General features: G+C 37.0%; 2 protein-coding genes and 2 non-coding genes across 5 annotated transcripts in view; 1 reads left to right on the top strand and 3 right to left on the bottom strand.

Moving 5' to 3' along the window:
- Vps39 (vacuolar protein sorting 39) overlaps nucleotides 1-31677 on the bottom strand; it is a 106589-nt gene extending 74912 nt beyond the window's left edge. The window contains exons 1-5 of the mRNA XM_083114148.1: nucleotides 31331-31677; nucleotides 19170-19346; nucleotides 18616-18716; nucleotides 12370-12573; nucleotides 220-397 (exon numbers count right to left, since the gene is read on the bottom strand). Of these exons, the coding sequence (XP_082970274.1) occupies nucleotides 220-397; nucleotides 12370-12573; nucleotides 18616-18716; nucleotides 19170-19346; nucleotides 31331-31400 (730 nt within the window). The 5' untranslated portion in view covers nucleotides 31401-31677. The remainder of the gene's footprint in view (nucleotides 1-219; nucleotides 398-12369; nucleotides 12574-18615; nucleotides 18717-19169; nucleotides 19347-31330) is intronic.
- Nucleotides 31678-54813: 23136 nt separating this feature from the next.
- Nucleotides 54814-140080, bottom strand: LOC145980749 (uncharacterized). 2 transcript variants are annotated; one of them, XM_083113810.1, is made up of 9 exons: nucleotides 139981-140080; nucleotides 130617-130729; nucleotides 92076-92160; nucleotides 89283-89530; nucleotides 86406-86637; nucleotides 79910-80301; nucleotides 65575-65635; nucleotides 55031-55054; nucleotides 54814-54985 (listed from the first exon to the last, which is right to left on the bottom strand). In XM_083113810.1, the coding sequence occupies exons 2-9, from the start codon at nucleotides 130704-130706 to the stop codon at nucleotides 54969-54971; spliced, it is 1149 nt and encodes a 382-aa protein (XP_082969936.1). In that variant the 5' UTR covers nucleotides 130707-130729; nucleotides 139981-140080; the 3' UTR covers nucleotides 54814-54968. The 2 variants fall into 2 exon arrangements, with proteins under 2 accessions (XP_082969936.1, XP_082969935.1); XM_083113809.1 differs by having other exon boundaries at nucleotides 54814-55054.
- TRNAT-AGU (transfer RNA threonine (anticodon AGU)) lies at nucleotides 77748-77819 on the bottom strand. Its single transcript has one exon. It is a non-coding gene; the product is annotated as a tRNA-Thr (tRNA).
- TRNAT-GGU (transfer RNA threonine (anticodon GGU)) lies at nucleotides 77932-78003 on the top strand. Its single transcript has one exon. It is a non-coding gene; the product is annotated as a tRNA-Thr (tRNA).
- Nucleotides 140081-144179: the final 4099 nt, after the last annotated feature.

The raw sequence follows: 144179 nt of genomic DNA, 5'->3' as shown, positions 1-144179 counted from the left end.
TAAGTAAAATCTGAGAATGCAAAATGAGATTCCACTGCATGGGTTTCCTCCAGGAATCAAGCTGAGTACCTCTTGATTATAATGCAACAGCATTAGCCATTGTGCTATGAGGAGACACGAATCTAATGAACAGTTGTATCAATAGAACATGTAGTATTTCATGCACATTTACAACACTACAATAACTGTTTTTGAAACAAAACATTTCATGAAACTTACCAAGAGCTATGGGAACTTCTGACCACTTCACAGCATATTTATGTGTTGGCTGACATTCTGTATTCATAAATATTGACTGATTATCTTTACCTAATGCAAAAACACTATCAGTCAGCTTCGTTATACTTGGTTCTGGGTATTTACCCGTTGGAAACAACTCATTTGTCTTGCCTGAAAGCTAAAACAAAAGTTCAATGTAAATACGTTGATAATGACAATGATATGAATCTTGTGAACATGCAAAAAACTGAACTGATTAATTGGTAACAGATAGATGTGTGTGTGTGTCCCATCATGTGCTTCATCTAATGAACATTAATCTCATCGATGTGATTATTTACTCTCAACCCTGAAAAATGATCAATAGTGAGTGTAAGTCCAAGGTTGACCCAAAAATTGTAACTACAAGCAATTGTACGTGTTGTGAAGGTTTTTATTTTAATCTCTAGGCTAATCATGACTACGGAAGTTGATGATCTAAAAAATCTTTAAATAATGACCTATGTAATGACCTTAAAATTATTAAACAATAACCTAAAAATGGTTTTCGATCACAAAATGAAAGCTTGATTTTTAAAAATTATTAGATACTAGTGGAATAATTCAATAAAACCCATTGTTTGGTGGTTTAAACAACCGAAGTAAAGGGGAAAATTTAATTAAGTGTCCATGTACTTTTCTTTATTCTTACTTCAAGCTTACATAAAATACACCATAAGATTATTACTGTATGTCATTCACCTCCTTTCGGAGTGGCCCTTGCAAGATACAATAGCGGGCAGCATCTAAAAATATAGTTGTGTTTCACATGTATCAGATAACTTTACAACTACAGATTAAAGGGGTAATAGTGGCCAGCAAGGGAACTTCAAAGTAGATTTAACCCAAAGTATTTTAAGTGTGAAGTAAGAAAAATAAATTTACCAGAAACAGTCATTTGATCGATTGAAAAAGGTTTCAGTTAAAAATAATATTTTTTTAAATGTTCATGTTTCTAATTAATGGCTAGGGGCATGCATATTTCATTTTTGACGAAAACACGAAATGTTTCTGAAAGGTGTGAGTGCATTTCCTACCCTGTTTTGACACGAAATGAACTGCGAAATAGACTCAACCATAAAATTTAGAGTTTATTTACAGACATGACACTTTGTGAAGTTTGAAGTATCCTGTGAGTTATGCAATTCACAGGAAATTGATTAATTCTGCTGTAAATATTTGAGAAGCAAGAATGGATCCCTTTATACAGGAATAAACTTTCTGGTAACTACATAAATGTGCTATTAGAAGGGTTATGTTTATTTTGTGTAATAAGTGCAGTTTTTAAATCAAATTTTGGAATATGTTCAGAATTTTAAAACCAAAATGTCATTTTATATACTGCTTTTGATCCATTTTTTTTTCACCGCTATAACACGAAATCTTATTATATTTTCAGATTTTAAACCTGAAATTGGCCGTTTTTGTACCGAAATTTTGTTTTTTTATTTACCAAAAATATGTGCCTCTCTTAATTGCATACTTGTTAGGAAATTTAAATAAAATATGAATGTGATGCTAGCAAACGCATTCAAAATTAACGAAACAATACTAAAAAATGGCCCAAACACCATGAAAATGCTGTAAAATGCCAAAAAATTCTAAATAAAAACAATGTTTTCTGGTTCAAATTGTTGGAAACGGTACAATATAAGTACTTAAAAAAATACTATAACAATGATTACTTACGGCTCGTGAGTACATGTTTTATAGAAAACACAACGTTTCGAGACACAACTGGTCTCTTCCTCAGGTGCGCTTCTCGGCAATCGGAATTACTTCAGGCCTACGTCAATTTACACAAAAGAACAAGGAATAAGGTGATAGTAAAAAATCATGGTTAAAAAAGGTATTTGTTAAAACTGCCCTTTGTGCGCATAAAAACTCACTTTCTCACATCGCCAAGCATGAACCTCAAACTAAGAATAATGTTTTTCTCAACTTTTTCATCAGGGCAATAAGGCTATGTAGTCACAGGGAAGAAGAGAAATGAATCATGGCCGTGGGAAAAATGAACGGGTACAAGGAGGTCGATTTGAGGAAACAACAAAGGGATGCTCGTACGATTTGTGAGAAAGGAGAAAAATAAAAGAATAACGATATGATAGGAGAGGAAACTGTTGAGGAAGTGAATGGGGAAAAGATAAAGTATAAATACACAGGGATCCTGTATTTCAAAGGATTTGATTGATTTATTTATTTTACTTTACTTTGCGTTTTGTGCCTCTTGGCTAATTTGCGAAGATGGGGATGAGTGATGAAATGATGAATGGACATTCACAAAGAACCATGCCCGAGCGGGATTCTAACCCAGGACCCCTGGTGTCGCAGCACGATGTGCTAACCACTCAGCCACAGGGTCCGGCGTATTTTAAAGGAGTTTCGAAAAAATAGAAAAGGTGGCAAAGGAATATGGAATTAAATGTGGAATGAGAGCACTGAGAAGAATCGAAAAACATTTTACTGAATATAAAAAGGATGGAAAAAATGGGGAGAAAGAGGGGGAAAATGAAAAAGGGGTGTATAAAATAAAATGCGAATGTAATAAGGAAATGTAGGGCAAACTGAAAGAAGTATGAAGATTAGATGGGGGGAGCATGATAAAGATATTAGAGAGGGAGCTCCAAGAACGGGGTTATCTGAACACGTAATTGATTTGGTTTGGTTTGATTTGGTGTTTTGGTTTGATTTGGTGTTTTGGTTTGATTTGGTGTTTTAAGTCCACTTTATGCGCAGTAAGGCTAATCGAGACTGGACCTACAGTTTAAAGTGGGATCCGAACCACTTGTGCCTCCACCGGGTATCGAACCCGAAATCCCTTGATTACAAGGCTCGTAATTGAAGAAGGGCATAGAATCAGGAATTGAAAATAAACCAATAGGTAGAAATGTGTATGAAGCTGCATATAATTATTTTCCTGTAGTTTACGGTTATTACAAGCATAAGAAAACAGTTTCTTCTTTGTGACGTTTCAGGAGAACACACGCTCCTTTCATCAGACATTTATTTTCATTTTGACTAAAGATACAGTTATAACAATTGTTAGTAATTTTTAAACAAAAAGAATCCGTTATATAATGGATGTTGTCAATGTTACATTGTTGTAATATAGCAACTTAACTGTGAAAAAAGCAGTCTATTTTATTTTTATTTTAGAATTTTTTAAATTATGAATCCCAAATATCATCAGGTAATTCAAATTCATCATTGTTTTCACAAAGTCTCTTGATGTTTTCTGTTACATTAAATTTTAAAGATGGTGGCTTACTCCATTTGTGAAAAAGAAAACTCCACACTGGATCTATGTTACCATTTTCATTATTTAATTTATTCCAGTGTTCTTCTGCAATGAACGAGGCTTCCCAGACATTCAACTCTGTGTTTCCCGTTAATCTTTTTAAAACCCTTCTCTTTTTAATCAAATGCTTCTCTTCGATGATATGAGTTGACAAACCTGTTCTTGTGTTTAGATTTATAATGTCCAAATCATGTTCATGCCATCTTATTGCCATTTTCCTTGCTGTTTGTCCCACATAATCTTTTGAACATGAACAACTTATATTACATATTCCTGTGGTTTCCACATCTGGTAGCGAGTTTCTCATTTTGAATTCATTAAATGTACATTCCAAACTTCTTGGTGCTTTAAAAACAATTTTGAAATTAAAACTTTTAAAAATTTTTGCAATTTTATGTGAGAATCCCTTGTGGAATGGAATGCACACAAATTTCTTTTCAACAGATTTTTCATCTTTGTCTGTATTTCTCTTTTCCTTTAGTTTTCTTGCAACTTGTTTTTTGATTTGGTTTATTCTGTTAGTGTGAAAGCCATTTTCTTTTGCTATATTAAAGAGCCTTTCTTCTTCATTTTTGATATCCTCATTATTAGAACATAGTCTTTGTGCTCTCAGGAAAAAATTTTAAAAATATGTTATCCATTGTTATACGCGAATGTTCTGATTTGGCATGGATGTATTTTTCCCCCGCTAATTTTTTTCTATGGACTGATGTTTGAATTGTTGAGTCAGTTGTCTTAATTTGCAGATCAAGGAAAGAAATTACATTGTTATTCATGGGTTCGCAAGTGAATTTTATGCGACGATGTGATTCATTTAACGATTTAAATACGTCCATGATGGTGTTCTCATTTTTAGCAATAATTAGCACATCATCTACATATCTGATGTAGAGTTTGATATCCGCACCTATCGCATTAACAATTGGAGATTCTATGTAATGAAGGAAAATGCTGGAGATGATTCCGGATACTGGGTTTCCCATTGATAGACCATTATTTTGCTGATAGATTTTGCCATCAAATATAAAGTAATTGTAATTTGCACATACAGTAAACCATCGAACCATTTCCCATGATTCTACTGGGTTAACCTTCATCTCAATAAGCCATCTGTGTAATGCATCTGTGGCACCTTCTATTGGGACACTAGGATATAAATTTTCAACATCAAAACTTGCAATACGATACTCACTATTCCAAACAATATTTTTTTTTAGTTTCTGTTTGACTTCATATGCATTTTTAACACTGAATGGTGTTTGTTGTTTAATTATAGCAAGTCTTTCAACTAAATATTTGGATAGTTTGTATGCAGGATGTGTGAAAGTTGCAATGATGGGTCGTATTGGAGTTCCCGGTTTGTGAGTTTTTGGTAGTCCAAAGGCAATCGGCAGGGTTGAATTTTTGACAATGAGTTTTTTCTTCATTTCTCTTGGTATCGTGATACTGCTTTCAATTACTTTCTTTACCTCATTTATTATTTTAGTTATAGGGTTTCGAGAGGTTTCTGTGAAATTGTTTAATTTGAAACATTCTTCCATTTTTTCTTTATAGTCCTTAATTCGGATAAGGACAGGTTTATTTTCCTTGTCCGATTTTATTAAGAAAATGTCGTTTTCTTTCAACCAGATCTTGAAACCATGAACTTTTTTTCCCAACCTTATATGCTCTTTCTCCCGTTCTGTGTATTTTGGACCTCTGTTAGTTCTTCTGTTGTATTCAAAACTTAAACGTTCATCAAGAGCATCATGTGTGAGACTTCGTAATTTTCTTTTTTCCTCCTCATCATCTAAGAAATTCAGTGCTTTCTCTATTGAAATCACGAAATCTTCCTTGTGTATATAAGCACTACCAACTGAAAATTTCATTCCGAATTGAAAAATTTCTATATACTCATCAGGTACCTCAATATCCGTAAGATTTATAAATAATCTGTTGTCAATGTTCTTAGTTTCTATTTTACCAGTGACATTAACTGCTTCCCTTCTTTCATTGTTGTTGTATATAACTTGTTCTTCTTGAATTAGCTGGTAGAATTTCCTATCAAGTCTCCTTTCTGAAAGCTTGCTGTAGTGTTCTACAACTTGTTCTGTAGCTCTGTTTACTTTATCCCATATGAGTGGGTGCAAAGAATTTGACAATGTTATGTGGAGATCATATGTCTTTCGAGAAAGGCTGTCCAATTCTGAGTACGAGTCCCTGATTAGGCGTCCTATCATTAACATTTGTAGCTTTCCTTTAAAATCACTGGTGTAGGTACTACGAGTTCGAACTTTCCACTTCAAAAAATTTGGCACTATATTGTTTAACTTGCATCTTCTCAAAAATCTGATTCTCTGAAGTGTCGTTTGAATCTTGATTTGATATTTCTGGAATGTACGTACCTCTCTCCCCGTAATAGATGAATAATAGTTTTTCTTGTATGTACGCATTGCTTGCATGATAGAATTATTTTCCTGTAGTTTACGGTTATTACAAGCATAAGAAAACAGTTTCTTCTTTGTGACGTTTCAGGAGAACACACGCTCCTTTCATCAGACATTTATTTTCATTTTGACTAAAGATACAGTTATAACAATTGTTAGTAATTTTTAAACAAAAAGAATCCGTTATATAATGGATGTTGTCAATGTTACATTGTTGTAATATAGCAACTTAACTGTGAAAAAAGCAGTCTATTTTATTTTTATTTTATTATAATATAGTGCCAAATTTTTTGAAGTGGAAAGTTCGAACTCGTAATACCTACACCAGTGATTTTAAAGGAAAGCTACAAATGTTAATGATAGGACGCCTAATCAGGGACTCGTACTCAGAATTGGACAGCCTTTCTCGAAAGACATATGATCTCCACATAACATTGTCAAATTCTTTGCACCCACTCATATGGGATAAAGTAAACAGAGCTACAGAACAAGTTGTAGAACACTACAGCAAGCTTTCAGAAAGGAGACTTGATAGGAAATTCTACCAGCTAATTCAAGAAGAACAAGTTATATACAACAACAATGAAAGAAGGGAAGCAGTTAATGTCACTGGTAAAATAGAAACTAAGAACATTGACAACAGATTATTTATAAATCTTACGGATATTGAGGTACCTGATGAGTATATAGAAATTTTTCAATTCGGAATGAAATTTTCAGTTGGTAGTGCTTATATACACAAGGAAGATTTCGTGATTTCAATAGAGAAAGCACTGAATTTCTTAGATGATGAGGAGGAAAAAAGAAAATTACGAAGTCTCACACATGATGCTCTTGATGAACGTTTAAGTTTTGAATACAACAGAAGAACTAACAGAGGTCCAAAATACACAGAACGGGAGAAAGAGCATATAAGGTTGGGAAAAAAAGTTCATGGTTTCAAGATCTGGTTGAAAGAAAACGACATTTTCTTAATAAAATCGGACAAGGAAAATAAACCTGTCCTTATCCGAATTAAGGACTATAAAGAAAAAATGGAAGAATGTTTCAAATTAAACAATTTCACAGAAACCTCTCGAAACCCTATAACTAAAATAATAAATGAGGTAAAGAAAGTAATTGAAAGCAGTATCACGATACCAAGAGAAATGAAGAAAAAACTCATTGTCAAAAATTCAACCCTGCCGATTGCCTTTGGACTACCAAAAACTCACAAACCGGGAACTCCAATACGACCCATCATTGCAACTTTCACACATCCTGCATACAAACTATCCAAATATTTAGTTGAAAGACTTGCTATAATTAAACAACAAACACCATTCAGTGTTAAAAATGCATATGAAGTCAAACAGAAACTAAAAAAAAATATTGTTTGGAATAGTGAGTATCGTATTGCAAGTTTTGATGTTGAAAATTTATATCCTAGTGTCCCAATAGAAGGTGCCACAGATGCATTACACAGATGGCTTATTGAGATGAAGGTTAACCCAGTAGAATCATGGGAAATGGTTCGATGGTTTACTGTATGTGCAAATTACAATTACTTTATATTTGATGGCAAAATCTATCAGCAAAATAATGGTCTATCAATGGGAAACCCAGTATCCGGAATCATCTCCAGCATTTTCCTTCATTACATAGAATCTCCAATTGTTAATGCGATAGGTGCGGATATCAAACTCTACATCAGATATGTAGATGATGTGCTAATTATTGCTAAAAATGAGAACACCATCATGGACGTATTTAAATCGTTAAATGAATCACATCGTCGCATAAAATTCACTTGCGAACCCATGAATAACAATGTAATTTCTTTCCTTGATCTGCAAATTAAGACAACTGACTCAACAATTCAAACATCAGTCCATAGAAAAAAATTAGCGGGGGAAAAATACATCCATGCCAAATCAGAACATTCGCGTATAACAATGGATAACATATTTTTAAATTTTTTCCTGAGAGCACAAAGACTATGTTCTAATAATGAGGATATAAAAAATGAAGAAGAAAGGCTCTTTAATATAGCAAAAGAAAATGGCTTTCACACTAACAGAATAAACCAAATCAAAAAACAAGTTGCAAGAAAACTAAAGGAAAAGAGAAATACAGACAAGATGAAAAATCTGTTGAAAAGAAATTTGTGTGCATTCCATTCCACAAGGGATTCTCACATAAAATTGCAAAAATTTTTAAAAGTTTTAATTTCAAAATTGTTTTTAAAGCACCAAGAAGTTTGGAATGTACATTTAATGAATTCAAAATGAGAAACTCGCTACCAGATGTGGAAACCACAGGAATATATACAGTCAACTCTCGATTCTACGACCCCGGGTATAACGACCCCCTCGAAGTAACGACCCTTTTCCCGGGAACCGTGAAAAATTTAGAAAAAAGTTGAAAAATTGAAGGAAATCGGCCGAAAATGCGTTGTTTTTTTCCCACTCATTCCCTTCACGAGCGCTCTACCGCTCAAAATTGGGTCTGAACTAAAAATAGACACCACCACACCATGCTTGAGTGATATCCAATAGCACTTGACCTCTGCCCCCCTCCCTCCCTCAAGCGCACCAATGTTACCCCGGACCCGACGGCCGCTACCCAACGTGCCAGGCTTGTTTTGCCACGCTTTCTCTTGGATACGCGAGAAGAGAAGATCGAATGTGCTTGGATGTTATTTTAAATCGACCTTGACTTGTTTCCTTGTCCTAAGAGCTGCCGAAAACTCGCAGGTGAGGAGCAGCCCGAAATGACTGCTGGACTTGCAGTCTTTGCCAATGTGTATGGCAGGTCAAGCTCTTTCATCGATAAATACACCACCTTGAGAGATAAGATCGCAGGAATGTTCCAAAATACAGATGCCTGGAAGTCTGGCCCATCTGTCCAGCTCTGACCTAGATTTCAGTAGGTTCCCGTGAGTGAGCAACTCTCGGCCTTGTAGCCGACAACTTCCAGTAACCGCTTTCATTCAAAACGTGTTCTTTGTTCTCTGCAACACTTCATAAAAAAGCGAAACTGTTAGAGATAATCAAGGCCACATAGGCCAACTAAAGATCGTCAACCCGCTTAATGCGTTGTCATCCAGGTTCCCACAAAAGTTTACTTCGATCTTACGTGCATCATAACTCCCGTTTCCCACTTCATACGTTTTCCTAATTGTGTCGTAATATCCGCCAAAAAAGTGTTCCGTTGGCTGACTGACTTCTCCCTTTTTTCCTGTCAGCAAAAGGGGGGGGGCGATTTTCTTGCTCGTGTGCGCACACGGGCTGATTACAGGCGAGGGTGGAAGTGGACCCACCCCTCTTCCTTTGACGTCTAAAATGGGGCAACCAGTTCTGGATATATTCTTGAAAACGAACAAAAACAGAATAAAAAAATTAACCGCCCCCCCTTTTCCCAGCTTATTCTCCGCCACTGGTGTGCACGGCAATGTTGATAATTACAGAATTCAGGTATTTTTTTATGCTGTTGTCTGCATAGGAAATATAACCCGTATTATTGTCTGTTGCATGGTAAAACGTAAAGCAAGGGACATTTCTTTCTTCTTTACACTGCTGTTAAAGGTTCCGTCTTCGACAGTTGCGTTATCTTTAAAATGCTGGGATTTTTCTCTTCCGCCACCTGTTGCTCGAACTTCCAGCCGGTCTCCTTGTTTTTACGATGCAGCTGGCGCCAGTGTTTTGTCTAGCGTCTGCAAAGATCTTGCTTGCCGATAACAGCGATGACTCATCCAGCGCGAAGGAAAAAGTTATTGTTTTGCAAAGCTGTTTTCATTTGAGGATAACGAAATTCGATCTCCAGAAAGGAAAACAAGAGTTAAAATAACTTAATGTTCTGCGCCTTCTGATAAGCAAAACTGTTAATTTAATTCGCATCCGCTTTTCTTCAGAACCATTCATGTGAAGAAAAAAAAAGTACTCAATGTAGGAATGGTCGCCGAGATCGATTAAAAAGACATTATTCAAGGGGAAAACTTTTGGAGGAGTGGGTGTTTGACATCGATAATACTCCTAAATCCAACATTAAATCATCGATTAACGTGAGAGTAAATAACGATCTACCATTTTGATATGTAAAAGTGCGCAGTTTCATAAAGCTTGTTTTCAGTTCATTTTATGCTGATGGGCTAATCGGGACTAAATATATAGTTTAAAGTGAAATTCAATTCCAAACCTAAATGACTTTCGACTGGGACGCTGTTTAATGACGTGTCCTAGAATACGCATTGGGTGAAGACAGATCGCAAGTTGCGCGTTTCCTTTTTCACACTGGATTACAATGCAAGTCAAGGAAGGAGTTTGGACTGCTCCCTTGAGTGGGGAAGGGGGGAGGGTGAATGAAGTTGGTTGAAGCAAAGAAAACGTTTTTTTTTTGCGATGTATTTTACACAGCCGAACCAGAACGAAAATTACAGCCCCGCATTTTTTATTTTTTTTATTTGTCTGGTGCCTAGAAAGGTAGTGTTGTTTCTCCCGAGAGATCTAATCTTACCAGTTAATCTTGTAACAGACAATGCTCCACTAGACACGTATAAAATCCAACATTCATTCTGCCCGATTATCTCCCGACTTTTGCTGGTGTCAAGATTCTTCGAGTTTCGCTTGCAATAAGCGAGAGATTGTTTTCCTTTCCATAGGTCTCGGTGCAAACGGGTTTCTCATGAATTATAATTGTAAGAATTTCCTGGAAAAGCAACGACTGCACAATTGAAAGAAAGTAACATTATTTTTTGTGAAAACGTTTTCATGTTCTATTTTCCTTCTCACAACACGCTTCCTGTGCATAACAGGTTGTATAACTACCAGGATAAATGGTGTTACCATCTCCTATGCATCTTTGTGTCCATTTGAGCTCCATTTAAGCAGAAAATTGGGGCAAATTCCAATAACGACCCCTTCGAAATAACGACCCTTTTCCCGGGAACTGTGAAAGGTCGTTGAATCGAGAGTTGACTGTAATATAAGTTGTTCATGTTCAAAAGATTATGTGGGACAAACAGCAAGGAAAATGGCAATAAGATGGCACGAACATGATTTGGACATTATAAATCTAAACACAAGAACAGGTTTGTCAACTCATATCATCGAAGAGAAGCATTTGATTAAAAAGAGAAGGGTTTTAAAAAGATTAACGGGAAACACAGAGTTGAATGTCTGGGAAGCCTCGTTCATTGCAGAAGAACACTGGAATAAATTAAATAATGAAAATGGTAACATAGATCCAGTGTGGAGTTTTCTTTTTCACAAATGGAGTAAGCCACCATCTTTAAAAATTTAATGTAACAGAAAACATCAAGAGACTTTGTGAAAACAATGATGAATTTGAATTACCTGATGATATTTGGGATTCATAATTTAAAAAATTCTAAAATAAAAATAAAATAGACTGCTTTTTTTCACAGTTAAGTTGCTATATTACAACAATGTAACATTGACAACATCCATTATATAACGGATTATTTTTGTTTAAAAATTACTAACAATTGTTATAACTGTATCTTTAGTCAAAATGAAAATAAATGTCTGATGAAAGGAGCGTGTGTTCTCCTGAAACGTCACAAAGAAAAAACTGTAACCGTAAACTACAGGAAAATAATTCTATCATGCAAGCAATGCGTACATACAAGAAAAAATAAGCTGCATATATTTGTAAAGATAGAAGTAATAAATTGAACAGGGAGGATGGAAATGTAGACGAATTATGAATCCAGATGTTTAAGCGATGGGATAAGAGCAAGGGGGGGGATTGGTTTCCAGGTCACTCAGGCCGTAATCAACGTGACCCACGAGATCCAAGATTTCCACTTTAAAATGATCTAACAGTAGCGGAGGGGGGAAAATGGGGGGAAAGCAGGTGGGGGGAGGAAGTCTGGCAACTTCCGGCATTCAGCGAGAAGCAAAATCAGTTACCATATAGACAACATTGAGGTGGGGTTTTAACGTGTAATGGGAGACATGTTTTTATGGTCGTTATTAGGTTTGAGGTCCATGCTTGGCAATGTGAGAAAGTGAGTTTTTATGCACACAAAGGGCAGTTTTAACAAATACCTTTTTTAACAATGATCTTTTACTATCACCTTATTCCTAATTCTTTTGTGTAAATTGACGTAGGCATGAAGTAATTCTGATTGCCAAAAAGTGCACCTGAGGAAGGGACCAGTTGTGTCTCGAAACGTCGTGGTCTCTATAAAACATATACTCACGACCTTTATGAATAAATGAAGGAACATGCATAATGAAATGTCCAAGTCTTGTGGAGGATTTGAACTAACGAACAACTGGCTTGGTACTGTCATGCCCACCAGAATAAACATTTGATATTACATGATGTTAGAAGATATTTAGTGAATAAATAGGTAGTATATATATCTGATTTATTACATACCTCTAGTAGAATATAATCGCCCTTGAATCCTACGCAGATGGTCTCTTTACACCATGCAAGTGCTTTGGGGATGTCGGGCACACAAAGATCTTCCCTCAAATCTAAAAAACTCCCATTCTTCCAGTAGAAAAGTTGGAGACGTCTTCTCACGGCCACACACATTCTTACTGTGATTGATGTTTCCCCAGTAAGTGTAGTTTGCCTCTGCAAAAGAATGGTTTGTTTTCAATACACTTGGTGGGCAAAGTTCCTTTTGTTTTATTGTGATTTCATCATGCTAAGATTGCAATTTTTACATGGTTTGATTTTGACTTATGACTCTTAACACATACTGCGGAGTTTTAGTGATTACTTAAGATTTTGTTCAATACATGCTTTCGTGGTTAGGTTAGGCAGGTCAGGTTTGGTTCTCTTAGCATTATAATAAAGTCCCTAAATGCATTCTACTAAAGTTCCGAGTTACTTCTACATTTATTCCCACTAGTCTACGATACTTACTGTCATTTGTCAATGGACAATACCTTGTCCATGGGAAGCGTGCATGCTTGCGTAAGGTAATTTTTAATGTTTCTTTTTTCAACATAAAGCACTTTTTTTTCGAATCCAAACAGTGCCTATTACTTTAAGCAAGGTTCAAATTTCGTGTGATAATAATTTCCAAATTTTTACGGCTAGGAGAATTTAAAAAAAATCATAAAACAATCGGAACCGTTACCCACTTGGTTAACAAACAGGTGCACCAAACTAGACTTGAACTGAAATTCCTTATTAGAAAAGGACATATCAAAAATTTATTAGCAAGACATTGCTTCAACTAAAAAGGTTAAAACAGCTAAGAATCTTTTTTATCCCGTTCTGTAGCACACCACCCTTACCTGGGTTGCTTCTGGTAGGAAAAACCCAATTAAACAACTAAGTCAGCTCGTTAGTCTAGGTTCCATCCCGTTCCTCACCAGAGTGCTCAGAACAAAATAATAAAATGACAGACAAAAACTTCCAGAATTAACATTGCAGGGTGTTGCTGAAAGTCCCAGTAATAGGCTTTATACAATTATTTACACTATAGACAGGTCTCAGATTCATCCATTTTCGTTCCCTAATTTCAGGGTGCCCACTCTAGGAAAATGATAAAATTCAAGTATAATTCCCGGTTTTCAAGGCAAACTTTCCAAAAATTCAAGGCTAATTCAACCTTACCTATTACTACCGCTTATCACCACCCACACACACACAAATATAGTAACAATATAAAGGGTTTGTGATATTCCAGTGTATTCAAACATTCTAATTCAATTCAATAAAAGGTCTATATATTTAAAATATTTAATTTAAGGTGCGGAGTTTACATTTGCCATTTCACATACTCAGACTCGAAATACATTTACAAATATAAGTCAAATATTTCGGGATATACTAATCTACAAAAAAATATTAATTTTATTAGAATTTCAAACTCAAATTTACCTGACCAACTTCAAGATATCTTATCTTGCAATAATCAATCGTCTGTTAGATACATTGTTCTGCAAAGGACACTAAAAAGTAAACTGTCTGGGAGAATTCTGTTTTATTTTCCACGCAGCTTTCTTTTTCTTCCTCGATAAGAATATAAGCTAAACCGTGAAAACCTCATTCAGGACATTTATAAATATGTATAAATTCAATGAGATTTGGATTTTAAAAGTTGTAATGTTTCACATCTATGGAGAAAAAAAAACTCCCGGTGCCAATAATTCACACATAATTCCCGGTGAATTTACAGCACACACATAGTTTCTCTAATGTGGCCCCACGGTGGAACCCCAGCGATTCTTTATAAACTGATAGGAGGCCACTGAAGTCCTTAACATACTCTCCACACTTTCTCACCAAATCTGTTTTACACACTCAGTCCCACCCTCTGCCAGAGGTCATATTTATACTCCCTTACTTGCTGCATGTTACAGGGCTGAATATTCCATTGGCTAATTTAAATACTCTTGAGAATCCATGGAAGAAAATTACACAACATACTTACAGATGAAATTGAATTAACGCTAATTTACGATCTGCACAAACACACACACTCATTGACACACGAACATGAAATACCAATATAATCAATTGAATATGCATAATTATACAGAAGAACACATAAAAACATACTGTTAGTAACAATACTGAAAAAAGAATCTACAGGGTTATCTATTTGGGTATGGATAATATAAAACATTAATAGAAACATAAATGTGACAGTAGCAAAATTTTCGTGTTGGTGTTTTCGTGCATGAAACGTGGGAGTTTTGCTGTAGTGTGTTCGCAACAATGAACTTTGAACGTGTGGTGAGCAGTGAGTCACAATAAAGTTTATGGACCATTTTTCTTTTCTAAGAACAATACGTCATATTCCTTACTTAGACATGTTGCAGTTGTTTCTACTGCCCAACTCCAACAAGACAACAACTTGAACATTGTGTTTCAAATAGATGGTGCACCCCCTCACTGGGCGTAAGTAGTTCGTGATTTTCTTGACGAACATTTCTCTCAATCGTTGTTGGTGTGACCGTGGGGGACTAATTTCTTGGCCTCCCAAATCACCAGATTTAACCCCTCCAGACTTCTTCCTCTGGGGTTTCACAGAACCCCACTGGCATTGATGATTCGAAACTCAAAATCTCACAGGCTTTCGACAGAATCACCCCAGAGATGTTACACCAGACGTGAAATGAATTGAACCACTGTAATGAATTGTGCAGAGTTTGCAATGGAGGCCATGTAGAAAACTGAAAACTCTACCAATGTATACAAATAAAAACTCCCACCTTTCAGTCTTTTATATAAAATATTTCAGGTAATTACATTTGACCCAAAAAAATTCACATCCATTTTATTTTATCCAAACCCCAACGGATCACCCTGTAGATAGATTGAAACAATTGGATATCTTAAGTATGGTATGCATGGTATGTTGTGAGTTGCAAAAGTTACAAATGAAATACATATATTTTATTACAATAACTGTAATTTAATAATGAAGTACAATTTTGGCACACAATGCAATTGGCAATGTTACACTAATTTTTTGCTGTTTGATGCCACTTATGGTTTATTTGTTGCCACCTAAGAAATGGTATACTATTGTCAGGGGCTGATTAAGGTAGTAATTTGTAATTTTGGTTATTTGTAGCATAAAATGGATTGATTTATATAAAACAAATTGTAAATTTGCAATTTTCATGTAAATTTTACAATGACGCACATGCAAGTCACCAGCATATACAGGGTGTATCATAAGTAATAGCACAAACTGACACAGTTGAAAGTACATGATAATAGAAGCAAAAAAGTCTCAGTAAATATGCATCTGCAAATGAGCCATTTTCGAGATAATTGTGAATGTGTGGTTACAAGCCGCCACTCACTTCATTGTGTGTAAATGTCGTCCTAGTTAGTAAAATACTAATAATACAGTAAGAAAAGTCAATGGAGATCTCATTGCTTTTATTGAACATTCTACTCCCACAGTACGATTAGACTGTGTACTGATTGTATCCATTCTGCTTGATTACAACGCCACCTGTTGGAAATGTTCTGGTATGTAAACAAAGAGCAAACCTCGGAACGCACAAGGAGTAAAGCACTCTGTGTTTACAAAATGCAATCATTTCTAACCACACATTCACACACACTATTAGCATTTTACCAACTAGGACGATGTTTACAAACAATGAAGTCAGTGGCGGCTTGTAACCACACATTCGTAGTTATCTCGAAAACGGCTTGTTTGCAGACACATGTTTACAGAGACTTTTTTGCTTCTGTACTTGCAACTGTATCAGTTTACGCTATTACTTATAATACACCCTGTAGTATGAATTTTTGTTACTCTGTGCCACATGACATGCAAATACATCATGTTTTATTGGCATATATAATTTTTATTTTCTAATAAGACAAATTATTATATTACAATGTAATAGTGTTATTATTATATACAATGTGTATTGCACATGTACACATGTATTACATGCACACACATATTTATTATATAACACAGTATAATATATTAAAATTGCTATATTGATGCAAAGTTCGCTTTTCTACTACTTTTGGCTAATCGCGAAGATAAGGATGAGTGATGAAGCGACGCTCACAAACACCCATGCCCAGGCTGGGATTCAAACCCGGGACCCTAGCATCGTTGCGTGCTGTGCTAACCACTCCACCATGGAGGCCGGCAATACTTGGTTAGATATTGATGTAACATGACAGAATCATTTGTAAAAACAATGTTACATTTATAGGTTTGCTTGTGAAAGTCCAATGATAAATTTCGAATGTTCACATACATTTACTTCACTTGTGGTAAAGAGCAAAACAATGCAAAGTCATGGCTCTCTTGGACATTCTAAGCAACAGAATTCAGTGCTTTTTCTCTATTGGTAAAGAAAATAAAAATTGTAATGTTTCAGACTATCAATGTTACCAAGAATAAAAAAAGAAATAATTTATATCCAGTCAAACGATGCCTTGAAACATTGCAAAAGAACTATAATGCCGTTTGATGCAGCAATGCTAAGAGATACCAGGCTAATGCTTATTTCAAACAAACCTTCACCAATGTGCCATGAAAGATTTAAAAGCCTGCTGTGCAATGCCGCTGATGGGCAAGCATTCAAAGAAGATAATATGTATGACGCACATGTGCGTGCGTCAAAGGCACACAGCTATAACCCCACATGATGCATATGTGCGTTACCGACAGCGAACGTGTTAACTGCGACAATGATGATGAATGATGATTAGGTGAGTGACACTCAGCATTAAATAAAAAAAAAGCCACCAGGATTCAAAGCAAAACAACTATTATCATGTTACCTAGACTCCAAATTGTTGAGTTAGTTGTTGAGTTTGTGTTTTAAGTCCACTTTATGCACAGTAAGGCTAATCGGGACTGGACCTACAGTTTAAAGTGGGATCCGAACCACTTGTGCCTCCACCACTGCGCCATCGGGGAGGCCCTCTAGACTCCAAGTGCTCCAGTATTTTCAAGATATGGTAAAAAAATCTGGAATCCAGAAAGAACTGGCCGATATTTTTAAATATTCATACCAAATTAATTTTCACAAACAAATCTAAGCAGAATTACAGTCGGGATGCGCTAGCAACCAGCGTGAAACCACTCACTCTGGTAGCGAAGCACTGTTGCCAGATTGACCTACTTCAGGATTTTTGCGAGCCCACAGAAACACGTGTAGGATTAAACATCTGGTTAAACAGTCAACAACAGGACACTTCCATTGTTCTCATTCTGACTGTGTTCATATTTGAAGGAACAACATTAATAGGCGAAGAGCTTTTGGCTGAGTGAAGTGAGTATCTTTTTAATATTCAGTCCGATTTTTGTATTGAATAATTTTGTGCATGATCGAGTGTTCGTGTTTCATTTGTACATTCTGAAGCTTCAACTATGTCACAGAAGTATAAATTCCATGTCATTTCAAAATGAAAGGTGAGTTTCGTATACAAAAACAATAGGTGGGCATAGCTGCGGTCGGTATAGAGTTGCGAAAAAGACGAATGCCGCGGTGTGACAAAGAAGGCAAAGAGAGGCAGTATGAAATCAAAGGAGAACGATTTGGCACAGTTGTTCATAACACAAGACGCATTTTCTTTTGTAGGTAATTGTGATACGATACAACACAAATAAAAAGATGCAGGTAGCCGACGCTTGCAATGTACCATAATAAAAACACAACAGAGGTTCTTTCAGTGAAGGTTTTCGGTTGCTGTGTAGAGCAGGAAAGAGAAAATGTTTCATGCTTGCCAGAAAGTAAAATTCACACAGGAAGTTAACATTAACCTACAAGAAACTTCAGATTCAAACTTCTAGATTCGTTAGTTTATCACTTTACGACGGAAATAACATATATTAGCATACTGATACGTACGTGCTTAATTCGCGTGACGTTTTATTTTTTCCCGACCTTGGCAACAGCTGATTAGCCTGTCTGTCTGTTTGTGCGAACGTGACAACGAAGAAAATCCCCAGCCACATGGCAGCCAACAAGAAGATAGAATTTGGTCAAGTTCTGCCGTTATGCATTCTGATTGCACACCGCGTCTTATCACAGCCCGACTGTAACAATTCCTAGTGCGAGTAACTCCTACATATTTCATAGAATTAACTGAACCTCCAGCCAGTAGTCACCCTGCTATGTTGTAATTTAAAATATCATTATAATTTCAAAATGAGGAAAAAATTACCTTGATATCCAATGTAAACAATGTTGCTCCTCTTGTCCGATGCACAGTTGTAATAGTTGGAAAATTGATAATTGTCATATCATGTACACATATTATGTTATCTGGAAAATAAAAATATACTGTAAGACATACAATCATTGTCACATGATTTATGTTAGTTGCATAATTCTAGCATAAATGGGCCACATCAAGGAAAACTATAGATAGGAATTCCTTTCTTTAGCACTCAAAGGTAAATTTTGAATGTAAAATATGCACAAAAGCACACTACGGTGAGACCTATGTTGAACTGTACATTACAGGTATCATTACATCATAATTTACGATATTTGTTAGAGCCAATCTGATACCTGAACAGCAAAACCTAAACATTTCATTGTTTCTAAAGTGTCTAAAAATATTTGCCACTTGTATCCAAGCTATACATTTAAATTTTGCAGGACTTGCAATGAACTTAAAATGTGGCTTTACCTGAGAACGATAAATTGATTGCCGGTACTGATAATAAATTAGAAAGAAATTGTATGATAAATTGTAGCTACATATTAGCATACCTGACAAGCTTATAAGCATTTGATATTCAGGAACAACATCAAGCTGTTGAATCGGCTTCTTGGAGAAATTCTTATTGTAACGTAAAAGTTGCACATCATGTTTCTGATCTCCATGCTGACGGGACACACTGTACATCAACAGATGCCCTTGTTTTGTGCCCACAAGCAAATTGTCTCCTGAAAGAAATAGTACAAAGCGTAACAGACAGGATTTGAAACTGGACACTTACATTTCAGTGACATTTATCACTGCATCAAATGTACAAGTCAAAGTAAAGAAATTAGTTGAAAAGAGTATCTCGAGCTATTGACCAGGTGAGTTGTGGAAAAGATTCCAAGCTTTTGAGACCTAACGTCACTCTCATCTTCAGCATAGAAGTGCAAGTGACTCACGTGGTCGATAGCTCGAGAGAATCTTTTCATCATTTGTCACAAGGAAAGCTTCAAGACTTACTTCAAGAAATTAGTTGTCTGTTGTCAAAACATGTAACACTATCATTGAATACTGTGTACATAACTATTTACCAAATCTACAAGTCACAGAGTTACTTCCACATTTGAAAATACATGGTGAGTTACCAAGAATAGATGAATTTTTTATAACTTTTTGCTTCGTAAAAGCTATTAAGATGTAATGAATTCTTCTCTGCAGACAGGGAAATAAAAAAAAACTGCAAGATCTTTACCTTTAGAAAAGTTTAGAATTTCCTATTAAATAGTTTCCGACATTAGCAAATCACTTTAGATTGACAGTTGTTTTTCATGGCCAGACAGATTGAACGTGTTAATGTATTTTGCCATGAGCTACTACTTGGTAAGTCTATCAGTCCAATAAAATTTATCTTTGTAGCACTGGGTCTTTTTTTCAGCTTAGTTTATCACTATTCTAAAATATGTTATATTTATTGTTATGCAAGTGATTATCAGTGTAAAAGGTTTAGTTTCATGTGAGGCTAATATTTGAATGATTCTAGTGCATTGAAGGTTCTCTAAATATTGACTGGGCAAGTTTTCCCTCAAGGTTACTGCCAGCACCTGCAGTGTGTGGCCAACCCTTTACAGGTCAGTTGTTTCTTGTGCTGTTCCGAAAGCAGTTTAGGTATTTACCATGCACAAGACTTACAGTAACCTAACCTTTCGGTAATCATTTCATGAAGAACTGTTCATGAAATCCACTGAAACGGACTGGAAATTATGAAATTGTGATTATCTCGAACTCTTCCATCAATCTTCCATACCAGTCCTTCATTCACTACAGCCATTTCTTTGCTCACCCATTGTCTCACACTACCCTCAGGGTTCTTCATAAAATTCGCAAAGTTGGAGATGAATTTATACAGCTTTACAGTTTCTGGCTAAGAGATATCCTGTAACTGCCTGTACCTCACAAGTAGGATTCTCAAAAGAAACAAACACTTTGTTTATAGTTGTTGAGAAACCACTGGCAACACTACCTTCACTTTGCCACAGCTTCATGAGTATTGATTCACTCCACAACGTTGCCAAATATGACACTCTTACCCCCTTTCATTAATGTATCACATGGAAACTGAAGTTACTTTCCAGGTAGCCATCGTACTATCACTCATGTTAAATAATACATAACTAAAATAATATAATAAAAAAGGGGTACAGTTGTACCCTGTCCCATCTATCTATGGAGCAGGCAAACAAAAACAAGTCTCTGTGCAAGCAGTGACGCGAGATGGATCCACCAATGAACATGTGAGAGGGAAGAGGTTGCGTGGAGGGGGAAAGCGACTGCGGTAACCAGCCTTTACACCAGCATGTAGTGCTTCCTTCTGCTCACTCAATTTTTCCACTTCTTTGACGCTATGCACAGCCTTGCTCCAGAGATAACTGAGACAGGGTATAGTTACAGTAAAAATGGTTGCACACTAAAATAAAATACTGCAGTTTTATCATTTAGCTAATGTGACCTGTCAATGTCTAGAAAAGAATTTGGATGCATGAAGTTTACCAACGGACACTTTTCAATATGCACTGATGTAAAAAAATAATAATAAAAAGATGAAGGACAGCTATTTACCACAGAGTTTTTTGGCAGGTGGGTCAGAGGCTAGTCTCTTCCTGCAGGGAAATAAACTTTTGAAATCAACTTCCATTAATAACAGTTAGAGGATAAAGATGTAAATTTTACCCAAAAATTCATCTTTGGTGGGCCTCTGTGATCTCTACATTGAATATTGTTCAATAGTTGATCATTGTGTTCGATAGACAGTTAAATTGGAAGGCACAAGTCGAATTTATTGTGAAAAATTGTATGGGGAAACTTAACTCTTTGTATTATTTAAAACATACTCTGGACGCTCCGTTGGTGCTCACCCTGGGTTATAACTAAGTTTTTCAGGCTCAAATAATGATGTCACTTTCTGGTCATGTGTAGCTGTATTTTGGAATGTATATGGCCAGATGATATCAGTTATAGGTTGTGGCACTGTTCTCTGTCTGTACAGACATGTCATTTTGGCAGTCCGTGTTTTGTGAGCACTACACTCGCACGTATACCAACCGCGTAACAATTTTCTGCAAACATATTTTATTTTTGTGCTCACTGTGTGTTGTGTCTCTGTCTTCTGTTTTGATTCTACAGATATTATTTTATTTGACTCCATTCGCTCACTACAGCTAATATTTCTGGCTAAATGAACTTTGAAATATGATATTCGTCACGAATGAAGAACATCAGGTCCGAGCATGGGTTGCTGAATCGAATGTTAAGGAAACAGAAGAACTGGGTAGAATGTTTGATTCTTAGGGCCCAGAATATAATGTTTGCTGACGAGTTATAGAAAAGTGGTAACAATAGCAACATGGATCAATCTCTTCATTAACATGAACTTAATTTTACTTGTCTTTTCCCCTCAATATATCAGTTGGATTGAAACTAGGAAGTACAATGTGCATCAATGAATTTATTACTAACGTCTTGCAAATTAGTAAACATCAAAAGTAAATTCTTAATAAAATTATATACATTGTTATGTTTTTCTTGATTAATTTGTCCCTCGTAAATGGTAATAAATAATATTGCAATTGAAGAATATAATCTTGCTATTACGTAAAAAAATATATAAAGTTTAGCATAAAGAGATGTATATTAGGCAATACATATTTATAAACTATTTTTAACATGATGAATATAAAAAGATTCGAAATAATGATGTCACTTTCTGGTCATGTGTAGCTGTATTTTGGAATGTATATGGCCAGATGATATCAGTTATAGGTTGTGGCACTGTTCTCTGTCTGTACAGACATGTCATTTTGGCAGTCCGTGTTTTGTGAGCACTACACTCGCACGTATACCAACCGCGTAACAATTTTCTGCAAACATATTTTATTTTTGTGCTCACTGTGTGTTGTGTCTCTGTCTTCTGTTTTGATTCTACAGATATTATTTTATTTGACTCCATTCGCTCACTACAGCTAATATTTCTGGCTAAATGAACTTTGAAATATGATATTCGTCACGAATGAAGAACATCAGGTCCGAGCATGGGTTGCTGAATCGAATGTTAAGGAAACAGAAGAACTGGGTAGAATGTTTGATTCTTAGGGCCCAGAATATAATGTTTGCTGACGAGTTATAGAAAAGTGGTAACAATAGCAACATGGATCAATCTCTTCATTAACATGAACTTAATTTTACTTGTCTTTTCCCCTCAATATATCAGTTGGATTGAAACTAGGAAGTACAATGTGCATCAATGAATTTATTACTAACGTCTTGCAAATTAGTAAACATCAAAAGTAAATTCTTAATAAAATTATATACATTGTTATGTTTTTCTTGATTAATTTGTCCCTCGTAAATGGTAATAAATAATATTGCAATTGAAGAATATAATCTTGCTATTACGTAAAAAAATATATAAAGTTTAGCATAAAGAGATGTATATTAGGCAATACATATTTATAAACTATTTTTAACATGATGAATATAAAAAGATTCGAAATAATGATGTCACTTTCTGGTCATGTGTAGCTGTATTTTGGAATGTATATGGCCAGATGATATCAGTTATAGGTTGTGGCACTGTTCTCTGTCTGTACAGACATGTCATTTTGGCAGTCCGTGTTTTGTGAGCACTACACTCGCACGTATACCAACCGCGTAACAATTTTCTGCAAACATATTTTATTTTTGTGCTCACTGTGTGTTGTGTCTCTGTCTTCTGTTTTGATTCTACAGATATTATTTTATTTGACTCCATTCGCTCACTACAGCTAATATTTCTGGCTAAATGAACTTTGAAATATGATATTCGTCACGAATGAAGAACATCAGGTCCGAGCATGGGTTGCTGAATCGAATGTTAAGGAAACAGAAGAACTGGGTAGAATGTTTGATTCTTAGGGCCCAGAATATAATGTTTGCTGACGAGTTATAGAAAAGTGGTAACAATAGCAACATGGATCAATCTCTTCATTAACATGAACTTAATTTTACTTGTCTTTTCCCCTCAATATATCAGTTGGATTGAAACTAGGAAGTACAATGTGCATCAATGAATTTATTACTAACGTCTTGCAAATTAGTAAACATCAAAAGTAAATTCTTAATAAAATTATATACATTGTTATGTTTTTCTTGATTAATTTGTCCCTCGTAAATGGTAATAAATAATATTGCAATTGAAGAATATAATCTTGCTATTACGTAAAAAAATATATAAAGTTTAGCATAAAGAGATGTATATTAGGCAATACATATTTATAAACTATTTTTAACATGATGAATATAAAAAGATTCGAAAAAATGACAAAAAAACAATAAAATTCACGTGCGAGTGTTACACGAACTGTACACCAACCACATTACTCTGGAACATGTATACAAACGAAGGGTTAAAGATCGCCTTATGCAAGCACTTGTCCTATCCACGTTAGACTATTATACTCCAGTATACAGCAATATCTCTCAGAGCTTAAACTATACACTTCAAAAGATTCAGAACTGTTGTATGTTTCATATTCAACCTAAAAGGAAAAGAACATGTATTGCCCTATTTAAAGAAACTTTCTTGGCCAAACATCAACAACAGAAGAAAATACTTAACACTCACCATGATGTACAACATTCTTAAGAACTGTCTCAAGTCATAATTGATATGTTTGATATTTTTATCAACAGATGTTTCATGCTTACTCTCGAACAAAGAGAGAGTGACGCTCAGTCAGTTCTCGAGACAATATGGCCGAGTGTGTGTGGTGATTTCATTCCGTCCATTGCATTGCATTGCAGCAAGTTTGTACAAACATGTAATCTTTTGTTTTAGTCAATATATCTTCGTTATTATCAGTGAGTGTCATTTGCAATCATCCGACTCGAATCACCTTATGGAATACAATATGGTCCTCCACTCCAGAGGCATGGGTTTGTGAAATGCAGTAAGTACTACCATTTTCTTTGGCGTGCATCTTACAAATTAGGCAGACCCATCTCGGCCCAACATGCAAGCACATTTTGGTCCATCAGTGGCCCCACACACAACTCATTCAAGAACGGCTTCCCAAAATATTTATCCAATAACATCCAAGAACATTGGTCAAACATGATATCCACAAGAAACACAATCTATAAATCCTCAAGCATACAACCATCACTTATAATAAGTTCTTCATTGTTACAGGGATTAGAGAATGGAACAAACTGCCTGCACTTACTATTGTCCCAACTACACTAATCTACATATCTTAATAATTGCACATGCACTTACATTTCACATAATGCATATCTATCACCCCGTCCAAAAAAAACCTCACACATAATGCACTACTGACAACTTACATCTTCTCTTTACTCCACAGTATACATACTAATCAATTCAATGTAATATTTTATCATTGTATAATCTTTATAGCCTTTATTGTATTATCATGATTATGTTTTTTTTTCTGTTTGTTTTTATTGATTTACTATATCTGACAAGGGTTGGTTGTAAGAATGGCCCATGAGGCCAATACATGCCTGCATAAATAAAGACCATTCTATTTTATAAAAATTAAATAAACTTAGTAGCCTATTGTGCAATCCTAATAAGTGCAGAATTAATGTAGACAATTACTTCTAATTGAGCATACTAGGTACTTATATTACAAATGCAAACTTCATTCAATCGTGCGTGTGTATTATGTCTCATCAATACTAGGTACTTATATTACAAATGCAAACTTCATTCAATCGTGCATGTGTATTATGTCTCATCAATATCTTCCAGGCCCAAGTTCCTTTTGTTTTATTGCGATTTCATCATGCTACGAATGCAATTTTTACACGGTTCGATTTCGATGTACGTCTGTTAACACATACTGCAGAGTTTTAGTGATTACTTAAGGTTTTGTTCAATATATGCTTTCGTGGTTAGGTTAGGCAGGTCAGGTTTGGTTCTCTTAGCATTAAATTCTACTAAGGTTCTGATTTACTTGTACATTCATTCCAACACTTCTACCATATTTACTGTCACTTGTCGACGGAGAATATCTTGTTCATAAGAAGTGCGTAAGGTAATTTTCAAGTTGTTTATTTCAACATAACTTTTTTTCGAGTCCAAACAGTGCTCATTACTTTAAGGAAGGTTCAAATTTCGTGTGACAATGATTTCCAAAAGTCTACGATAATTAGTCTTTGTGCTAGGAGAAATCATAAAACAATCAGAACCATTACCATTTTCCCCTCACCATGAGTTAAGCAGAGAGGGGGTAGGTCACAGTTTCTTGCTTGTAAAAAGATTTTATTTTCCATTTCTAATTTTGCACCACAAATGTTGTAAAGTTCAATTTAACATTTTCTGTGAAATTCACAAAGATGGATGTAAATACTCAGGTAAGAATTTACAATATAGAGATATTGTGTAATTAGTTTACTGCTTGTCATACTCACTAAATATGCAGTTGTACTTACGTATATGAACATAATATTTGGGGGTAATGTGTTTAAATTTGCACATTGAGTTGTAGAACTTGTAAAATAACGTTGTTAATTAATGCGATGATTCCCCATAAAGAAACATAGGAATCATGTTTGATGATGTGAAGAAATGACGATCAACGTCCATTCCGCTGTCTAGAGCGTTGCGACGCTGTTCAAAGCTATTCTCTTTTGTTCACAGCATTGGTCGTGGAAGAATGGCGGAGAGGAATGAAAATATTGTTAATGTGCTACAGTTATATAAGTGGAGTCTAGAAGAGGATGGTCGTGGTTTGGTTAACAAATTGATGGAATTTGGTGTTCTGCCAAAGGAGGGTAGTGACATGTGTCCACGCGGGCACGCTTTCAAATTGTACAGAAACCATGCATGTATTGATAAGAGCATGTGGAATGCGGATTTTAATTAGAGGTAAGTTTGAAAACGGTGATTCAGTTCCTTTGATTAAAAATGTCTCTCCACCAGTTACATGCTACAAAAGTGTAGAACCATGGACATATAGGTCACGCACCATTCACAGGAAGGTTAGGTTAGCTTAGGCAAACATAGTTAAAATTTGGGGTTGTAGAACCATGCACACATAGGTCACGCACCATTGGTGAATAGCCCCACGCACCATTCACAGTAAGGTTAGGTTAGTTGCAGTTGGGTTAGGCAAACAGCTAAAATTTGGGTAAAATTCTTCAAGGTGCCATTTCATTTTTTTCACGCAAATAATCTCAACTTTCGACATATCTAGTAATTCTTGTTTGTTCGTTTTCGCTTGCGTTACATGCAATATAGCGGAGAAATCTTGACTAGCGTTGTCCATGATCAGTGGTTATGCAGTGTTGCAACCTTCTTCATCGAATACCTAGTTTCATGTTACTGATTTTGTATTTTTTTCCAGGTTCAAAAACCCCACGAACCATGCACGGATAGAACCCACGAACCATTCACGGCAAGGTTAGGTTAGGCAAACATAGATAAAATTGTCATGTTCTTGGAAAACAAAGGTGTGGTTGGAAACACATTGACCGGGGGTTACATCATCGAATGCACACAACATTTGATTCACATAATGGGAGGACATAGAGGCAACAGCTTTTGTGCATCAGAGAGACATTAATGTTGAAAAATACATGATTTACCGGCAAAATATATTAAGCGAGGGGAAAAAACACTTCCGAAACCTTCGTAAAGTATACAGAAACTCATTTTGGTAAGTACTTTCTCCTGTAAAATTGAAGAAATAAGTTTTGCGGATACGAAAATTTTACCACAATTTGTGGTTGTAGTATATCAGGAATATGTATATTTCGTTGTGAAACGATAGATCTTGCGATAAATAATGAGCAATTCTACATTGTTGGTTGAGATGATGGACTCCCTTATTTTCCGATATCTGGATGTGACCCTCATATTTTAAGTTTAGATTCGTGGTTCTGAGGCCTAAATTAGGGAGTATGCAAAATATTAACAAAATTGGAGAATATCTCTATATTGTAAATTCGCTCCAATACTCATTATTGTTATTTGTACAAAGATATTTGAATATAATATCCAGACTTACAGAACATGTGGAGGGCAGAGAGAACACAGTTATAAACAACAGGAAACGTTCATATGAATGACAATCTTTCCAAGCAACTAAAAAAATTAAGTTTCTCGTGGGGTACAGAAGGTCACCATCACCCCAATGTTGTTTGTATAATTGTGATATTACAGAGTATCTTTACATCGCTGTCGGTTGTTACTATTCTTGAAACTATTCTCTTTAGAAAATGCAATGTCCGCCAGCTGGGCTAATGCTGATTTCTGTGATTTACTCAAGCTACTAGCTATTTCCAACAGAACTATGAGTGGGAACACAGGTAAGAGTCTAGTTTACGTCCTTTTCATAAGAAATACGTGCCATATATCGTTGGAAAGGTTATTGCATACGGAATTCAACAAACTAAATCCCAAGGCAAGGAAAAATTTCCTGGAGGAGAAAATCCAGAAAAACCGATGTTGTCCGGATATACGTGATTGAACGTACTGAGGACATATTTCGATGATGAAGCACATATTTAGGGGTGAAATGAGTGCTAATGGAACCTAACCTAACCTCGTAGGCATACCTCGTTCCCGTGAATAGTTAGTGACAAAAAGTGTAAAAAGAAAAACCTACTCACCCTACGGCTGCCGGAGCACCGGCTGTGTGCTAGCACGGTTTTGTAAACGGGCAAAAAGGAGTGCGCAAGAAGGACATAAACTAGACTCTAGCCGGAACACATAATAATTACGGTTACCCGGACACACACACACACACAGAGAGCGAGGGAGAGAGAGAGAGAGAGAGAGAGAGAGAGAGAGAGAGAGAGAGAGAGAGAGAGAGAGAGAGAGAGAGAGAGAGAGAGAGAGAGAGATGTGTAATGCAGACTACTGTAGAAAAGTTGGTCCTTACTTAGGTAAGCCTCTATTTCACCAATGCCTTCCTTTCTTTGAAAAAGAGTAATAAAACTGTACAAACTGTTCGGTTTCATTTATTTATACGTCATTACTTCCTTGGGGGTAAATGTTTACTATCCTTCGGACACCTATAACTTCTGAGTTTCGTCAATTTTTGACATTTGTACTTACCTATCTGCTTCGCGGATCATTTTTTAACGTCTAGGGTGGGTGCAGGTAAATATGAGACATATTTTAAATCTTTTATTGGAACTTTGTCTAGAACTGGTTTATTGTGATGAAATCAAAGCTATACCAACACAATTCAGGTTATACTTCCATTTTTGTTGGCTTGTTATGATTATGTTCACCCAAAAGTCCAAAAAAAAATTAAAAACACTGTCTCATTTGTAACCTCAAAAAAGGTAAAATATGAGACACCATGAAGGTAAGAATGAGACATGCTTATATCTCAATAGCCATGCACTGTGGAACAGTAGGAATGAAATAATGAGACAGAGCATGGAAATATGAGTCACTTGGTATATATATTTTTTTTGTAACGTGAAAACTGACAGAGTTATGGCTTCTAGAGTTAAAGCTCCAAGAAAGCCTTAGAAATAAGAAGGCCTGTAGAAACATAAGGAGACACAATGAATACTGTATGGGCCTATATGCTACACATTAAATAAAAAAGGAATGAAATAGGCAAAGTATTTTACAGTGTAAAGCAGTTATGTCTCACCATAAACATAGAAATAAAGCAAACTAAAATTGTGTAGCTACTACTGATAGGCCTAGTTCAGTACATAAAACATATTAGGCTATGTCCAATGCTGCTATTATTAAGAAAACATGAAATGTTAGGCCTCCTCAGTAAGCTATCTTATTCATTAACACAAAAATTGAAAAAAATTAAAACATCAAATGTACAAAAAGTTTAGGCTTACAGGTCTTGCCATAAACTCAAAAACGAACATTCTATACTGGTATTAACATCTCAATACAGCTCGTGAATACCTAAATAAACAAGGAAAATAGGTAATTGAAACATGGTACTACTAAGAAACAATATGGTAACTCAAGAAACTGAAATACACGCTGGAAATATGAGTCACTATGTTTCAAACACATCAATTGGCTGTGAGAATCGATATTTCACTGTGTCCCCAAAAAGTACAGTTTTTGGAACCTCCAACTTGTCAATGATATCGGAAAGGCTTGCGACTGATATGTCATTCTCGTCTACAAGAAACGTGTCTTTTGTTCCTGAATGTCTCATTCCCATTATCTGGATATCGTTTTTATCAAGAACTTCTTGCACGATACACACGTACCGAATTCAGTACATTTTCTTTTACCACCTCTGAAGCGAACGAATATGTAGTCACCACGTTGAAGGTTTTCTGTGCTTTCCACTGGACTTGATAGTCAATTTTACTTTCTTTACTTTAAGACATCTTTAACATAATTGTAAATACATAAAAGGAAAAGAAGAAGATAGGCGAGGTAAATATCTGCTGTCTCATTTTTATCTTCACATGTCTAATTTTGTCACCTAAATTGAAAAGTGACATAACTCATGTCACAAAGATACTTTTTACATTTTTTTTCATTGATGTTACTCTAAAGTTAAACCTTCAATGAGTTATGGTTTCCATTTTGTTCCTAAAGTAATAGATGGCTGGCTACAGCGAAAGTTTGTCGTTGGAATTTGAAAGTTTTTTTTGAAATAGAACAAGGAGTTTTAGTTGAGAATTTTTTCCCAGTAAATGACTTTTTTCAGAACACTGTAATATACATATAATGAAAGACAAGATTCTAGGTAACTTTTGATGATTTTTATTCAAAGTTTGAAACACTGCATTAGTGCAATATTTCACTGTCTCATTTTAACCTTCATTTTCCCCTGTCTCATTTTCACCCACCCTATTCACGTTTTTTGATCAATTTTTTTTTAAAAAAAAGTGTTTTTGTAACTGAAGAACGTACGTTTCCGCAAATGGTTTGTGGGGCTATGTGTCAATGGTTCGTAGGGCTATGCGAGAATGGTGTGTGGGGGTACGCATATTTTTTTCGAAACCAATTTTTAACTATTGGAACCTATTGTGACCCTACCTAACCTAACCTTACCAGACATGGTTCGTGGGGCTATGCGTCAATGGTTGAATTTCCGCTATGAAACATTCCCACATCACACAAAACACCTTCCAGATGTTAGACAATACTACAGGAACTTATTACGGTAAGTAGTTTCTTCTGTAGAAATCTGTCCGAAGGATAGTAAACTAGTACCCACGTAACTATTATCGTTCTATTGAAAATAAATCAAATAACCATGCATGATAGTTTTGCCCAGTAGCTACCTAATCAAAGAAGGGTAAAACTTTACTATACCGGAGACGGCTTTCTTCAAATTTACAGGAGAAAGTACTTACGCAAATCATTTTCTGTAGCGTTGTTGATGTTCGGGAATGTAGTTTCGATCCATTTTAATGCGAATGCATGTGGTTTTCTACGAAAATCTATTTCCGACGCGGTATTGCTGCTGCCGCCATTTGCTTTCTGCACGAGAGCACAATACGCTCTCGTATTGTCCGTATATGCTAAATTGAACGAAAGGAGTGCTAATGGAACCTAACCTAGTAGGCATACCTCGTCCCCGTGATGGTTCGTGGGGCTAACGTCAATTGTTTTTGGGGCTACCCGTGGATGGTTTGTGGGAAATAGGAACCGTTACGTGAATTACTCAATACGATTTCTTGCAACTACAATTAAACGAATTATTTTACTTACCATAGGCTGCTATGGATTCTATTTGAACTGTTAACTTCAGCAACTGGGCAACTTCGTATGCATCATGCATCCTTGAAGTGTTTTATATCTTAACGTTCCCTCTTTCACTATCATCGGAACGTTTATATTAGAATGAACGCTTTGAATTTCACTTCCAATCAACGCCTTTTTAGAAGCACTATAAGCATTTGTATGCTTGTCTTTCATTACTCACATGATCTTATCTCGTAACTACTCTGCAGCTCGACCTACCACCATGTTCACAACCAACAGCTGATTTGCGACAACTTACGAAAAATACAAGAGTGAAAACCCATCTTCAGGCGAATCTCCTTTCGGAGTGAGTCATCCGTTTGTGACAATCGCTTATCTGAATAAATATATCAATTATGGGCGTGGTACAATTAAAAATGATAATAAGGCTTTACGATATGAATAATACACATTTGTTTATAACAATAAAATTTCGAACATGCACAATATATAAATAAATACAATCGACGGCAAAGATTTATTTTAGTAGACACAAAATTGCCCACTTTTTAAAAGGTATTTTATTTTATACTTTATTGCTTTCTTACATGCTATAAGGTTTTAAGGAATGATATTTTACTACACTGGAGCAGAGGTTGTTCTCAGCTGCATTGGTGCTTTTCTTTGAATGTAAAACAAAGTGAGTGAACATGGTAATGGACAATTTACGTATAGCTGGGTGTGGGTACATTTCGAGGGTCTCCCTTATCACACAACGCTAGTACAACATTGTGTTCTGACGTCACCGGGAAATACTTTTATTGTTAGACTGCAAGGTACATAGAGATTAGGTAAAGTCATCCGAAGATTGCCGATCTTGCACGAACACGTGACGTCACCGGAGAAGCAGTGAGCTCGGCTGAAGCAGACGGCCCCTAGCATTTATATGGGAGATTCAGAGAGCGAAAGTATATTATTACTTTTAGGAGGGGGGAAATATTAATTGTCATCCTCCAAGATGGTATTGAGGCATCCTCTTAATGATTAGTAACACAATTGAAAACGCGCTACTTTTAAAAGGGGGCAAAGTACATGTGGAAAAATGTATTTTGAATATCCATATTCCTGAAACTTTCTGACCGATGCGCTACAAAGAAAGTTGCGTGTTCTCCTTTAGAATTTCGTCATTTTACAAATTGTAATATAATTTTAACAAAAACGTTGCATGCTAAAGAAGAATTAAAGAGTTTAAAAATAATTGATTAATAGACTTAGTTTATTTTACTTCGCTTATCTGTCACATATGGCTAATCGCAAAGATGAGGATGCGTGATGATATGATGAAATTGAAGAAAGGAAAGTAGACCCATGCCCGGGCGGGAATTCGAACCTGGGGGCCCTTGGCATCGTAAAGCGTTGTGCTAACGACTTCGCCACGGAGGTCAGCATTACAAGGAAATAAACAGAAAATTGCATATATGTTTTAATATGGGAGAAACATTTGCGAGGAGGATATTGAAGTAGCAAATAATTATACAAGACGTTGTGATGAATATTATTAATATATCTGAAATGTCGAGAGTTGGCCTTGCAGTCTCTAAATGTACTTTTAGGGTTACGCAAAACCTTTACTCAAAATTGCTAGTGTAAATTTATAAGCTATTAAAATTTAAAACTTATTCCTGTTCGAAAAAAGAAACTGCCAAGTCAAATTAATATTTCGTATAAATACATATATTTTTCTTTCATGAGGCCAAGAGAGTATTTGGAGGGGACGGTGGCTTGGGAAGGCTATAGCCCCGGATCTCGATCTGCAAAGGGGCTTCCAGTGGGAAAACATTGCTATGAAATAGTCCAGAAGAAGGGGCGAAATGATTTTTTTTAATGGCTCAAGAATACAAAGATATAAGTGGACATTTTTACAAGCTTAGTCTAAAACTTACAACTGATATTGTACGTGTGTGGGGGGGAGGGGTGGCTACGTGAGGTAACACAGTAGAATATGATTCACAATACTAAAATTAAAATAAATATGTGGGAACAATGGAAATCAAAATATGTTGTAGCTAGTGACGGCGCAATAGTAAAGATGGAGGGGTAAATCATATTTTCCCGGGGCAATTATATTTATTATTCCGTTACATAAGACACAAAAATGCATATTTTGGCTAAAAGAGCATTCATTCATTTACTTATTTTTGTCATTTTACTGGGGGCAGATAAGAGAGAGCCAACAAACACCGGAAGAACCTAGGAGAAGTGCGAGAATACAAAGGCAAAGGATCACCCCGGCCCTCGAGCAGGAGGAAGAGAATGATGAAGAACAATGAGGCACCACCAACTGTATCAAGAAGAAGGCACTACGTGGTATCAACTGGAAGACGGGAAGCCGCAGAAAGAAGAAGAATTCGTCCTGTTCGGATGCTAGGGGAAAAGCACAAAGATTATTTGTTGAGAGTGGCGGAAGCCAGGTTAAAATATATAGTAATTAAATAAAATAAAAATAAAAATTTAAAGAAATATGGTATGCTGGTATTCCAGCACCCGGTGACATTGGCATTCCAATGTCTAATCTAAACCCCAAACTAATTAACATCAAATTAAATAAGCACTATATTATTATTCATTTAAATTATTTTTATTCAAATTCTAACAAATTCAAAAAAAAAACAAAAAAAAAACAACTTAATTCACTGTATGTCATATAATGAAGATCAGAGTGTACCCATTTTGATCGACAACTTAGCATTTCAATATTGTTTTATTTTATTTTTTATTTTATTTTATTGTTGTCATACCTTATTTACTCTCTTGTACAATTAATATTAACTTTAAAATATTTCAAACGCAACTCAAGCTACATAAGTCATGTACTGAAATAGGAGGAGTAGGACGAACCGACAGGGATAAGAACACCTAGCCTCTGGGGTGAGCAATCTCCCAAACAATAAATTCAAATAACTAAAGGTCCTCAACCTATTGCGATCTGTCCTTGGCGGTTCGTCTTGCGGCATGGATTAAACATACAATAGATTCCGGGAGTCCGGAATCCGGATCACAGTGCATACATAAAACAAGAAAAAGAATGTGAAAAGAAATAAAATAAACATAACTAAATAAAAATGACACAATTATACTAAAATATAACTATGTGCTGGTATCTGTGAAGACCACTAACAATACTGTAATGTGTAATTTGTGACTTGTAATTTACATATAATAATCAAATCACTGTATTGGGAACCATGTATATGTATGTGTCTTATATATATATATATATATTTTTTCTTTCTCTTCTTATATTTGTTTTATATATATATATATGTGTACTGTAGTAAAGGATAATTTAAATAAAGGTAGTGTGTGCAACAATAATGGGTGAACCGTAATACGAGCAAATGCCGTCCCAGTTTATATCAGAGGCACTGGGACATGTGCATACCCTCGAATGTATGCGGGTGGAGGTTAGGATACATTCGGGGGTTCCCCCATTATTGTACGTGTGTGGGGGGGAGGGGTGGCTACGTGAGGTAACACAGTAGAATATGATTCACAATACTAAAATTAAAATAAATATGTGGGAACAATGGAAATCAAAATATGTTGTAGCTAGTGACGGCGCAATAGTAAAGATGGAGGGGTAAATCATATTTTCCCGGGGCAATTATATTTATTATTCCGTTACATAAGACACAAAAATGCATATTTTGGCTAAAAGAGCATTCATTCATTTACTTATTTTTGTCATTTTACTGGGGGCAGATAAGAGAGAGAGAGAGAGAGAGAGAAATTGTCGAACGAGAATAGGGCGCGTTCCTGCCTCCCTCCCTGTAGTGTGGTCACTGCCTATAGCTATGCTGGAGAAGAATGCACCAATTAATACACTATTAAATAAAACAGATACTTTTAAAACTTTTAATCAAATTTTTTGTGAACTATGATTTAAAGTTAGAGAGAGCACATACCTGTTTAATTTAATTTGGATGAGTTAACTTCTGAAGCCTGCCATTTCCGAGCCTTCTTCCGGTGTAACTGCACTGCCCTTTGAGCCCTAGCTGCTACGTTCAGGTGGTGGAACGAGCAGAATACTAATTAAAACAAATATGTGACAAATATATATATATACAGGGTGACTGGTAATTAGATGTATTCCCTGAAAGGGGTTAAAGTAGAGACAATTTGCAATAAATTTGACCATATGATACCCCGTCCGAAAATTAGTAGTTTTCGAGATAATCGAGTTTCAATTGTTTTTTTAAAAAATGACAATTTTCCACATAAAAAGATGAATTGAGAAAAAACTGCTCATTGTATGGAACTTATTTCAGCATTTTCTGATAGCTAACAAATAAGTGGTTCGTTGAAAAAAAAGTTTTTCCCAAATAACAATCACATGTAAGTAACGGGTGGGTCTAAACTTATAAGTGATGATAAAAAAATGCACTCTTAGTTTACTTGGCAACGTATTAATAACAAAAATGGTATGACACGAAGCGTACAAATTACGTAAATTACTTCCTTGTGACATCTGCTATCCAACAAGGTACAAATGTTGCTAACATACACATTTGTGTACAAGAAATAATACTTCATTCATTTTCATGTGAATGGAATCAATGAACAATACAATTAAAGAACATTACATGTCTTGCTCAAAGTGGGCACCTCTGTTACAAATGCAGGCACGCAGGTTTTTATGGACATTTGTTCTTTTAACTCGTGATGTGATGTTGTGCTTGATGTGTTGACCAGCTGTTAAGATCCTCTCCCTGAGCTCTTCTTGCGAGTTTACCGGTGTCTTGCCATGTGGCTCCAAATGTAAAAGTCGCAAGGCTTCAAATCGGGGGATCGAGCCGGCCAGGGAATCGGACCGCCTCGGCCAATCCATTTCTTTGGGTAATTTTCATCCAGCCACTGTCGCACGCCCAAGCAGAAGTATGGATTAGCGTAATCAACAATCATTTCATCGAGCCATTTTTCCTGCCCAAAATCTTAAATGGCATCACTTATGAACATTTTTTGAGGAACGGGATGGCAATGTTGTTGGAGGATGTGCCTCTAGCTACAAGACGTGACATGATTTATCATCATGATGACTGCCCAGCTCGATCCCCCTATCGATTTGATGCCTTGCGACTTTTACATTTGGAGCCACATGACAAGACACCGGTAAACTCGCAAAAAGAGCTCAGGGAGAGGATCTTAACAGCTGGTCAACACATCAAGGACACCATCACATCACGAGTTAAGAGAACAAATGTCCATAAAAACCCGAGTGCCTGCATTTGTAACAGAGGTGCCCACTTTGAGCAAGACATGTAATGTTCTTTAATTGTATTGTTGATTGATTCCATTCACATGAAGATGAATGAAGTATTATTTCTTGTACACAAATGTGTATGTTAGCAACATTTGTACCTTGTTGGATAGCAGATGTCACAAGGAAGTAATTTACGTAATTTGTACGCTTCGTGTCATACCATTTTTGTTATTAATACGTTGCCAAGTAAACTAAGAGTGCATTTTTTTATCATCACTTGTAAGTTTAGACCCACCCGTTACTTACATGTGATTGTTATTTGGGAAAAACTTTTGTTTCAACGAACCACTTATTTGTTAGCTATCAGAAAATGCTGAAATAAGTTCCATACAATGAGCAGTTTTTTTCTCAATTCATCTTTTTATGTGGAAAATTGTCATTTTTTAAAAAAAACAATTGAAACTCGATTATCTCGAAAACTACTAATTTTCGGACGGGGTATCATATGGTCAAATTTATTGCAAATTGTCTCTACTTTAACCCCTTTCAGGGAATACATCTAATTACCAGTCACCCTGTATATATATATATATAAACAACGTGTTGAAGCTATTGACAACGCTAAAGAAAAGACAGAAGAGAATCGTGGAAAGTGCAGTGATATTTTACGGGAAGCAGCAGGCACGTATCTAGGAATTCCTTTCGTGGGGAGGCTGAACACCATTTTTTAAAGGGGTATCACAATTATATGTTTAAGGCCAGTGGTGGGGGGGGGGGGGCAATTATTAAGAGGCCATAGTGTGATAGTGTGGATGCAAAATAATGGGGAGCAACTATCTCCTAAATCGTCGCCACTGTTTAAGGCTGTCATTTTAATCAGAACGTGAAATCGGGACATTTTCTACCACTCAACTCATCTGTTTCCATGCATTAACATTGTGTGCCGGAACCATCTCAGTATGTGTGTTTGTACATTTCTTCTCATCAGGCATCAAAAAATCTATGTACAAGAAGTGTTTTTACGAAGGTGTTACACATGCACGGAATGCACAATCCACTCGACAACGCGAGATTCAAACTGTGTGCTGGGAACTGGACGCAGACAGTTCACGAATATTTCTCTCTCGTACGAGCCTGAATCCCACTAATGTGTCTTGTCCTCCCATGTTTGCAGCTCTTATAAAAGCCGAAACGCACCAAATTGTTCATATTCAGGCCTAAGCACTCGCAAGTGTTCAAAATTGTCTGTTGAGTGTGTGTCGAACCCAGTAGCCTTAAACAAGAGTATTTTTTTATGCCATGAAATTCTCGGACTGCATACACAAAATTTGGTCCGGGCACAACCAAAGCATCACTCAAAACTTTGATTTTCAGTTGATCTGTGCAGCTTATTTCTTTTTTAATAAATCGCTCTAATGCCAAGCCCGATACTGCCGAAATATTCACTTTAGAGAGAGAGACCTTCGATCTCTTCGTCTTTCGACCCGAACTACTCGTAGCACTACTCGAAGTTCCGCTGTCGTCAATGTCTTTAGCTTTGGGACCGAACTGGAACTAGTGGTAGACTTCGTTACTTTACGGTATTTAGTCCATTTCATTTTCGAATCACTAGATCTTATAAAGCAACCAATGGACACTGACTGATCACTAATCGACTGTTTGAATTGTCACACTTACCTCTGAAGTCTCAACCTATTCTGTTGTACAGATCAACCGAGAAATTGAAGCCGCGTATTAATATCCTCATTATATTCTAGAACGTTCCGCAGATAAAACGATTCGTAAATATTGCCAGTAGTTCGACTCTTCTCTTCAAGAATGTTCCCTCTCGCGCTTTCCAGACATTAAAAAAATACAATGAATCCGAATCGCCCTACGTGAGGCGCTACCTTTGTTGTGCAGCTTACAAATGCTGACAAGTCTCTACATAGAGTTCAAGTTCGCTACGACAACACCGAAAGCGTAAGAGAAGTTTACGTGCAATATTATCAACAGCAGGGTTATAGAACATTCTCGGTCTAGCCTTGATAAGTATTTCTCTCCTAAAATTATCGTCACATTATTCAAGAAGACAACAACCTAATTTTATCTAGTGAAAACTGAAAAAAATCCTGGGGGGGGGCACGAGTTACGATCCCCACCTTGGATAAGCGCTATAAACAATAACAGGGTTATAGAACATTCTCCGTCTTGCCTCGATAATAATTGATCTCCTTAAATTATCGTCACTATTGAAGAAGACAAAAACCTAATTTTATCTCGTGTAAACTGAAAAATTTCCTGGGGGAGGGGGCTCGAGACACCTGATGCCCACCTTCGATACGCACTATTAACAATAACAGAGTTATAGAACATTCTCCGTCTTGTCTCCATAATTATTCCTCTCCTTAAATTATCGTTACATTATTCAAGAAGTCAAAAACCTAATTTTATGAGTGTAAACTAAAAAAATTCCTTGGGGAGCGGGGGGCCTCGAGCCACCTGATCTTTACCTTGGATACGCGCTATTAACAATAACAGGCTTATAGAACATTCTCCGTCTTGCCTAGATAATTATCTCTCAAATTATCACCATACGTATTATTCAAGAAACCAAAAACCTAATTTAATCTAGCGTAAACTGAAATTTTTCTAAAGGGGGGTTTGAGCCCCCTGATTCCCACCTTGGATACGAGCTGTTACCAATAACAGGGTTATGGAATATTCTCCGTCTTGCCTCGATAATTATTTATCTCCTTAAATTAACGTCACATTATGTTATTTGACCCCACAAGAAACAAAAAAAATCTCATTTTATCTAGTAAAAACAGCAAATTTTTGGGGAGCTCGAGCCCCCTAAGCCCCCCTTGGAAACGTGCTTGGGAAGCAGTCACGTTTATTACACCATTATATTTATATACAATATTAAAAAGTTCTGCTTTTAGATCTCGCACAATGCCTTTTTCACAAAAATGGGCAATACCGTATTTTTTATATCAGTCAAGCTGTGATATTTTAGATTAATTCCGTTAGTTTTCTGATAATAGTTTTCACAGCTTTCCGTAGCATTTAGGCATGATTTCAGTTGACAAGAACAAAATAATCTTATTTCAAAACATAGAGCAAAAAGAAATCCAACGCGCTTAAGTTAAAACTCCCTTACATTGGAAGCCTGGAGAGAACAAAACAGGGGTTCCTTCGTAACACGATTTCTTGAAAACCATTTTACACATTTGAATCAACTTTGTGATAAATTGATTAGAAAGGATGAATCTTAACAGTAAAAGTTGTAATTTTTCCACTGCTACTATATTTTAGAAGATATTCGTTGTCAAATATCTCAATATTTGCATAAGGAACCAGCCTTTTCCGTGCCGAGTGTTTCGATGATGACGTCATGCATCCACGGACAACTGCGCATACGATCTGCGCCGCCGAACGAGCACCCCCTGGTTAGACTGATTCCCAAGTTGTTAGGTTAGGCTAGTTAAATTTAGTTTTCTTAGCGTAAATAATACATTTGCAGTGTATTTATGCTAATAGAACAGACCTAGCCTAGGGTGACCAGATATTTGTTGACCAAAAAGAGTATAGTCTATAGGTTGAAGGTGCGCATGCACAAAATATAAAAGAAAACGAAAATAAGGGTGGCTATTTCTTATTGCTTCTATTATAGCCCCTATAAAATAGGCATACACTCTACAGATTCAAATTACTTATGGGTCTAATCAGTGGCGTATGCTGGGTTTAAAACCTGGGCTATCTCTATATCATAATGTTCAAATATGAGCCTCTTTTTCGTTCAATTTCTTGGATATTAAGGTGATGTGACATTGCGATTAAAATACATACATTACAATTTACTAATAATTAGAAAAATATCACTCCATTCCTCTCTTGGCAACATTTGTGGTAAAATGGTTATTAGCACAGCGCACTACGACGCCAGGGGACCCGGGTTCAAATCCAGGCATGGACATGTCCCTTCATGCATTTCATCGTATCGCCACTCATCCTCATCGTCGCGATTAGCTAAAGTAGCAGAAGAGCAACGCAAAATAACAAATCAAATCCATTCTTCTCTTCTTTGTCATGCCAGAGGCATGACGATTTGAAGTTTATCCTCATGCAAAAGCAGAGTAAATTGTTTCGGCAATAGTTCGTTAATTATGTCACTACACGATGCAGCACAGATCATTCAAAACATATATACGTAATTCACCCACTCAATACACTTAAGAAAATCCACACAGTAAGTAACCTAATTTTCTTAAACTTCCTTCAACCCGATTTCCGGCCAGTCATAAACAAAGCAGCAGAGGGGTTGAAAACGTCGTTGGTTGAAGGTCAGCGGCCTGTGAGTTCTGCATGTGTTCGATGGGACAGTGTTGTTTTGGCCTAGAAGACAAATTCTCTATCACATGCCAGCCACTCTTTTCCCGTTCCTGTAATAGTAGTTTAGTTTCAAAATTTCCCTTACCTGGGAAAATCCCATGCTGGTTAGCGCGTTAGCATCGCTGTAAGCAGCGGCGGCTCGTGACTTTTCACAGATGCGTGCTACAGGTAGATGTTGTTTCTTGCACTTACAATTATCCCCCCCCAACAAAAACACATACACATTTACACACTCACTTGAAGTTGCTAGCGTACGCAGGTTTTTTTTTCCCAGGGGGTCTGGAATTGTAAAGGTCTGTATCACATAGCTGCTTTCTACGTACGGCCGGAATAAACTATAAAATATTTTGCAATCACCGATTTAAGCCTTCATTTTAAGTTATTCAAAGACAAAAATGTTAATCGGAGATTATTTTAAGGGGTGTTTGCATTTAACACGGTTCTTTGTTTCCGAGTTCTTTGCTGCTTTCGTCCGAAACTCAAAATTTGGAGATGGGATGTAGCCACCCATCAATTTCCTAGCCCCAACCTCTCGTACGCCACTGCTTGGAACTGTCCTTTACAATGACTGCTCCATATGCCACGTGCATGACCATGAACAGCGCGAAAAGAATTTGTGTGTTTCTGTAAAGCTATCCGCAAACTTTCTTCTTATACTAAGATGACAACACTTACCGTGCTGTGGAATTTCGCGACCTGATTGGCTCCGACCCAAGACTAGTAGAGTAGAAGGCTGGGGCCATACCTGATCACGTGGTCCTTGACGTCAGGCGTGACGTCACGCGCGGACAGATCGCTCTGCGCTCCGGTTTTGCAGCCGAATCAAAGCAGTAATTATGAACAAAAAAGAGCCGTAATTATGCCCAGAAGCTAATTGGGAGTGAATACACAGACTTACTTAGGATCCGACATAACGTATGTCGTTACAGTTGGATTACACAGCCATTTACGCACACATTTTATCGGTAGTTTATAAGTCGTCACATTCCTCTGTGAAACATTAGTTTCATGTAAAATTGCGGTTAATATAGTAATGCATTTTGTTAGGGCAGAAAGAAAAATATATATGTTGAATGCGTAAAATAATTTTGTTAAATAAAGAAAGGCAGAAAGCCAAAATTATGGATAAGTTGAATATGTAAAAGAAAACAATCTCGTCTATTGCTCTCTTTTAGGAGTGAGAGAGGAGCTCTTTTCATTTAACTTCTTCAAATTTGGTAACTTTGCTTCGACTATTGGTATTTATTTCTTAATTAATTTTCCTTATTCAGATTACAATTCTGAGTCTTATGAATCTTTGAACTACACAGGGAGGAATGTGAGGAAGTTCCGTGTATATTATGTAACACACACTTTAAAAAACTTTTCACTGAACGAAAACTTGAGACATAGAACTGAAGAAAGTCGAGGGTCACTTTATATACTTATACGTATATATAATCACTGGAATGTCGAACAGGGGTGCCCACAGGCGGGTATGTGAAAGCTGGTTGAGTCCACTTAACTTTGGGGGGGGGGGGGATTGTGATGAAAATTTGACTGAATAAATAATAGAACAATGGAGGACGGAAGTTGAACTACGTTGTCATTTATTTATTTATTTTATTTATTTATTTGGTGTTTTAAGTCCACTTTATGCACAGTAAGGCTAATCGGGACTGGACCTACAGTTTAAAGTGGGATCCGAACCACTTGTGCCTCCACCGGGTATCGAACCCGGGACCCCTCGATTACGTTGTCATTTAAACATCACTCGTATATAAATAGCAAGTTGTGTATTTTGAAGTGTATGGTAGCCTGATGTTGTGTAATGAGACTACTGGTATTGCAATCCACTAACAAGTCTCGTTAGATGCGATGTGTTCAGTTATATATTGTCGCCCGCTGTTTTTATTTTTTCATCGGAGATCACGACACGTCGCAACACCTCACTGAAGGCATTGTGAACTGCAACACCTCACAACCCACCAGGGTGCGAAATCATTGAAAACTGGTGAGGGGGAGAAAGTTCGTAACCTACAACCCCCCTCCCCACAAACATATGTGTGAATTATACGATGTACATATTTGTAATGTTATTAAAAGTAAAAATAAATTATTCAATTAAAATAATTATTGTGATTATTAATTAGAAATTAATTTGTTACTTTCATACATATCAGATAGTTTTCAATATTATTCTTAGTAAAGTATATTTGAAATTTAAAGTAATTGCTTATCTTTTCATTGTTATAACAAATACTCTTTCCCCCGGGAAATTTTTGGTGGTTTTTTTTGTGGCCAAGATTGTTGGTGGGGGGGGGGGAAATCCCCCTCGTCCCCTCCAGGATTTCGCACCCTGAACCCAACAATCGAGAAATACAAGAAAAAAGGATCGAAAAGAACAAAACAGATCAGCCTTTCCACGTTTCTTTCCGTATGGGGTAAAGACTCAGCTGGGTTTTGTCCGCCCAATAACGTCACACCCGCGGCAGTCGCGAAAAGAGGCGTGTCTGACCCCAGCCTTTCCTTCTAGTAGTCTTGGCTCCGACCCTACCTCCCCCGTAGAACCGAGGGGCATTTGGCCAGATTCGGCGCGCCGCGAGGTGGCGAAAGCGTGCTATGAAGCCAATAGCACGGTATTCGTTGTAGCAGTGGCGTGCGGTGACATTTAGACTAGGGTACGCAAGAGAAATACGTAAGGGAAATCCTTAGTGGATAATTTACTAGTGGCTGTATCAAATGCATTCATATGCACACAAAAAGAAAAAACGATTTCTGCCGCATTTTTTGGTATGTTAAAGGAAGCAGAATTTAAGCTTCCTTTATGCACACTAAAGCTGATTGAAGTTAGTTGAATTGAAACGGGATCTAATTCAGGATTTTTTTATATAAAGATATAACCTTAAAACGCTACCGGAGAGATTCAGATGTAACACGATAAAACATTTGTATGATATTTTATATCCCTGCTTCGCAAATATATTCTCAAAAAACGTGCAGCCCAACAATTCAACCTTGATTAGTTTCTTCATGCAGCGCGATGCACATTGAACGGGAACGAAAGGACAGTCAAATGTTTAAATAAGTAATATGTTAATTAAAGGTTGAGGAAGAAATACGCACTTAAGTAAGTTTTTTCCTGAAAATGCCTAACATGCTTACCATCCTTCGTAACTCCTGCCTGAGACAAGTCCTCCAATTCAGGAACAGGCCTCCCATTTCGGATTATTTCCACTTTCTTTTCATAACTATATGACGAAAAACCCCTCTCCAGAACGTCAACAACAACTTCCAATTCCATATTATTTCTATTTCACCTCTTCATCGCACTGACAAAACAATAATAAGAACGAAACACTGCAAATTTCACACGCAAGACGGAAGAAACAAAAAACGTCAATCTCTCGCGGTAACAAGTGTATCCTTCCTCGAAATAGCCACTCACATTTGTAGATGAATGGATCAGGGTTGTCAGTCGACGAGATATTTTGTAGAATGAAGAAATTAAGGAGACTCGTAGAAAATGCATCAATGTATTAATCCCAACACACTTCAAAAGCTCAAATAAACGTTGGGCAGGGTTCGAAGTCCTGAGGGGGAAGGGAGGGATTTCCCCCCACCAATAATCTTGGCCTCAAAAATCCCCACACCAAAATTTCCCGGGGGGGGGAGAGTTTTTGTTATAACAATGAAAGATGAAGGATAATATTGAAAACATACACTACCTCTTCAAGAGATCTTTAACAGATCTACACCAAAAACAAAATATGTACAATAGAAGTAAAACAAGAATGCAAGACAAATATAAATATGATGTTAATAGAAAAACTATTGCATAATAAAACGATTCCAACTATTTTTGTAATTTATTGACATCTTTAACCCGTTAGTAAATGAATTAGTTTGCTACTTTATAAATATCTCATGTATATAAAAGTAACAAATTGATTTCTCTCTATGTATTTATTAATAATGCATTTTTAAATATTTAGAAATTCATTATTTTTTTATATTGAATGACATTATAAATATGCGTATCATAATTATATTATGTGTATATGTAATATATGCGCGCGTGTGTGTGTAGATTGAGATATCCCCCCCCCCACCACCAATATGATTTTGCACCCTTATGTTGGGCACAATGTAACGTCCATTTACATAACTTTGCAACGTAAGGGAGCGGGGGTACATTCGAATCCTATAGTAAGCAATGTGTTTATGTTTTTTCTTTCGTTCATTTATATCGTCGGGTCAACAGTCAACACCCATCCTTATCATAAGCTGAAATGCAAAGTGACACGAATACAATTTTGATATCTAGAATGAGAAAGACAGATACTGAGAATGGTGTGAAACATGGAAATTGTCCATATAATTTTCCTCTGACACATTGATATGACGACGCCGAAAAGGGTTTCAGGTAAAACGCAATGCTCAGTCGATCGATCACTCCATTTCCCTCACCTCCCGATAAACATTTTTTTGTCTTCCGCTCCGATTTGTATGTCAGTAATCAATTTTTATAACGCATTTTTATTGCAACCAAAGCACAGGGATTAATTTATCTAAGCGTGTCTGTCCAATGTTAGTAAACTAAACATTAGAGAAAAAATATATGTTGACTACTACCAACACTGCAGACGCTGCCAAAATCTTAGGTACCCTGGCTTCTTAGAACCATGTGATTTGAACAGGAAAATGCACCGTGGGATGAGCGCGGGAAGACCCAAACATATGGTGGGGGTTGATCGGAGCCAATGGGGATTGCCCTCCGAATTTCAAGGGTACCCAACAGAGGCAGCAGCTTTTGCTCGTGGAAATCGGCAGAAGCCACGGTGGATGGGGGTGGGTGCGGGCAACACCGAAGGCACGATCGGGATCATTCGGGCAGACGTTCGGGACTGCCTGGAGGGCCAGGCTACTCGGGCAAGGCAACAGCGTTCTCGGACGGAAGATAGAATTTCTGGCAGTGGAAGGGGTTTCGGAGAGACGATAGTTGAATTTTCATGCTCCGAGAAGAGAAAATTGGGGAAATTGGGAATGGGGAAAATTATTATTTTTTCTTACGGTGTTGTGGGTACGCAGTGAGTACCTTGCGTACCCAGAATGCACGCCGCTGCGTTGTAGCATAGGTTGTAGGTTAAGAGCGTGCGGAAAATACATAGCGCGCTGCAAATTTTTGAGCCTCTTAACGTGAGAATTTTCATTTCACTGCAGTGTTTTATTAAACTTCTTCAATCTATGAAATGTGCCCCTTTCTTTCTTTTCATTTTAGTAAATTGAGTAGCGTGCTATATAGCACGGTAGCACGTATTAAGCAGCCGCCACTGGCTGTAAGGTTTTACCGCCGTTGTAAAACGAAGAGTTCCCGGTTCCCTGTCTAAAGAAGCCACTACAAATACGTCATCGACCACCTGCAGGCGCTGGTCGGGGGAAGAATTTAACCGCTGAAGCCTGGTGGTAGTTTTAAAGGAAAGGAGTCCATCCCCATGTATAGAGCGAGCACAAGGAAAACAAACCTTGGACGAAAAATCTCCGCGCAGCCTTTTCAGCTCGGGCCATAAGGAAGCATGGTCCACTCTCCCTCTCCTCTCCTCGCGGGAGTACGGTACACAGGAGTCGTGGATTTTGTTGTTTGAGAGTGAAGCATCAGTCACATTTGATAGTGGATTATTTTCTGTATTTAATCTGCTTCGGTGATAGCCTAGGTAGCCTAGAATATACGCGCCTGGGCCTAATGTAATTAGCTAATTACAAATACTTACTCACCAATGGACATCATCATTCATACTTCTGGGATGATTTTGCTTTCATGAGTATGTTTTCTTGTTTGAGTGTTGACACCAGGAGTGTACTTTTTTCCTCTCGCCAATAAGTTTTAATAACACGCAATGAACATTTGTACCAGGCAAAGTAAACAAGAATTTTATAAGAGGCACAATCACTTTTAAAATTGACCCAGCCTGTACTAAATCTTTGTATACTGACCTCCACTTACCCATCATTGCTTCTTTTCTTTCTGTGGATTTAACGCATTTTTACGCGTAAAATAATGAATGAAATTAAATTGCAAGGAAAAGAGTATATTTGGGGATTTTTGCAAATTGAAAAGAGTATACGGTAGAGTATACGAACCTCTAAAAGAGTATAATACTCTTAAAAAGAGTATGTCTGGTCACCCTACCTAACCCAACAACGTAGGAATTTTGCGACTGACGTCAGTGGTATTACGTTGTGTTATGTGATCTCACGCCTATTTCAATGGGAGATTGCAAGGTACATAGAGATTAGGTAAAGCCATCCGAAGATTGCCGATCTTGCACGAACGCGTGACGTCACTGGAGAAGCAGTGAGCTCGGCTGAAGCAGACGGCCTCTAACATTTATATGGGAGATTCAGAGAACGAAAGTATATTGTTACTTTTAGGAGGGGGGAAATAATAAGTGTCATCCTCCAAGATGGTATTGAGGCAGCCTTTTAATGATTTGTAACATAATTGAAAACGCGCTACTTTTAAAAGGGGGCAAAGTACATGTGAAAAAATGTATTTTGAAAATCCATATTCCTGAAACTTTCTGACCGATGCGCTACAAAGAAAGTTGCGTGTTCTCCTTTAGAATTTCTTCATTTTACAAATCGTAATATAAATTTAAAAAAAACGTGGCATGCTAAAGAAGAATTAAAGAGTTTAAAAAAAGGCCGAGTCTGCTGCCACGCACGTGTCAGCAGTAAGATAAGCGTCCAATTTGCTCCTGCCACGTAATTCGTCTGCTAAGTAATAATAATAATAAAAAATAATAATCCGTTGCGCAACAGTCCATGAAGGACCTAGGCGTACCTACCGACTGCCGGTCTCCCTCCCACGCTTTCCTTCGTCACCTCTAAGCGTGTAGATCTTCAACCAGTATTGTAATAGTCGGGGGGTCAGCCCGACGTATCCCCAGCCATTATAGGAGGTCTCCGTGACGGGATTACGCTCACTCACTCGGAGCTCCCCAATTTCCTCAGGATGGTGGGTTGCCACCGGCCCTATACGTAGGCCGAATAAATTCCGACCAGAGCCGGTTCTGCGACTTGGCTTGAGAACAGGCCATATTCTGACAAACAACATTCCACCTTACAAGCCACGTGACTTTCCTACATTTCCTGTGTCAGTTGGCTATTGCATGAAAGACGAGTTGCTCTTGAGACAGACCTATCACCTAAAGGTGATATGTGTGTTGCCTACCTTTTCGGCATTATTTATTGCCATTAAATTCTTATGGGGAAGAACTTTTTCCACCACTGTACAACCACTATCCACTATACAAGTATGTGCTTTACAGGACCGCATATAAGTTAAGTGTGGGGTGTAAGGGGTGATTCTTCCACGTAGTACACCCAACTGTCAACCTCACTTCCACGCACTACACCTTGGACTGCATTTTGCAGACTAACGAGGCTCTGGCGACTGGCCCCATGGCCAGTATAATTCTGTGTTGTCCTGTGTTTGTGCTGAGTGCCTCTTTTTAGCCTCAGCTTTTAACCAAGGGAAGGAAATTTTAATTTTCAGACACCCTTTTATTTTTGTTATGATAAGGGGCTGGACCCCTTATAGTGTGACAGGTGCAAAATAGCCTAAGTGCTGACGCACCCATAGATTTTGATTCAAATTATAGGTTAAATGTATGTACTAGATTGACCGCTGGGTGAAGCATAATGAACGTAACATGCTATGAAGCTGGAGATCCTAGGTTTGAACTCATTTCAATGTAGATTTAAAACGTTATTGAACAAATAATTAATAAGTTGGAAAGGTAATTTTCAGTGTGACCCAGGAACAACACTGGAAAGAGGACACCAGAAGTGAAAATGGGGGGTTCAAGGGTGGACTGCGATTCCGATGATTAAATCTGTTTTGCTTGATTGTCCTAGCATTGTCTCCCTGTTGTATTTTTGTGAAGCTTCGAATAATTTTTTGAAAATGAATTACAGATTTTCATTTCTGAATTTCTATTAATCCAAAATACCAGAACTTACGGGGGGGGGGGGAGTTTGAACCCTAACCCCCCTCTAAATACGGCCATTCCTCTCTTCTACTTTATTGAAGAGAATGGTACAGTGTTAAGCATATGTAGATTTTGCAGATAACATAGAGCTGATCAGCAGAATCACAAGAGATTTTAAGGTGACTGCCAATTAATACTATCTGCAGGAATGAGAATTAGCCTAAAAGACTATCAAGATTAAAAACTCAATTTTGAAAGGATGTATGTATTCCTTCATTTCACTTAGATGAATATTTTCACTAGCCAAGGTGCTGTTCTGCCGTCAAGGTAGCACAGAGAATGAAAGGTGCATAATAGTAAATCTCATGGAATGTACTTTTAACTCCAGCTTCCCATGCTATTATCTGCAATGTACTTTCCCAAGGAGGGTGCATGTTGGGGAGGGGGGAGAAGGGGGCCAATTGATCCATACTTTCTTTAAACGTTTTTAAATATTCTCCGAGAGAGAATTTTTTTAAAAATATAATATAATACATGGATGTGTGACATACATGTTTACATCAATATTTCACTGTAATGTTAAATATAAAAATAATGATCATTGTGTTGCAAAGTGTATTTTTGTAAAAAATATTTAGTTTTCTTAAATTTCAAGATTAACTTTGAGTATGAAGATAGACATTGAGAGTAATGCAAAAATGATGCAACTTTATTACATTTTAATACTGTCCACAGTAATGTTCCCTTAACATGACGTTCCGATTATGTTATCATAAATGTCATAGAGAGAAATATACAGCACACGGTGTAATGGTACAACCAGTACATGATCCTTTTCTTTATTAAATGTTGGTATATGTTCATTAATATTATTTTTCATGGGTTGGTGGTTAAGGTAATATTTCTTATTCAGTTTCTAAAGTAACCTGCTATAGAGCTGGCCTACGTGTCTGGGAAAGCCAGTTGCTCAGAAAGTGGGTAGTTTAAAAACTTGTCCTTTCAAAACACAGAGGGGTGAAAAAGAAGTTGTTTACTGGCTTTTTTCGATTCGCCTATATAAGGGATTCTATTGAGTAGCGGGGGGTTGACATTTTTTTGTTGCTTGGCCAAGAGGAGAGACCTTGGCAGTTCTCTTGATGCCGGTAGTGGCTGTGGCTAGTCTTAAGAGGGCTAGCGGTCACAAGTCAACCATTTTCATGGAGATAGTACTGATGGTCTAGACCAATGTACAAATCTCGTTTGCACCCAAGTTTTAATTTTATATTAAAGAAACGGCATTTTTTAGTAGTGGCTATGGCTAGTCTAAGAGGGCTAGCAGTCACGGGGTAATCAAATTTAAATAGAGATAGTTCTGTTTGTCTAGGCCAATGAACGAACCTCTATTCTACACATGTCATTTCAACTAATTTGGATCATGTGGGGGTTGTTGCAATTGTAAATCATTTGTACATACTTAAACAAGAAACAATAGTCTTTTTATATCTTTTTAATCTGAAGGTCCGAACTTTCATTCATTAATCAAGAAAGAGTTTCCCTTATATACATGGTACAGAAAAATAACAAGAAATTGTATGGTAGTTACTCTACCTAAGATGTGTTATTTCGAATGAACCGTATTGTTAGTTTATTATGTTGTTGCATCTTATTCACCTGTGGCAGTAACGGACCAAGTAACAGGTAGAGCCAAGGCAGGCTACTGTCAAACAGAGGACTAAGAAGCAAAAAATATACAGCACACGGTCAGAAAATATGCCACTAATACTTCCTAGGGGTGGGCTCCTATAGCCCACAAGAGAAACACACTTTTTTCAAACTTATTTTTAAAAATCTTTTCTTCTAAATATGGAGCACATCATTAACTCAGAAGAGGTCACTTCCATTTCACAATTTAATGCAGTCACATTTCATTAGGCAAATAAATAAATAAATATACATATTTATTTTTACTGATATTTTTGTATTCTTAGTAATATTTGTAAATTCATGTTGAATAGATGCACCAAATAATTAGTATATCTTTAGAAAAAAAATGAGATTTTTAATAGTAGATATATAGTACACTTTTATGTGAAATAGGTGATAATTAGTTTCTTTCCAGGTGAGTTTCCCATGTTTCCTGCAGATTGGCACCTGACAAAGCAAGTAGCACTGGAATGTCTACTGCCAGTTCTAGGACACTTTCCACATATTTTTCTTTCACTTGAAGTTCCTTGTTCTTGATCATCACTATGAGGTGGTTGAACTGTTTCCTTCAAAAGTCCTAGGATGTCAGTTCTCAGCTTTCTGCTGAGACCAGGAATTTTCAAACAAGACCTTTTGTATTGTCTCACCAGACACATGGTTAATTCGTTCAAGAAGTTTCTCCTTACTATGCGCTGGCTTTCATCCTTGCTGTTGCATGCAGATATTATCAAAGCATTTATGTTTGCTACATTTTGCATGTTATAAAATATTGTCAGTGGCCACCTGTTGCTTTTTCTAGCGATAGAGTAGCTGCCTGACATTTCATCCACCATGTCTACGCTGCCCTTTGTTATGTTGTAAAATGTTATAACTTCAGGTTTTTTACTGTTGCCAGTCTATAGATCAACGGCCTTGCTGTGGTGCATAGATGATAATAAGGTTACAAGTTTTCCTTTTTTCGGAACATACGAATCCAGTGTTACAAAATCTTTCCCAACTCCAAAAAGAGAAGAGATCTCTTCCCTATTCTTGCTGGTAACAAAACATGCATGCAGCCAGCTCATTGTCCTTTTTACCGTATTGTTCCAACTGTTGTGAGAATGTGTTGATGAAGAAGTTCTCCAGCCAATGACACACTAGTGAACCAATTATCATAAGTTCAATCTTGGTCAGAACCTGATATTGATTCAATTAGACGTTTTACAGCAATTAAGTAAGAATACTACACTAATGAAGGAAACAGAGGACTGAATACTTGCACAAACGTTAACGGTCGCAGTGGGTAACATCAATCCACATACACCTTTTCCTGCTGACATGTGAACGCAAACTGAATATTGCCTGCGGGACTGTGGAGGGCAGAAGGAGATAAGAAGCTACTGCAAGCAAGAGTAGCTCACCACAAACCCAAATGGACTGGTAAAGAAATAAAAGTTAGGTGAGGTTCAATATGAGCCCCGCGACCACTTATGGGTTAAGAGAAATTGCAAATTTTAGCATGAAGTGTTAACATAAAGTCACTTTTCTAGTAAGAACTATTATCCATGAGCTCAAGGATCTACCCCCTCAGTAGTTCTAGGATTAATTATATACCTCGTATCAAAGTTCTAATCAATGTTGTAAGTTTTAAAATATAGAAGCTTACTTCTTGAAACTTTCCGGGTAGAACAATGAACATATTCTGTCAGGATATTGACTAGGTGATAATAACTCTCAAAAACTCAGAAGCATGTCCGGAACTGGTCAGGTCGATATCCTGAATGAATCTGTTCATCATGGAGGACTTAACACGAGGGTTACAGCAAAAGTTATGGCAACCATTTTTTTTTCATGATAATGCGGGTCAGGCAAAAAAATTTAAAATATACAGTGGATATTGTATATGTATCATGTATTGTGACGCCACTAGATGGCAGTGGCTGCCAAGACATTGAACTGAGGGAAGTGGGAAGTTTGTGCATGTTTAACAGTCGTGAAGGATGAATGTGACCTGGCGTGAACAGCGTTCTTATGTGAAAATAGCAGTTCTCCGTGGAAGGAATTCGAGAGAATGTCACACTGAGTTTGTGGAGTGGAGGCTTTAGGAAATGATGCTCTACCACACCGAATTGTTGCAAGGTAGGCAGCAGCATTCGGGCCTGGAAGAGAAGTAACTGCTGACATACAACGTTCAGGATGAAATTTGTAATGAACAATTGATGTTTCTCAGTTTGTCTTTTTTCCTATCCTAATACAGATCTCTATGTTGTTCAAAATTCATACATTAAACGTTAGCATATATCGTGACCTTCCAATTGTATATTTTACAATTTCTTGCCTGATCCGCATTATCATGGAAAAAATAGTTGACATGATTTGTTGAATCAAGCATCACTTCTCAGATTGTATCATTTTAGTTTATTTAGTTACATAACTGGTAAAGGACCATGATTTCAGAAGGTTTAGCGAAACTATACGATGCATGGTTTTAGAAGCGATATTGGGCGGAGCCCCGCAAAGGGTGTGCGTGGAGATCAGCCAATGGAAGGAGTGCAACGTTGTACAGTTAGGAAACTGCGGCGCGCAAGTTAAATGCGGTGTTCTGTACTTTTTTTGCACGCAAAAAGTTTTCATAAAACTTGCCACTTTAAGGTTCATCATAAGATGGGACAAAATATTTTGAACCTGACTGTCCAAGTCCCATGAATTTCCGTCGCCTACAGCCGGAGTTATCGTTTCTCGAAGAAACACGGGAAAAAACACTTCTCTACACACACACGATGACCCTTTCCTTTTCCTTCCGTGTTCCGTTTTTTTTATTTTTTTTTTATTGCCACCGTGTTGATCTCGCTGAGTTGTTGTGTCTTGGTAAAGCTATGGGTGTTAAATTAGGCTGAATATGCTCAATGACCTTTCATTGTCGTGGGCGTTCACGAACATTGCGAGTCAGTTAAGTCAGTTTGAATTCAGCATTTTCGTAACAAGGACGGTGTAAGATAATTTTATTCGTACATCACGAAGAACAGTTGTGAGAGGATTCAATACAGCCCTTATTGATTTATTTATTTTACTTCGTTTTTCTGGCACTTTTGGATAAACGCAAAGATGAGGATGGGTGATGGATGATATGATGAAATTGATAAAGGGACACTTACAAACACCTATGCCCGGGCAGGGATTCAAACCCGGGACTCCTGGCATTGTAGCATGTTTTGAAATACAGCCTTATGTTCGATAATTGTGCAATAGTGTGTGTGTTGCGTGAGTGTTATTTAATAATGTCGCGCCGGCGCCATTGTGGAGTGGTTAGCATATTGCGCTATGATGCCAGGAGTCCTGGGTTCGAATCCTGTCCTGAACATGGATGTTTATGAATGTCCCTTCATCAATTCATTATATCATCACTCATTCCCATCTTCGCAATTAGCCAAAAGTGACAGAAAAGCGAAGTAAAATAAAGCAAATCAAATCAAATTAATAATGTCGTTCTCGGAACCTAGTATGTACCAGTAGTACAGGCACCAAGGGTAAAATACTCATATTACGTTCACAAGACAGAAATCTTAGTTTTAAAGCTTGTTCTTACTTCAAGGAATTGGCGTTTGCAAGAAGTGCATGCTGAAACAGTGTTTTCTCATAGTCGAGAACTTACGGCTAAAGTGTTTGGTGTATGTGTGCACACCGTGTTGCATATTATAAAACAGGGTAAAATATCTACAACAGAAATCGTTGAACCCCTGTTCAAATCTCCTGGAAAACATGCCAGAAAACAGAAACGAGAGCGATGATGACCTTGCAGTTCCTCTACAATAAATACCTTCAAACTTCTTTCAGGTACGTGTTTCTCTTATATGCTGCAGTGATATGATATAATCCTGTGTAGAATTATTCACTATATATTTCATTGTAATCAAATATCACGTGCATGCATTAATATATATATATATATAAAGTTAAATATTGGACACAACGAATTGTCTGTGTTTCCCTTCCGTTAGCAGTTTGTTTGACAACAGCACGACAGCACTGGCTGCATATTGGCTGAACTCATGTTCCTTCTAAAAGCGTACGCCATTAAGTACTGAACATACATGCCCTCACTGCATTAATTCTACCATATTATATCTTATCTGGAATACCGTGACTTAATTTTGACATTTGCTCTTATGGAAAAATGTAATTAACTATGAGATAATTTACACTCAAAATTATGTCTGATGTCATTCATACCTTTAATTAATTCCTATGCACATGAATATTACCATATTTACCATAAAAAAATCACAAATATTTTGGGAGAGTTTTAGCTTGATATGTATCCTATTCCACATTAACAATTTTTGAAAATTTTCGATCAAAATTCCTTTGTGATTCAGTTTCATGTGCATTTTTCTTACTATTCACCTTCTTCACCTTCTTCCCCTTCTTCATCTTCTTCCCCTTCTTCACCATCTTCACTTTCTCCCTCCATTTCATAAGCATCTATTGAAAGAAAATTATATTTTATTCTATTTTTTATTTTAAACTTTAAATAATATATATTTTATGAACAATAACTACAATTATTAGTACTGACTTTTAGGGGCAGCATGAGAATGTTTCAGATCCTGCTGCCTTGCTGTTTCTCAGTTACCACCTATTAGTGTGGTCATGGCATGACAGGATCCTAGTCCATTTCCTGACCTATGATGACTCAGCAGGTAAGAAAGGTACAGTGCATTGCTGGTATTGCTCGGCAAATTGTCCATGACTATTTTCATTAATTTTTCTCTTACATCCTATGTGTTTTTAAGCGATGGATTTTTATGTATGCTAGTACAGAAGTTGTCAACAGCTTGTTTTGAGTTTTCTTTTAATTCTTGAAGCTCTTATTGGGTCAAAGAAAGTGCACGAACATGGTTATGGACAATTTGCACATTAATACTCATGGATCCCACTGTATATGACCCATAATGTCCACATGAGAGGTGGCGGATTGATTGACTGATGTTTTTAGTCCACTTTATGCACAGCAAGGATAATCGGAACTGGACCTACAGTTTAAAGTGGGATCCCAACCACTATGTGCCTCCACTGGGTATCGAACGAGAGGTGGTGGAAAAAAGGCAAGATATCAAGGGGTGAGCCACAGTCGACAATTGGATTGTTTGAGGGAGCAATGGAAGGCCAGCTCCTTCATGGCAGTAAGCAGGAACCATTTTCGGGAAGGGGGGGGGGGGGTCACTCATAATTGTTCCCATAGGCGTCGCAAGAAATTTGAATAATCGAAATAATAATAATAATAGTTTTTTAAAATTTGATAAACTAATGAAATCCAAACGTATTAATTATGATGATTATTATTATTGCTGTCCTTATATCCTTGAGGAGACTTTTCTACTCTATCCATCAGAAGTGTGTATATCCAGCAGAACGGTTTTTATTTATTTATTTTACATTTCATGCAGTGTATTCTGAAACGCACATTTTTTATATTTTGTTATTAAGTTTTAGGTACCTCAAGGAAAAGCTTTCAAAGTAAGAGAGAAATTTTAGTCATAAAGTTTACGTTGTTTGACCATTCACATAAATCTTAATTTTTGGAATTTTGAAAACTGTGGAACCAGTTATTCTTTGGATTAAATGGTAAGACATAACCTGGTGCCTGTATTGTAACCTCAATTTTTCGATCTAACGCCATTTTTCTTTGGTTTATTCTGTTGGAATACTAACTAATTGTACTTTACTTCCATTATTAACAATAAAAGTAACAAACATTCTGCTATTTTGTAACTTGCAATAAATGATATCAATTGGGGGGGAAGGGATTTTCTATGAACCAGTTCGATCCCACTTTCCGATGCTCATATTGTTCCTATACTTACCCAACAGCATTACATACAACCGCTATGCACTATACAAGTATTTGTTTTATAGGACCACATATGGGTTAAATGTATCTACTATATCGAACTGCTTGGTGAAGGATAGTGAATGTAATGTGCTACGAAGCTGGATATCCTATGTTTGAACTCTTGTAAAGTCCACGTGTTCATTATATCCCCAGCGGTTAACAAAGGGAGCGGTACTCTTTGTTAAAAGTACAAGCAAAGAAATTGGAGTAGGAAAGTGATGTTGCCAAATTGAAGAAGAGATAAAGAGCAAAAGCAGAAGGAAATGGTAAAGAAAAATCAAAAGGAAAGAGAAACAAAATTATAGAATATGGAAAGATAAAAGAAATACAAATAAAGATTAAAAAGGAAGTGTTTAAGGGTATTATCGAAGGGGGGAGAGAAATATCCAACTCTTACATATTAGGCCTTAATTGACACAAGGGTTCTGGGGGGGATTCTGAATTAAACGTGGGAGGCAGTATCCAACACTAGGTCTTATATTATGGCTGATATTTTAGTTAGAGGGGATTGAACATTAAATTGAGGGGGTATCCCATTCTTGTGTATTACTATTGTCTTACACCATTGCGGAAATTCTGGTGTGGAGACTGAGAATTAATTTTTTTGGAGGAGGCAATGCTGTCTAAAATTAGGATGGAAATTTTGGTGGTAGGATTGAGTATTAAATTTAAAGGAGGAAATAGGAAGCTCTTGATAAAGTGTTAAATCTATGGTTAAATCTTAGATTGTCTCTGTAGTGGAGAGAGAGTTCGAACATTAAATTTTAGAGACTGTATTTAGCGGTATTGTATCTACACGTTTTCGACCCCAAATGTGCCAAAAGAGAAGATGGAAAAGACAAAATATATCTCGGGATCTTAAGAAAGTATTGACACCCCATTAAATTAATATCCTTGAAAGCCTGCAAAGAAATGGATGTAAACATTTTCTTGCTTGCTTCACTCGCAATCATGTGTTGCAAGAATGTGTGTTTGGTGCTTTACTGAGGTGAATGTGAAGTTTTATATTATAGCTGCATTACAAGACATAAGCGATATTCTCGATATTCATTAATAACATCACTTCTTAAAACATAATGCTTAGTGTTGGTATACTGCTTAATTTAAAGCAGGTGCATCATTTGGGACAAAAATATATCGAATCTGCATTTCTAACTTGTCACAGGAAAATTTTAAATTTGCACTGAAGATAAAATTCAAGTAATTATTGTTATGGATTATGGTTTGTTACTAAAATAATTATATTTACCGCATGAAAATGGGGGGTGGGGGTGAGTTATTTGAAAGAGGAACCCTGTTATATTATCAGTCTGAGGTTACGAATTTCTAGCTAGGGTTCTGTAATGTCTCGTGAAACAAATTGAATCTGCCATACGGCAGACGTTTGACAAGGTTGAATTATTCTATCTTTATCTTAGGTTGTGTAACAATTTGTGTTAAATACTCAAATTGAGTTTTATAAATCCACTCAAAATACTATTTATATACATATTTACATATTTTAATTTACTACATTTAACCAACCAATGTGCTAGCTTTAAGTTTTTCGAAAATCGAACAATCAAAAAATATGGACAATGTAACATGGTATTTAATTCAAATAAACATCAACTATTACACATTCATCCAAACTATTTTCGAGGGATTATGATGAACGATTTTAGGGGTGGTCTTTAGTGATGGACACCTCCTGTTTAGGGAAAAGGGGCAGATCAAGTATAGTGTTCTGTAAAGCTAAGGAAAAAGTTACTTTTGGTAGACACGCTGTCGTAATTAAATACTTTGTGGGGATTACAATATGGTTTGAGGGTGCAAATGATATTTGGGGGGGGGGGACACATGATATGATTTTGGGGGACGCATGACATGATTTTTTGGGGGAATGCGCCATTGGCTTTGGGGAGGATGGGCAACTCTGCTCTCCATGAAGGAAATAATATCCTGCAGTTTTGTCTTCATACTTGGGATTTTCACTAGCAGGCATGAGTGATATCTTGCATTATGCAAAGTCTAAGAAAAAACAAAAAGCACAACGCTATAACAAAACAGCACCATAACACAACACAACTAGTTAAAAAAAATCAACCCCGCACGTGGTTATAGTGCAAAAATAACCAGAGGCGCCTTGCAACTACAAAACAAATGTAAAGAAAATGTGGCAACAATGTCTGAGTGCACGTGCTTATTGGGAATGGTTTGGCTATTGTTAGCTATTGTTGCCAGTGTTAAGTTTCATGAAAGGGTTTCCGATGGGGACATAATAAACACGTGGACTTTAAAGAGGGGGGATTTAAAAGTTGGCATGGGAATTTTGGGACAATCAGAAGGGAATTTTCAGTCAGATCCAGGAACAGCATTGGAAAGAGGACAGCAGAAGTGAAAATGAAGGGGTTATGGCTGGGCTGTAATTCTGAGAATTAAATCAGTTTCACTCAAATTTCAGAATTCAAAATGTTTGAAAATTCTAGTTCGATCATTCCAGGATTGTCTCCCTGTTGTATTCTTGTGAAACTGTGCATAAATTTTTGAAAATTTGTTACAAATTTTGGTTTCTGAACTTCCATTACTCCAACATGCCAGATGTTTCAGGGGGGTTGAACTCTAAAACTCCCCTCTAAATACGGCCATGGTGATATATGAACAAACAATCACAAACACATGTGGGTGACATAACCAGGGTGGCTACTCATTGGGTATTCTGCATGAATTTTTTACTCCGGGAATTATGCATGAATTCTGCTAGATTTTTTTCTCCATAGACGTGAAAATTTGCAACTTTTATTAATCCAAATCCCATTGAATTTATACATATTTATAAATGCCCTGAAGCAAGTTTTTCACAATTTAGCTTTTATTTTTATCGAGAAAGAAAATGAAAGGTGCATGGAAAATAAAACAGAATTTTCTCAATCTGTTAATATCTTATGCAGAACATTCTATTTGACAGACGGAAGATTATTGCAACATAAGGAAAGGTATCCTGAAGTTGATTAGGTAAATTTGAGTTTGAAATTCTTGTGCAATCAATTATTCATAGATTAGTATATTATATAACATTTGTGACTTGTGTTTGTAGATCTATTTCGAGTCTGAGTATGTGAAATGGCAAATGTAAACTCTGCACCTTAAATTAAATATTTTAAATACATATACTGTTTAATTTAAAGGAATTAGAATTTTTTGATACCTTGGAATCACACAGGCCCTTTGTATTGTTAATATATTTGTGTGTGTGTGGATGGTGAGAGGTGGTAATTCCTAAGGTTGAAATACAGATTGATTGATTTGGTGTTTTAAGACCACTTTATGCACAGAAAGGCTAATCGGGACTGGACCTACAGTTTAAAGTGGGATCTGAACCACTAAGGTTAAAATACAGAGAACATCTGCTTGTACCTTTAAGTTTTTGGAAAGTTCGCCTTGAAAACTGGGAATTATACTTGAATTTTATCTTGGTACTAGAGTGGCAAGCCTGACAACACAATTCCTACAGAGAATTATCTTGGCATGCCAGATCCTAATTCGTCTGCAAAGCACAGTACAGGGTGTACTATGTGGAAGAGAGATTGACATTTGGGAGCCTTCAAAAAAGTATAGCTCTTACATCCACATAGTTTTTGGGGATGGCTTCCAAATATCTCATACATGTATCTCTATTCAGGCAATATGAAGGGCTCTGTACAGTAGACTTGAGTTCAATAAAATCAGAATTGTGACATCTATCCATGCAATGTAGAAAGTGGGAACAGAAGGGACTGTCTGTGCAATCTTGAAATTTTGAGTAAATCCAAAAATTTTATAGTTGGTGCTGCATATGAGGCATTGCGGATATTGGGGGCGAACATGCAAAATACAAGATGCAATGGTAACACAGTTAAGTCTTGTCTCCATGTTAATAAAACATTAAAATACTTATCAAGGCAAAATTTATAGTATAAAAAATATAAACACTAAAAACGTAATGTTTCCATCCTCTAACTTGTGAAGTTTCATGTGAAGAAGACCCTGTTAGAGGGTGGAAACGTTACGTTTTTAGTGTTTATATTTTTTATACTATAAATTTTGCCTTGATCAGTATTTTAATGTTTTATTAACAAGATGCAAGAATTAGCAGTTTAAAAGTATTTACATCTGTATTGTTGCACGTGCACTGTTCTCTTCTAAAGCAAATTTCAGAGTAAAACCCTACAGTCTTCAGTGTATATGATCCAATAATAAAAAGAAAAATCGGCTACATCCACCTGGAAGTAAACGGATGGACGAGCTCTTGTGCATCGGTCACACATTTATATCGAAAAATAGATGGTTTATTGGCAAAAGTCAATGAACGATGCAAGAAAACACTTCCCCGAACTTCCAGAAGTATAAAGAAACTGCATTTGGTAGGTAATTTCTCTTATAAATTTGATGAAATCCGTCTGTCCCTTACGAAAAATGTACCAAATCGACCTTTGTCGAGTTTGCCCCTAATATCCGCAATGCCTCATAAATGCAATACTATGGAATGTTTGTCTGGATTTATTAATAAGTGTTAGTAATCAAAGTGAGGTAAAGATAATTTGGTTTTCCAGTTATTTAAAGATAGATTCACATATTACAGCATATATTGAGTAGTTCTGAGTACTTATATTGCATTGTAACGTCACTAAGAAAAAGTAGTAATCAAGGGGTCCCGGGTTTGATACCCGGTGGTGGCCAAAAGTGGTTTAGATCCCACTTTAAACTTTAGATCCAGTCCCGAGTAGCCTATCTGCGCATAAAATGGGCTTAAAACAACAACAACTAAGAAAAAGTAAATGTGGAGTGTAGGTAGAATAGGAAGGAATGTTCTCTTGGGTTGCTGGCCACATTAAACATACACATTTGGTGCACAAGTTCATCTGATTAGTAACTTGTTTCTCATGAAAGCCCCCGATATTTTACCTGCATTGCAAAACATGGCAAAGAAACTTCTAACCCAGTTTTTTTTTTCATTAGGGATTCCCTCACCTTTCGATTCGAATGGGAGCTCCAAAATGTCGGTGATGACTCAGTATTGTGAGGACAATAAATAGAGAGCAACTTGAAAGCAATAGTAATGTACCCCAATTTCAAAAGTCAGAACAGTGGGCGATGAGACTGTATGCTCAGGTCTTGGCCTTCCCCAAAGTGTGTTTCGATTTAAGGGTAAATTTAGAGCTAACATGCCTATAAATTGGACATTTGAGAAAACTTTTGGGGGTTATGGGGAGTGTGTGCCCTATACTACCACTGTAGTAAGACCAATGTACCTGTATTGGACAATACTGGTGGCATTGGTATCTAAGAATTTCAGTTCAAATTTCATTGCTAATATCAGCCAATACCTTCCAGGGTCTGAAATTATCAAATAAATTGTATAGAAAATATTGACAGTGAAGTTTGGTATCTTCATACTTATACAAAAATTAAAAGTGGGTTTTCTGATTAAGTGTGTTGTACATTACTGATGCAACTATACAACACACTGTGTTCATCATATTCTTTTTATTTAAACTATAATTATGTTTTTTTATGAGATTGGTACATTTTCTGACTTCAAATAATATTTCTTATAAAATGTTTTACTAGGTTATCAATTTGAATCATAGGGAGTTTGACAACTGGCACTTACCATTAAGAATAAGCTAGCGTTAATGTTAATTCATGCAGTTAAGGGCCATGATGGAATTTGATGAATGCATCATTCTTCTGTTCGTGAAGAAAGTATAAATGATACTTTCAATTTTGATCTTCATTGACAGGTAGTTGCCATCATTTAAAGAAAAACTCAAATTTTATTTTTCAATGCACTCATTTGCATGGTCACTGTTCCCATATTGAAATCTTCAACCATACTGTCTGGCTGCCTTAGCCGAGACCATGGACGGAAGTGTGCCTGCGCCAACTGGAAGTATTCAGTGGCAAAATGGGGGTGACCACAGTAAGAGCATTTTAGGCAGGAAGCGTGTTCCATGAAAATTGTCTGCTGCAGAAACAATAATTTAATCACCAAGATATGTAGAGAGATGTTTACAAATTATGTAAGTGTTCAGATCGAAATAGAAGCCATCCATATACAATATCGGCAAACAGAACATATCAGGAAAGTATTCATCAACTCACATTAGTAGATAAACTTGTTTGGAAACCAGTAACTTTATTATAAATCATTCAATTAAATTGATCTCCTTAGTAAATATAGGGTCTACCAATTTGAGCGTCAGATCTTTAAAATTGGATAGAATGAAAACCATAAGTGATAATGACATATATTTTTTTTATTTTGAAGAGCAAGCAATGGCATTAAGTTTTGAACAATATGTCGTTCAAATGTCCTCCTCTGCTTCGGTGGGTGGAATGGATTCTGAATGTCCAATTTTTCAGCACGTCTGCACACATATTGAGCGGTGTGGCCTCAATGGTTCGTTCCATGTTCTGTTTCAGGTCACGAATTGGGCGTGGCTTAGTCTCATAGACCTTAAATTTGCCATAACCGCATAGAAAATAATCTAGGGGGTTAGGTCACATGATCTTGGTGGCCAGTTCACATCACCCTTTCTGGATAGAACTTGTCCGGGGAACTTTTCCTGTAATAATTCCATTGTTTGGCGAGCTGTGTGGCAACTTGCACCGTCCTGTTGGAAAAACACATTGTTGATGTCAAGATTTGCCAGTTTAGGCCACAAAAACTGCACCACCATATTCCTGTATCGCTCCCCATTCACAGTCGCGTGATTTCCATGTTGGTCCTCAAAGAAATAAGGCCCGATCATGCCATTGGCCCAAAAAACCACACCACATAGTCACTTTCTTAGCATGAAGGTGTACGTCCAGAATAACTTATGGATTTTCATTTGCCCAAATCCTACAGTTTTGTTTGTTCTGTCGGTCGATTATGTTAACCATAAATTCCTCTCAATGCATGAAATGTCTGTAAAACTGAACATGAATTTTGATAATAAATTCAAATAATTTCTATGTGTTGTTGCATTGTGTATCTCTCCATGATAACTTGCCATAGACTACTGCACACAGAAGTCATAGTTCCATCTCGTCATTTCAGTCAGTGTTGCCACAACACTCTTTCAAAGTTCTGACGTTCAAATTGGTAAACCCTTTATTATAATTAGCAGAAATGTACACAGCATTAATCAGGATAGTATTCACTATAATAGTATTATTTATATAGTATTATAAATATAAATGTAGTAACTGAATGGTTTGTGCCATTACCTACTATAACGAGGGTGTTTTATAGAATGTTCAGCAGGGGTCAAAACATCCCAGTTTTATTTATTCCACTTCGAAACGTTTTGTTGTGAATTGTAAGAGCTATCACAAATCACAAACACAACACAGCAAGCAGTAATAAACACAACAAGCGAAATACTACAGGGTACTTTGGCGAGTGCTTTGGCTTCCCCTCTCGTGTTTGGAATCATCCTTTACAGGTAGTTTAGTCTCCCTTGGTCGGACTGTAGATCTCTATCAACATTTTTGTTCTTGAAAAAGAATCTAAATTTTTTTGAAACATTGGCAACTATCCCTAAAGGATGTTAAATTAATACATTTACGAACAAGGAGATTCGAATCTTGCAAGCATTTGAGCTTACGGCTGCCTCAATCCCTAAGCTGCATCCCCAGCTGTTTTCTCACTTGCTCCAAGCTATCCGAACCAACACAGTGTGGCCCATGCACAGAGGCATGAAAAAGTCTTGGCAGGAAACAGGGAAGGAGGTGGCAGCCATAAGACAACCAGCCAAGCCCATTTTCGGCTGGCACGACAGGAGAGCTTTTACATTGTGTTGACATAGTTGCAAACTTCAGAGAGAAGTGGCTAATCCTGACTGATTTGTAACACTCGTTGGAGAAGTAATTCATGAGAAAGATACTTTCCTTCCTACTTGGAAGAACAAACGTAATATTTTCTGAAATTTATATAACCATTTAGATAGATGCATCTAAAGAGCCATGCAGACCTTTTTGTTATTGATTTCTTCCTTAAGAAAAGACATATCCCTTGCTCTCTCACACACAGACACACACGTTTTGCAACTGACGTTGACAATATTGAAGACATTTTCTGCAAAAAAGAATTGTCTAAATTCAAAGGGAATTCACATTTTTTACTTTAATATTTGTAAGAAATAATACGGAACTATCAGTATGAGAATTTCACTTGGAGATATAATTCAATTTCTTACATTGAATTTTAAAAACTGTAGATCCACAGTTCATTGCGCAGATAATCATATTTTAGTTGTTACTAACACAGATTGTTGATGTACCGTCAACTGTGCTGAGTTTGCAAATTATAAACAAAGCAAGGCGAGAATACCGTGTTCGACTCGGTGTGTCTAATTGTTCAGTGTTTTTTTTTTTCAGTGAAGGGAAAGTGTCCGATGGTGTGTGAAAGGAAGGGTAGTGAGTGAAGATGAGACAGATTAGAGCATTATTACATACACCATTTTCCAAGGTACTATACGATATTAAATTAAAATTTAAACAACGTGGCTGTTCCATGCCAGATTTAAACTTCAATTCTATTAAAAAAGAGTGGTAAAGGTGACAGGCGTCGAAATTTTAATAGTCGCATTTACTTCCGAGAAACTCTGGCCGACCTCCATGCACAGCATGATACGACACCAGAGATCACGAGTTTGAATCCCTACCTGAGCATGGGTGTTCTTTGTGAGTGTTCACTCATCCTTATCTTTGCGATTAGCCAAAAGTAGTACAAATGTGAAGTAAGATAAACTAATGTTAGGAACTCTGAATTCTTGTGTGCAATTTTAGTAAACAAAGTTCCATTTAAATTACCTCTTTCATTAGATTTCTATGACATATGCTAGTGAAATTTTTTTGATTTCTTGATCACGTTGGCACTACCCATCAGACTAGCTGCCAGCCGCCACTGCTGTAAAATATAGTTTAACACTAATCAGTGTTTAATTTACAGTTTAAGTGAAATATGAATCTGCACTATGTCTTCCACTAGGAATCGGACTGGAGACACCTTGATTGCAATGTGACAGCATTAGTCACGATGCTACTAAGGACACCCCACAATTTTTAAACATTTACGTAACAAGTAGGTAAATGATCTTACATTCTTCCTCTTCGATTACTTCTTCTTCAATCTTCCTTGATTTGAACATTTTAAAGTGTTGCTGTAAATAAAAATTGAGAAAGGTTACATGTTAGATACAATTCTTGAAGTTTCAATCATTGAAATTTTATTAATATATTTCTTCTATATTCAGTTCATAATGGGGAGTTATTTTTCTCCTGTTAGTCCTATGCTTTGCCAAACTTTCCTACTTTTGACTTACTTTATATTTTAGGGAACTAAAGTCCATACCAGCTAACTGTAGACCAGGTGAACGAGAAGAAGCCTCTGCGCAATTAGTGACGCGAGATGGCTCCACTAATGAACAGTGAGAGAGAAGGGATTGTGTAATGGGCGACTGGAGTTACCCGATATCTTGCTTCACTCTGCAAGCGTTGCAAACTTTTGGAAGCCACAATACCGTATGCACCGTATTTTTGTCTCCAGGTCCGTACGCTTTGTTTAAGAATTTTTAGGAAATATTAGGGATAAAACAGCAAGTGTAAATTTTGACATTTAGCATACAGACTAAGGTCTGGACCGTACGTCGTACATGCCATGAAATTTCCGTACATGTATGGTCAGGACCATTTGGTTGGCAACGCTGCACTTTCACCACTCAATTTCCCTCCTTCTCCTCTGCCACTATGTGTGGTCCTGCTTCACAGTTAGCTGGGACAGGGTATAGTCTAACCCAACAGTGCAATTATACCCTTTTTATTGAGATTGAAGCATAGAATGATACAGCATGTGTAACAGGCAGAAGACATTCACTGAATGTGTCAAAATTTTGTTGAAAACTGGGCCAACTTTCATTTTCAGATTATTACTTTTTATTCGTACTGCTGAAAATTTGCCACATAGATGTATTGAACACTCAATTTAGCCAACTGTCAAATTCCAAGAAATTGTAATGAGAAGTAGACATGTAGAATACAGATTTAGGTCAAGGCTTCATTAGCAAAGAGAACATAACAGCTAATAACAATATTAAAAAAGATATGCACATTTGTCACGTCATCTATATTTCACTAATTTCACAATTTATATGTGAATAAATTTTATTTTTTCTCAACTTACAAAAAAATCATTACATATTTATGTAGAAGAAGTGATTTCAAACATATTTGTGCTATGAATTAAGACTATATTTCATTTTTCAAGAAAAGCACATGCTCCCCCATACTTATTTATTAGAAACCTTTGTAGCTCTCATTCCCTGCTCTATCTCTTGCCTTGCTGGACTGCTTTCAGTGTTGCCAATCTAATGATCCCCCACCAAATATGATACTTTTATTTGGCAGAAAAATAATTTCTATCTAATGGAATGGCAGTTAGCAAGAAATCCAGAAATTTGGTTGAAATTTTTGGGGTGCATTGGACTTTTTTCAAGTATACCTGCAATATTTACATAAAAGAACTGGCTGTTCAAAACTGAATAATTTCAGTTCTACTTACTAAAACACCCTATACAGTGTTATATATTAGTGGAAGTTAAGTTATGAAGCCATGGGCTGAAACAGCCATAAATTTCAAATGACATATATATTGTTGTTATGGTTACTTGTTGTTGATTTTAGATACATGTGTTATGGAGTTTATATATAAATGTTCAAACCCAAGTGTTTCATTGAATATTATACAAATTGTGTTAGTAACACACAATAGGGTCAATCCATATGAAGTCATACAACATGGTTGCTCGACCATTTTTAAAAAAGTTTTTTTTTGTGTGGTGTGAGCCTCATATGTTGACAGTTCAGAACCACTGTTATTTTATTTTTACTATCACCGATTTGAAGATGGCGGGCATTTTTCTATCATGGCGCGCGTCATTTTCTCCATTCATAAGCATCAGCAGCAACTTTTTTATCTCAGCTCTGGTAAGTCCTACGACAATGAGACAAAATCTGTGATGTTAAGCACATTATAGGCTACAATTATATTTCTGTGTAATTTTCTAAATATTATTCCTTCATAATAAATTTTAAGGTCAAAATTGTGTATTTTAATTGCTCAAAATGATATTTTTGAACATTTTTTTTGGGAAGAAGGCAGTTTTTTGACACTTCAATTTTTTTGTGAAAGTACCTGTGTACCAATAGAGTATGTCAAAATTATTTGAAGCTTGAGACTTCAATATTTTTTTTTTCTACAGGGTCATAAACATGTACTTTTTGTTCAAAAAATCCAAGTTCAGGGTTAAATATCTCTGGTGGGCAGTTGTTTAAAAGTCTGAAATTTGTACACAATACAGTACTCCATGACAAGTAACTTTAGTAAAAATTTTGAGTTTGAGATTCAATTGGTTTAAGAGATACAAAACCCGTGAAAATTCAATATTTTGCATTAAATATGGTATGCCTAATTTCATTTCTAATTAACATTTTGTGTTACAATTCTGCAAAATGTAATTTGGAATGTCAATGAACAACATTACAATCCTGAAATGGATCTGAAATAAAATATATATACGAGGGCATGCTGAAAAGTAAAGCTTCCTATCTTCTTATTTTCTTTGTTACCTTGTAAATGCATTTTGTATTTTGAGCAACCATACATTGCACTTATAAGACTTTCCCGCTTCTCCATTGAAGGTTTCAAACTTCTATCGCCAGGGGGTGCTGAACTATAGCAAGGAAAATGGCAGCATGTAACCATGCAATGTTGATGAAGTGCCTGAAGTAGCATGCCATGATCGAGTTTATAACCGCAGAAAATGTGCTACAAATTGACATTCATCTGAGACTGAAGGCATTTTATGGGGATGAATGCGTAGACATCAGTACTGTGCGATCTTGAGTTTATCATGCTCTTAACGAAAACTCCAGCTGAAGAAATCTCAGTTATGTGAGAGAATGGAATGAAAGGCCGGGAACTGCAAGTGATGGAGGTAATCGGAATCGTGTTCAGCTTGGGTTTTCTTTATGAGCATGAACAGCCCAAAATCGCACAGTACTGATGTCTACGCATTCATCCCCACAAAATGCTCCTGTCTCAGATGAATGTCAATTTGTAGCACATTTTCTGCGGTTATAAACTCGATCACGGCATGCTACTTCGGGTGCTTCATCAACATTGCATGGTTACATGCTGCCATTTTCCTCGCTATAGTTCAGCACCCCCTGGTGATAGAAGTTTGAAACCTTCAATGGAGAAGCGGGAAAGTCTTATAAGTGCAATGTATGGTTGCTCAAAATACAAAATGCATTTACAAGGTAACAAAGAAAATAAAAATATTATTTTCCTGTAGTTTACGGTTATTACAAGCATAAGAAAACAGTTTTTTCTTTGTGACGTTTCAGGAGAACACACGCTCCTTTCATCAGACATTTATTTTCATTTTGACTAAAGATACAGTTATAACAATGGTTAGTAATTTTTAAACAAAAAGAATCTGTTATATAATGGATGTTGTCAATGTTACATTGTTGTAATATAGCAACTTAACTGTGAAAAAAGCAGTCTATTTTTTTTTTTTTTTAAATTATGAATCCAAAATATCATCAGGTAATTCAAATTCATCATTGTTTTCACAAAGTCTCTTGATGTTTTCTGTTACATTAAATTTTAAAGATGGTGGCTTACTCCATTTGTGAAAAAGAAAACTCCACACTGGATCTATGTTACCATTTTCATTATTTAATTTATTCCAGTGTTCTTCTGCAATGAACGAGGCTTCCCAGACATTCAACTCTGTGTTTCCCGTTAATCTTTTTAAAACCCTTCTCTTTTTAATCAAATGCTTCTCTTCGATGATATGAGTTGACAAACCTGTTCTTGGGTTTAGATTTATAATGTCCAAATCATGTTCGTGCCATCTTATTGCCATTTTCCTTGCTGTTTGTCCCACATAATCTTTTGAACATGAACAACTTATATTATATATTCCTGTGGTTTCCACATCTGGTAGCGAGTTTCTCATTTTGAATTCATTAAAAAAAAAAAAAAAAAATAGACTGCTTTTTTCACAGTTAAGTTGCTATATTACAACAATGTAACATTGACAACATCCATTATATAACAGATTCTTTTTGTTTAAAAATTACTAACCATTGTTATAACTGTATCTTTAGTCAAAATGAAAATAAATGTCTGATGAAAGGAGCGTGTGTTCTCCTGAAACGTCACAAAGAAAAAAACTGTTTTCTTATGCTTGTAATAACCGTAAACTACAGGAAAATAATTCTATCATGCAAGCAATGCGTACATACAAGAAAAAGAAAATAAAAAGATAGGAAGCTTTACTTTTCAGCATGCCCTCGTATATATACTTTATTGCAGATCCATTTCAGGATTGTAATGTTGTTCATTGACATTCCAAATTACATTTTGCAGAATTTTAACACAAAATGTTAATTAGAAATGAAATTAGGCATACCATATTTAATGCAAAATATTGAATTTTCACGAGTTTTGTATCTCTTAAACCAATTGAATCTCAAACTCAAAATTTTTACTGAAGTTACTTATCATGGAGTACTGTATTGTGTACAAATTTCAGATTTTTAAACAACTGCCCACCAGAGATATTTAACCCTGAACTTGGATTTTTTTAACAAAAAGTACATGTTTATGACCCTGTAGAAAAAAAAAATATTGAAGTCTCAAGCTTCAAATAATTTTGACATACTCTATTGGTACACAGGTACTTGCACAAAAAAATTGAAGTGTCAAAAAATCTGCCTTCCCCCCCAAAAAATGTTCAAAAATATCATTTTGAACAATTAAAATACACAATTTTGACCTTAAAATTTATTATGAAGGAATAATATTTAGAAAATTACACAGAAATATAATTGTAGCCTATAATGTGCTTAACATCACAGATTTTGTCTCATTGTCGTAGGACTTACCAGAGCTGAGATAAAAAAGTTGCCGCTGGTGCTTAAGAATGGAGAAAATGACGCGCGCCATGATAGAAAAATGCCCGCCATCTTCAAATCGGTGATAGTAAAAATAAAATAACAGTGGTTCAACATATGATGCTCACACCACACAAAAAATAAACTTTTTTAAAAATGGTCGGGCAACCATGTTGTATGACTTCATATGGATTGACCCAATAGTAATATATTTAAAAATGCTAAACATACATGATAAGTTCTTCGAATCAATACATGATATACAGTTTGCAGAGATAGTTTATGTTCAATGGTAATAGCCTTCTAGTTTTGTTAAAAACGTCTTGAAAGCAGGTAGAAAGAAAATATTCTATCTGTAATTGGAATGAATAAAATTTAGAAACTGTATAAATTGGATGTGGGAAAGTATTGTCAGTCTACATCTAATCATTGGTTTATGTAGACTTCAACTAAACATAAACAAAAAAAAAAAAATAACAGAATGAGCCTGCAGTCCAGCCATAATACAGGGGAGAGGAACAGTAATAAACCTAAAGAAAAATTATTTGCATGCATAAAAATATGGAAAAGGATATATGCTAGAAGTAAAATTAGAATGCTGAGTATCTAAGGAGATCTGAAAATTTGTGAGCAATAAAAACATTAGATGGGAAGTACAAATGAAGAAATGAACAATGAGATTTAAAAGTAAATCAAATGTATTATCAACCAGTGCAACTCTGTGGGCTACGTCCAGCCTAGTACTCATGAAATTGAAATTAGTACTTTTTGCATTATCTTTAATGCAAGTAATATGGCCCACGACCAATGGCTCAAGTACTTGCTGGCCCTGTATATAAAAAAATTTGGTGTCCCCAAGCTATACAATAATGTATGAGAGGCTGGGTAAGACCAAATGCAACAATATTTGTCTTGTTTTTTGCATAGAAAATGCTGAATCCTTAATACAAACATATCATGTTTGTTCTTTCATCTTATTCTCATTCTCACAGTTATCCTAAAGAGGTAGGAAGGTAATAAGTAATGTGAAAATACAAACAAACAAAACCTAGAAGTAGATCAACAAAAAAGAAATGAAACACTCAGAAAGAATGACAAGACGAGAGAAAAATACCAAACTTTTCAGACAGATGTATGTAATCCATGGAGGAGATAACTTTTTGTTATGGAATTGTAATCAGAAGAGAAAAAAAAGAAAAACCAATGAAATCATTCATTGCATGGTCAAATGGGTAGGGAATAAAAGGAAGATCAAGAATTAAGTTTAAACAGCACCTGTCAGAAAACATTGTGAATGAGGATAAGATATTGCTAGTAGTTAAAAGGATACATAAGATAGGGCAGAATTCAGTAACAGAAAGTACCAATTCCTAGCACACAGGGAGGCTGTGGACAGCAGAGAATACAACCCAGGATAAGTCAAAATGATGTGCCTGATTTCAATAATTTTTTGTTTACATTTTATGCTGCAGAGGCAAACACAATTATTTATTATGAAATGGAAAACACAATAAGTTTCCTTTAGCAAAATTACAAAGTTACAGCATTTGTAGAAAGTTACATAAGTACCAATAATAGAAATGTTCAGTGTGCACTACTCCACATGTAACATGGTACAAGTAGGCACAACCCCTTTTCCCCTTTATGGTAAGTCAGGGCCAACTTTTGTGATGTGCACACACTCATTAGAAGTATTACATAAAAAAGTATTTCTTGAATTGGCAACATTCCAGTACACGCTCATGGTATTTTTATCAAGTCATGTAACTGGTATTTTCTTAAAATACCATTGGTGTGTATTAAAACATCACCAATTCAAAGTATATATGCTCATGGGCATTACTTGGTACCTAACTTTCGGGGGGGGGGGGGTGGTATGGGGGGCAAAATCGAACTGAAATTGAGGCTTAACTTTGGAGAGAGCAGAATCAAATTAAGACATGGCTTTCAGGTGTGGGGAGGCAGAATCAAACTTGGTACTTAACTTTAGCATGGGGGGGCAGAATCAAACTAGAGACTTGACTTTGATGTAGGGATCAGAATTAAACTTGGTACTTAACTTGGGGGGGGGGGCAGAATCAAAATAAAGACTTGACTTTGATGTGGGGGGTGCAGAATCAAACTTGGGACTTAACTTTGGGGGAAGGGGCAGAATCAAACTTCGGACTTAACTTTGAGGGAGCAGAATCAAACTTGGTACTTAACTTTAGCATTGGAGGGGGGGCAGAATCAAACTAGAGAGTTGATTTTGATGTTGAGGGGGGAGAGGCAGAATCAAACTGGGACTTAACTTGCAGCAGGGGCAGAATTAGTAAGTTTTCCATCCCATAAATATAGCGTCCAGAACTATTTTGCTCAATAGCTTACATTTGCACAATTATAAAAAAATACGCTTCAATACTTTGCTACTCAGGTCCCAAGAGGTTAATATAATTAATTTTAAAATTTAGTGGCTCCCCTGCCCCTGCCAAGTTACGGCTATGTATATGCTTGTTTACAAAACATCTAGAGTGTTGGGAAAAGGCACATATGTCACAAACTGTGACTTTCTGTTCCTTTTCTTTAAATATCATTGAAGCACTTTTTTCCAAAATTTTTGCCCCCAAAAACCTTGGTGCGTATTATGCAAGGAATAATTCGGACAGCCAACATGAAACTGTACAGTGTCATTGCATGATTTTGTGACACTTGCATTGATTTTTTACGTTTACAGAACCCTATCATGTTATATATCATTGCAAAGCTTAAATCCTACAGTTTCTGAATGTGGCAACAGTATTCCATTCAAGATAGCGACACTAATATAAAACATAATCATAAAAACAAAATTTGTTATTTACTTACGTACAGTGAGTATATACTTGTCAAGGACAACGTTTCGGTGGCAACTGCCCCCTTCTTCGGCTTTACGGAAATCCACAAAGCTTCGTCATTTAGAAAGGATATAGGTTTTTACATGGACAGGTTGAATGCTAGGATAACAAATGACTAAAACAGGACTATTCCCACATTTTAAAATCCCTTAAAACTCATACCGAAAGTTATTAGATTTTCAACGTCTCCGTGCTTTACGGCAGACTATTTTTAAATTAGCTTATAACTAAACTAATGTTTCCTAACTGCCGCCATTTGCATTTTTGTTTTATCAATTTTTAAAATTCCAATATGAATGAGTGAAAACCATAACGGTATGACATTTTCGTAAAAATAAAAAATGAGTTGTGCACTTTGGGCACAGAACAGGCTCATACTTTTGAATAGCAGAGAGGATGAAGTGAGTAGCTACCGTCAAGTGTATTGCATATATTTAATTTTTTTTAATTTTATGATGCAAACTGTAACATTAAATAGCCTAAACATTCAAATGTTTAAAAGCATTTTTTTCTCTCCGCACAAAATGTTACTTGTACCGTTATGGTTTTTCACACATTCATATAACCTGCATTATACTTAGCAAAATTCCCTACAAACAGTTTCTTTTTACTGGAAGCTAGTTTAACACTTTGAATGATTGTATTTGTCTTGTGTAGTAGTTGCGGTGTGTTTGTGTTTATATTGTGTTATAGTTGTGATGTGTTTGTGTGTGTCTTGTGTAGTAGTTGTGCTGTCTAATGTGTTTGTGTTTGTCTTCTGTAGTAGTTCCTCCATTCATATTGGGGGTTAGGCGTAGAGCTGACAACTCTGCACTGTAAAAAGCCATGTCAAGAATCAGCAATATAAGGCCATGGAAGTTCCCAAGGTAAAATATTCCGGAGGTAAAATAGTCCCCCGTTCGGATCTCCGGGTGGGGACTAATTTGGGAGGTCCCTGGACTAAGGATAAGATCTACGTTAGGAATAAGGATATTAAATTAGGCACCTGGAATGTTCTGAGCCTTTACCGGCCTGGGGCATTTCAGTGTACAGTTAATGAGATAGTTAAGTATAAATTAGATGTAGTAGCTGTCCAGGAAGTTAGGTGGCCAGGAGAAGGGAATTGTAAAACTAAAAATTATACTTTTTTCTATGGTGGTACTGAAAATCATAATTTTGGAACAGGCTTTTTCATAAATAATAGAATTATCTCGGCTCTTAAAACAGTAGAATTTATTAATGATAGGATATCATATGCAGTTTTACAGGGTAGGTGGTGTAAAATTATTTTAATAAACATACATGCACCAACGGAAGATAAAGATGATAATACTAAAGATGATTTTTATACAGAGTTAGAACAGGTCTTTGATAAATTTTCTCAGTATGATATGGAAATTCTGTTAGGTGACTGTAATGCACAGATTGGCAAAGAAGAGACATTTAAACCCACGATTGGTAAAGAAAGTCTTCATGAATTAAGTAATGATAATGGTATAAGATTGATTACTTTTGCAACCTCAAAGAATTTAATTGTGAAAAGTACCACTTTTAAACATAAAGATATCCATAAATATACCTGGTCTTCTCCAGATGGTAAAACTCATAATCAGATAGATCATATTCTCATTGATAAGAGTAGGCATACTAGTATAATTGACGTTCGTACACATAGAGGTGCTGACTGTGCCAGTGACCATTATTTAGTAATTGCTAAATTAAGAGAAAGACTCTCAGTGATAAATCATAAGCAACAAAATCTAAAAGTTCTAAAATTTGATACAGGAAAGTTTACTGATGAGAGAATTAAGAAAGATTACCAAATTAAACTGTCAAATAGATTTGATGTTTTGCAGGATTTAAATGATGATGAAAATATAAATGAAACAGACGTAAATAAGAATTGGGAGCATATACGTAATGCAATAGAATCAGCAGCTAAAGAAAGTATAGGATAACATAAACCGAGAAAAAGTAAGCCATGGTTTGATAATGAATGTCATAATCTAATAGAAATAAGAAATCAGGCTAGACTTAGGTGGTTAAATAACTCTGATTATACAAATCTAAACAATTATAATAGAATAAAGCGAGAAGTTAACCACACGTTTAGAAGTAAAAAAAGAGATTACTTGAAAAGCAAAATTAACGAAATTGAAACAAACAGCAAAAATAAAAATATCAGAGATTTATATAAAGGTGTAAATGAGTTTAGAAAGGGGTGGCAACCTAAAGTAAACTTGATAAAAGATAAAGACGGTGATTTTCTAGCAGACCCAAGCGATATTCTAAATAGATGGAAGAACTACTTTAATGACCTTTTAAATGTCCATGTAGGAGATAAATCAGAAGTGAATGAAGTACACACAGCAGAACCTTTAGTTCCAGAACCTAACTTGACTGAAGTTAAAGATGCTATTAAAAAGCTAAAGAATAACAAAGCACCTGGCATTGATTTAAAACCAGCTGAGTTAATTAAATATGGTGGAAATTCATTAATATGTCAAATTCATAAATTAATTTGTTTAATATGGAATAAAGAAGAAATCCCTCAACAGTGGAAAGAATCCATAATTGTTCCTGTGTTTAAAAAAGGTGATAAAATGAACTGCAATAATTACTGTGGAATTTCTCTACTCTCAGCAACATATAAAATATTATCTAACATTATTTTAACAAGACTAACCCCATATGCTAATGAAATTATAGGTGATTATCAATGTGGATTTAAACGCAACAGATCAACTACAGATCAAATTTTTCACATCAGACAGACACTTGAAAAAAAGTGGGAATATAATCAAAATGTCCATCAGCTATTCATTGATTTCAAAAAAGCATATGATTCGGTCAAAAGAGATAAATTATATAATATATTAGTAGAGTTTGGAATACCTAAGAAGCTTGTTAGTATGATAAAAATATGCACCAGTGAAACAGAAGGTAAAATTAGTGTGGGTATTAATATGTCTGACAAATTTACAATTCATGATGGGTTAAAACAGGGAGATGCATTATCTCCATTGCTCTTTAATTTTGCCTTAGAATATGCTGTTAGGAAGGTAAAAGAAACTAAAGAAGGACTAAAATTAAATGGTGTGACTCAGTTGTTAGCATATGCAGATGATGTAGATTTACTGGGGGATGATGTGAATACAATTAAGAATAATGCTAAAATATTTTTCAAAACTGCTAAAGAGATAGGTGATAGGTTTGGAAGTTAACAAAGAGAAAACTAAATATATGCTTACAGGCCGAAACCAAGTGTTAGGTAATAATCAAAATCTAATTATTGATAACAACTCGTTTGAACCAGTTTCCAAATTCAAATACTTAGGAGTAATATTAACAAATGAAAATTATATTAAAGAGGAAATAAAAAGTAGGCTTAATTCAGGAAATGCATGTTACTTCTCTCTTCATAAACTTTTGTCTTCCCATTTAATATCTAAGAAACTAAAAGTTAAAATATACAAAACCGTAATTTTGCCTGTAGTATTATATGGGTGTGAAACTTGGTCCCTTACATTGAAAGAGGAACATAAATTGAGAGTATTTGAAAATAGGATCCTTAGGAAAATCTTTGGACCTAAAAGGGATGAGGAGACAGGTGAGTGGAGAAGGTTACATAATTTAGAACTACATAATTTGTATTCATGTCCAGACATTATTAGAATAATTAAATCAAGAAGACTTAGGTGGGCAGGCCATGTGGCACGAATGGGAGAGGAAAGAAGAGTTTACAGGATTCTTGTTGGGAAACCTGATGGTAAGAGACCTGTAGGAAGGCCAAGACGAAGATGGAGGGGCCTCCCCCATGGCACAGTGGTAGCGTCATTGCCTTGTAATCAAGGGGTCCCGGGTTCGATACCCGGTGGAGGCACAAGTGGTTCGGATCCCACTTTAAACTGTAGGACCAGTTCCGATTAGCCTTACTGTGCATAAAGTGGACTTAAAACACCAACTCAAACCAAACCAAACGAAGATGGTGGGACAAGGTCGAGATGGACCTAAGGGAAATCGGTAGGTATGGAAAAGAGTATATAGATCTTGCTCAAGATAGGGACAGATGGAAGGCCTGTGTTGCTGCAGCCATGAACCTTCGGGTTTAAGAAGGCTAGAGAGTTAGTTAGTTAGTTAGTTAAAACTCATATAAAAACTGTTAAAACCCGTGTTACTATCCGATCACAATTCACATGTTGACTGGAACTGGTATGTACTCAAATGCACGAAGTTGCAAGTGAGTCAATTTTCCTCCTTCCCCTAACTTCCCCTTCCATTACGTCATTTTAAACGAGAAGTCGAGTATGATGCTTGCCTCCCGTTCAATGTCTGGGTTAACCTTCAATCCGATTTCTTTATATTCACGTTTTTCCCATTTTTTCAACATTCCTAGCCATTGTAGATTAGGCACACACAGGAGTTGTACTCCATAGAAATTTTCAGCGAAAAATGCAGGCTCGACCAGGACTCGAACCCGGGTTTCTGGCATACTGTGCCATTGCTCTAACCACTGAGCTACCGAGCCAGCCTGGCCTCACCTGATCTTTTGCTATTGCTGTTTTACCTGCAGTAGCACTGGCAGAGACGATTCCACGCAGGTAAAACAGTGATAGCGAAAGATCAGGTGAGGCCAGGCCGGCTTGGTAGCTCAGTGGTTAGAGCAATGGCACGGTATGCCAGAGACCCAGGTTCGAGTCCTGGTCGAACCTGCATTTTTCGCTGAAAATTTCTTCCTAGCCATATTTCATCAATATTCCCATCTTCTCTATTCAGCTTGTTCTCTCTATTTTTACATATAAATGAGGCCTCATAAACATTCCTACTTAATAATTTGTCTTCCTCGCATATAACTTCCCGTGTGACTATTTCATGTTCCTCTTCCAAAACATTTATATGTAAAAATAGAGAGAACAAGCTGAATAGAGAAGATGGAAATGTAGATGAAATACGGCTAGGAATGTTGAAAAAATTGGAAAAACGTGAATATAAAGAAATCGGATTCAAGGTTAACCCAGGCATTGAATGGGAAGCAAGCATCATACATGACTTCTCGTTTTAAAATGACGTAATGGAAGGGGAAGTTAGGGGAAGGAGGAAAATTGACTCACTTGCAACTTCGCACATTTGAGTACATACCGGTTAAAGTCAACATGTGAATTGTGATCGGATAGTAACACGGGTTTTAACAGTTTTTATATGAGTTTTAAGGGTTTTTGAAATGTGGGAATAGTCCTGTTTTAGTCATTTGTTATCCTAGCATTCAACCTGTCCACGTAAAAACCAATAGCCTTTCTAAATGACGAAGCTTTGTGGATTTCCGTAAAGCCGACTTCTTGACCTGAAGAAGGGGGCAGTTGCCACCGAAACATTGTCCATGCCAAGTATATACTCACTGTACGTAAGTAAATAACAAATTTTGATTTTATGCTTATATATGATAGTGAGTAAGTCGCACGCATCCAAAATATGAATACTAATATGAAATGCGGTTGAAATGGGCCCATTACAAAATGAAGGAACGTTCTGATTTTTATGGTACTTTGGATGAAAGAAAATATAAGGAAAAATAAAATAATAACTAGAATGTATTACTGGCCAAATAATATTATATATATGGAGTGTGTAAATGCCTTACTGGAAGAAATCTTGTGTTGCTAACTGCTAGTTTGAGGGTCCTGAATGTGCCTCATATTAATGTTATGTTAGTCATGGAAAAAGTACATATTTTGAAGTTTTTTTTAAGAAAACATAAAGAAGGAATGAGCAAAACCACGTATGAAAGTTTGAAGACAATTTCCCAAGATTTTTCACTTTGTAAAGTAATGTTCTGCGACACCAAGGAAAGCAGTGCCATTCTGTCAGAATTCGAGCATGGACCTCCCATCACATGGGATGCGAATCAGCGGTATTCCTTGGGCAAGAAATAATAGAAAATAACTTCCTGAGCACCGCAAATCCATACAGTAATTTTGATCTCGCCTTCTGTTTTACAGACTAAGCTGGTTAAAGAGTGAATGTTAAACACAGTGGGGGGTGAGGGGGGAGGTGGCATGGCTTGGTGACTTATTGTTAACACAAGAGGATATTCTCCTCTGGGTCCACATAGCAACAGGCGACTCACTGAATAGGTATGATGTCTTTCACTGTTGATCGGCATATCAACAGCTTAATGACCTACAACTATGAAAACCATTTCTTCAAACTGGATTCTACTGCGCATTATATATGAGATGTAATTGTTTGTCACATATCCCCATCAAAAACTAGGGTGCTCAGTATACACACTTAAATACAGTAACTGTCTGTTGTGAAATTGCATTTTTGTTTTTACATAAATGCTTTTCCCTGAACAGCATATTGAAGTACATGTGGCTGGGTCACTGGATATCTGCCAAAGATTTGGGAGAGCCACATCGTCAAACAAGAATGTATTCTGATATTCATAATCTTATTATGTAATCCAAACAAGGAAGATTCAATCACATTCAGCATTTTCTATACATTTGTTGTGTCTTATCAAAATTTGCCTATTATATTTTGACAGGGTGGGTCATGACCTACTCTAGTCCAACCTTGATTCTGTCCCTCAATTCATATCATTAAGAAGAAGAATACCTGTATCTTTAGTGCAGCTGCTTCAGCTTCCTCTATTGTTAGACGATTCTCTTGTAAGAGTTCACCAATATCACCTGCTTCTTTTTCTGCATCTTCATTAACATATGGTGGTTCCTCTGCAGCACTTTCTCCTATCTCTTCTTCATTTTCCTCACTATCTCCACTAGGTTCTTGTTGTCCTCGTTCCTGTTGCTTTTGTTCCTGTTGTTCTCGTTCCTGTTGTTCTTGTTCCTGTTGTTCTCGTTCCTGTTGTTCTTGTTCCTGTTGTTCTCGTTCCAGTTGTTCCAGATATTCCTTGCCTATGTTCGAAAGATCATCTTCAGCATATTCTTCTTCATAGTTAATAAGAAGATGACGTTCTTCATCTTCAATTATCTCTGGCTTGTGTGTTTCTGAAATTAAAAATTTGAAATGTTTTAAGCATAGCTTGTTGCATCCTTGTGCCAACATGTTTGCGAATAATCAACACAAGCTATCTTTCCACTTACTGCATTGGTTTCTCTGGCACATATCAAATTTTATCACCAGGAATTGGATTTTTAGGTGCTAATAATGTGGAAAATATTTGCTTTTTAAGTGGTAAAAATATGAAAAATATTTGACAACATTTTGAAATTATCCACTTCCCGCTCCTCCTAATCGCCACCACTGAATGTTTGGATTAAAATGAACGTCTTATTAGGAATGATTTAAAACACACACACGGAAAACAAATTATTTGTTCATTGTCCATTAAGTATCCCTAGGCTAATGAAATCTATTTTGACAAAATATCACTCGTCATAAGTAATAAACAAGTAAGATTGAGAAATCTGTTCAGAATTTAAGAGATTATTAGCTAAGTTGCTATTCGTGTTCTGAAGAACTGTCATATTACTAATACGGGAGAAGCAATACAGGTATGGTTACATGAACATATTTTTTGAGGTAACAAAATGTTTTAGGACACAAGGAATTCATCGAAGTTGATCATCGTACCAGTAATACTTCATCGATTTTTCATTGGGTTGTATGGCGTGACCATTTCAAACACACAAGAATGTCAACCACTATCCTGTGCAGCATACCCTGGAAACTTTATTCTTTCAGGGCAACGAGTCCCTGGCGCCTGGAACCACTGTCAAAGTAATAATTTATGAGGTTTTGTATTTTGAGTGTCAGTGTGTGTTTGTTTTCACCCCTTCCTTACTTTCATCTAATCACCATCGAACCTTATAACATCGTCGTTATTAAAATTTGCAGAATAATGACTTACAATAAAACAAATCAACCACAACTTACTCTTCCAAAAATGGAGTTTCATTAGTTCATACCTCTTAGAAAGTTGAGGTGGTAATTTCAATCGCATAGCGTTTCATTAGTGGATTAAGGCAGCTAATTCCGTGAACAATGACGTTTTCCGAAAGTCTCAAATATTTGTCTCAGGCAATCACCCTCTTAAAATAGACGCATCTTCTGTGGTGATAGCATTTTATAGGTTTGTCGCGTGTTACTCACAAATCCAGAATATAGAAAAGGAAAGTTAAAAATTGTACTTACGTATGTGAGTATAGTGCTCTTATGGTAGAACGACGTTTCAGAGATTGACTATCTCTTTCCTCAGGTTTGTATAAAAACTAAGTACTTGGCATAGTACTGCGTCAAAAATGTAATATGAGGATTGTGGTTAAGGGTTGGTTAGGGTACATTTAAAATATTAAGTTTTTGCTATTAGAAGTACGTAAAAACCAAGCCGTTCCCTAATAAAACTTGTACAGTAGACCTATTCACAGGTAAAAAAGTTAAAAAAGTTAAAATTCTAAAAAACCTGCATAAATCACAATGCAACCTGCAGGTTTGGCCTTTCCTACCCAACTGTGCTTATGCTATGCCAAGTACTTAGTTTTTATACGAACCTGAGGAAAGAGATAGTCAATCTCTGAAACGTCGTTCTACCATAAGAGCACTATACTCACATACGTAAGTACAATTTTTAACTTTCCTTTTCTATATTCTGTGGTGATAAAATGCCACGTTTGGTGCGAGTTCTGTCTGTATATTTTTCCTAAATGGCATAATGCTGTCGCATTATAATGGAGAGGTCCTGTGTTTGACTCCCCCCTCCTCTGGTGGAAGCACAATGCACACTGTTTCGGACTACACGTTAAACTGTAGGTTTAGTCCCGATTAGCCTATCTGAGCATGAAAGTGGGCTTAGAAACAAACTAACAAAATCGTATTCTATATACTTCGTGACATAACTTTTTTTTCTTTACTTCAGCTGCATCTACATTCTGTTGACATTTTCAGCTGATTCATGTGACAAAATTTATGTGTGGAACGAGGATTTCTAAATAGGATAAGCCACCCATTAGCAATTGAATAATTCTGTAGCTTTTTCCATATATAACTGATTTATTAAAATTTATTCACTTCGGTTTTGTAGTGATTGTTGTGATTTCTTCTTATTAGTAGAACGAATATAAAGTTGATACGAGGGCCACTATTTATATTTTGAGCCTTGGCAACACTGATTGTACTTATTGAATTTGATTGGGTGGGCAATCGGGTGGGCACAGGAATTTTTGGGTGGGCAAGCACCCACCCCTGTCGCCGTCCCTGTTACCCATTGACATGAGGATGGGTGAACCCCCACAGAGCTTCTCTTGCAGGGAGATGGGAAAATTGCTGCTTGAGATTACGCACTGCGGGAATGAAATCTGAGTCTCTCACATGGAAGTTAGATGCTCTACCAACTGCATGAACTCATCAATTGTTGGCAAGCACATATACCAGTGGGTAGGGCATCTGACTGCCACATGGGAGACCTGAGTTCGATTCCCAGGGTTTTCATCAATGTTCCTGCATGGAATGGCTCTGTGGTTCACCCAGTCTCTAATAATGAGTAGCAGGACAACCCTGTGGGGTAAAGTTGGCTGGAGAGTGGTGCTGATTGCATAATCTCCACAAATAACCAGGATCATGTTTGTGGGGGCTCTATCTCTGCACCCTAATGTGCCTCCATACCATGCCATTTTAAGTTGTTTTTTTGTTAAAAATTATTATTCTTGTATTAACATTTCATGAGATTTTATTTGCTTGTGATTTATTTTAAATTAAAATGCCTTTGAGTGTATTGTGATGATATTTATAAGTTTTGGAAACATAATTTTATGATACTGTCTTGTTTTATTAATTGTATAAGTGTTTATTATTTATATTATCAATGAATCATCACTGCCAAGGCAGTGAGTATTACAGTATCAATTGTGAAACAAACCTCACATCCGATCTTTATCCATTCTGCCACAACACTGAAAATCTAGGCAAGGACAGAAAGACATTGGAGCTTAACCAGTAATCAACTCTGCAATATTCAAGAAATCCTGATTTTTTTCCAAAACATAGGCACAACTACAGAGGTTGTTCCGTCTACATTTGGCCAATTTTGACTTACCCAAAAATTTAAACGAATCCATGGTGCCAGGTCCGTAAGTGCTCGATGTGTGTCCCTTGGTTCCTAACAATAGCCCGACAGCGTAATTTCCACTGTAATAGGCTTCTCTGAAGAACTGGGAGGGGAATCTTGTCCCATTCACTTTGCACAGCTTTCCAAAGTCCTTCCACAGTTGTCACACGCCGTTTTCCCAAAGCCCGCTTCAGCAAGCCAAATCCACAATAGTCCATAGGACTTGCGTCTGGAGATTTAACAGGTACCTCATTGAAAGGTATCACCTGTATACCACTTGCCTCCTCCATCTCCCTGTAGAATGCGAGGGACGATCGTGAAGTATGCGATGAGGCCTTGTCCATGTGAATGCGCACCAGATTGGCATCATTTCCGTACATTGTTGGAATCTCATGCTCGTAGATCGGCCGCATGATCTGCTCCTGATAATAGTGCGAGTTTATTTTCCAGTTCTTCGCCACCCTACGAATCTTCAGTTTACCTCGGTAACAGTAGCCAGTAATGACCATGAACCCTTTTGGGAAGGATTCTTTACATACACAGACCCACCTTCTGAAGTTCTTTGCGCCTTTCTCCCGGTACATGATGGCTCTCGGTTTACCGCAGTCGGAAAGGTAAATCCATGCTTCATCGAGCGTTACGACGTGCTTCCACCTTTGTTTTGCCAGATGCCGTTCGTACAGCTTCCGGGCGTTACACTTTCGTTCCTTTTGGTGGGCATCCGTGAGAAGATGGCAGCGAGCTTTCATGACTTTTTCCAGCTTGAGTTGATGGTGTAAGGTCCGGCTCACAGTCCCCAAAGACACGTCAAGACGATTAGCCATACACCTTTGTGTTGGCGGATTTTCTTGCATTGCCATTTTGCGCAGTTTCCTCTGCATGGTAGGGGTCGCCTCGGTGCAATCCCGCTTCCTAGGCAACTTCGTTGGTGATCCAAATGATGGAGCTTCGTTGCTCTTGTACTTTTTAATAACATTTTTTATTCCACTTAAACTGATGTTGCAACCATTCTTCTTGCACTGTTTTCTAATGACAGAAACACTAAACTGGGCGTCATAAAGAGCCGCAACATAGCCTTCCCAAAACCGGCTTAGTTTTGGCGGCATGTTGGTCACAGAGCGGAAACCCACACACTTGGAAAAAGATTTTACACAACACTCACAACAATGGTCCTGTTTTGTGCGTTATTTTCGTCCGCGTGGATGAACAACTCCGTTCCCAGACAGTCACTGCACAACACTGCAGGATGCCATGTGCCAGTTCGGGTGAGTCCAATCTGCCTGGGAGGGGGGGGGAGGAACGAAATTGGTCAAACGTAGATGGAACAACCTCTGTAAATTTAAATGCAGCAGAGTAGCCCACCTTAAGCTTCCTTTGCCAAGCTCGCTCGTCCTGACAGGTGTTCGGCAAGTAAGTTTAACATGCAATATGATTTTACTGTATTGAAATTGAAATGGAATCTAACAACAACTTACATTCTGGCAGAACTTCCTATGGAAAAACAACGTCATTGTGGCATCCTTTCGCAAATCACATTTCAACTCACCCTTGTATCAGATTGTAAGCTGTTGATTTGGTGTTTTAATTCCACTTTATGTACAGCACAGCTAATCGAGACTGGGCCTACAGTTTAAAGTGGGATCCAAACCACTATGTGCCTCCACTAGGTATCGAACCTGGTACCCCTTGATTACAAGACGAAGATGCTACCACTGCACCATTGGGGAGGCCTCACAGATTGTAAGCATCCAGATTGGTGTTTCCACCTCGATGATCTCCAAATTCTCACCCTGGGTCAGAGTGGGTTGATAGCTGGTGACTTCAGTGCCATATTCAACCTAGCATTCTAGGTTGATCATTTGGTATTGAACATTTCCATCTACTTCAAACCAAGTACAGCACAGACAAAACACCTCTGGATCTAACTTTTTATTCCAAAACTGGAGGCCTTTCACTTCAAATATCCAGAATGTGTTACTACCCAGGTAACCAGAATTAAAGTTACCCAACTCAGAGCCCTCTGTAGCCTGTTTGAGGCATCTTAGAATTCTGAAATTTGGTGAATCCACTATGCAGACCATGGGGAAGAGGATGGCGATATAAAAAAATAGTTCAATTTTTCGCCACCAGGTTGAAATGTGGCACTGTACTTCCATGATGGATTGTACAAATAATCACGTTTAGTGAATTAGCTGAGTTATTAATTAGAAAGACATTTGTTGGTGGCTTGAAGTTCCGAGAAAATAATCTCTCGTTTATTGGAAGATTGCAAGGTAAAGGCAAATCCATAACTAATTGGAACAGTTCACGTCTTTATTACAACCCATCATGGAAGTACATGGGTAACTTTGCCACCTGGTATATCAAGGGGCAAGACTTGCCCAATCACTGTTTGTCATGAGTGACTTAAAGTGAGCACAAAGCAGTGCATTTGGAATTAGTGTTAGGTCAAACCTCCTCTAATCAATGAACATCTCTCTTAAGGACCACTAATTGGGCCTTCTACAAAAGAATTCTGCATATGAAATAAATTGTCCTTTGTGATAGAAACACACTCCTGATGAGGTCAACTGCTCAGTGGAACTGCATCCTTTTTCACCATGGGAAAACAACTGAGAACGTACTTCATCCATATCCAAAGACAGCTCGTTCACATTCCATTCACATCTAGAACAGAAGATGTAAATGGGATAAAAGCATTTCAGTGATATACTCATAGCACCACACACCAGAAAAGGGTGACCTAAGACAGACTGTTTAATCTTTCTAGCCCTAATAGCAGCTGTGCTAAATTCCTTGCATACGCCTGGAGATCTGACTGGCATTTGATACTCAAATAACGTATACATTTCATAAGCTGCCCCAGCTAGTAGCTGCCTTGTATCCACTTCAAAAATTTCCTAGACCTAGATTTGCTACCAAACAGCATTGGCACATTTCCAAGCTTTTGCTTGAAACAAAAGTAGAATAAAATCTATTTGTAACAAATGACTGAAAAGAAAAATCATTATTATTGCATTGATGTAAATACAGGGATAATGTACTTACCTACTGTTTGTTGCAATAACAAATTCTTTTCTATTCCACCCAGCCACATTGAGAAGGGTCTCATAGGCTCTAAATATTCTCCTTCTGCTCCTGGCCTGCGACTTAATTTCCTGGATTTCACCAACAGCTCTTGATCTCGTCGTAATGCTTCATAACTGAAGAGAAGAGGTTGCTCAGCCAAGTCCCCTTTCAATCTCAGAAGTCTTCTAGTTCGATGCCCACGATAAGCTGCCTGTAAGAGAAACGGAATGTTTTAGAATTCTTTCAAATCTTCTCTGGAACTTCTTTTGTGAAAACTTCTGCTATGATTGTTTGAGAGAAGGATGATTTCTTTTCTGAAGTAGAAAGATTCCCCTTTCATAATTACAGTGGAACCTCAATTTTACATTTCTCAGGGGACCAAGCTGAAAGAACTTAAAATGCAAGAAAATGTAAAATTGAGGAAAAATTTATAAAGTTTAGCTGTATTAAGACCATCAAGATTGAATGTATAATGTGGGAAAATGTAATATTCGAGAATGTAAAATCGGAGTTTCACTGTATTATGTTGTTAAAGATTTTACACACACACACACACACACACACATACTACCAGAAGCGTGTGATAAAGGAAGGCAGAGCAAGCGCCGCTTCCATTATTTTCTTAAAAACAATTTTGTTATCTTAAGTTCATGTTTTTCAATGCCTTTATACACCTTCGGAAGTAATTTATCTACTTTAATATATTTAAATATGCAGACTTTTCATTTCCTGTCGTATTGGCTGCAAACATGAAGCGTCTGCACTCTTCATGAGGCTCGGCAATGCAGCACAGCTGATCCGTGTTATAAAGAAGAGGACTGCTCGCCTTTCTTCCTGCTTTTTGAGTGACTTATGCAGTTCTTGCATGGTCATTCTCCTTCCTCCTTCCCTGGCCTGCTTCGTCTTTGGCAAGAGTGTTGCTAACTTTCAGAATTTTCTATGCATCCATAGTACCACCTAGCTCTGTATGATTATTCACCTATGATACTTAACAGTATAATTAACAAATTAACTTATGAAGCTTAGTCAATGAGTACCGGTCGTATGGTATTTATAAGAAATAAAATCACCAGCCAATACTTAGACATGTCTGTCATGTGATCAGTAACTCCAAAATATAGAGGGTATGTAACACTGCAAATAGGGTGAGGAAGAGGGCGCATTTGGAAGCGTGGGAGCTGTGGGTACGTATTTTCTTTACTGTGGTGATCTTGCTGTCTTGTGTTAAAGTAAGGACTACATTGAAAATAACTACCAAGGTTGACAAACGAGACGAGCCATCAATTTGGAGTGGTGAAGCTAAGGGCACGATTAGTGATCTTCTTTGAAAACCATTCCATTGAAGAACTTGTACCCAAAAAGATGGAGGTGGTGAATCATGAGAGACAGTGTTCTGAACTATGCATAACCAAAACAAGTAAGAAAAATGGGCAAGTCTTCATTAAGTAGTTAAAAGTGTCAGTAAAAAACAATATTATGTTTGAGTCCACTTTATGCACAGAAAGGCTGATTGGGACTCGACCTACAGTTTAAAATGGGATCCGAACCCCGTTCATTACAAGGCAACGAAGTTACGTATTGATGAACCTAAAATTTTTCACCAACGTCCAATTTTTTGTAACTTTGGCTTCAAATTTACCCTTACCCCCCTTGTATTACATTCAAAAATGTTGTAATTAGCCGAAATAAAAAACTGACCCATCGCTTGCCTATCATGAAAATTCACAGCACACCTTTGAACTATCATGTTAGGCTCATAAACAGAGGGCTGTTGAGGAGACAGACAAGTATAATTGTGTTTCATGATCAACAAGTTGTAAACATTCCTCCAAAAGTCATTATACCTTGTTGACTTCCAAGGGTGCAATACCAAGGAATGAGAGCATCAAATGGAGATCAATTATGGACCTGCATGAAGGTGAATATTTGTATGCTGCCCGTATGGGACATAATGCCATCACAGCAATGCAAGTGTAAAATCAGTGGACTGATGAGAACCGAATGCATCGAAAATTTGGTAGTGATCCACAGAATATGACTACACCATTGATTGATTAGCATCCATTCAACTTTTACAAAAGTTTGGAATTATCACATTGTGCATGTACAAGTAGCTTACATGTATGGAACTACAGGTATAGCAATAATAATAATAATGATAATATAGTAATAGTGTATACAAATCTGTTGAGCTAACCAAATTACAGTAAAATCTCAGGTCTGTTGTAGGTTCATTACCCACCAGTAAAAATATTTTTTTTTCTCCTGAACTGAAGAGAAGATGCTCTCTCTCTAAACGTAGTGTCAGAATAACTATAGGTAAAAGCATTAGACAATGGATAATGCCCAATTAACATTGCATGCTAATAAGGAAGCATTAGCATTCAGAGAATTTATTATTGCAAGAAATTACCAAAAATTTTGGAAGTGCCATTGTATAGGGTGTGCTTGTGCCCACTTGCCCACCCAGTGATGATACCCTTGTAACTTCCAGATTTGCAGACCACACTTACAATATGCCCAGAGGGATGCAAATTTAGGATTATTTGAAGGGTCAGGGGGAAAAAAACCAGGTAAGTCAATTCTCTGCCATGAGCAATTTGGTGGTGTAATTTCCTGCCATGTGGATGCTGTACTGGACTTCACAACATGATTTTTTCATTTCATACATTCAGCACTTCCATTCATCAAAATATATGAATTTTGTATCTTTTCATTTACATCTTCAGTAACGTTTATCAATGAAAAGCTCATTTTCTGGAGTTTGACGAAAGTTGACTTACTTGTTTTTCCCCCCTACCCCTTCATTTTTAGTCAATAGAAATAACCAGAGAGTGAAAAAAGAGAATATGTTACCTGAATTTTTATTACAGCTTGTATAGCTGTTTCCCTATCAATACCAAGTATTTCCAGCTCTCGCAACAAAGTTTCTTCAGGAGTCTCTCCAGGAACTGCAATCAACTGTGTTGGACGTAATAATTTTGCTTTTGCTTCTTTTATAAGAGCCATAATATTTGGCACAGTTTCAGGAACATCATATGCTTCTAGGAGGCCAGGAACCATTTCAATATCACTGATTAGTTCGTTCATCACCTTCATGGCAACTGTGAATTGGAAACCATAAATTTCATGAAAGATACAAGTAGAAAATAAATTATAATTTTGTTTTATGTAATTTTATTTTCATAAATATAATCACAATAATCTTTATCATGTATCATACGTTTATGGTTATTGATATAGTTGAGACTTCAGGGAGAAATACATTGAAGTATTTAAGTACATTTTTTCTAGGGCTCAGCCAATACAACTTTGAATGGATACAAATACCACTAATACCACTGATACCCACCAATACCACTACTGATTCTTGAAAATTGTAACAGTTCAAAGTCGTTCAGAATTTTTATTAATTTTAATACATAAGTATTCCCATGAAACAATGCTATTGCTTTAAAATATTCATAATTTCACATGATGTAATCACCTAATTTATTTCTCTCACACAGTTGTTGCCAAAATTATTAAGCTGGCCCCTGTGGCAGAGTGGTTAGCAAATCACACTATGATGCCAGAAGTCCCGGGTTTGAATCCCGACCTGGGCATGGATGTTTGTGAGTGTCCATTCATCAATTTCATCACATCATCACTCATCCTCATCTTTGCAAATTAACCAAAAGTGACACAAAAGCGAAGTAAAATGAAGCACATCCATCAATCAAACCAAATTAATTAAAAATAGTAATTTTGCATACTTTTCAGGATATTTAGATCCTGTGAAAGTGCCACGTGGTATTTTTGCAGACTCCACAAAACACCCAGATTCCGGAAAATTAACGGCTGGTATCGGTGAAATTCCAACCAATAGTTTTATGGTATCGGCTCAGCCATATACAGCGTGTCCACAATGAGACTCTAACATTTTGAAAGTCTATAACTTTTTCATTTTAAATTGTACAGCTGTGATTCCGGAAGCAGCAGAAGCAGAAACTCAAAAAGTTTATGTGCTAACGTTTTAGTGCGCGCAATAGCCATAGTGGCGCTGCAGCACTCGATTGTTTGAAAATGGAGATTCGAAACGAGCGTGCACAGGTTCATTCAAAAGGAGTCCACCAAGCAGTGAAGAACTGTGTGAACTGTCGACCGTTTCATACCAAGTTCTGTCGCTGCTTGTCTTACTGACGTCTGTGGACTCCTTTCGAATGACCTCCACACATTTTCTACAACCTGTTCCTGGATTCTGGGTTTACCACCACAGTGTCCTTTCAAAACATTGCCGGTCGCCAAAAACTGATCACACCACTTCTTTATAGTCGTGAATGTCGGAGGATCCTTATTGTACACACGACGAAAGTTTCGTTGCACATGAATAAGTGATTTCGTTTCTGCACACCACCACACAACCTGTTCACGCTCGTTTAGAATCTCCATTTTCAAACAATCGAGTGCAGCAGCGCCACTACAGCTATTGCACGCACTAAAACGTTACAACATAAACTTTTTGAGTTTCTGCTTCTGCTGCTTCCGGAATCACAGCTGTACAATTTAAAATGAAAAAGTTATAGACTTTCAAAATGTTGGAGTCTCATTGTGGACACGCTGTATTTTCTCCTTAATGACAAAATTGCTAATGCTTGTAAAAATACTATCGTATGATCTAAGGGGGGTAGAGGGGGTTGGTGACCCTGGCAATAGATCCAATTATCCCAGGCAAGTAAATTTTCATTCCCACCAGGAATGATTTCATCCTCCATCACAATATAATATTTTGAAGCCACTAACACAAATGTTTCAATTAGGTTTTCAAATAATAACAAGTATTGTTTCATGCTTTCAGATTTCATTATGGAACTGTTAGCATATACCCAGCTTATTACAAATAAATGCTTCACAATAGTTTAAGTATTATTTACTGTTGACTAGAAAAGGAAATATATTACTCACTCTGTCCCATAATTATAGTCCGGTATGCCAAAATGGTAGTACAGGAATGACAGATGAAGAGGCAGATGGAAAGCACAATTTGTACTGATCCTTAAGTAATAAAGTTGTATGACTCATTCCTGCGTTTCATGTTCTTCTTCTGTATACACCAATGTCACAGTTTGAATATCGGGCAATTATTATGAGACAACAAAAAAAGGTGTACCGGACAATAATTATGGGACAGAGGGAGTAATAGACAAATTACGAGAACAGGGAAATTCTACATCTTTAACAATCTAGGAGTATCATTTATCCATGTGTGTGTAATTACAGCCAATAATGAAATTAATCAAATCATGGTGTTCTTTCTGTGATTTTTCCTTCACTTGAAATGTTTCTACACTATCCAGAAGTGGGGGGAGGGGTGAGACAAACTGTTCATTCAGCATCTGGAGATTGACATTAATTTCAAATGATAAGAAAGTAATAAACTTATTATTATGTTGATTAACAGTGACTGAAACCTGCTGAAACATAGTACTTTCATCATTTCTAAAGTTGAAAATAATATTAGTAATAATTTACAAACAATTTATAGTTATTATTAATTCATAATATTTACATTAGTTGTTAATAATTTACAATAATAATATTAAATTTTTAACATTGGACTGACCCAATTTCCTTTCTTTAGAATATAGCTACGTATTAGTCAAAACTGACCTTTCGCACTTTCCCTAGCAGCTAAAAGAGCTTCTAAATAATCAGCAATAAATTCATACAAGTTCAGAGGTTGCATTCTTAAAACCTGAAAGGTAAAATGGAAACACAAAATATTATTTAAAATAAGTAGATTAAAAGCTATTTCATTTGATTTCATAATTCGTTTCCACTTTTGTTTATGCCTTATTTTTAAAGGGAAAAGATAAGATGCATAATGAAGATATGTGACAAATCAAGTGTTCCTCTACACAGGGCAGGGCCACTTGGTGACGCCACTCTTTGGCACATTTTCAGAGCATATGTTAAGTTTTATGCTAGGGTATGTTACTTTACACCAGATGCTGGCTCCGAATCCAAGATTTTTGTGCATCATTTGACAGTGTGGAGTAGAGTGCTGCAGGAAGATATTTTGTTTGAGTGGCAAATAGTGTGCACGGACAATGCTAGATGGAGTATGGAATTGAGAGTTTCTTCACTCTAACGAATCATGCTCAAACAGGCAAAACGAGCAGTATGCACTTGAAGCCTTGTAGTACACCTATAACCATAATTTGTCTGTGGTAATGAGCCCTTAAATATGGATCGTGATGTGAAAAATGCTGCGATATTGAAAAGTAAGTGAACATAGTCATCATCTTTATGTTAAAAATGTTGTTTAGTTTATCTTACCAATACAGTGAAACCTTGATTTTGCGTTTTTCAGTGGACCAAGCTGAAAAACTTAAAACGTGGAAAAATGGAAAATAGAGGAAAATTTTATAGCATTTTGCTATGTTGGAATCATCAATTTTGAATGTATAATGTGGGAAAATGTAAAATCTGAGAACGTAAAATTAGGGTTCCACTGTACACAGTGATACACATATATGAAAATGAAATAGATTATTGTGAACTGAAACTACCAAGACAGATGGTATTTTACATATATGTGCCTACGATTATTGTGACACTAAAATTATAATCCATTGCATATACTCAAGCACAGCTTGAGGGTGGAAGACTCGAACAAGTATGAATGAGCGAAAGTGGTCCCATATAGTACTCTAGTGTGGAGCATGAGTGGCTCAGAAAAATCTTCACAAACATGCTACTTGATGGAGCCACAGTCTACTGTGAAATGAACCACAAATGCTGCCTACCTCCATGATCGAGTGGTTAACAATGCCAGGTGTCCCAGATTTCATCGATGCTCTTTGTGAGTGTCCTTTCATCAATTTCATCATATCATCACTCATCTTATTTTCACGATTAGCCTAAAAAGATGGAAAAGCTTAGTAAAATAAACCAATCAATCAACAAATGTATCACTGAGTGAAGGAATTCTAACAATCCTTCCATGGTTAGCTGGATGAACTTAGCTCACTTGGCTGATTGTAGAAGAAAGGCACCAATAACAGAGAAATTATTCCAGTTCTAGAGCATGTGATAGAGGAGTCTTAGTGTATGGTCAGGAAAGAAATACTTCCCCCATGCCATAAGACTACTGGTATTAATGTTCTATGGGGGAAGTATTTTTTCCCATGTCTGTACACCATATTGTGATGCATAGAGAAGTGCAATGGGGAAAACAGAAAACTGTGACTGTATCAGTGCTTGGAAGTAACTAGTTTCAAGTAACTCAGTTATAAGTAACAGTTACTTTTTTTAAAGAAATGTAACTGTAACAGTTACTTTTTCCAATAGAAGTAACATTTCAACAGTTACTTTTACAGTTACTTCATGACATTTAAGTTAGTATATAAGTGTTGTAAATTATTGGTGATTTAGGACTTAAAGTGAACTGGAACCATCAATAAACTACTAGTTTCTGCTGCGTTACAATGTCCATCCTTTGTTACATTAATTCCTGCAAACAATGGAAGAGGAAAAGAGAAAGTTGTTGAACAAAATGTGTCTCTTATCCGTAGCCAGTCCGTACGCACTGGGTTCCAGGCATTTCAGAGTGACAGGTATATCGTATGCTTCATCTTCCGTTTGGCAGTCCCAATTCTAAAGCAATATGGATACCTCGGAAGAGGGGTGGATTTCTCAGAAGCAGGAAGATGAGATTAGGAGGAGAATTCTTTCCTATTGCTGTCAGTTTGTCATTGTCAGTTGTGTGCTGTGAAGTGTCTCTTGCTTCTGTAGTTTGTTCAACTGTGACCTCATAATTGTTCCCCTTGTGTAAGCAGCATCCAATAGTTTTCTTTCTTTTTTATTACAATTAGTAATTGGAGAATTATTTTCTTGTAGTTTACGGTTATTACAAGCATAAGAAAACAGTTTTCCGTTATGACGTTTCAGGAGAACACACACTCCCTTCATCAGACATTTATTTATATTTTGACTAAAGATACAGTTATAACAATGGTTAGCAATTTTTTAAACAAAAATAATCCGTTATATAATGGATGTTGTCAATGTTACATTGTTGTAATATAGCAACCTAACTGTGAAAAGAAGCAGTCTTTTTTATTTTTGTTTTAGGTAAAACATTTTGATCACATTATTTCTTATTTAAAATTATGAATCCCAAATATCATCAGGTAATTTAAAGTCATCATTGTTTTCACAAAGTTTCTTAATGTTTTCTGTTACATTAAATTTTAAAGATTGTGGCTTACTCCATTTGTGAAAAAGAAAACTCCATACTGGATCTATGTTACCATTTTCATTATTTAATTTATTCCAGTGTTCTTCTGCAATGAACGAAGCTTCCCAGACATTCAACTCTATGTGTTCGGGAATAAAGCATTCTGCTGCGAGCCGTCTGCGGTGCATGCGCGCGCAGCGAATAGACTGATGGACTTGCTCATGTGAGCTCGGCCGTGCAACATACTACGTGAGCGTCTCCTATTATCTACGATATTAGACAGTTGTAATTACGGTTCTACATACCAATATGTATTCTTTAGTATTATAAATATTCTAAAATCTAAATCTATGTACCGTGTTATTCATCTGGTAGAACTACGCCTAAGGTAAAACAGTTAACTTAAATTACCAGAGTATCAACGCATCAGAAGTCGGTCATTACCGCAACATATGGTCCTCCGCAAAACCGGATGAATTACGGATATCGGTAAACGACGGGACTGGTGAAAGTGCAGTTTAGTGAAGTGAAGTGATACAGACAGTGAAAGTACAGTGAAGTTACAGAACAAAGCAGTTTTCCCGCCACTTCAGCCACGCCGCGCGAGGGGAAATTAGAGCGAGCTAGGAGAATCAACGGACAGCACGATCCAGTCACAGGGTTGCCAAGAGCAGAGGAATTATCGACGGCTGCAGATTCCATGTACGTGAGTAAATCCTTTTATTTTCCTTTTCCATGCTTGTTTGTTCATATTCCTAACCTTGCCTGAGAAAATGCCGGAAGAAAGTGAAATGCTTGAGAAGCTAGTGAGACAACGCAGTGTAATTCAAGGACAATTAACTCGGCTTCAGAACTACGTGTCCAATTATGACGAAGCAAGTGGTCATGTAAACGAAGTTGTAGCCAGGCATAAGCAACTCGGCAGTGTTTGGTCAAAACTAGAGGATGTAATGGACAAGATATCTGAATTATCAGATGAACAATCTCACGACGAGAAGAGAGCGTCACTTGAGCAAAGTTACTTCACGTTAGAAGCTAAAATGCTTTCAATAATAGACAAAGACTCGACGAGAAAGAATAATACATGTAAGCCTGAAACTAAATCTCCAATCAAGCTCCCAGATGTAACTTTACCAACGTTTGACGGAAACTATACTCAATTTTCATCGTTTCTAGATATTTTTGTAGCCCTCATAGAAAAAAATGAAACCTTGTCAGACATACAAAGATTGCAGTATTTACGGCTTTCGTTAAAGGGTGATGCATTACAAACGATCGAGAATTTGCAACTCACATGTGCTAATTACAAGGTCGCCTGGGATTTGATTCAGCGCAAATACAATAATCCAAAGTTAATAGCCGCTGCTTACGTAAATGACATTTTGAATGTATCTTCTGTCACTAAGGAAAGTGTAACAGAATTAAGAAAGTTCACGACCACGATTAGAAGTTCTATAGAAGCATTAAGAAACATTCAGGGAGACGCGGACCTAATTGATATTTTTCTCGTTCAGTATCTTTCAGCCAAATTGGATAAATGTACGAGAAGAGACTTTGAGAAACAATCAAGCAATACAGAATTCAGTACCATCGAAGAATTGCTTATATTCTTAGAAGCTAAGTGCAACTATCTACAGAAATTCGAAGCGAATGAACCTTCGACATCAACAAAGTCGTTTTCAAGGTCACCAGCTGTTAGTAACGTCAGGTCAAGAACGCCACAAGCATCTAACATGTATTTTACTGCATCGGGTAAAAGCTGCATCTATTGCAAGGATGCCTCTCCTTTTCATCCTTTATTCAGATGCCAGTCATTTTTGAAATTGACGAATAAACAGAAATATAAATTCCTGCATGAGAACCGCATATGCACGAATTGTTTGCGTTTTGCTAATCACTCAGTGTTAAATTGTAAAGCAGGCTCTTGCAGGTACTGTAGGTTGCGTCATCACACGAGTTTGCACGAAGAAAGGGGTGGCGAGCGCCGTGTACCTCCCCTCCTTCCAGGAAGATCAGCTGCGAACGAAGCAAGCAGTGTTTCCAACCCTCAAGTCGGAGAGGGAACCAGTTCATCGTATTCAGTAAAGAATAAGAACCAAAATGTTTTGCTGGCTACTGCCTGTGTTCTAGCAAAGGACAAAGATGGAAAATACTTGCTTTGCCGCATCTTATTGGACCCGGGGTCTCAAGTGAGCCTCATTAGTATGGATATGGTACAACGTCTTGGGTTACGAAGACAGAGACAAAATACGTTGATACAGGGAATAAGTTCCAACACTGTAAATTCACCTTTTGCTGTGAATGTGGAATTAAAATCAAGATTCAATGAATTTACTGTAGAGGCACAATGTTCTGCCTTCAAAAATATTACGGAACGTTTGCCTGCAGAAAAAATGGATATTTCAACATGGGAGATACCTACAGATATTGCCCTGGCGGATGAAAACTTCAATGTTCCTGCAAAGATTGACATATTAATTTCTGCAAGTATATTTTTCGATATCCTACTGCCAGAGAAGATGTCGAAACAAGGGCCTTATCCTACGTTACAAAATACACAGTTTGGCTGGATTGTAGTGGGCAACACTCCAGGAACAACGTCACATCCAAGCAGATCATTCTTTATACAGGGTGAGCCGTTAGAAATCCTTTTACATCGTTTCTGGTCGGTGGAAGATTTGTCGGAAGAAATTATGTCGCCTAAAGAAAAGAAAATGGAAGCACATTTTCGCCAAACTACAGAAAGGAATGAAGATGGCACTTACACGGTACGCTTACCTTTGACGGAAGATAGATCAGCATTAGGGGAATCTTTGGAACATGCACACTCCAGATTTTTACAGTTAGAACGCCGACTAGATAGAGAACTGGAATTGAAAGAAGAATATGTGGAATTTATGAACGAGTACGAGGGATTACACCACATGCAAGCAGTGCAGGAAGTGCGAGAGGCACCAGCAACGGGAGACATCCGATATTTCATCCCCCATCACCCAGTTGTGAATATAGCCAGCTCCACGACGAAAGTACGAGTCGTATTCGACGGTTCAGCAAAAACGACCAGTGGCAGGTCACTCAATTGTCTACAAAGTGCAGGACCGGTTCTACAAGAAGATCTGTTCGGGTTACTGCTTCGCTTCAGGACTCATATAATCGCTCTGAAATCTGATATTGAGAAGATGTATAGGATGATTCATATGCACCCTTCTGATAGGAAATTACAGTGTATATTATGGAGAAAATCTCACGACGAACCACTGATGATCTACGAATTAAACACTGTAACTTATGGTCTGACATCTAGCTCATATCTAGCAACTAAATGCCTACAGCAACTGGCGACAGACGAAATGCACAACTATCCACAAGCTGCTGAAATACTGAAGAGAGACTTTTTTATAGATGACTTGCTGTCAGGGCAAGAAGACGAGAATCAAGCCATTAATCTACGTAAAGAACTGTCAGCATTATTATCGGCAGGAGGATTTAAGCTACGAAAATGGGCATCCAATTCTGCAAGAGTAATGGAAACTATACCTTTAGAGCTACGGGAAGTTAAAGACACGATTCTGTTTAACGACGACAGTACAAAAACTCTAGGTGTCAATTGGAATACCACCGCCGACACTCTTTGCATATTAACGGCCGAAGATTCAGCGCTAGCGCCAGACCGCAGTGCTGAGTTGGCTACACTCGCACCGGCGAAGAAACATCATCTTACAACCTACCATCCACGCAGCAATCCAGTCGATGGGAGGAAGAAATGCATTATAACTTCCCCTACGCGGGATCAAGCAGAGAAAGCAGACACCAACGCTTGTTGTGTAAACAATCACACAGCTATCAACAATCAAAGAAACAATACGGCTGCTGGCTGCAACAAACCTCCTTACGATAAACAAAGCTTTTCGACGATACGTGCAAAGAAAGAAAACAATTTGGACTGCTACGATTTGAACGTTCAAGATACATTAAGCAAGCGCAGGGTTGCCAGTCAAATCGCGCAACTCTTCGATCCGCTTGGACTTATTGGGCCTGTTATTGCACTGTTTAAACAGTTTCTACAGAAACTATGGAAATTAAATGTATCCTGGGACGACGAGTTACCTTCAGATGTATTAAACGAATGGAAGACTTTACAAGCACAAATATGCCACATTTCAGACATTAAGGTTCCACGATGTATTTTACCTAAACGGAAGATTATAAACATTCAAATCCACGGGTTTTCTGACGCGTCTGAGAGAATGTACGGCGCGTGCATTTACGTCAGAACTGTAACTGCAGGAGGAGAAGCTAATTCACGGTTATTGTGCAGCAAGGGGAAAGTTGCACCGATTAAGAAAATAACTTTACCTCGTCTTGAGCTGTGCGCATCTCTTATCTTGGCAAAATTAGTTAATAAAGTGATACCTTTATTGAATCTCCAAATAAACAAGGTATATTTATATACAGACTCGCAGATTGTTTTGGCATGGATCGCAAAGGACCCAGAGACATGGAAACCCTTTGTGGCAAATAGAGTGGCTCAAATACAGGAATACACGCAGGTGTGTGATTGGCGGCATGTAAGGTCAAAGGATAATCCTGCTGATATGTTATCGAGAGGAGTCGAACCCCTGAAGATCCGAAGTTGGCCATCAACGAGATCAGTTTTGGAATGAATCCACCTACAGAAGTACCAGAACGAAGGAAGGTGAAAATAACCTCATTGGTAACTACCCACAAATCAGATGAAATTCTTACGAGATTCTCTAACTTTTTGAGAATGATAAGAGTTATGGCACTTTGTCATATTTTCATTGATAATTGCAAGGGGCCCACGAAGAGAAATGTTTGTACTTCGAAACTGAATGCCAAGGATTTGCAACGAGCCACAGATACGTGCATTAAAGCAACGCAAGCCTTATTCTACGCGAAGGAAATAGAAGACTTAACACACAAGAGAGAAGTTTCTCCGAACAGTGGAATAAAAGATCTGTATCCATTTCTCGACGCCGATTCCATTGTTCGCGTGGGCGGACGTTTACAAAACAGCGATCTAGCTTTTGAAGCTAAACATCAGATAATCTTGCCTCCTAAGGCCCATCTTACACGGCTGTTAATTGAATACGAACATCGCAGATTACTTCATGCTGGAACACAGTTACTACTTTCCTCTATCAGACAAAAATATTGGATCGTCCGGGGAAGACAAATAGTTAAGCACATCCTACACTATTGTATTAAATGCCATAGACTTAAATCAGAAGCTAGTAAGCAACTGATGGGACATCTACCGGAGCACAGAATCCGAGCCGCTTATCCATTCATGTACAGTGGCGTAGACTACGCGGGGCCTATAAAGATAAAGACTGGAGTGCCAAGGAGCAAATCGACGAGAAAATGTTTCATTGCACTTTTTGTGTGTTTCTCAACGAAGGCTGTACACGTTGAAATTGTTACAGATTTAACAACCGAAGCATTTTTAGCTGCATTGAAAAGATTTATATCTCAAAGAGGAAAATGTGCAGCCATTTACAGTGACAACGCCAGTACCTTTCGAGGTGCACACAGAGAACTTCAGGAACTACGCAATATGTTTGAATCTACCCAGTTTCAAGATATCATTCAAGACTACGCTGCAAATGAGCACTTTGAATGGAAATTCATACCGCCAAGAGAGCCAAATTTCGGTGGACTCTGGGAAGCGGCGATTAAATCGCTAAAACATCATCTACGAAGAGTGATGGGAAGCACCATACTAACCTACGAAGATTTAAGTACCTTACTTTGCCAGATTGAAGCAATATTAAATTCAAGACCACTTTGCATTTTACCCGACGAATCAGATTACCAGATATTAACTCCAGGGCATTTTCTCATTGGCAGACCTATAACCACCTTCCCAGAACCTTACCTTACCCTCATACCTGACAATAGACTCAGCAGATACCAGCTGATACAGAAGATGAGAAGATCCATTTGGAAGCAGTGGAATAAAGAATACCTCCATTCACTTCAACAACGCCAGAAGTGGACATCCTCCACGAAGAACTTATCTCCAGGGACAGTTGTACTGCTGAAGGAGGACGACGTACCCCCACTACAGTGGAAACTAGCTAAGGTGGAAGCGGTGCATCCTGGGAACGATGGACTAGTGCGTGTAGTGACAGTGAAAACGAAAGACGGAGTTTTTAGAAGAAGTGTTGGTAAAATTGTGCTCCTCCCCATAGGTAAAGACGGAGATTAGTTGAATTATGTTCATTCAACCGGGGGGAGTATGTTCGGGAATAAAGCATTCTGCTGCGAGCCGTCTGCGGTGCATGCGTGCGCAGCGAATAGACTGATGGACTTGCTCATGTGAGCTCGGCCGTGCAACATACTACGCGCGCGTCTCCTATTATCTACGATATTAGACAGTTGTAATTACGGTTCTACATACCAATATGTATTCTTTAGTATTATAAATATTCTAAAATCTAAATCGATGTACCGTGTTATTCATCTGGTAGAACTACGCCTAAGGTAAAACAGTTAACTTAAATTACCAGAGTATCAACGCATCAGAAGTCGGTCATTACCGCAACACTATGCTTCCCGTCAATCTTTTTAAAACCCTTCTCTTTTTAATCAAATTTTTTCCTTCGATGATGTGAGCTGACAAACCTGTGCAGGGTTTAGATTTATAGTGTCCAAATCATGTTTGTGCCATTTTGTTGCCATTTTCCTTGCTGTTTGTCCTACATAATCCTTTGAACATGAACAATTTATATTATATATTCCTGTGGTTCCCACATCTGGTAGAGAGTTTCTCATTTTGAATTCATTAAATGTACATTCTATAGTTCTTGGTGATCTAAAAACAATTTTGAAGTGAAATCTTCTAAAAATTTTGGCAATTTTATGTGAGAATCCCCTTGATTGCGTACCGGACCGTACAGGACCAAAACTGAATGTAGAACCTGTCCGGCTGTGAAGGACCAGAAATGAATGATGATCCGAACCGGTAGGATCTAAATGTAAGTGAAATTGTAGGTACCACTTACATCTCTCTGGTATGGATTGTGTCGCTACAGGGCAAAGTTCACCGCGATCCTCTTGGTAGTTGTAAAGAAAACACAGGCACACACACTGATAACTATAACTATGTATTATAAGGTATATGCACATAACACTTGATTACACTTCCCATGCACTCCTCTCTAGGGAAAACTGTTTACACGAAGTTGCAGCTGGTGTTACAACAACGCGCCACTAATGAAACGTAGCCACGTTGGGCTTACGGTATCCATAATTGTCCGCGACGGTTTCTGGCTGTGTCCCGAGTGGCCTCTCTACGCACACTGGCTGGAAGTAACTACCGCGCTAAAATGGCGGCAACTAGACACCGCGCTAAGATGAAATTAGCCAATGGGAGTGCAGGTTACTTAAGACATTTGAAATACACAAATAAACAATTGAAGCTATATGCAATATAAAATATATAAAGAAAGAATAAACATGGTTACTTTTATAGATAAATCTCCAACATACTCCCCCCCGTTGGAATGTTCACATCCAACCTAACACTAGGGGATACATTGTCAATGTTTAACTCATGGAGCGTCTTCTTCCCAATGTGGTAAAGGCACAATTTTGCTTAATGCTCTCTTGTAGACTCCGTCTCTAGTACGAACGGTGACTACGCGCACTAGGTTATCCCTTCCCGGAAACACTTCTTGGATGACGCCGACTCTCCACGAGAGTGGTGGAAGATTGTCCTCCTTTAATAGCACTGGTGTGCCAGGCTTCAAATTCGACTGAACGGCTGTCCATTTCTGTCGCTGCTGCAGGCTATGCAGGTAGTCCTGAGACCACTTCCTCCATACTCGCTGCTGGAACTGCTGTATACGCTGCCATCTGGATAATCTGTTGGCAGCCAGATCTGTAATGTTTGGTTCAGGAAATGAGGTTAGAGGACCTCCAATAAGAAAATGACCAGGGGTAATGTAGCTGAATTCATCATGAGAATCAGGGAGTGTGGAAAGAGGACGGGAGTTGAGGCAGGCCTCTATTTGGCATAGCAGAGTTAATAGTTCTTCGTATGTTAGCACGGCGTTTCCTGCTACTCTGCGAAGATGGTATTTCATAGACTTCACTGCACTTTCAAAAATCCCGCCGAATGATGGACTGCGTGGTGGAGAATACTTCCACTGGAAATTCTCTTCTGCTGCAAAACTGTTGATGTCCTTGTTGAACTCTTGTGATTGAAAGAGTTTACGTAATTCCTGCAATTCATTTTTAGCACCATGGAACGTCGTAGCATTGTCGCTAAAAATACTTGCACACTTTCCTCTTCTCACGGTGAAGCGTAGTAGAGCTGCGATGAAGGCTTGTGATGTCAAGTCTGAGACAATCTCTAGATGAATTGCCCTTGTGGCAAGACAAGTGAAAACTGCAATGTAGCATTTTCTTGTGGATCTGCTTCTTGCGGCTCCGGTCTTGATGTGGTATGGCCCTGCGTAATCAACGCCTACGTGATGGAATGCCTTGCTGGGTCTCACTCTACTGGAGGGTAACTGCCCCATCAGCTGCTGGGAGGCTGAAGCCTTCAAACGATAGCATATGTTGCACTGATGAATGATCTGCTTGACCACCTGTCGTATGCGAGGTATCCAGTATTTCTCACGAAGTGATGATATGAGAAGCTGTGGACCAGCATGCATAAGTCTCTTGTGTTCTGATACTATCAGAATTTTCGCGAAATGACTCTTCGGATGAAGAATAATTTGATGCTTGCTTTGGAATTCCAGTTCACTGTTTTCCAATCTTCCTCCGACACGAATTACTTTTTCATTGTCGAGAAATGGATGAAGGTTCCTCAAAATGCTTTTGTTGTGTACTTGCTGCTTGTCAGACAAATCTTTGATTTCCTGAGAGAAGAATGCGCGTTGTGTTATCTTGATGCAGGCAAGTGTGGCGCCTTGAATTTCAAAGGTGGTAAGGTCTTCACTCCTTTTCTCTCTTGAGCTTCTGCAATTGCTGACGAACCTTTTGCAGAGTGACACTACTCTCAGCAGCTTGGATAAACTTGAATATCTAGATATGATTTCTTCTGCAGTTGTTACATGAGTGACCAATGTGGTAGCTGCTACCTTACGCTGCTCTGGAATAGTGTTGTCGTCTGGACGGAATGCTAAACTGGATGATGGCCACTGTGTCTCATCTTCTTGGAGCCAGGTGGGTCCGTGCCACCAAAGCTGAAGTGATCTGATAGTTTTTGCATCGACTCCTCGTGAGATCAGATCTGCAGGATTGTCCTTTGACGGAACGTGCTTCCAATCACTGACCTGTGTGAGTTCCTGTACCATAGCAACCCGGTTGGCAACAAAAGGTTTCCATTTACTGGCTGGTGACGCCAGCCAAGCTAGGACGATTTTTGAGTCGGTCCATAGGTGAATGGTGTCTATACATAGACGCAGTATGGACAATGCTTTGTGTACCAGTTTGGCTAGTAGAACTGCCGCACATAATTCCAAACGTGGAAAAGTGGTTCTCTTCACCGGAGCCACCTTGGACTTCGAACACAATAAGTTCACACTTATGTGACCCTCTGAATCAATTGATCTTACGAAGAGAACACTGCCATAGTTTCTCTCTGATGCATCAGAGAAACCGTGAATTTGAACTTTATGGATGTCTCCTGGAGCCAAAACGAACCGTGGTACTTTTACTTCGTTAATACATGTGAGCTGCGAATGAAGACGACGCCATGTTTTCTGCAAATCTATAGGAAGCGGATCATCCCATCCTACATTGTGGAGCCATAACTGCTGCAGGAATGACTTGTATGTTATCACCACTGGCGATATTAGTCCGATTGGATCGAACACTTGTGCAATTATGCTGGCAACTTGGCGCTTTGAGAAGATCTTCAACGAGCCTACATCCACTGTTGTGGCGACCTTGCTGTCCATGAGAAATTCGTCCGTGGATGGGCACCATGAAATTCCCAATGTTTTTGTGCCTTCTGTGTCGAATTGCACTAGATCCTGTACTGCCTTCAATTCTTCTGGAATAGATTGCAACACTGCCTTGCTATTGGAGCACCATTTACGTAGATTGAATCCTCCCTTCTGGAGTAATTCTGTGAGACTTTCACGCAGCTTTATTGCACCTTCAATGCAATGATTTCCTCCCAGAAAATCGTCAACGTAGAAGTCATGTGTCAAGACATGAGTGGCTACTGTGAAATTTGATAATTCATCTTCTGCCAACTGTTTGAGGCATCTTGTGGCCAAGAATGAACTTGAAGTTAATCCATAAGTGACTGTGTTCAAACTGTAAACATGGATTGGTTCGTCACGTGATGCTCTCCATAAGATGCATTGAAGTGGTCTGTCTTCTGAATGCATGTTAATTTGCCTATACATTTTAGCCGTGTCTGCAGTCAGTGCGATTTTGTAACTACGAAATCTGAGCAGGATTGAAAACAATTCTTCTTGTATCGTGGGACCAATCATTTGTATACTGTTCAACGATTCCCCCGTAGTTGTGGGCGAGCTTCCATCAAAAACCACTCTTAAACGTGTAGTTTTGCTTGATTCCTTGATCACACAGTGATGTGGAATGTAGTACCTTGTCTCCTTGTCTCTGGATACATCTTCCAATGTCCCAATTGGTTGCATGTGTTTGAGTTGTTGGTACTCGACCATGAATTCTGTGTACTCTCTTTTCAATTCCATGTTCCGATCCAGTCTTCTTTCTAATTGGTTAAATCGTGAAATCGCTGTTTGCAGAGAATCCCCAAGAACGGATCTGTCCTTCTTCAAGGGTAGCTTGACTGTGTATCGACCTTCTCGATCACGAGATGTAGTTTCCTGGAAATGTTTTTCACAGGCGATTTCTTCTGGTGAAGGCAACTTATCATGGAATTCCTCCAAATCCCAAAATCTCTGTAAATGGAAATTGACTGTATCTTCTGTGCGAACAAAGAATGACTTCGAAGGTCCGTTCGTAGATGGTGCATTGGGAATCCTTCCTGCTACAATCCACCCAAATTCAGTGTTTTGCAACGCTGGATAGTTTCCTGTTCTTGAAAGTTTTTCTGGTTTGAGAATCGTGTAGAACACATCTGCAGACAGAAGTAGGTCAATGTTGCCAGGTGTATGGAAGCTAGGATCTGCTAAATGTATGTCACTCGGAATTCCCCATGTGGAAGTTTCGAGCCTCTGCGCTGGCATCGAACCTGTGATGCTTGGCAAGATGGAACAAGATATATCCATGGTGAATCCACTTATGCTGGATTTAATCTGCGTCTCCATGGTGTGAAAGGCTTGGACTGTAGCTTCATTTATCCCTTGGATTGGAATTCGGCGTTTTTGTTTCTTGATGCGTAGCTGCTGAGCAAGATGCTCTGTCATAATATTACTCTGCGAGGCTCCATCCAAAAGTGCACGACATGGGAGCCACTCACCGTATGCGTTCTTGATTTTTATGACTGCTGTGGCTAGGAGAACTTGCGAAGTTTCTCTGTTCTTGACAGAACAATATGTTGCTTTAGTCTGGGCATCATGATCCTGAAAACGAGTATCATCGCGTACTGCAGATTTACTACTGGGTTGACTGTGCCGCTTCTGTGTTTGACGTTCTCTACCGTTCTTATCTTCATGAAGAAGGGAATTATGTTTCTCGCCGCAATACTTGCAAGATCCTGCCTTGCATCCTGACCTAAATCCCTGGTGATCTGACTGTCCAAGACAATTGAAACAGATCTGGTTTTCTCGAAGAAATTTGTATTTCTGAGCTATAGTAGCTGCTTTGAAAGAACTGCACGCAAACAGCGGATGCTTATTATTCTTCATAGTATCCTTGCAATACAGGCATGAAGGAGATACAGTAGAAACATACGATCTTGAAGGAGAAGGATGCGCAGGTTTGTGACTTTGTTGTTTGGTGTTGCCACTAAACTGTGGTTTGAATGTTGATTTTTCATTGGAAATTGGTTTGAATTTCTCCAAAGCCTTGGTTCTGTGCTCTAGAAATTGAAACAAACTGTCAAGAGTGGTGAATTCAGAATCATTCACTTCTAATTCAAAAGCTTTTCGTGTGGTGGCATCAAGCTGAGAAGTAAGATGTTGAACTAATACTATATCTGATAGTGAACTATCTCCTGCTAATAATTTTAACGCTGAGATGGAACTGATAGCTGTGTTTGTGAACGATCGCAATTCTTCTGCGTTTTCTCTCGACACTGGTTTTATATGCAAAATATCATTGACGTGTGAAGCAGCTATGAGACGCTTGTTGTCAAAACGCTCTTGGAGTTGTTTCCACGCTACACCGTAGTTGGATGCTGTAATTGGTATGCTTTCAATGATTTGCAATGCCTCACCCTTCAGTGCGACACGTAAATACTGGAATTTCTGAATATCTGAAATATCCGAATTATCATGTATGAGCGAAGAAAATGTGTCTTTGAATGATACCCATTGGGTGTAATTTCCACTGAAATGTGGAAGCTCTATTAATGGCAACTTAACTTGAGACTTGCACGAAGCCCTGTGTTCATTTTCCGCGCCGTCTGTATTTGAATGATTTCCCTCAATTAATGTTAGCATCTGCGACTTGAGATCGAAATATGAAAGTTCGATTGTCTCTCGAACTGCCGTGTGTTCATCGTCTGTGGCTTCAAATTCAATGCAATCCTGAATTTCTTCCAGCTTGGGCCATAATGTGTTCAGTTGCTCCAGCCGAACCTTGATCTGTTGAGCATTCGGCGCCTCTGGATCAACACTGCTAATATACGACTGCAATCTCGTTATTTGCCCCCTGTAGGCGGCACGTTGCTTTAGAAGATGTGCTAAGTCTGCCATGCCTCAAGGTGGGAGGGACAAGCGATGCGTATTGAAATGAAAGGAAAAAATGAGGAAATATTGAACCAAACACTGTTGTACTCACCGATCTGGCATTCACTGGACCATCTGGGCATCTGAAATCCTGGTTAGGCTGCAACACTGCGGGTACTCGAACAGCTGATGCACGGTCGCTATGGTAATGTCACGTCTGCACGCGTGGGTCGCTTGATGCAACTCTCCGCGATACGTTTCTCCTCGCTCCCGCACGAAAACGAACGAAAAAGCCAGTCCCGCGGGGGAACAGAAAACTGCAGTCTAAAAATAACTCAGCGACACACCAGCGGTGTATGACGTCATGTCACTGGTCGCCGACTGTTCCTCACACAGCGGGAGGGGAGAAGGGAGAGGAGTGTGAAACGTCACTGACAAGCGAACAGCGTGAGCGCTGTCGTTCGGGTAAGTACCGGGCGTGTCCTTCAGCCGCGTGGAAAATATCTCGCGCGCTACAACGAATGACGTAATGCTTTCAATAACTTGTAGTTACTGTACTTGAAAATAATGTTTGCACAACACAATGTCACTAAAATCACTGATAGTAACGTACCTCATGTTCAATACAAAGGAGATCGCGGCCTGCGGAGGACCAAATGTGATTGCGTACCGGACCGTACAGGACCAAAACTGAATGTAGAACCTGTCCGGCTGTGAAGGACCAGAAATGAATGATGATCCGAACCGGTAGGATCTAAATGTAAGTGAAATTGTAGGTACCACTTACATCTCTCTGGTATGGATTGTGTCGCTACAGGGCAAAGTTCACCGCGATCCTCTTGGTAGTTGTAAAGAAAACACAGGCACACACACTGATAACTATAACTATGTATTATAAGGTATATGCACATAACACTTGATTACACTTCCCATGCACTCCTCTCTAGGGAAAACTGTTTACACGAAGTTGCAGCTGGTGTTACAACAACGCGCCACTAATGAAACGTAGCCACGTTGGGCTTGCGGTATCCATAATTGTCCGCGACGGTTTCTGGCTGTGTCCCGAGTGGCCTCTCTACGCACACTGGCTGGAAGTAACTACCGCGCTAAAATGGCGGCAACTAGACACCGCGCTAAGATTAAATTAGCCAATGGGAGTGCAGGTTACTTAAGACATTTGAAATACACAAATAAACAATTGAAGCTATATGCAATATAAAATATATAAAGAAAGAATAAACATGGTTACTTTTATAGATAAATCTCCAACACCCCTTGAGGAATGGAATGCACACAAATGTCTTTTCAACAGATTTTTTATCTTTGGCTGTATTTCTCTTTTCCTTTAGTTTTGTTGCGAAATAAAACAGACTGCTTCTTTTCACAGTTAGGTTGCTATATTACAACAATGTAACATTGACAACATCCATTATATAACCGATTATTTTTGTTTAAAAAATTGCTAACCATTGTTATAACTGTATCTTTAGTCAAAATATAAATAAATGTCTGATGAAGGAAGCATGTGTTCTCCTGAAACATCACATCGAAAAACTGTTTTCTTATGCATGTAATAACCATAAGCTACAAGAAAATAATTCTACAATGCAAGCAATGCGTACATACAAGAAAAACAATTAGTAATCGATTTGTGTAATTTGTTTGCAAGAAACTTTCCAGTGGAAGGTAACTGTAAAAGTAACTGTAACTGAGTTACTTTTTAAAATGAGCAACTGTAACTGAGTTACTTTTTAAAATGAGCAACTGTAACTGAGTTACTTTTTAAAATGAACAACTGTAACTCTGTTACTTTTTTAAGCAAGTAACTGTAACTGTAACTAGTTACCTTCTAAAAAGTAACTTTCCGAACACTGGACTGTATAATTTGTAAGATTTGTTTGAATGAGGATGAATTGTCATAAGATGAAATTGATAAAAGGACAAACACAAATTAATATGACACAACACTAGCCCCACAGAGGATTATACTGGCTGTGATTATACTCAAAATCAATCAATCAATCCAGACATTACTAGAACCTTAGTCTGCAAAATGCAATCCAGGGTATACTGCATGGAAGAGAGGTTGACATTTTTACGAAGGACATGCCTGTAAGGTTTAGTATTTGAAAAAGAACCTTCTAATGTTTGCTAATTTTGTTTAAAAAATATAAAAGAATGTTTATTTCAGTGTAAGACTTCAGTTCACAGAAAGTTAACATATTTTTCCTTGTATGTTTAGTGTATATTTTTATATTCAGAGCAATATACAAATTATTTTTAGCTTGTGAAAAACAGAGATGTCTCGGAGATAGCTGATGGGCTCCTCTAACCTCTCTACCATAATTTGCTCATGGATGGGTAGGAACAACATACAATCTTTAGTGAGACAATAATAGCACCTGCCGGCCCTTGTGGCAGAGTGGTTATCACATCGTGCTACGATGCCTGGGGTCCTGGGTTCAAATCCAGGCCTGGGCATGGATGTTTGTGAGTGTCCATTCATCATATCATCACTCATCCCCATATTCACAAATTAACCAAAAGTGGCATAAAAAGCGAAGTAAAATAAAGCAAATCAATCAATAATAACACCTGCCAAAATGGATCATTCTAGACATTTCACATATGGTCTCCTTTGATTGATTTATTTATTTATTTATTAGCATCCATTCAATTTCATAAAAGTTTGAAATTGTCATATTGTACCAGGTAACTAAGAAAGTTCATGCGGTTTTTACAACTGCCCGTAGTTTTCATGGGGCAGTACGCAGTTCAGCCGCCAGGGGTACATGTATGTGTGATTGGCGGAAAGCTCATTCCTTGGCACGTCGGCTAACGTAGATAACAGGTCGCAGTCGATAGTTCGAGAGCAAGTATTCGCAGTGAACCATGGCTGTGTCGAATGCAGTAATCAGTACGTGTTTACTGTATGAGTACAAGTTGGGCACAAAAGGAGCGGAAGCAGCAAGAAAAATATGTGCAGCATTTGGAGAAGGTACAATTAGTGAACGGACAGCGCAAAAGTGGTTTCAGACCTTCTCGAGTGGCGATGAGACACTGGCAGACAAACCTCGATCGGGCAGACCGAAATCTCTCGATGTGGACCAACTGAAGGCAGCAATTGAAGAGGATTCACATCAAACGTGTCAAGAACTCGCTCAACGATTTGCGATAAGTGCTGAAACAATTCGTGAGCACTTGCATGAGCTTGGCAAATCATGGAAACTGAGTAAGTGGGTCCCGCACGAGCTGACTGCTGCGAACCGTCTCCAACGACTGAACATTTGCGCTTCCTTGCTCACTAGGAACAACAACTGTCCAATTTTGGACCGCATTTTGACATGTGATGAAAAGTGGTAATGTACGATAACAAGAAACGCTCATACCATTGGCTATCGTCAAATGACACCATACCTTTAACTGCAAAACCTGCTCTTCATCAGCGGAAGGTGATGCGGTGTGTCCGGTGGACTACGGCTGGGATTGTGCATTATGAGTTCTTGGAAAGTGGTAAAACCATAAACAAAGAGGTGTACTCCATGCAATTGCAAAGAGTGGCCGGACAGCTTGCAAAAAAACAACCTGCATTAGTGAATAGGAAGCATGTTCTTTTCCACCAAGACAACGCTATAGCGTTATAAACCGCATACGGCAAAGATGACCCTGGAGGTGATTTCTTCTCTCGGCTGGGAACTTCTGCCACATCCAGCATATTCACCCGACATCGCTCCATCAGACTACCATCCTTTTTTGTCTATGGACAACCATATGCGCAATCGACATTTCCAAACTCGCGAGGAGGTTGAAAACGCGGTGGTGCAGTTTTTTGCGGCCCTACACAAAGACTTTTTCAAACATGGCATCTACAGGCTTGTACAAAGATGGGGGAAGTTTGTAGAAGCGGATGGTGGATATTTTGCAGAATAAATATAAGGTAAACACATTTGTTTTGGACCTTTTCTTCTTTGTACTAAAACCGCATGACCTTTCTTGGTTCCCTGGTACATGTACATTTAGAATACATCTATAAGCTTATAGGCATAATATAATATAACATACAAGTCATTCTTTCCCCTGGTGTTGTAGGAGTGGTAGTCCTTATTTGCTGTGTGTGTATTGTGACAAATATTCATGCCATAGTTGCAGTTTACCTAATAATAAGGATATAGATGTTAATGTGGGGTGTTGAGTGATGTTGCAGAGTCTTCACAGGTACACTGACCCAATCATACAGACATTACCGAACATATACCACTGCCGAAGTAGGGAAATTCTTCTTTCCGGAAAAAGGGAGAAACGGCAGCAGTTCAGAATGAAGGCTCAGCAGAAATGGGGGGAGGGGGATGGGGAGTGTGTATGACGAGAATAGAGTCCTAATTTTGGGGTGACAGGCAGACCTGTCACCATGGGTGCAGTACCTGAGCATGAAAACAGATTCCAAGTGAGGGGCAAACCTGGCTGCAGTTGATGGGTCTCTAAGTGGTATAACATAACTCTCTTGAGCTGCAAATGCTGGCCCAAGATGTTTGTCAGGCTCCTCATCTGCTCTCATCATGGGCCTCTTGCCAGAGAAGTTAGTGGGCCGGTGAAGCCACAGCAAAGAAACAATGATTCTGACTCTGCAGGCTGCTAGCCAGCTGAGATTGGGTCAGGTGAGTGTATAAAGTACACTTTTCTTTCCCTCTTCATCATTTCACATATTTATCCAGGGGCAGGCTACTGCATGTTTAAACCTGCATCAATAGTTCATTCATCTACATCCCCAAATCGACTCCAACGATCTCTGAACCTATAGGTATGGAGTCGTGCAAATATCTACACACATACAGTAGTTGTGATTGGGTATCAAAACTGGAAGGCAAGGACAGTTTACTTTCTCTTGGTAGACAAGACTTAACATAGTGTAGGGCAAATGTAGTAAAAAGTGGGAACAGGCAACTGTCCCCTTAATCATAGCCACTGCATGCATACGTACATATATGTACACACACACTCACACTGAATATCATTAAAAGGCACAATACTCATCAATTTTCAGCAATTATATATGCATATGTATCTGTGTGCAGTGGCAGCGATTAGGGGGGAGGGGCAGTTGTCCCTCTACTTTTTGCCACTTCTGCACCTATGCTAAAAGTTATCTATCCAGGAAAATAAATTAACTTTGACACCCCACCCATTTTGGAACCCAATCACTGCCACTGTATATGTGTGTGTGTGTGAGGAGGTGGGGTGGGGTGTATGTGTGTGTGTGTGTGTGTGTATACTTTATATATACCCTTACCAATTCCCACCAATACTGATACTGATACTGGACAATTCTTAATATCACCCAGCTAGCAAAATGTTTGCAAACGTGTCTCATAATCACCATGTTAAACCATATATAGGATAAAAGGAAGGAGGGCCACAAATCTTAAAACATGGTGTCAAGTAGAGTTATACGTGCCACTGTGCTCGTGAAAAAAAACTTGTACATAATAGGAAAAAAACTTCTAAAAACCTACCACACAGATGACACGAACATCATAAGTATCTCAGGACATAGTGTAGTGATAAACAGGTAAAAATTAGTTAATCAAAATCATAAAAATGCCAGGCTGTTGTAATTGTAACAAAGCGGAGCTGGAAATAGAAAAACTGCAAGGTGAATTATCAACAAAAAGTGCATTCATAAAAATTCTCGAAGCAGATAAATTAGAACTGTTAAACAGGAAACGAGAAGAGAAGATGGAACATGGTACATGGTCAGAAGTGGTCAAACAAAACATAAACAAGAAGTCAACGATAAACTTGTTCAACAACAACTATGCAGGCAATCACAGTGTATCAAATACAGTCAGGGGTGCCCATGGGGGGGGGGGGGGATTATGGCGCAGGTTGCACCATCGAATTTTTTGGGGGGATTTTTTCCCTTCAAATAATATAAAATTCAACATTTATATATTTTTGTGAAATACGAGGTGTGGCTAGAAAAAAACCGGACTGTTGCTACAAAATCTTTTATTGGTAATTTTGTACAATACAAACATTATCTCCTTCAAAGTACTCCCCTGAACTATCGATACACCGCTCCATACGAATCTTCCATTTCTGGAAGCAGTGCTGGAAATCATTTTCTGAAACCACGTTCATGACTTCCGTCGCTTTTGTTTTCACAGGTTCTACGGTCGTAAATCTGGTTTTTCTCAGTGCTGATATGACCTTTGGGAATAACAAATAGTCGCACGGAGTGATACCCGGCGAATAGGGTGGATGTTCTAACACTGGGATCCCATGCTTGGCCAAAAAAGCCTTGACTGACAATGCCGTATGGACAGGAGCATTGTCCTGATGAAGAATCCATGACTTGCTTTTCCACAAATCAGGTCGACGTCTTCTTACTCGCTCACGAAGGGTCGTCAGCACCTTAATGTAATAATGTTGGTTGTTTTGCAATAGCTCGAATACTCAAGCGATGATCCTCTCGAATCAATTCACCGACCTTTGCAATGTTCGATTCCGTTTTCGACGTGCAAGGCTGTTCAGGACGCGAGCCGTCCGCGATCACTTCTCGTCCCTCTTTAAACCTTTGAAACCACTCAGACACTAGCGTGCGGGATAAACACTCATCTCCTAATACTTCCTTCAACAAACCATAAGTTTCTGTGGCAGATTTTCCGAGTTTCATAAGAAACTTCACATTGATATGCTGTTCCACTTTCACACTTAACATTTTTCTGATGGAGCACAGATGTACGGTTCACTTCGTCGACAAGCTACAGCGGAACGGAGCGCCGCGCACCCTGAGAAATCACACAGTCGATAGGCAGGATATCACGTTACACACTCATGCACCGCTTGACCTTGATGCGCTTGCAGTTTGTCAACAGCAACACCAATCCGGTTTTTTGCTAGCCATACCTCGTATATGTAAACATTTTACACCTTAAATGCACAAAATTTAATCCATTAGATGAAGAAAAGAAAAGTGTTTAAGGTTATTATCGAAGGGTGTGGGGGGGAGAGAAATATCCAACTCTTACATATTATGCCTTAATTGGTATGTGTGTTCTGGGGGGGGCATTCTGAATTAAACTTTGGGGGTGACAGTATCCAACTCTAGGTCTTAGGTTATGGCAGGTATTTTAGTTAGAGAGGGATTGAGCATTAAATTGAGGGAGTATCCAATTCTTGTGTACTACTGTTGTCTTAGACTATTGCGGAGATTCTGATGTGGAGACTGAGAATTAATTTTTTGGGGGAGGCAATATCCACTCTTCAATATCAACAGTAAGTCTAAAATTGGCATGGAAATTTTGGTGGTAGGATTTGGTATTACATTTAAAGGGGGAGATAGGAAGCACTTGATAAAGTGCTAAATCTTAGGTTATCAAGGGATTTCTGTAGTGGAGAGAGAATTCGAACATTAAATTTTGGAGACTGTATTTAGCAATATGGTATACACAAGTTTTCGACCCCAAACGTATCAGAAGAGAAGCTAGAAAAGATTAAATATCTAGGGATCCTAAGAAACTATTGACACTCCATTAAATTAATATCCTTGAAAGCCTGAAAAGAAATGGATGTTAAAATTTTCTTGCTCGCTTCGCTCGCAATTCTTTCTTACAAGAATGGCTGTTTGGCTCTTTACTGAGGTAAATTTATAATTTTATACTATTGCAGCATTACAAGACAAATGATATTTTCGATATTCATTAATAACATCTCGTGAAACAATACATGAATCGGTCATACATCTTGAGCATGTTATTTGGTTTGAATTTTCTATCTTTATCTTAAGGTGTGTAAAAATTTGTATTAAATACTCAACCTATAAAATAAACACTATTTATATGCATATTTACTTAATTTAATTTACTACATTTTACCAAACAATGTGCTAGGTTTAATTTTTTTTAGAAAATCGAACAATTAAAATATGGAGAGTTTAACATGGTATTTCATTCAGATAGACATAAATTATTACATATTCATCCAAACTATTTTGGGGGGATTAGGATAAACGATTTTAGGGGTGGTCTTTTTTAGGGAGGAGGGGCAGGTCAAGTATAGTGTTCAGTAAAGCTAAGGAAAAAGTTACTTTCGGTAGACACATTGTTGTAATTAAATACTTTGTGAGGATTACGATATGATCTGGGGGGATGACATGACATAATTTTGTGGGGAGGGGGAATGGGCACCCCTGAATACAGTTGTGCATCCAAAACCATTTGAAGTGCTAAACAATGCAGAAGTTGACCCCACAACAACTGCACCGACTCACACATCAAGTGCAAATGCTTTCCCATTGAAACAAATCAGTCAAATGAGAAATCTTTAGAAAACAAGTAAACGCCCTGACACAAATAAATACGACCAAAAAACTGTAGCCAATAAAAGATACAAAGGCAATGTCTTAATTTTGGAAGATAGCCATAGTCATGGTATTACTTCTAAGTTGGGAGAAAAACGTAGTGAATACAAGGTATCTGGATTTACTAAACCTGGTGCCCCATTGAGAGAAGTTGTTAAATCATTACCTTAATGTGCAAGGATGGAAGAAATGACCATGTGATCAAAATGGGTGGATCCAATGATATATCAAGAAATGAAGGAAAATTGGTCATTTCAGTGCTTAAAAACTGCCTTGAAGCAACAAAAAATACTGTCATCCCACACAGATACGACCTAATACCAACATCCTGTGTAAATTTAGAAATTAACCATGTGAACTCAAAAATTTCCAAAGTCTGTAAATCCTCTCCCACAGAAAAAACATGCTAAGTCTTAGTGAAATTGGAAGAGATAGTAACACAAACCATGGCCAACATCTGAATGGAAAAGGTAAAACTATTCTGTTCGATAATTTCTATGCACTATTAACTAATACACCACCCTCGCAGAACACAGGTGATTTGAATTTGAATTTTATTTTTCTTCCATTGACCCTTGTTTAAAAGGGCATGGAAAACGTCAAGATACATAATGAAATAATAATTAGTTAAGTACATCATAACAAAAAAGAAGAAACATTGCGTAGTACATTACATCACTACACCAAATTAAAAATGAAAAATACACTTCATTACACTACAATAAAAATAAAAAAACACATTATCATTGTTGCATGATTGAAATAAGAATACAATTAAAATACACCTTTTTTAGTACATTGGCCTTGTATTGTCTTGTTCCATGAATTCTCCGATACTGTAGAGAGCTCTATCTGTCAAATATTTTTTTATTGTTTGTATTTGATTATCTTTTGGAGATATCAGTTTTATGTCATGAGGCAGCTGGTTGTAGAATATTTTTCCGGCATTCATTGGTGATTGTTTTGAGATATTGAGTCTGTGTTGGTTCTGGTAATAATTATCTTTCCCCCTTGTATTGTGGTTGTGTAATTGGTTATTTTTAGTCATGCTTCCAGTATTTAGAACAAACATTATAGCCTTATAGATGTATAGGGAGTATATTGTCATTATTTGTTTTTCCCTGAATAACTCTTTGCAAGATTCCCTACAGCCTAGTTTGTACATTATTCTAAGTGCTCTCTTTTGAAGTCTCAGTATTCTGACAGTATTATTATAAAATGATCCACCCCAAGCTATTATGCCATATTCAGCATAGGGGTAAATTAGTCCATAATGTATGCATTTGTTAATTTCTGTTAAATTATATTCAGCCATTTGTTTTAGCAGGTATAGATTAGATGATAATTTACTGCAGATGTTGTTAATTTGTTCTTCCCACGTTAATTTTTGATCTAGTGTTATTCCCAAAAACTTTACTGAAGATACAGTTTCTATGAGCACATTGTCTATGCATAGTGTTTGTAACTCAAAATCCATGTTTCGGATTGTATTGAATATCATAAATTTTGTTTTATTGTTATTTATTATTAATCCATGTGAAGTTAAGTATTGTGCCAGTTGGTTTATGGTGATAAAAGTGCTTATTTCAAGCTTCCTAGGGTCGATACCTCTGGCAAGAACAGTTGTGTCATCGGCATAGGTGACAATTTTTGTGTTTGGGTATTCTGGTACATTGTTGATGTCATAACTCTCCCTGCCCCACACCCCAACAAAAGGGACCGAGAAGAAACACAAAGTAATTTAGAAGAGAAACGTTTTGCAATTAATACACAAAAAAGTGAAAAAAAGTTGTAATGTTAAGGATAGTGTAGAAAAGGAAATAGTGATCGGTAGTGAAACAGAAAATGAACATTGCAGTGAAGTGAGAAAAGATGAAAAAGACAAGGAAGTGGAAAATGATAAAAGAGTTACTAAAACACAAGAAGAACATCCGAAAGAATAAGGAGTGCTCCGCACAAACTTAAAGATAATATTTTATTGTAAATTGTAAAGATGCAACAATTAATGTAAATATATTTCATCAAAACGTACAAGGCCTTACCACAGCAAAAAAACTTAATTTAGAAATATTTATACAAAACGAATTATCTATCATTGATGTAAATTGTCTGACAGAACACTGGCTGTGAAAAGAAGATCTTAACTACTTAAACCTTCCAGATTTTACCCTAGCAACCAGTTTCTGCAGAGAAAATAAAATCAGGTGTGGGTCATGCATATTCATTAAAAATAACATTATGGTAAAAGAAAGCAAACAGTTCAATTACCTGAATGAGGAAAAATAATTTGAAAATTTCATAGTTGAATTTCCACCACTTAGGCTAGTATTAATTTGTGTATACAGAACACCCGACAGCAATATCAACAACTTTACTAGGAAACTAGATGTCATATTAGCAGTGGCGTAGCGTTATAGTACGCCCGTACGCCCGGCGTTCCCAGATTTAAAATTTCAAAAATGCTAAAATGCTGTGATTATAAAGTAAAATGTGACTAATTTCAAATATGTTTGACCTCCATGGCATTATAATAGCTATTTTTCGCGATCCGCTTGCAACGCTCCACTCTCAACACTCGTTCTAGCATATCTTTTCAATGTCTTTCCCGGCCGGATGCCGAGCAGGTTCGGCATACAGAACTCATATATTCCTTGCTGCCTTTATGGAGGGAAAGCTTCCATTTCTACAGCACGCGCGTAAATGGGCACGCTTACGCCGACGTACGAGAGGTCTACCGTGATTGGTTCATGTGACCCTTCCTGCCTTCTAAAGCAGACGACAGCGGTAAAATTCCTACCCGGTTCTTCGATTTCGCGCTCATGCAACTCGTGGTATGTGATGCTACAATACGCTATATTGACTTACGTAACTTTACCAATCTCAAATATACTGCTTCTTAATGGCCACTGCATTGTATAATTTATCGCACGAACAGCGATGTGCATTAGAAACTAAAAGATCAACACAGTTTTTGTGAAGTAAGTTGGTAAAGTCCTCGTGGTAGAAATTCAGCCTGTTGCTGCTCTACCACTTAACCCGCAAAACTATTAATTTTTTTTATTGTATTTTTTCGTTATTATCTAACTGCTTAATATTGTGTCAATGGAAATTTTTAGCATTCATTTGAAAACTCTTAACATCGAATGGTCTCTGGACAAAATTATTTTAAGATGTTTATCAGCATTCTCAAGATGTAATAAACAGTGGTCTGAATTACTAATCGGCACTGTTACGTCAGTAGAGTGTACGATATTTGGATCATCCACTCTGCTTTTCACAGTGCGCCAAGACGACAGAGGTCCCTGGTTCGAATCCCAGCGTGAGCACGGGTGTTTTTTGTCAGTGTCCCTTCATCAATATCATCACTCATATTCATATTCGCAATTAACCAAAAGTGGTAGAAAAGTGAAGTAAAATAAACCAAATCAATGAGTAGTTGGATCAACCACAACAATGACGTCTGCTGTTGTTCAAAGGCGCTTGTGATTCAGGTAGGTTTTCTAATGACTTGCGTCATGCAGAAAGGTATAAAACACCAGAGTTCAAAACATTTGTGGCATAGTGAGGCATCTAATTGTCTAGCTAAAACATGCATGGATGATGTTTTATTGAAAACCCAGCTGACTTCAGGCAAATAAACAATACATGTGGCGACTAATACCATAAGTACGTTATTAAGCAAGAAAGGGCCGACCCTTCCTTCGGACTTGGCGTTCCCACCCAAAATGTCCATGCTACGCCACTGCATATTAGATGCTTACTCCAAAAGAAAAATCAAATCCATACTAATAGGAGATTTTAACATTGATTTCCTGAGTCAATAAATAGGAAATGGGGTTGAAATATTCATGAAAGCTCACAATCTGACAGCAGTTGTGAGAGTACCCACACGAATAACATCAACTTCAAAAACAGCAATTGATCAGGTTTTCTTAAACACTGACTTATTTGTATATAGGGTCAATACAATTAGTACTGGCTTTTCAGACCATACTGCAGCAAAAACATAAACCAAACACACACACCATATAGACACATAAATACCACAAAAAGAGAATTTAATAAAGCTAATTTTAGGTTCTTTAACTACAGTACTTAATAAGTAGAGAATCGTGGGATGTCCTATACCACCAAACTGATGTGAATGGTGCATACGAGACATTGTTGTCTGCCATTTCATACTTATTTAACTTTTTTAAAAAAACAACAACAAAAAAAACAAAAAAAAACACTGAAACAAAATCAAATTGGATAACACCCAACATCAAAGAAAAATGGAAAGATTTCATCATAATGAATAAATGCAGACACCAATTCAAAAGTGAAACATTCAATTCATATCTAAAAGAAAAAGAAAGGAGATTGAAAACTCAGTCAAGAAAGCAAAAAAAGACTATAATAGCAATATGATCCTAGACTCAAATAACAAACATAAAACCTTGTGGCATATTGCAAAAAACGAATTAGGCATAGTAGGGAAAGAAAAATACAAAGACAACATAACACTAAAACACGAAGGCAAAAGCATTGTCAATCCCCAAGATGTAGCATTAAATTTCAATATATACTTTACTGGGATAGTAGAAAAAATAACAAAAGCATCCAAAACCAAAATTATAAAACTAGTGATATAACTAAAGTAGATTCTAGTATATACTTACTCCCTGCAGACAAAAAGGAAATATCTAGTTTAATAAGTCGCTTTAAAAACAATTATTCTGTCGGCATAGATGAGATACCCGACATTGTAATAAAAAAATGTGCTGCACACCTATCTGGCCCAATATGTCATGTAGTTAATCTAAGTCTCCTTACTGGTAAAAATCCAGTACAGTTAGAGACTGCCATAGTAAAACCTCTGCACAAGAAAGGGTAAAAAAATGAAGTGAGTAATTACAGACCAATCTCTCTTCTCCTGGTCATTTAAAAAAATATTCTCGAAAGGGTTATGTACAATAGATTAATAACATTTTTCAACAAATTTTCCATCATTTCAGAAGAACAACATGGTTCTTGCAAAGGAAAATCTGCACAATCAGCTATACACACATTCACAGAAGCAATTAGAGAAATTTTGGATAAAAAAGAACACTGTGTAGGGCTCTTTCTTGACACTGTCAACCACAAAATCTTAGTAAAAAAAAAATGGCCCAATATGGAATCAGGGGAGTAGCAAAAGAATGGTTTAAATCATATCTAACGAACAGGAATCAAATAGTAGAAATAACTCACATCGATGAGGCTAATAACAAGGAAAATGATCGATCTAAGAAACAACGTATTACATATGGTGTACCCCAAGGATCCATTTTAGGACCCTTACTTTTTTTTAAATTTACATCAATGACCTTCCACAAAACTGTAAAAATGCAGATACAACTCTCTTTGCTGACGATACAACCATTCTTAAAGCAGGAACAAATACAGAACAGTTAAAACACAACATAAAGAATACAATCACACACATCTCAGCCTGTGGTAAACACCAAAAAAACCAATTGCAATTGGATTTCAAATCAACAGCTGTAGCAGTGATACACCACAAATTAACTTTCAAAATCAGAGCATAGAATATGTATCTATAAATATAGGTGACTAACATAAAATTTCTTGGCGGACAACTATCTGAAAATTTAAAGTGGGATCTACATATTGAAGTTACAGCAAACAAGGTTAGTGGGTTTTGTTATGCAATAAAAACAGTAAGAAATGTAGTAAATCTAGAAGCAGCAAAAACACTATACTATGGCATAATTCACTCTGTACTATGGTACGGCATAATTTTTTGGGAGAACATGAACAAAAGCATTACATTATTCTGACTACAGAAAAGAGCTGTTAGAATTCTGGCAAATGCTCCAACAGATGCACCATGCAACCCATTATTTCAAGAATTACAGATATTGCCAGTTCTAGGGCATATACCTATATGAAATCCTAACAGGCATGAAAATTTGTCAAGCCAATAAGGACTACCACACCTACAACACCAGGGGAAAGAATGACATACATATGGAATTACACAATACCACATTCTACCAAAAAGGATAACATAATGGTATACTCTTATTTAACATGCTACCAGATGCATTCAAAAACATAAATTTATTTCCAGTATACAAGTTACATCTAAAAAGATTCCTAAGGGAACATTGTTTTTACACAGTGCAAGAGTACATCGACACCGTAAGTGGCAGGAATAACAACAATAATGTAACATAAAATAAAACTGCCCTATCATTAGGTATTTATTTTTTATTTTTCCTTTGTAACTGTTTTCTGTTTGATTCCATTTATCTAGATGTAAATATAGGTGACTATTTAATGCCCAATATGTGTTTGTGTGTATATGTATGTGTACATACTGTCATAGCAGTTGAAGCAAACATTGAATATAGAAACCTAATTTTTACCCAATTTGTTATGACAATATAAATAATACATTGTCATAACAACATTTGAAAATGGTTAGGCTAAGTTCAAAGTTCCACATTTGTGCAATATTTTTAATAAGTTGGTCATAACAGTTATTTTTGACTGGCAATATGAAAAACAAATATCTTCAATCATATGTGTTCTTTCAGACAAGAAAGATATGATACATTCAAATTTATAATTAAATTTATTGAAATTGTGTACATTTGCAGTGGCTTCAAGGTTTATACACAAAGGTCAACTCTTTAAAATTGTTCAATGTATAATATGATGTCATACTTGGTATTTTGTATCAACATTAAAAAAAAAAAAATGGTAATTGTAATCATTAGATAAGTATATTGTAATATACATAGTAAAATAGCTGTAACAGAGCAAATATGTACATTTACAACACAAACATTCAAGCTGTTAAGCACTTATGGACAAAAATATAAAACAAAAACAATTGAAGATAACACATACTAAAAAATCTGGCTTGAACTAGTTGCTCTAATACTAGTTGTCTGTGACTTTGTGAGAGGCTCAAGATGGAACAAAGATAAGGACAGATATATCAATATGGGATGGTGATATATTTGTATAATAATTGTTGCTTTTAAAGATTAAACTTGGCAACGTTATAATAACTTGGATGTTTAAGTTATATAGAAGCCTTTTATGACTTGAATGAACTTTGATCATGATATAATCTTATAAAGATTCGAAAGTTATGGAATGACACTGGTATGTATAAAAGATGCCATGTTGAATTGGAAGCAGTGAATAAGTATCTGCTTTCATCTTCCTTAAGGGGCTGGCTGGTGAATGTTACAGTTCCTCAAATGAGTGCTTGGAGGAAGGTCGCATAGAGTGACACTTATATGTTCTACGTTTGGAGGTGATTTGAGATGATGATGAATTTCGAAAACTGAAGCTCAGAATTGTAGATACAAAGACTTGCTTTATCCTGGAAGGAGATAACAAAGATATATATATATATATATTTTCTTATGTATAGCATTGATATCTTATAAATATTCTTGTAAACAAAGGCATAATTTGATGCTATTGTAATTTTGGTTGTTTCTAGTTTTTTCTTTCATTTTTATCAATATAATAATTATAAAGTTATCAGTATATGTAAACTTAAATTTCCTTTCCAATATAGCACCATAGCTACTACCTATTGTGCTGATACTGAGTTTGAATTATACTGACCAAAAAATGGTTAAACTTAGATTATGAGGACTCAAATGGTACAATTATTGGATAGGAAAGAATAAGTTATTGAGTTGTGAATATTCTTGTTTCTCATATTAGTTTCAATACCTAACATTATGGAGAAGGAGATCACATTGGCTGACATTGTGATGATGCTCAAATCGCAGCAGGCAGAAATGAAAGACGGTATCTCTGCAGTGCAAAGTGAAATGAAAGAAGGTATCTGTGCTGTGCAGAGTCAGATGAAAGAAAGCATTGAAGCCAGTAAAGCTCAAAGTAAGGAACTTAGAGAAATTAAGGTAGATATTTCACAGTTCCGTAAGGAATGCTTAGATAGAACAGAAAAGTTAGAAAAGAAAGTTAAATTACTGGATCAAAGGATGAATGATGAGCTAGTTTATCTTGCTGCGGATATGGATAAAAAATTAGACGATACAGTTAGTAATCTATCCAAACAGTTTACTTCTCAACTGGATCAATGTCTTGAGGTTTGTGCTCAGTGTAGTGTATCACTTGGTACATTAAGTAATGATCTAATTAAGTTACGAAGTGAAACCAAGTATGCTAATTCAACTGAACCACAGGTTGATGTCAAATCTATTGGCATACAACATGATGAGGTTGATAAAGAAGTTATGTCTAGCAGTGCAAGGCATATTATTATCACTCGCGTTCCAGAGAATGATGCAATTAGGAGTGATGTTGATAGTGATAAGTCAGTGGATATTAGTACAAGGCATAAGTTGCATGATGTAAATAATAAAGACAATATCAACTCTTCTTTGGAATTAGGTGTTAAGAATGCACTTCTACAAATAGAAACCAATATCATGAGTGTAGTTAATAATGCATTATCACCAGTGTCAACTCATGATATAATAGCAGTTAAAAATACAGCTAAAGTACAGAGTGACTTTACACCTCGAATGAGTTCTCACACTGTAAATCAGAGACAACATACAGTTGGGAATAAAGATGAAGTTTGTCATGGTTCACCAAAAAGTAGTCTTGTTAGACATAATATAGGAGTGAATACTAAATCTGAGATGTATAATAGTACAGATTCAGATCATGATAGAGTAAGTATGCTTAGTGGTCCATACCGAAATACAAGATTAGCATCTAAGCGTCGAAAATTGAGGAAGAACAAATCAGTTGCTAATAATAATGTTGATGACAAAATTTCATATGCACAACATGATGCTGGTCATATGAATAATGTTAGTCATTCAGTAGATGTTCCATTGACTAATTGTAATAAGAGTCAAATTAAAGTTCTCATTAAACCACAGGACTTGAGGCATTTCCCTCATTTTGATGGGATATCTTTAGAGTTTGCACCATCAGAATTCTTAGAAAAAGTTGAGGAAAACCTAGATATTTATGACATCAAAGAAAGTCAATTCTTGAAGTACATACCAAAACTTCTAACTGATTGTGCTAGAACTTGGTACTTAGAAGTAAAGAATCAGTTTACCACTTATTCTGAATTTAAAGAGGATTTTTTGGCACATTATCAGAATGACCGCTGGAAATCAGTAAAGTTGACTCAAACTTTGAATTCTCCTTTTACAAAAGAGAGTAATGTAAGCCTGTTACAATATGCAAATAAGAACTACAAAATTTTGAAGTCTACTCAGCCTCATGCTGAAGAACCTCATTTGATAGCACAATTAGCCTCATTATTACCACACAGGATTAGTGAACACATGGTGATCAATAACGTACGTACATTGCAGCAAACGTTGCAAGTTATTGAAAATTTTCAATCTTTAAGAAATAATCCTGCACGGTTCAATGATATGAACAGAAATAATTATAATCCAAAGAATAAGGCTAGAGTAGCAAATGTTTCACGTGCTAAGGATCAAAATAGGAATTTGAATTCAAATGAAAGAAACAATAGAAATAATAGTATAAATAAGGATAGTTATTCTAACCAATTCTATAGAAATTCTAGGACTTTTTCTAATAATAACGAACAAACATCTTCTGGTATTAGTAATCAAATTCAACAGCAGCATGATAAACAATCATGTGATACAAGGGTGCAAAACACAGTACGCAGAGAGAGCAATAACAATGGTGATGGTTATGATAAAATAGAGTATTACCGATCAGATAGTGACGGTGGCTGTAGCAAAACTAGTGACGGTGGCCGTAGCAAAACTTATAGAAACTCTGCTTATACTCGGAGTTCAGCTTCTAATTGGAGACTCCAAAGCCAATAACACAAATTAAATTTAGGAATCAAATTAAATATTTAAGTAGGCATATACATTATACTTCTTTATTTATTTTGTAATGTAAAATTAGTGATCTTGTGCAGAAGTTTCTTGCCCAAGTTAGACAAGTTGGTGTTTCTTTAGCTTCTATATTTTACCTAGATGTAGTAACTGCTTGACACATCAACTTAAAAGGGTGGTTGGTTGGGAGTATCTTCTAGACTGTTGGTCTAGGGAGGTATATTTGGCCACAGTACTACTGTTCATTGTTGATGGACAAAAATACAATATAATATTTTGAAGTACAAGTTTGTGATTTATTTTATGCACAATTTAGTTGCATGATCACTATATTTAAGTTTATTAGACTTAAATATAACTCCGCATGTTTGTGGGAAACTTGGCATTATTATGCACAACAAAAGCAAATTTTAAAACACTTTAATAGTTCATCTATGTAACAAACTTGAATAGCTGGTGAAAGATGTTACCCAAGATGTTAGTTAAGCAGTGGTAGTGTACCAAGAATGGAAGTGCATTTAAAATGCTTATATACGAGAATTATTTTATTTGCTATTAGGGAAGTGTTAAGTCAATAATTCCTGAAGATGAATTGTTTCCTCGTATATTTTATGAAGTTGACATGTAGCAGAGACATCCACTAGATGATCCAAGCTCGTCACTCATAATTCCATGCTACAGTTGCATGAAAGCATTGTGAAGGGTTCACGTAAAGGCAATAGTAAGTCCTATTGTGACACTTAATGTAGAAATATTTATTACATGAATATATATATTTCCTTTTATGATGCACATTTATCTCTGGTGCTTTATCAAATTTAGATTCTTCCAATAGTAATCGTGTAGTGCTGATAGGTTAGGTATTTATGATTTCAAGTACACATATCAAGCTAAGCCACACGATGATGCTGCTATATATATATATGATGATTGAAGGTTGACTATTTCCACATCTTAGGGGTATAAATTTATGAAGTAAAGATACATATTAAGACCAGTTACACTAGTTTTTTCAGGGAATGTAATGTTCCATTTATGTTATAATATAAATGTACTTAATTAAATAAGTGATTACTCTGAGTCATGTATCTTATATTTATAATGATCGTAACTATCAAGTATCTTTTGAGATAACCATTCTTACCATGTTTTGGATTAAAGCTATGTTAGATGTATTTTTGATGACTTCTGAAATCACACATGACTACGTTAAAAAGGTTTTAGTCAATTAAGCCTCAGAGATATGTTATTTTATCAATGCACTTGCTAGGATTGCTAAAATATTTATACAGACTAGGATGAAATTTTGTTGGTATGAGGTATATTTTAGTTGTTTTATTCTAAATTAACAACGTTAATTTGTGATTTATTTTGACAGCATAGTAAAGGACTTTGACATGATCATATGATATCTTTGCACTTGAAGATATTATAGTAATGAACTTTCACAAGGTATTGTCAGTGTGATGTCATTCTCTATAAGTGTGATCTATATTAAGAGTAGACACAGATTGATTAATTATTTGACAATTTCAGATAGTATTTTCTCAATTGCAAACTCAAAGCTATTCTGATAATCGAAAATTGATTCATGGTTGTAAATTCTTTTTAATACACGCATGTATAGGTTTGACAGTGTTATGCATCTGAGATTATATATCCAATATTTATGTTCATACTTCATAAATGTATAATGCAATATTTTCTTCATCATTACAAAACATGATAATGATATCTTAACTGATAATATGTTATTTATTTTGTTGGTTTGAAGGACAAAAGATACTGCTTTGTTTCACAACCATACCCATGAGGGTTGGTTGGTTGAGTTCTTCTCTTAGACTGTTGCTTAAGGGTGGTACTGTGAGTCACAGTACTTTATGCTCAATTTTTTCTTTTGTCAGATGTCAATGTCAAAATTTTCTCATTTTTCGTGCTTCTTTCCTTGAGTCTGAAACATTAGTTCAGGTATGAAGTATTCATCTGTAGAGTTTGCCTTAAGTTGATCTTCGTAATCCGACATTGGTCCTCATTCATATATCTTGATCCTTAGTTGTGATTAGCAGTGGAAAAATTCAATATAACAAATATTCTTTGTTATGTGTATTTTGGAGTGCAAAAAATGTATAATATAATATGATAGCATGTGCATAATAGATTTTAATGCTAAGATTTAGCTGTGGCTTAAAAACATTTTATAGAGCTCTGAGATTCCAAGAGTTGAATTGTAGGCTCAAATAGAAATAAACTTGACAAGAAGCAAAGACGTTTTGATCTAAGCTTAAGTCAAGTAGTAGGTTCCTTTAAACTGCTAGAATACATTATGGCTCCAAAATGTGTTCACAAAGGGCAGAATAGGAAATTCGTGCCGTGACGCTGTGAGTTCAGGAACAACAGTTATTTATGATTTATAATTTTTGTGCGCACATCATAATTTATACATTTCTTGCATGATTTGTGATATAAGAAATCTTATTTTCGGCACTCCATAAATCTGAGGATGTTTGCTTCTCGATGCAAGGACTTAGATTCTTGTCTTGTTAGCTGATGTTACTAGATAAATGGATGAATTCCCAATTATGCTTTACTAGTTTATGAAACTTAGTTGGACCATAGGTAATCTACTCTACATGTGGAAAATTATAATTAATATATTTTTGGCTAAATAAAGATTAATATAGAAATAATGCTCTCAGATTAAGAATGAAGTTCTTAATGGTGCTTTATTGGTTCATAATAAATAAAAATGTTATGTAGCCACATTGTTTTATGTAAAAATGGTTCATATGGAACTTCATTAGATAATTGTTGGTTTGTAGAACTTGATTTTTTTTGTTTGTTTTTCAACATTATTATGTACTAAAAACTCACTATGTGTAGTTGCACTGTATTGGTTCATGATGAACATGTTCTTTTTCTATTGTTGGAAAACAAATATTCAGTTATATTCATTAAAAAAAAATATATTCAGTTATACTCAGTTGATTATAATGGTAAACATGAAAACAGTTTGTAAATATAGAGGCATTATATTAATTGTTATATGTTAAAATTCTCAGTAGTGCTCAGATCTGTTGTTGTGGGTTCGTCCCTTGTTGAGCGCCAGTATGACAATATAAATAATACATTGTCATAACAACATTTGAAAATGGTTAGGCTAAGTTCAAAGTTCCACATTTGTGCAATATTTTTAATAAGTTGGTCATAACAGTTATTTTTGACTGGCAATATGAAAAACAAATATCTTCAATCATATGTGTTCTTTCAGACAAGAAAGATATGATACATTCAAATTTATAATTAAATTTATTGAAATTGTGTACATTTGCAGTGGCTTCAAGGTTTATACACAAAGGTCAACTCTTTAAAATTGTTCAATGTATAATATGATGTCATACTTGGTATTTTGTATCAACATTAAAAAAAAAAAATGGTAATTGTAATCATTAGATAAGTATATTGTAATATACATAGTAAAATAGCTGTAACAGAGCAAATATGTACATTTACAACACAAACATTCAAGCTGTTAAGCACTTATGGACAAAAATATAAAACAAAAACAATTGAAGATAACACATACTAAAAAATCTGGCTTGAACTAGTTGCTCTAATACTAGTTGTCTGTGACTTTGTGAGAGGCTCAAGATGGAACAAAGATAAGGACAGATATATCAATATGGGATGGTGATATATTTGTATAATAATTGTTGCTTTTAAAGATTAAACTTGGCAACGTTATAATAACTTGGATGTTTAAGTTATATAGAAGCCTTTTATGACTTGAATGAACTTTGATCATGATATAATCTTATAAAGATTCGAAAGTTATGGAATGACACTGGTATGTATAAAAGATGCCATGTTGAATTGGAAGCAGTGAATAAGTATCTGCTTTCATCTTCCTTAAGGGGCTGGCTGGTGAATGTTACAGTTCCTCAAATGAGTGCTTGGAGGAAGGTCGCATAGAGTGACACTTATATGTTCTACGTTTGGAGGTGATTTGAGATGATGATGAATTTCGAAAACTGAAGCTCAGAATTGTAGATACAAAGACTTGCTTTATCCTGGAAGGAGATAACAAAGATATATATATATATATTTTCTTATGTATAGCATTGATATCTTATAAATATTCTTGTAAACAAAGGCATAATTTGATGCTATTGTAATTTTGGTTGTTTCTAGTTTTTTCTTTCATTTTTATCAATATAATAATTATAAAGTTATCAGTATATGTAAACTTAAATTTCCTTTCCAATATAGCACCATAGCTACTACCTATTGTGCTGATACTGAGTTTGAATTATACTGACCAAAAAATGGTTAAATTGTCTCAAGAAAATAACATTAAGCATGCATTTATTTTATGTACATATTATATATTATATATCATACTATCTCTTGTATCTTATATTATATTATGCCTGTAGTTTTATACATAGATGTATACTAATTGTACATGTACAATGTGACAATTCCAAACTTTTGTAAAAGTTGAAGGGATGCTAATCAATCAATCAATATACAATAGGATTTATACCATAGCATTCTAACAAAGTTTTTGCATTTAAATTTTCATAATTTCCAGAATATTTTGCAGACTCTGTGACATGCTAAGACTCCAGAAAAGTATCAGTGATAAAATTCCAAACGGTATATCAGTATCGGCTCAGGCCTATTGTAGTGTGTGTGACAGGAAGAGATGATATGTATCAACTGGTTCGTGCCCTGCTAGACTGTACTTTTGAAACTTCCTTCATTACACAACACTATGTACAAAATACGGGAAGGTTATGTTCTATTCTACATACATTTCACCTCCATTTTAGTATTTCTCATGACTAATTTGTTATTACAATGTATACACATGTAACATATGGTTTTATTTTATGCTGGCTACTAAAGCTATTTTACCTCTCTCGATATGTCAGCCATGAGTTCTTTCAATCCATTAGGAACTGTGTATTTCTTCTGGGCATCATACTTTTCAAGTGTTGCTTGCATTTTTACTATAAATGAATATAGTGCTGAAAAGTAAAACAACAAATAGTTTAATATGACCACTTTGCTTGTTACTTAAAAACTGTTATTTTACCTGTATACTTTAACAGTGCAGTAGTTTTAGTTTTAGAGATAATTGTAGCAGCTGCTAAATGTTGCAGTCTTGCACAACAATCAGTTACAATAATTTAAAATCACTTTTTCTCTAAATGTGTAGAATCATATTATTTTGTACTTCATTAATGTAAGCCCTGCTTGAAATTTCTACTGTTTTCAGTAGACAAATTCTACTGTGCTCTACAGTAGGACTACTGTACTCTTCAGTAAGGCTACTGTACTGAAAAAACAATGTATATAATAATACATAATACTTTCTACCATATATAAAACGATCATTTATTGACTCCAAGAATAGACAAATTAATTCTTGACATCATATTTTCAGTGATTTTGAAGTGAATTGGAAAAACAGTGCATTAAGTGAATTTCTACTTACTGAAGTCAGGTATCTTAATGAATAAGTTACTACAATTCTTTCTTAAGGAATAACTCAACCTTAAAACAGCTAGTAGTTTGAATACATGATCATATCAGTTGATTTTTTTTCAGCATGGAATTTCCGTGGTTATTATTATATCTGCATAATGCAATTGCAGAGAGGAGCCATCTTTTGATCAACGTAGTAAACAGTGTTTGCTTGTTTTGGTTTTTCAAGCATTGAGAGTCAGGTCTTCGTTTAAACTAATTTTTTGCTGTTTTTGTGTGAATATAGGAAGAACAATATGTTGATTTATAGAGTGTTTTTAATTTTCTACAAGTGCGTTAACCACAATGAAGCTACACACTTAAAAAAGTGTTCATTTTATTTGATTTTTTTGTTACCATATATTTATTTTATTTGTTTATACGATTTTTCCATTGCATTTTCAGTTGTATAGATAAGAAAATTTTCATTACTGACAAGAGAAGTGTTTTCAGACAGCAATATACTGAACATAATAAAATACATTAGTTGAACAATTATATTACTGAAAATATTAAGAGTACAGTTCAACTACTTAAGATAGAAGAACCAGTTGAAATACCAAAAACAGTAGAAAGCATTAGCAATATAGTTCATCTACTTAAAACAGTAGAAACAGTTGGGCTACTAAAAACAGTAGAAAACATTAGCACAGTTCAGCTACTGAAAACAGTAGACACAGTTGGGTTACTGAAAACAGTAGAAGACAGTAGCATTACAGTTCATCTACTGAAAACAGTAGATGTTTCAAAACACCCATTGATCTACTGAAAACAATAGAGAGAATTTTCAGTAGGGAGTAATGAAGTTCCCAGCTACCTTCGTGCACTGATTAAGATTATCTTCATTCTTCAGTTTATTCATATTCCATCTTTTTCTTTTCATGTCGTTCTTCCTTTGCAGATCAATTAGCTTCTTTTCAATAAATAGTGATGAGAGTTACAGTTTGGTCATATGGATGATACATGTTCATATACCAGGGCATCTCTATTGATTTCCTTCTTTTCCTTTCACTGTTCCTAGATGCATCCTTTCGTGAGGGAAGCACATATTTTTTTATTATCATATAGTTTCTCGTGTCAAATTGTCGAAGTAAGTTCCCTTTTTCACTACTAATCTCATGTAGGATATATTTCCCAGCTACCTATTCTAGATAACCTTATTTTCCTAACTTGCGTTAAAATCTCCTGCTATTATTAGGATGGCATACTCTGAACTTTATTACACATGTTCTGACATGTTGAAATTACTAGTTCCTTTACTGGGACATCATTCAGAGGCTGGGTGTGTAGTTGTCAGCTACATGCCTAAACTCGGGGATCAGGATTTTCTTTTTCAGGTTTATTGCCTCAGTTTTCAAAGTTACCTTCTGCACAAGACAGTGAGTTTTATCTTCTCTCAAGAAGGTGGATTGCCCATTCTGCCATTTCGAGATTCTGCCGTATATGCCATTGAGGTCTTCACCATGTCCCTGGCAAAGTATCCTTACAAGGCACTACCATTCAGAACCAGATGAAGGAAGTCTTACTCTTCTTGGTTCTTCCCCCTCCTCTGTTGTTGAGAGTACCATCCATTTTCATCCATCTTTGAAGCCGCTGGCCAGTACCCTTGATTACAAAGTTCTATCCGGAAGCCCATTAATTTGAAATGTGTAATATACTTTCCATTGTTTACATAATGTATTATTATTGATGAAAATGCTGAGAAGAAAGTGACTGGAGACTTTCTTCTTTCACATTTCCTATTTTTTATAGTATTATTGCCGACCTTTTTGGTGGTGTGGTTAGCACAGCATGCTACTATGCCAGCGGTCCCGGGTGTTCTTAGTGAGTTTCTCTTATCATTTTCATCATATCACTCATTTTTTCGTCGCGATTAGCCAACATTGACAAAAAGCGACACTAATAACAAAAATTTTAAAAATATAGTTTTATGTTATTACCTGCTAAGTGCTACTAGAAGTCCATTCAGAGTTCTTATAACAATGTGGGTATCTTTTTTTTCTTTTTACTGTGTGCAAAGGCGAGCTCGCCCGAGCGTGTATGACAAAGTAAACAATTTGATGAAAATGCTATTGTCGATTCAAAATCATATTGACATGCTAACAGTCTAAAAGTAGTTTAAGAACACAAAAGAACAGAACCTCGTTAGTCTGCAAGATGCAGTCCAGTGTGTACTACGTGGAAGAGATGTTGGCATTTAGGTGCCTTATGCGAAGGTCATCGCTTACACATCTGAAAAAAATATTGAGAAATGGGTAAGGAAAAGGAGAGAAAGAGAAAGGAAGGCAGAGCAAGGAAGAGAAAATGAAAGAAAGAGCAAGAACAAAAATAAATGCCGAGAAACTGAGAGAGTGAGAAAGACACATGGCCTTCAGCCAACCCGAATGAGTCGTAAAGTTTCTGGATGTTATTTGTAACAGAAATTTCCTAACAAAAATAATAACGAGAGTACAAAGACATACACAGAAGACAATCTGACCTCTCTAGAGATATTTTGGGTAAGCATAGACCTCAAAAACTCCTGACACATGTAAACCAAGGGCCAGCGGCGGCGCCAGGATTAATCATCTAGGGGTGCTAAGGGGGCGTGGAAAGAAATTTAGGGGGTGCGATGCTGAAAATAAAGAAAACATGAGACACATGCAACCTTTCAAAACTGGGGCAGCAAGGTGCCAAAACTGGGGAGGGAGGTTGTGTCCCCCTTGCCCTCCTCCTGGGTGTCCATGATGATATGTATTAAGTACTACAAGAAAGTGATCGTACAACATTCAGATACACGTTGCAGTCTTATTGAACTATGTAGTGAATGAAATTACCCTTGCATTTGCAAATACAATTTTTTAACCTTTTCAATGCAACCAATGGAGGTACTAAATACATAGTACATGAAATGAGCGTGAGCACGAAGGAAAGGGGGGCAATCTCCTGCCTAATCATGGACATCCGCAGATTTTTTCCACAGAGGGGCAAGCGAGGCTTTTTTTTCCAGAGAAATAAACGAAGCATATTAGCCCGAAGATACTTATACTCCCTAATAAAACGCCACTTGAATTTGTAATTATTGTGTTCCTGCATTCCCATTATGACTGAAATCAAATTACACGTGGTAGATATGTACTTTTACGTTGACATTCGTTTTCTAAAGAAAAGGTGTGGCGTCCTTGTCTTCCCTTACAGCCCCTATATTATTATGCTTTCTCCTATAAATTTAGTGTAGAGAAATCTTAACGTCATTATTAAACGAGATTTTGCTCTTAAAGAAAGTGAAGCATTTTCAATCTGATAAAACTTCAAAGGAACTAAGGGGGGGGGGTATTATTTGCTATTAAATTGAAGTACTATTCCCTGTTTCATACCCATCGGTACAATAAAATAGTGAGTTGAAATGAGTTTTTTTTACCCAACTGAAGTTTCATCAAGACTTCCCCTCCCTAATCAGAGTGTCTGCGCACGCCTATGGTACATAGTAAGTACATAATATGTACCTTCCGTCTTCCACTTCAGGGCAAAACGTGAAGTGCACAGCAAGTTCGTCTTCGTTAAAATCCCTTCTGCCGCACTATCCCAGACCCCAACAACGAACTTCAAAAATTATCCGTGAACACTGGGCCTCATCCTAACAGTCTTTGAAAAATCCTGAAATTTTTCGTTTACCAGACATCTTTCGAGGAACAAATACGTAGAACGTATTAACAAGAAAACTACTCTTCACGTTACAACTTGCATTAAATAATTTCCCGAGTACGACTTGGTGATATCTTGAAATGAGATGCAATTTTTGCTCCAGTGTTAAGAAGAACAAGTAGGTGGAAAATAAAGCCGTTTATCAACAATGCAAAAAAGAAAAAGAAAACAACAATTGAGGACTAAAAGTGGTAAACGTTGTAAGTGCCAAAAGCGAAAGTGTTGGGAAATCGCATCGTTCCTCACATCAGCCCGTAAGAACGTGCACACTAGTGACCTCTTTACACGCCCTTTGAACTACATAGAGGGCTAGCAGCCACATTTCACGTTTACCACATTATAAAGCATGGCACATTTCACAGTTTAACGTGGAAAGCGGTGTTTGAATTATTGTGGCACTTACAGCGTTTACCAATTTTAGTCTTCAATTATCGAAAACCACAAACAGGCCAGTTGAAGAAACAAAAGAAGAAAGAATTCATAACAACAATGCTGACGAAAGAATAAAACGGCCGCTGATTTTTAGAGAGGCTTCCGCCAGTACATTAAAATATGTATATCGAATTGGCATCTCTTTCAGTACTACTTGCCTGTTGCATACAATAATAACGGTCTCGCTTCAGTACCTAACATTCGGCGCTCAATATGACATTCTAAGGGTTAGTGTTTTCAGTTGAACGTAGGGGGTGCTGAAGGGGATGCGCAAGAAAATGAAGGGGTGCGCATATACATTCATCATATGATCACGATATTCATACGCACAATACATCGACGCGCTAGCTACGTAACGACCGGCTGGCTTTGAAGCCCACCAGCTGCAACAATCACATTCAACGCACAGTGTTGCCATTTATCTACTCTACGCCACCTTGTCCCTCCGCGCACAAGCACCTTCCCACGGTCTCCACATTGAAGTTGCAAAATACGGCAACAGCGTATGCGCAGTCATGTGACTGAGACTCCACGTGGAGTAGACGAGCAGAATGACAGCTGCGCCCATTGGCTGAAGGTTGAGTAGGATTGGACGAAAATAACTCGCCCGCTGTTTATCCCCACCCACGTTCGTGGCGGCGGCTTTCTTCAGTTCTTCGACGTTAACGAAGTAAACGCGTGGACTATACCCGGTATGTTTTCAACGCAGGATCTGATCTGTTTGCCAGAAATATGGCACAATGAATTGTGGGGGAAGTTGTTCGCTGAACAGCAACCTTTTCGTCGTATCACATGTAATTCCTTTAAACAGTACAATTGAAAACATAATTTACGGTAGATGCAATATAATGTTTTGCCATATTAATGTTTCTTCACAACACGTTCAACAAAAGAATATTAAACATGTTTTATTGGTCTGATGGATGGATGATTTTTGAAGTTTATTCTGTCCACAACTAGGGTTTTAAGAGTTTTAGCTCAGTGGTTCTAAAACTGTGGTACGCATACCCCCAGGGTACATGAACGACTTGAAGGGGGTACGCGATCAGCTCGGAAGAGAAATGTCGAGAATTCCCACACGACATTTTTGCTGTAGGTGTGTAGAGCAGACTTCATTGTTTCATACTTACTTCATAGCTTTAACACTCAACAGGAAAATAAGGCTGATTTTGCCACTGACACTTTTATCTTTGTTTCATATGTTTTGAAATAAAATACTCGTTCGAAATCTATAATAGACTAAATTTGGAATGGAATCTCTGCAATAAAGTTTTAAGTGCACCACCAGACACAGACATAAAGTTTTTGATGCAATTCTTAGCATACTTGGCTCACATTTTTATTCTTGTAATTAATCATAAAGATTGTAAACATAGGAACACCCAATAAAATAATATACGTAGGATTCTAATGTTTATTTGTTTACCATCTTTCCACATACAGCCCAAATGCCATTTTGCTCTATTGGGGAAACATACCTCCAACATATAAAAAACACCCCACCAATCAGGCAACCAAAAGAATTCCCCAAAATCCACTATTCGGAGAAAACGTATGGTGGGGGTACATTAGACGTTTAGTTATGACTAGACCTCGGATTTTTAGGTTCTAAAAAGTGTGCTTTAGGTTCCTAAAATAGGCTCTAAAATAGGTTCTCAAAACCTTAAAATAGGTTCCTAAAAACCTTAAAATGGGTTCTTAAAATCCTAAAATAGGTCCTAAAAATCTTAAGTTAGGCTCGAAAAAACTTAAATAGTTCAAAATTCCGGCAATGAAAATGGGACGCCTTTATCCTGAAATACGCCCTATCTTGCCTAACGTTATGTGTGTTGCCTAACCCTAAGGTGATGGCCTAACTTACCATTGGAAATTATCTATTAAAATCCACTCTTAGCCATATAATTAGGCAACAATCGTTTTTCATGTTATCCACAGTCAAACTCAGCAATTTTGTCTTTCAACAAAAACATAGTCTTTGGTGTAAACTTCAATGCTGAAATGTTAGTTTGCAAGGCGTGAAGGCCACAAAGCACCGAAGGGACGCAAAATTGAGCAACACAACACAGATCAGACGACTTTGGATCGTACAGGTAACAGTGGCACCAGTGGCGCAACCACAGCGGGGGTCAGGGGGCATTGCCCCCCCCCCCAACCTTGGTCGGAAATTAGTTCTAGGGAGGGGGGTGGAAGGGGGGCAAACATTGACGGCCAAGTGTACCTGGGCAATTACCGCCCAGATCTTCAAATTTTATGCAAATAAAAATACTTTTCGTTAAATCTTCTTGCTCGCTTCGCTCGCAATGCTTGCTTTTCTTAGTCCTATCAAGTTCAAAACCGTAGTTTGGGGACGGTGGGAGACGGCCCTGGGCGCCGAACGATCTAAATGAAAACAGTTGTAAAATTGATTGATTGATTTGTGTTTTTTTAAAGTCCACTTTATGCACAAAAAGGCTAATTGAGACTGGGCCTATAGCTTAAAGTGGGTAAAGTGGGGAAACTCGGCTCAATCGCAGAGGATTTTTAAAATTCAAAAAAGAGCATTGCGTATTTTGGCAAATGCACATAAAACTGATACATGTAAACCGCTTTTCAAAAAATTACGTATATTAACACTTCCAAGTCTGTACATACTTGAAACACTTACTTTCATACACGAAACAAAATCGAACTATCCAAGGAACATAGACACTCACGATTACAATACCAGACAAAAAGATAACTTCCACATTCCCAAAGTGCGGCTAACTGCATTCCAAACAGGACCTTTTTACTCAGGCATCCAGTTATACAATATATTACCAAAAAGTTACAAAAATTTTGAGAGAACCACAATCTTTAAAAGTAAAGTGAAAAAATTGTTATTGGAATACACATTATATTCAGTTCAAGAATTTCAAGAATTAACTAACTTTATAAAATAAATTTAGATTGTATACACTATATAACATGTACTTTTACAGCACTAGTTCACTTCAACAAATAATTTGTCATTGTGTGTTTTACTATTATATTATGTTATATTATTATTAAAAAATTGCCAAATTGATGTATAGATATATATATGTGCGATGTCAACATGTCTTTTGTAATGTACATGCACCAATGCCCCCAGGGGTATTATCGGTGTGAAAATTGCTCAATAAACTCAATAAACTCAATAAACTCGAACCACTATGTGCCTCCACCAGGTATTGACCCCGGGACCCCTTGATCACAAGGCAACGATATTACCACTACACCTTCGGGGAGGCACAAAAGTTGTAAATGATATAATGCCATGGCGTTCCGTGAAATTATTTGCGCCCAATTAATTTAATATTGATTTCAGCCTGCAAAACAATTAGATCCCAAAATTTTCTTCCTCGCTTCGCTCGCAATTTCTGTTTGTTCGCTGTAATGCATTGTAAATCACCAGACAGAGGAATGGACGACTTAAAGTTACAGTGGTGTAAGTCACTTTTTAAAAAGACTTAGACACAGAAAACAGGTCTATATAAGTCACTCTGTTAACAGAAAACGTGAAGTAAAACAAGAGATTCATTCAACTGACAACAGATGACAACAGATGACAAGATGACAGTTTAAGGTCTAGTGATAAAGGAAACAACTGTTGTGTTGATCAGCAAAGTGCTCTGAGTCATTATTAAAGAAACTTTGAATACGTACACAATTTAGTGTCCACGTCACTCCACTTTGCATATATGTGAAACATATATCGTGCATGAAAGTTATGTTAATGTAAAAATGAATTATATTTGGAATGCATTTATCAAGCATTTTCTGTCTTTTAAAAATAGTTTATGTGCTTGTTTTCCGTTATTAATGTGAAGTTGTACGTGTTAAAAAAAAATTCAAATAGTTTCTTCGAACACAAATGCTTTAGCACAAACTTCTATACCCTTTTTGCGTAATTTACGAGGATAATAACGTCTTTGATACTACCACTACTAATAGTAATAATAATGTTGGTCCTGCGTTCGAATCTAGGCTTGGGCATGGATGTTTGCGAGTATCCAGTCATCATTTTCATCATGTTCACTCATCCTCATCTTGGCAAATTAGCCAAAAGTTCCAAAAGAAGCGAAGTAAAATAAAGCAAATCAATAATAACAATATTAATAATAATGTTATAATAACATTATTAGTAACATTGTTATTATTATTAACATTATAACAATAATAACAATAATTATTATTATTATTGGTACGTTTATCCTGGTACTTGAGCCCAGACGAGAATTCGTGGTTGCGCCTCTGAGTGGCACCAGACATTTTGCTTTGTTTAGAGCTTTCAAAAATCACCATAGACTTGGAGGAAAGGAAATCGACAGAGAGTACGTTTCAAACACGTTTGTCATTGACTTTTGTGTGACTAAACAAAGCAAATGCCTCTGTGTGACATAAAAATCCTGTAAAACCTTAAAAATATATATAAAAACCTAAAAAAGGCTTGATTTAGGCGCATAAAGGAAAAAGTTTGAGAACCACCGCTTTAGCTGATATTTGTGAAATTTTCAAAATATTCGTCTCAAATGTACCTACATTCCTGTGGGTTAACATTTTCTTCCTTCAAGACAGAATAATTATTGTGAACTTACATATAGAAATATCTACAGATACTAATTTTAGAACTTACTTCAATTTTCCAAACCTTAATTACGATGAGTGATGCAGAACGTTATAATAAGATTATAAGTTCACGCAAGGTTATAAGAGTTCATCCACTAAGAAAAGCACCCAACTTGAAGAAAATTTACACGGATTTATAGAACACGATACAATTAAGGACTGTGACTGCATGTTTATTGGCCAATACAAAGACGTCACTCTGCGTACACTTTACAGTTATTTTGGGATACTGGCCTTCATGGTATAATCAGAACATTTTTTCTATGTGTTTTTGTGTGTGTGTTTGAGTGAGTGAGAGAGAGAGAGAGAGAGAGAGAGAGAGAGAAAGTCTAGCCGTAACATTGGATCATTTGTAAGAATGTAAATGAATAAGCATTAGTAACATATTATTATTATTTTTAATTCAATAATAGTGGATGATAAATATAGAAATATTGAGGTAGGTGATCTGAAGCGAAGACATTTCTGTTGATATACCTGCAAAAGCTGCTGTGATGGCATGCGCCAACTGGACGTTCATTGGCACTTTGGTCAGGAAGCGGGTTCCGTTAAAATCGTCCGCTGTGGAAACAGCAATGAAGTTTCAAACGTAGTAACATCGCCGCCAAAATACGTAGAGATGTTTACGAATTATATAAGGACACAGAATGAAAAAAATAGCCATCTATATACTACATAAACAAACAGAATGTATTCATCACGTCACAGTCACATTAGTAGCGTAACGCAACTCCCATGCTGCGTTTGGGATCGAACCAAGAACCTCTATATTGAATTGGGTGATGTAGTTATTTCTCATTCATCTCTCAGATGGTTATCACTCGCTTGGCCTAAATGTGATAAATACAAGAGGTTACATTTAAAGGAATGGCGATAGAAATTAACTTAGATTAGATATGGGTTTTATGCTCTCCATGACTGAACCGATATGGATTGGTTAAGAAAAGGATATTACTTGCCTTACAGATATATGAAGATTGTTCCTACACTTGTCCTCTCAACTATCACTTGTCTGACCTCCCTGTCAGACATCGAATCTATCACACACCATCGTCCAATAATCGTTCTCCACTTTGCTTTTCTCTCACAATCCGCAGACCTTACTCTCTCTTCTATTCTCGCCAACTGATCACACCTCCTGAGTCACTCCCCTAACGTTTGCCTAATTGCTTATTCTGCATTCCTTTCTCTGCTTCCTGCTGTGCTAAGACTTTATACTTCTTACCCAATACCTTGGGTAAGATACGGTAGATAAACTTGCTTGTAAACCAGTTACTTTATTTTGGATCATTCAATGGAATTGATCTCCTTAGTAATGAGGATAATATTCACTAATAATATTATTATTATGCATAGTATTATAAATGTAATAAAGAAAATGTAGTAACTGAATGGTTTGTGGCATTGTGTATTATATCAAGGGCGTTTTGTAGAATGTGCAACGGGGACCAAAATGTCACAGTTTTCTTTGTTTCACTTCGAAACTGTTTGTTACGAATTGTAAGAGACATCGCAAACACAACACAGCAAGCAGTAATAAACACAACAAGAGAACCCATACAAGCAAAATGCCACGGCGGTTTGGTGAGTGTTCTACGCAGTAGCGTAGCAAAGTTTCCTGGGGTCCCCCTGCAACTAAAATATTTGGGGCCCCTGCAGAAAATTGAAGTACCTTGTCACACTATTAAAAATATCTAAATTAATCTGAAACACGTAACAGGTGTGAACTATGTGGGAAATTTGTCTCAGTTCTTATTTGAATATGAAAAGGCTTTGAAAATTTGGTGAGATGGGAAGTTACATTTTAAATACAACACTTAAAACTAATATTAGTGGTAAAAGTTCATGATTTACCAAGTTTTATTGGTTATTGTGTCGCAGTGGCGGCGATTGGGGATCCAAAACTTGGGGGGGGGGGGGGGGTTTACTCTTCCTTGGTAGATAAGGTTTAGCACAGTGCGGAGGCAAAAGTGGCAAAAAATGGGGGGCAACTGCCCCCTAATCGCCGATACTCATTGTGCCGCAATAAAAAATAGACTGCTCGAGCACCTGAATCTTCTTACTGAATTCATAAATGTAGACAATTTATACTCTAAAGATTCCGACAAGCGGTGTTTCTATAAAGGTGGGAAATGAGGGATTTCTTTCCTATTTGAGGCGACCAGCAAGCATTTCTGAGGGCCCGCAGGTTAAGTTGCCAGGGCTCCTCTGATTGAGCCAGTAGGCGCCTGCTTTTTATCGCAAACGTCGTCTTATGATATGTTACTGGGAACCCACTCGACCACATCCCCCATAAAAAAATAAAACAGTCTAAGTTTCTTGTCATGCAAATTGACTCGTACAATACAATAACTCTGTTGATACGTATTCTAAGTTCACCGACAAGAAAAAATAGATCGGGTGTTTCTATTTAGTGCTCATATCAGTGAATTTCGAGTTCTAATTTTGTCATTGTTGAAGTGCTTTTTGTCTATTTCGTATTTCTTTTTTTAAATAACCGACACTATCTGTTGGATTTGTGAAATTATATAAAACTTCAGGAGCTTAGAGAGACCAATGTGGGGCCCTATACCTCGACCCCCCCCCATCGCGGGGGTTGCGGGGGCGGCTGCTACGCCACTGCTTCTACGCTACCTGCTTCCCCTCTCGCGTTTGGAATAGTACTTTCCAGCTAGTTTCGTTTCCCTTGGTCGCAAAGGCGCCGACTCCATGGGGCTTGGGGGGCATCGAGCCCCAATGTTATCGATGTGGGGGCAGAGCCTCCCAAATAATTTTGCTTAAGAGAATCTAATGTATTATTTTGCTTCTCTTGTAAAGTTTACTCTGAATTGTGCTACATGAACTTAACTATAAATACACATTTGAAATGTTCATGAACTTTGGGGGCTGTGACTGCTAAACAGGGCCGGATTAACCTATGGGCAACTGGGGCAATTGCCCCGGGGCCCCCACCAAAAGGAAGCTGTGAAGGGCCTCCACCAAAAAATATTTTAACCAGCTGGCTATGCTTGTGAAAAATTACATAAGAAGTTGTATTTTAAAAATAAAAAAAACTTCAATATTGTCGTATGTCTACACTCTTCTGGATCCAATTGTAACACAGCTGTCAGTCGATCTGTTTGTGGATATCTGAAGGTCAGTATACTTTATACCATGGATTGATTTGGCTGTGATGTGGAAATAAGGCACACGTATTCAAACAATCAATTCTCAGATACGATTAAGATCATAAATAATCATATGAAGTACATAACTATCTTTCGTTAATAACATCATATTAGAACTGTGAGTTTTTCTAGGGAAAAAAATGTGGATATACTAGAGGTCTCTCTCGGTGCATCAGTGAACTACGGGACACCTAACTTTAAGCAGCGCTTTATCATCTTTTCATTCTCATCATCGCGATTTACTTCAATAGGAAGAACAGTGACGTTGAATAACGGAAATAACAAATAATCATAAAAAGTTGGCAATGCTGTTCCAGTTCCTAACAATAATGAAACATACTGCTACTCTATCAATTAAATATTTTGGTTATTGCGTTTTACTTCCCTTGCTGTTGAATTGTCGTGGATTGCCAGTGGCGACGTGTGAACGTTTTACTTGAAATTCACTTAGCTTCAGGGTATATGTTGAAATGTTGCATGAAAATATTTGTGTAAATGTTGATACCTCTTGCTCTAGTAGTTCGGTAAGAGATTTTGAGACTATTTTAAAGTGTTTTATGGGTAAGTTCTAGGAAAGAGTTCAATATTACAATTTTACATGTACCTATCGCTCAGTAGATATGAGTACAAGGGCTCGAATGGAAGAGTTGGCTTGAAGCACACGAATGACAAACAGCCACATTTAGACGCAGAATTTTACTGCTGCTATAGCGCTACAATTTTCGTCCTGTAACTTTATTTTACTGCACTATTCTTCCTGCAAACCTATTGGTGGTTAACATATTGAGCTAATAAAGCTCCTAGTAATAATAATAATTAAAAAAATATATTGGGGCCCCCCACCAAACATTTTGCCCAGGGGCCTCCACCAACCTTGATACGGCTTCCTGCTGCTAAACCATCAACTTTGGGGGCTATGAACAGAGACAGCAAAACACATGACTTATTACTATATACTAAGTATATAATTATGAGTATTGTTAACATTTTTACTAAGAAGAGTTTCAAAAGAAGATGTGCATGAACTAGGAGAGTGGAT

This window comes from Lepisma saccharinum, chromosome 28 (assembly GCF_977018435.1).
Source record: "Lepisma saccharinum chromosome 28, izLepSacc3.1, whole genome shotgun sequence".
NCBI classification, from domain to species: Eukaryota; Metazoa; Arthropoda; class Insecta; order Zygentoma; family Lepismatidae; genus Lepisma; species Lepisma saccharinum.
Note: the sequence above shows the minus strand (reverse complement) of the source record. Positions and strands in the feature narration are given on the sequence as shown.

Bases quoted from the DNA above. Each gene is read 5' to 3' on its own strand.
- LOC145980749 (XM_083113809.1), bottom strand. From the start codon at position 130,706: ATGCAAGCAACACTTGAAAAGTATGATGCCCAGAAGAAATACACAGTT. The intron at 89,531-92,075 runs GTCAGTTTTGAC...TCCAATTCACAG, and splicing joins TGCTAGGGAAAGTGCGAAAG to TTGCCATGAAGGTGATGAAC. The intron at 86,638-89,282 runs GTAACATATTCT...TTTCTCTTACAG, and splicing joins AAGCTGTAATAAAAATTCAG to GCAGCTTATCGTGGGCATCG.